Source organism: Rutidosis leptorrhynchoides, chromosome 4, assembly GCF_046630445.1.
Source record: "Rutidosis leptorrhynchoides isolate AG116_Rl617_1_P2 chromosome 4, CSIRO_AGI_Rlap_v1, whole genome shotgun sequence".
NCBI lineage: Eukaryota > Viridiplantae > Streptophyta > Magnoliopsida > Asterales > Asteraceae > Rutidosis > Rutidosis leptorrhynchoides.
Window position 1 is genome coordinate 308,705,585 of NC_092336.1, and position 144,179 is coordinate 308,849,763.

A 144,179-nucleotide genomic window follows, 5' to 3' on the forward strand; every position below is an offset into this window, starting at 1 on the left:
TGGAAATGAGGGTGAATATGGTGCTTTGGATAGGTTCACTGGTAAGTGCTTCAGGTTCTTCACCAAGAGGTGAATTCGGTTGATGGAGGGGATCACCTTCTTCTCGTCTTCATTGATTAAGTCGACTACGAACCCATCCCCAATTCATCCAGAATAGGTGATGACTGATTTGTTAATCCATTCCGGTTATATTGCTTTCGGAGCTCAAGTGTGTATCCATATCGGAATAGCTATCGGATTCCGAAGAACTTGAACTAGTGGTGAGTTCCATTTCGTACGATTGAGTAAAGGGTTTTTCGGTATGAAATGATTTTCGGATATTGATTGATATTCTAATTACATAGAATATCTATATATAGAACAAGAGATGTCGTAAATTACGGAAGAATTTACAGAATATGTCAGGCAAAGCTTACAGTAACAGATACGCTAAGATATGAATTAGCAGATACGCTAAGATATGAATTTTGTTTATACACTATTCATGCAATCAATGCAGTAAGACATGTCTAGGCTAAGAATGATAAGCAGGTAATTTCCTAAGGATGATAAGTAGGTAATTTTCAACACGAAATGATAAGCAAAACTTTTGACATGCAGACACGGTCGAAGTCCAGACTCACTAATGCATCTTAACAACTATCAGTTAGACACACTAATGCAAGACCTGGTTCGCTAAAACCACCGCACTGATACCAACTTTAATGTTGGAGACGCATCCCACTCAGTTCCTTCCCAGCTAATCGCCTGGTGACCATTGAGCATACCTCAGACACTGATTTTATAGCCCTGCCTCTCGGCAAAGCCAACCATAATTAGACCGCGAGGAGTAAGAGCCAATGCTTCATCACAGGTAACACTGTGAGAACCCCCTCTATGATTAAGCAGATTAAACCGCTTAAACCTACTCTGATACCACTTATAATAACCCGTCCTAATCCATAAGGACGAATACAATAACATATGGTTACATTGCGAGGTTCCGACCTCTGTATGATACATTTTACAAACATTGCATTAGTTTTTAAAAGACAAACTTTCATTACATTAAAAGTTAACAGGCATGCATACCATTTCATAATATGTCCCAATCTATAAATGACTTAATAATAATCTTGAACTCAATGACTTGAGTGCAACGTCTTTTGAAATATGCCATGAATACTTCAAGAAATATCTCTAAATGAGCAAATGCACAGCGAAAGATTTCTTTAACACCTGAGAATAGACATGCTTTCAAGTATCAACCAAAAGGTTGGTAAGTTCATTAGTTTATCATAAACATTCATTTTTCTTCTCTTTAATAGACCACAAGATTTCAGATATTTAATTGTACACGTAACCCGAGTACAAAATAGTACGCATAACCTGCGAATTAAAAATCATTCATATGGTGAACACCTGGTAACCGACATTAACAAATGAATCTAGAATATCCCCAAATATACAGGTACACTCATCTGTATATAAAATTGAAGTACTAAAGCATCCATAACCTGGATGGGGTTTGTTAGGCCCGATAGATCTATCTTTAGGATTCGCGTCAATTTGGGGGTCTGTTCCCAAATTCTTAGGCTACCAAGCTAAATAGGGTGATATCCGGTATAATAATCCAACCATAGAATGTAGTTTCGAGTACTTGTGACTATTTCGTAAAACAGTTATAAAAGCAGCGCATGAATTCTCAGTCTCAAAAATATATATAGCAAAAGCATTTAAAAAGGGAGCAAATGAAACTCACGATACGATATTTTCTAGTAAAAATATGCATACGATGGAAATGAACAATGCAAGGTTGGCCTTGGATTCACGAACCTATATTAATTATATATATTTATATGTTGGTTATCACAATCCTAATGCTCGAGATCGATATGCAAAAGTCAACAAAAGTCAAGGTTAAATGAATGTATGAACATAGTTTAAAATTATTGAGATTCAACTTAACAAACTTTGCTTATCGTGTCGGAATAATATAAAGATAAAGTTTAAATTTGGTCGGAAATTTCCGGATCGTCACATTTTGCGTGTTTTATTCTCAGGTATTAATCGCTTCCGCTGTAAATTATTGATGTTACTTAGAAGTCAAGCCAAGCACTGGGACCAGAGTTAACATTCCATTAAAGGGATTTTTATGGGTGTTACATTCGAATAGTCAAGTTTTTACGTCTTGTTAGGCGTACGTTTAATCTTGGGTATACCAAGGGTATATCTTAATATTTATAAAGCTAGGGCCTAAATCCAACTATCACTCCTATTCCTAGAAGGATAGTAGCGGTAGTATGACCTATGATCGTTCTTTAAAAAGCGGCGAATTTGAAATCAGGTGACTTAGAAATCTTTGGTTGATTAGATGAGGTTTAACAGAGATTTGTGGGTTTTAAAACTAAAAATTCATAAAAGTAAATAGGGCGGAGGCTCTCGAGGTATGCTTCAACCAGGGCATGGCTGCTATTACAGTGATATGTGTTAGGGATAAATAGTAAAATATTTGAAGGCTAAGAGTAGATAACTTATCTTAAAGGATGAGTCAATCTAACAAGCCTACCAAAATCTGGTCTGAAGGTTGTCCAAAACTTAGGGTCTATTATGTCATTGGGGTTGAAAGATTGAAATGTTGTAATTGTTGGATGTCCTCTTTAATTGACAACTCAAAAAGAATAGCAGCCATGTTCTAATCCTATTCATCCATCATGAACAAGGACGTTCATATCCAGACATGGAATGCTGAATGAGCAATTCAAAAACTGAGACTAAAGGTCACCAGAACACGTTGACACAATTTATAAGAGCTATATTGCAGTTACATCATACAGTTCAGATAACTATTTAATCTATTTTACGTCATTAGGTCGACAGACTATAAGTAAGAGAATGTGGAACAACTATGTAGTTCATACTAGCATACTCAGAAGGCAGACTATTCCTAAGGCAACAATCAGACAAGAATATGAAGTAGGTTTGGTCAATTAGGCATTACAACAGTATGTAGTTAGGATGTTTAACTGGGCGGTGATTATCTCGAGAATCCTCTGAAAGGAAATAAATGCACAACTACAGATTGAATTTACCTCTAATTATATGATCCTTATCTCAGATAAACACAGGAGGTGCCAGGGGAATAATGGCCATGCTGAGTTCAAAGAATCTATCACACATAGAACAACTAAAACCTTAGTCTAATGAGTTAGCTACTCTCATTTGGAAAGACTATATTTAAGCCACATCATAAGTTGGATAAACAATAATTACTAAATCTATAATTATGCATTCCGTATTTCTACCTAAAGGTTAACCGACATAACAGAACTAAATTTTACATAACTACTCCAACACATACACCAATCATAGGAAACACTCAGATATTTATGCTAGCATGATAATAATATTAAAAGAAATGAAAGGAAAAATAATTAAATAAATACATGCTTGAAATAAATAAAGAAAATAAATGTTTGAATGAACCTGAGTTAACGTTGGTACAAATATCTGACCGTAGTCACAATTCCTAAATTACCTCCATAGCTATTTAATTACTAATCAAAGTGATTAGTAATTATTTACAAATAATAAACTAAATTATGTGTGAAAAAGTTGAAAGAGAATATGTGTTGAGAAAAAAGGACGATGTTGTAAATAGTTGTGGAATCCTCTATATATAGCTTCCAAGGCTTCTCGATTCTGCACTTGAAAACCCTCAAAATATTGCATAATGGTCCATGATATTTCACTTTTGATCCCCGAATTTGTGAAGTTGGAAATATGAACAGATTGGAAAAGGAGGATAATAGTTGTATATTGGCGAAATCCGGACAGATCCTGGATTTTAGGGCCGAATCCGGGTGTGGCATTTGCCGGATTTTAGGATACGGCCGGATCCAAGTAGGATAATGGGCCGGATTATGGAACACTACTGGATCTAGGTACCATGCTAGGTACCAGATCTGGATCTTCAACTAGACAAACTGGAGGGATCATCCCTGTCAGATTTGGGTACCATGGTGGGTATTGGATTCGAGTCTTCAATTCACAAAAATGGGCCGATCATCTATTGCTGGATCTGGGTACCATAGTGAGTACCAAATCCGGGTCTTCAACTATTCGAACCAGAAAGATCACTCATGGCAGGACCTGAGTACACTTATGCTCAATCTAGCTAGATATTTCTTATCAGATTTGCCTAGGGATGTAGTGACCCGAACTTTTCCATGTTTATATATATTAATTGAGATTGATATTTACATGACTAAATGTTTCCAACATGTTAAGCAATCAAACTTGTTAAGACTTGATTAATTGAAATAGGTTTCATATAGACAATTGACCACCCAAGTTGACCGGTGATTCACGAACGTTAAAAATTGTAAAAACTATACGATAACATATATATGGTTATATATATAGTTAACATGATTTTATTATAAGTAAGTATCTCATTAGGTATTTTAACAATGAGTTATATACATAAAAATGAGACTATTAAATTAAGAAACTCGAAAACGATATATATAACGATTATCGTTATAACAACGTCTTACTAGGTACATATGAATCATATTAAGATATTTATACACTTGGTTAATTATGTTAAATGATAATTAAATATATCATTAAGTGTATTAACAATGAACTACATATGTAAAAATAAGACTACTAACTTAATAATTTCGAAACGAGAGATATATGTAACGATTATCGTTGTAACGACATTTAACTGTATATATATCATAATAAGATATATTATATATCATAATATCATGATAATGTAACAATTTAACATCTCATTTGATATAATAAACAATGGGTTAACAACATTTAAGAAGATCGTTAACCTAAAGGTTTCAAAACAACATTTACATGTAACGACTAACGATGACTTAACGACTCAGTTAAAATGTATATACATGTAGTGTTTTAATATGTATTCATACACTTTTGAAAGACTTCAAGACACTTATCAAAATACTTCTACTCAACAAAAATGCTTACAATTACATCCTCGTTCAGTTTCATCAACAATTCTACTCGTATGCACCCGTATTCGTACTCGTACAATACACAGCTTGTAGATGTATGTACTATTGGTATATACACTCCAATTATCAGCTCTTAGCAGCTCATTTGAGTCACCTAACACATGTGGGAACCATCATTTGGCTGCTAGCATGAAATATCTCATAAAATTACAAAAATATGAGTAATCATTCATGACTTATTTACATGAAAACAAAATTACATATCCTTTATATCTAATCCATATACCAACGACCAAAAACACCTACAAACACTTTCATTCTTCAATTTTCTTCATCTAATTGATCTTTCTCAAGTTCCATCTTCAAGTTCTAAGTGTTCTTCATAAATTCCATAAGTATAGTTTCATAAAAATCAAGAATACTTCCAAGTTTGCAAGCCTACTTCAAAGCTTTCTAATCCATTCCAAGTAATCATCTAAGATCAAGGAACCTTTGTTATTTACAGTAGGTTATCTTTATAATTCAAGGTAATATTCATATTCAAACTTTGATTCAATTTCTACAACTATAACAATCTTATTTCGAGTGAAAATCTTACTTGAACTGTTTTCGTGTCATGATTCTGCTTCAAGAACTTTCAAGCCATCCAAGGATCCTTTGAAGCTAGATCCATTTTTCTCATTTTCAATAGTTTTATCCAGAAAACTTGAGGTAGTAATGATGTTCATAACATCATTCGATTCATACATATAAAGCTATCTTATTCGAAGGTTTAAACTTGTAATCACTAGAACATAGTTTAGTTAATTCTAAACATGTTCGCAAACAAAAGTTAATTCTTCTAACTTGACTTTTAAAATCAACTAAACACATGTTCTATATCTATATGATATGCTAACTTAATGATTTAAAACACGATGAACACCATAAAATCGGATATACGCCGTCGTAGTGAAACCGGGGGCTGTTTTGGTTTGGATAATTAAAAACTATGATAAACTTTGATTTAAAAGTTGTTCTTCTGGGAAAATGATTTTTCATATGAACATGAAACTATATTCAAAAATCAAGGTTAAACTCAAAGTGTAAGTATGTTTTCTAAAATGGTCATCTAGGCGTCGTTCTTTCGACTGAAATGACTACCTTTACAAAAATGACTTGTAACTTATATTTTCGACTATAAAATTATACTTTTTCTGTTTAGATTCATAAAATAGAGTTCAATATGAAACCATAGCAATTTGATTCACTCAAAACGGATTTAAAATGAAGAAGTCATGGGTAAAACAAGATTGGATATTTTTGATGTTTTTAGCTACGGGAAATGTTTAACAAATCTATACAAATCATATCCTAGCTAACTTATATTGTATTCTACATGTATTTTAATATATTATGTATTTTGGGATACCATAGACACGTATGCAAATGTTTTGACATATCATATCGACCCATGTATATATATTATTTGGAACAACCATAGACACTCTATATGCAGTAATGTTGGAGTTAGCTATACAGGGTTGAGGTTGATTCCAAAAATATATATACTTTGAGTTGTGATCTAGCCTGAGACGTGTATACACTGGGTCGTGGATTGATTCAAGATAATATATATATCGATTTATTTCTGTACATCTAACTGTGGACAACTAGTTGTAGGTTACTAACGAGGACAGCTGACTTAATACACTCAAATCTTTAAAACATAATAAAAATAGTTGTAATTATATTTTGATCATACTTTGATATATATGTACATATTTGTATAGGTTCGTGAATCGATCTGTAGCCAAATCTTATTTCCGAGGAAGGAAATATCTGTGAAAGTGAGTTATAGTCCCACTTTTAAAATCTAATATTTTTGGGATGAGAATACATGCAGGTTTTATAAATGATTTACAAAATAGACACAAGTACGTGAAACTACATTCTATGGTTGAATTATCGAAATCGAATATGCCCCTTTTTATTAAGTCTGGTAATCTAATAATTAGGGAACATACACCCTAATTGACGCGAATCCTAAAGATAGATCTATTGGGCCTAACAAACCACATCCAAAGTACCGGATGCTTTAGTACTTCTAAATTTATATCATATCCGAAGGGTATCCCGGAATGATGGGGATATTCTTATATATGCATCTTGTTAATGTCGGTTACCAGGTGTTCACCATATGAATGATTTTTATCTCTATGTATGGGATGTGTATTGAAATATGAAATCTTGTGGTCTATTGTTACGATTTGATATATATAGGTTAAACATATAACTCACCCACATTTTTGTTGACGTTTAAAGCATGTTTATTCTCAGGTGAATACTAAGAGCTTCCACTGTTGCATACTAAAATAAGGACAAGATTTGGAGTCCATGTTTGTGTGATATTGTGTAAAAACTGCATTCAAGAAACAAATGTCGATGTAATATATTTCTATTGTAAACCATTATGTAATAGTCGTGTGTAAACAGTATATTTTAGATTATCATTATTTGATAATCTACGTAATGTTTTTAAAACCTTTATTGATAAAATAAAGGTTATGGTTGTTTAAAAAATGAATGCAGTCTTTGAAAAACATCTCATATAGAGGTCAAAACCTCGCAACGAAATCAATTAATATGGAACGTTTATAATCAATATGAACGGGACATTTCAGTTGGTATCCGAACGTTGGTCTTAGAGAACCAGAAAATTTACATTAGTGTGTCTTATCGAGTTTGTTAGGATGCATTAGTGAGTCTGGACTTCGACAGTATTTTCTTTAAAAATGATTGCTTAACATTTTTGTTGGAAACTATATATTATTAACATGTAAATATTATGTGATATATTAATCTATTAACATGTTTGATATTGTGTGATAGATGTCTACCTCTAGCACAAATCCCATTGACTCACCTAATAATAACGAAGAGTCGAATATATATTGGCAAGATTCACAAGTTCCCGAAGATCCGAAAGAAGAGGAAACGGAACCGGAAGAAGAGGAAACAGAAGAAGAAGAGGTTCCGGAGGGGGGAATAGTAGGAACCACAGAAAACCGGTCAAATAAAAGAAAATCCTCAACCAATGGACCAAAGTTAATAATGGTCAATGGTGTTTCCGCTAAGGAAGCAAAATATTGGGAAAATTATCAATTTTCCGATGAATCGGATCCTGATGAAGATTCCGATGATGTTATAGAAATTACCCCGACCCAATTTAATGAGGCAAAAGAAAATAATAAGGGAAAAGGCATCAAAATAGAGAAATCTGATTTCGACCCCGATGAACTTTATATGTACCGTCAACACCCGAATTTTCAATATCGTGACAATAACCCGGGAACCTCTAAACCACCAGGTTTTTCTAAACCAATGTGGAAAACAACGACTCGTATTAGAGGAACATCATATATCCCTAGAAGATTAGGAAAAAGAACCAAGTCCGAAGAAGAAGAAACCAGTGATTCAGATTAGAGGGGTGTGAGCATGTTGTGTAATAAATGTATTGTAGTGTGCTTGTACTTTTATGTTCTATGTAACTTGTATTGTTTGTTTTTACGAATCTAATCCTTGTCTATTTTACAGTATAAAAACAAAATGGACGTTAAGGGTAGACAACCAAATATTTTAGAAGACCTACCAGAGGATATGATTGAGGAAATCTTGTCTAGAGTCGGTCAGAATTCATCAGCACATTTAGTTATGGCGAAATTAACTTGTCAAACATTTGAAAGACTTTCCAGAAATACCTTAGTTAATAAAAGGCTTTCCTTTGATAGGTGGGGTATATCACATTGGGGAGACTTTATGTTACACCGTGTTTTCTTTAAAGCGTTAAATGCGGGGAACCCAAATGCAATTTTACGCTACGGGTTAAGAACCTATTTTGACTCAACATATCCCAACATAGGATTTCGTGAATTAGAAAGAGCTTTTAACATGCAACATAAAGAAGCATGTTATTCTTACGGGTTAGTGATGTTCACTTCTTACCAAAGTGAGAAAAAGAACATCGGATTGCAGCTTTTAAATAAAACTTTCCCACAAGTGAGGGATTCAGTAGTTGGGGTGAGAAACAAGGTTTTTAGATTATTACGGGGCTGTTGGACATTACAAAACCATCGTCCTTTTGACGACATTACAACATGCTGCCTAGCTAATGGTCATAATGGTTACTTTCCACAAGACCAAGGATGGGAAGTCGTCTTAGTAAAACCAAAATGCATGACTTGTTTATGGACTTATGAATTACGTGTCTTTATTTCCTTTGCTGAACAACTTGCGTATTAACTAGATTTATCTTCAAAACTGTCCTGTATCATAGTGTACTATATTTCATGTTATATGTAATATAGCGAAGTTGTAAGTTTGAAGAATATTTGTATGTGATATATTATTATAATCAGTTTTTCATGTGGAATTGTAGTAGTTGAATTGTATATTAGCTACTAAGTATGAACTTAGCGAGTAGGTAGCACCCGAATTTAAACTTATAAAATGCTAATATGAAGAAAAAGCTTTTATAAATGAGTTCATATTATGCTACGAGATACTATTGACTACTCTTAATATTCTGTATGATTAAATTGTTTCATTTGACTATTTTGAAGGAAATGGCAACGACTACTCTACACACCTTGAATATGAGCGAAGAGAAATTTCGTGCCTTTCTTGCTTCAAACATAGCCGCAGTACAGGCCGCGCTACATACCAACAATAACTCTGAATCTAGCAATACATCTAACGGCGCAAGAAATCGTGTAGGATGCTCCTACAAGGAATTCACTGCTGATAAGGCTAAAAAGGAACATATATTTCATAGCAATATCCCTCCTAAATAATAGGTTTTCATATGTAATTGTATTATATTTTCATTGTAATTGTTTAAATAAATAAGTGCGAAGACAAAAGGCGAAAACGAAGATTTGAAGACACAAAAGTCCAAAAAGCTCAAATGTACAAGATACAATTCAAAAGGTTCAATTTATTGATGAAAAACGTCTAAAAATGACAAGAGTACAAGTTACAAAACACAAAGTACAAGATATTAAATTGTACGCAAGGACGTTCGAAAATCCGGAACCGGGACATGAGTCAACTATCAATGCCAGACGTAACGGATCAAAAATTACAAGTCAGCTATGCACAAGAATATAATATAATATATAAATAATTATATTAATTATTTATATTTTATATTTATATATTTATTATGTCGACAAGCTAGGAGCCAAAAGTTTGTGAGCTGGATTTTCAAACTCCACGACTCGCGGAGTTTGAAGGCCAAAAACTCCACGACTCGCGGAGCTGCCAAATTCCAAAATGCCTATAAAAGGTCACGAATTCTGCGAGTAAAAAAAAATATAAATAATAATAATAATACTCCTATGTAATAATAATAAATATATATATATATATATATATATATATATATATATATATATATATATATATATATATATATATATATATATATATATATATATATATATATAGTATAGTATAGTATAGTTTTATATTAGATTAGTTTTGGGTTATGCAAAGGTTATTTTACGGGTTTTAAAGTCGGAGCTCTGTCCGTGTAACACTACGCGATAAATAATCAATGTAAGCTATGTTCTCCTTTTTAAATTAATGTCTCGTACTTAAGTTATTATTATGTTTATTTAAGACGAAGTAATCATGATGTTGGGCTAAAAATATTAAAATTGGGTAATTGGGCTTTGTACCATAATTGGGGTTTGGACAAAAGAACGACACTTGTGGAAATTAGACTATGGGCTATTAATGGGCTTTATATTTGTTTAACTAAATGATAGTTTTTAATTTTAATATAAAGATTTACAATTGGACGTCCCTATAAATAACCATATACACTCGATCGGACACGATGAGCAGGGTATTTATATGTACAAATAATCGTTCATTTAACCGGACACGGAAATGGATTAATAGTCTATGGAATTATTAAAACAGGGGTGAAATTATGTACAAGGACACTTGGCATAATTGATAACAAAGTATTAAAACATTGGGTTACACGCAGTCGATATCCTAGTGTAATTATTAAACAAAGTATTAAAACCTTGTTACAGTTTAAGTCCCCAATTAGTTGGAATAATTGACTTCGGGTATAAGAATAATTTGACGAGGACACTCGCACTTTAAATTTATGACCGATGGACTGTTATGGACAAAAATCAGACGGACATATTAAATAATCCAGGACAAAGGACAATTAACCCATGGGCATAAAACTAAAATCAACACGTCAACCATCATGGTTACGGAAGTTTAAATAAGCATAATATATATTATTTCATATTTCCTCGTACTTTTATTTATTGTCATTTTAATTATTGTTATTTATTTTATATTGTTATTTAAATATCGTCATTTACTATACGCTTCGCTTAAAATATAAATCGACAAACCGGTCATTAAACGGTAAACCCCTTTTATATATTATTATATATAATTATATATATTTTGTACAAATATAGTTGTTTAAAAATATAGTGTGCAATAAGCCAGCTCCCTGTGGAACGAACCGGACTTACTAAAAACTATACTACTCTACGATTAGGTACACTGCCTATAGTGTTGTAGCAAGGTTTAGGTATATCCCATTTGTAAATAAATAATTAAAACTTGTGTAATTTGTAACGTATTTCGTAGTAAAATATAGACTATCACGTACCCCCACGCTACGACATCAAGTTTTTGGCGCCGCTGCCGGGGACTCAGCGAAACGCTATATTTTTAATTTATTTTTGTATAAATATATTTATATATCATTTTAGAAAAACAATATAAAATTAAAAAAAAAACGTTTTTCAAACTCCACGACTCGCGGAGTTTGCAGGCTTAAAACTCCACGACTCGTGGAGCCGCCCTGACCAGCCAGACCAGAAACCCTATTTCGCATTAATTACGGAATATTATTAATTATTATTATTTATAAACCCTATTTAATTTATTATTATTAATATTTAGTTTTTAAATTAATTTGTATTTTGTATTTTAATTAGTTTTATTATAAATAAAAATTAATACTTTTATAAAATAATAAAGATAAAAATAATATTTTAATAAAAATTGTACTTTTTACAACTTTAAGTTTATTTTTATTTTTTTGTTTATTTTTATTTGTTTTTAGCATAATATTTGTATTTTTATTGTTCGGAGCTAGTTTTAAATTTAGTATTTTGCCGTAGCTTATTTTTATTTCTAGATTTTTAGGCTTTGCCGTAAAATCCCTTAAGTGCTTTTTCTTTAGATTAAGATTTAGGCGCTTTGGAATTTTGCGACGCCGTTTTTCGCTTTAGTTTTAAATAGATTTTAGTGCCTTTAAGTAATTTCCGTTTTCTGAATAAAATTGAATTTACCTTTAGACCTTTAGGCGCAACTTTTTAGATATAATTTTTAGACTTTTAAGTTTCGACGTTTTTCGACGCGCATTCGTTTTCTTTCTTATTTCTCGACGCTTTAGTTTTTAGGACTTAGAAATTTTCTCTATTTCTTATCTAATATCTCAAACGGAAAGAAAAATTATTTAAGTGGTTAAATTAATGGACGTTGACAATTTTCTGCTTCGTAGTAATAGTTGGATTTGTTAGTGGCTGAGTTGTGAGCTTCCGATTTAAAGGGTTCTGGCTCCCTGCTGCATCTTTTGGCTATTCGAAACGTGGGCAAAAGCAGAAAAGTCTATTAATTGGACAACTTATATAAGTTTTTCTATTTTTATAACTAATAGGATAATTAGTAAATGCACCACATTGTAGCTAAAATTTGGCCATCGCAATAAAATGGAAAATTTTGAAAACAAGGCTATGGAAACTCTTTTTGATATCCAAAATCAATTAAATCAATACTCTCAAACGAGTGTTGATGACAATTCGATCAGTCAATCTTGGATCACGAACGACGAAACAATAACTGGTTGTGAAATCTGTGGAGATTATCACTCAACATGGGAATGTTACTATTACATTCCTATGGAAAATTACACACCCACGGAACCTGAATGGAATGATTATGAAGAATACAATTCAAATTGGGATTATTCCCAAGAATATTTCCAAACTCAACAACCAGTAGACGAGGAAAATTACGTGTCTGAAAATTTATTAGACAATATGAAAATCAAACTCGAAGAACTCAATGCTCAAAATGAACAAATGAGAGAGTTTGTAAACCGGAAAGCTGAAACTCTATCAGACTACACACCTGTGGATCTGAGGAGTCGTGTGCAAGAAAATCTCATATCATCGAATTTTGATGAATTCGAGAGCTCCGAAATCACCAACTATCCCGATGAAACTTTTTATTCAGTCTTACCAATTTCACAACATATCGACACATTAGCCTCTACCGACGAAATCATCGATCCATCAATGGATAAAGAAGAAGTAAGGGTGACAAATTGGTACTCATGGGAATACGATAACGTTGAAAATTTTACCCCCGAGGCCAAACCGAACTTCAACATTCCACAACCTTCCAACCCAATATTCTCAATAGACGAGTCATCCACCAAAAATGAACTACGAGCTGTAATAGATAATGACACCTCGAATTTCACCCAATTGGGTAATAGAGGTGAAAACTTTGATCCTGAGAATAAAAGGAAGGAAATATTAGAAATTGTCCACCCTATAGAAATAAGTATGTCGGTGTATATCGATCCATTTGACCAAGAACCAGAAAAGAGACATATCCATTTACTAAAAGCTACACTTAAAAAAGAATTAAATAGTGACGATCGGGTGGGTCTAAACTTTAAACCCATTGATATATTATACCCCACCCGAAATGTAAATAACTGGCTCACTATTCTAATTCGTGGAACTTATTCTATTGACTTCACTTGTCGTCAGCTAAGTGTGGGGAAGTCTAACCCCACTTAACATTAAATTGAGGGTTCGGGTTAGTGCATAACTCGTTAATAAAAATGCATGATTAGGGTAAAAGACGCTTTTTCAAATATTAGTAAACAGTTCAGAAAAGCAGCCGTTTTTGAAAAAAAGCATGTGTGATAAAACAAGAAGGAATGAACGATGAGGCGCGACATCTATCATTCGACGAGCTTTGTAATTACAAACTTGGTATTTTGAATCACTTCTCTACACTAATCACCCTCATGAATTTATAATTAGAGTCTGATTTCATGCAAATGAGGGCATTGCATGATCTCAAGTGTGGGGAAGGGTTATAAATTCTCTCGGGTTTATACTTGGTTTATTTGCCAAATTTTGTGAAAATTTGAAAAATTTTCAACTAAATGAATTTAAAATCATGTTTATATATATTTATGAATGGTGAAAACAAGGTGTTAATACCGAAATTATCGTTACCTCGGAAAGGACATAAATTGAGAAACACCCTAAAACGCTTGAATTCATTTAAAATGGAATAAAGGAGAATAAAAAGGCAAAGAAAGAAACTAAGTGTGGGGAGAATGTACTTAGTTATTCAATTAAAAACTATCTAGCACATGTTTCTGTAAAGTTTATTGCAGATGCTTTTGTTTTGGACTAAATTAACTATTTTACCCGATGAAAGAAAAGAAAAGATGGATCTACACGATGAATCAATTCCATCATTAAAAGGAAGTAAAGTGTTCCGAAAAAGACACGCGCTTCTTGATTTAGGTCAAGAAGTTGTCATCCAGACCAGCTGTAGGTTGACGAAAAATCTAGAAAAGTCATCACTAAAATTAGCAGGAAATTCACGGACCTCATCATCAAACAGGGTCGCCAAGTGGTCAGACTTATCCTAACCATGAGAGGATCTGTCTTGTAAAATGGGGAGGGCACCGTGCAAATTAGCTTGATAAGACTAATGAATCAGATCCCCAGAAAGGATAATCTCCTTAAAGATCAAAAATCAGCTTTTAAGACTGATATTACTCAATCCTTGAGATTGACCTTAAAGATTGAGAATTACAAACTCATGGAATTCAATGATATCTAAACTCGAGCTTGAACGAGAAAATATTTTGATCAAAAATACAAACCGATTTGTTTTCTGAAATGCGTTCATTACCATTGAACGTAAAATCCTAGGAATTCACCTGGAATTCATTAGGTCACCTGAACCAAATCGGGTGTCAACCGTAAGAACGGTGGTTGCATAGCATGGTCGGAGACAGGACCTTGTGCCAGACTGAAAAATCATAGGATGATCTTTACTATTGCTCCTACAAAGGATAGTAATAGCATCCGACACGTTTATAGACCATAATCAAAAGCAAGTCACGGGACATTGCCTTAACAGTTTCTTGTTCATCGCTTTCCTTTACAACCGGACGGTAGTTTACCGAAAGGTAATATACGGAGCAAGTATACTGGACGTGTTGCTTTCCCAATACAAGGTTAGCAAGTGGGTAACACAAAACTACAAGTGTTGAGCTAAAATTTTTAAATCTGAAACCCACACAACCCACAAAAAAAAATATTTTGCAAACACCGGTGAAGGGTTATTCCGGAAAACTTATCTAGGGTAAAAGCTAGATTGAATTTTCAAAAGATCAAATATTTTCATAAAGATCCAATTTCCTTAAGGATCTACATTTTCATAGTCATGTGGGACTGTAAACCGCCTTTCAAATGTGCACTTTACTTTGGAAACCGAAAGTAAATCGGCTATTTGATTGCAAGTGTCGTTGACCTAAACCCGAGGCAACTGTGGATGGAACACCCACCTTTAACCATGGTTCTATCGTTACTATCATTGTTTATACCGCCGTATCAAAATTACTGATGTATAAAGTGTGAGAATAAAAAAGTGATTCGAGTGAAGTGTGATTTTATTTCAAGTTATGTATTGCTTGAGGACAAGCAACGCTCAAGTGTGGGGATATTTGATAAGGCTAAAAAGGAACATATATTTCATAGCAATATCCCTCCTAAATAATAGGTTTTCATATGTAATTGTATTATATTTTCATTGTAATTGTTTAAATAAATAAGTGCGAAGACAAAAGGCGAAAACGAAGATTTAAAGACACAAACGTCCAAAAAGCTCAAATGTACAAGATACAATTCAAAAGGTTCAATTTATTGATGAAATACGTCTAAAAATGACAAGAGTACAAGTTACAAAACGCAAAGTACAAGATATTAAATTGTACGCAAGGACGTTCGAAAATCCGGAATTGGGACATGAGTCAACTATCAACGCTCGACGCAACAGACCAAAAATTACAAGTCAGCTATGCACAAGAATATAATATAATATATAAATAATTATATTAATTATTTATATTTTATATTTATATATTTATTATGTCGACAAGCTAGGAGCCAAAAGTTTGTGAGCTGGATTTTCAAACTCCACGACTCGCGGAGTTTGAAGGCCAAAAACTCCACGACTCGCGGAGATGCCAAATTCCAAAATGCCTATAAAAGGTCACGAATTCTGCGAGTAAAAAAAATATAAATAATAATAATAATACTCCTATGTAATAATATATATATATATATATATATATATATATATATATATATATATATATATATATATATATATATATATATATATATATATATATATATATATATATATATATATATATATATATATATATATATATATATATATATATATATATATATATATATAATATAGTTTTATATTAGATTAGTTTTGGGTTATGCAAAGGTTATTTTACGGGTTTTAAAGTCGGAGCTCTGTCCGTGTAACACTACGCGATAAATAATCAATGTAAGCTATGTTCTCCTTTTTAAATTAATGTCTCATACTTAAGTTATTATTATGTTTATTTAAGACGAAGTAATCATGATGTTGGGCTAAAAATATTAAAATTGGATAATTGGGCTTTGTGCCATAATTGGGGTTTGGCAAAAGAACGACACTTGTGGAAATTAGACTATGGGCTATTAATGGGCTTTATATTTGTTTAACTAAATGATAGTTTGTTAATTTTAATATAAAGATTTACAATTGGACGTCCCTATAAATAACCATATACACTCGATCGGACACGATGGGCGGGGTATTTATATGTACGAATAATCGTTCATTTAACCGGACACGGGAATGGATTAATAGTCTATGGAATTATTAAAACAGGGGTGAAATTATGTACAAGGACACTTGGCATAATTGATAACAAAGTATTAAAACCTTGGGTTACACGCAGTCGATATCCTAGTGTAATTATTAAACAAAGTATTAAAACCTTGTTACAGTTTAAGTCCCCAATTAGTTGGAATATTTGACTTCGGGTGTAAGAATAATTTGACGAGGACACTCGCACTTTAAATTTATGACCGATGGACTGTTATGGACAAAAATTAGACGGACATATTAAATAATCCAGGAAAAAGGACAATTAACCCATGGGCATAAAACTAAAATCAACACGTCAACCATCATGGTTACGGAAGTTTAAATAAGCATAATATATTTTATTTCATATTTCCTCGTACTTTTATTTATTGTCATTTTAATTATTGTTATTTATTTTATATTGTTATTTAAATATCGTCATTTACTATACGCTTCGCTTAAAATATAAATCGACAAACCGGTCATTAAACGGTAAACCCCCTTTTATATATTATTATATATAATTATATATATTTTGTACAAATATAGTTGTTTAAAAATATAGTGTGCAATAAGCCCGCTCCCTGTGGAATGAACCGGACTTAGTAAAAACTATACTACTCTATGATTAGGTACACTGCCTATAGTGTTGTAGCAAGGTTTAGGTATATCCCATTTGTAAATAAATAATTAAAACTTGTGTAATTTGTAACGTATTTCATAGTAAAATATAGTACTATCACGTACCCCCACGCTACGACATCAACTGCCTGTAAACCTTCAGAATTTGATGGGACCGAAGGACCAATCGAATTGAAACGGTGGACCGAGAAAGTTGAATCGGTGTTTGCCATAAGTAAGTGTGCTGAAGGAGACAAAGTGAAGTACGTTACGCATACCTTCACATGTATTGCGTTAACATGGTGGAATACCTATCTAGAGTAAGTGGGACAAGATGCTGCTTACGCGCTACCGTGATCAGCATTCAAGCACTTGATGAACGAGAGTACCGTCCCAGAACCAAGGTCAATAAGCTCAAGTCAGAACTTAGAGGGTTACGAATACAGGGATTCGATATTACTTTGTACGAAAGACGATTCACAGAATTGTGCCTATTGTGTCCGAGAGCGTTCGAAGATGAGGAAGAGAAGATCGACGCGTTTGTGAAAGGGTTACCGGAGAGAATCCAAGAAGATATAAGTTCACACGAGCCTGCCTTCATACAAAAGGCATGTAGAATGGCTCACAAACTAGTGAACCAGATTGAGGGAAGAATTAAAGAACAGGCGGCCGAAGAGGCCAACGTGAAGCTAGTCAAAAGAAAGTGGGAGGAAAACGGTGATAAGAGTCACCAAAACAACAACAACTATCCCAACAATCGCAACATCAATCGCAACTACAACAAACGGCACAACAACAACAACAACAACTACAACCATCATCCCAACAACAATAACAACCGCAACAACAACAACAATCAGAAGCAGCTATGCCAAAGGTGTGAAAAGTATCACTCGGGGTTCTGCACCAAATTTTGCAACAAGGGTAAAAGAAATGGTAATAGCGTGGCAAAGTGTGAGGTCTACGGACCAGGGGTTAACAGAACGAAAGGAACAAATGGTGTCGGAATGAGTAATGGCGTAGCAAGTAGTGTCAGAGCAAGTTATGCCAATGTAGTTTGTTATAAATGTAGAAAACCGGGCCACATTATTAGAAATTAACCGAACCAGGAGAACACGAATGGACAAGGCCACGGAAGAGTTTTCAATATTAATGCGACAGAGGCACAGGAAGACTCGGAGCTTGTTACGGGTACGTTTCTTATTGAAAATAAATTTGCTTACGTTTTATTTGATTCGGGTGCGGATAGAAGCTATATGAGTAGAGATTTTTGTGCTAAATTAAGTTGTCCTTTAACGCCGTTGGATAGTAAATTTTTACTCGAATTAGCAAACGGTAAATTAATTTCAGCAGATTATATATGCCGGAATCGAGAAATTAAACTGGGTAGCGAAATATTTAAGATTGATTTGTTACCAGTAGAGTTAGGGAGTTTTGACGTAATAGTTGGCGTGGACTGGCTGAAGGAGATGAAAGCAGAGATCGTATGTTACAAAAATGTAATTCGCATTGTACGAGAAGAAGGAGAACCCTTAATGGTGTACGGAGAAAAGGGCAACACGAAGCTACATCTTATTAGTAATTTGAAGGCACAAAAACTAATAAGAAAAGGTTGCTATGCTGTTCTAGAACACATCGAGAAAGTACAAACTGAAGAAAAGAGCATCAATGATGTTCCCGTCGCAAAAGAATTTCCCGATGTATTTCCAAAAGAATTACCGAGACTACCTCCACATCGATCTGTTGAATTTCAAATAGATCTTGTACCAGGAGCTGCACCAATAGCTCGTGCTCCTTACAGACTCGCACCCAGCGAGATGAAAGAACTGCAAAGCCAACTGCAAGAACTATTAGAACGTGGTTTAATTCGACCAAGCACATCACCATGGGGAGCTCCTGTTTTGTTTGTCAAGAAGAAGGATGGTACATTTAGGTTGTGTATTGACTACAGAGAGTTGAATAAACTTACCATCAAAAACCGTTATCCACTGCCGAGAATTGATGACTTATTTGATCAACTACAAGGCTCGTCGGTTTATTTGAAAATTGATTTACGTTCTGGATATCATCAAATGCGAGTAAAGGAGGATGATATTCCAAAAACTGCTTTTAGGACGCGGTATGGTCATTACGAGTTTATGGTTATGCCGTTTGGATTGACTTACGCACCAGCTGTGTTCATGGACCTTATGAACCGAGTGTGTGGGCCATATCTTGACAAGTTTGTCATTGTTTTCATCTTGATCACAAGAGCACGAAGAACATTTGAGAAAAGTGCTAGAAGTATTGAGGAAAGAAAAACTGTACGCTAAGTTTTCAAAGTGTGCATTTTGGTTAGAAGAAGTTTAATTCCTCGGTCACATAGTGAACAAAGAAGGTATCCAGGTGGACTCGGCAAAGATCGAAACCGTTGAAAAGTGGGAAACCCCAAAAACTCCGAAGCATATATGTCAATTTTTAGGATTGGCTGGTTACTACAGAAGATTCATCCAAGATTTCTCCAAAATAGCAAAACCCTTGACTGCATTAACGCATAAAGGGAAGAAATTTGAATGGAAGGATGAACAAGAGAAGGCGTTTTAGTTATTGAAGAAAAAGCTAACTACGGCACCTATATTGTCATTGCCTGAAGGGAATGATGATTTTGTGATTTATTGTGACGCATCAAAGCAAGGTCTCGGTTGTGTATTAATGCAACGAACAAAGGTGATTGCTTATGCGTCTAGACAATTGAAGATTCACGAGCAAAATTATACAACTCACGATTTGGAATTGGGTGCTGTTGTTTTTGCATTAAAGACTTTGAGGAATTATTTATATGGGGTCAAAAGTATTATATATACCGACCACAAAAGTCTCCAACATATATTTAATCAGAAGCAACTGAATATGAGACAACGCATGTGGATTGAACTGTTGAATGATTATGATTTTGAGATTCGATACCACCCAGGGAAGGTGAATGTGGTAGCCGACGCTTTGAGTAGAAAGGACAGAGAACCTATACGGGTAAAAGCTATGAATATTATTATTCGTACTAACCTTACTACTCAAATAAAGGAGGCGCAACAGGGGGTTGTAAAAGAAGGAAAGTTGAAGAATGAGATACCCAAAGGATCAGAGAAACATATTAATATTCGGTAAGACGGAACCCGATATAGGGCTGATAGAATTTGGGTACCAAGGTTTGGAGATGTGAGAGAAATGGTACTTAAAGAAGCACATAAAACCAGATATTCAATACATCCCGTAGCGGGAAAGATGTATAAAGATCTCAAGAAACACTATTGGTGGTCGGGTATGAAAGCCGATATTGCTAAATATGTAGGAGAATGTTTGACGTGTTCTAAGGTCAAAGCTGAACATCAGAAACCATCAGGTCTACTACAACAACTTGAAATCCCTGAATGGAAATGGGAAAACATTACCATAGATTTCATTACTAAATTTCCAAGGACTGCAAGTGGTTATGATACTATTTGGGTAATAGTTGATCGTCTCACCAAGTCAGCGCACTTCCTGCCAATGAGAGAAGATGAGAAAATGGAGAAGTTGGCGCGATTGTATTTGAAGGAGGTTGTCTCCAGACATGGAATACCCGTCTCTATTATCTCTGATAGGGATGGTAGATTTGTTTCAAGGTTCTGGCAGACGTTGCAACAAGCATTGGGGACTCGTCTAGACATGAGTACTGCCTATCATCCACAAACTGATGGGCAGAACGAAAGGACGATACAAACACTTGAAGACATGCTACGAGCATGTGTTATTGATTTCGAAAACATTTGGGATCGACACCTATCGTTAGCAGAATTTTCCTACAACAACAGTTATCATTCTAGTATTGAGATGGCACCGTTTGAGGCACTTTATGGTAGAAAGTGCAGGTCTCTGATTTGTTGGAATGAAGTGGGGGATAGACAGATTACGAGTCCAGAAATAATACAAGAAACTACCGAGAAAATCATCCAAATTCAACAACGATTGAAAACCGCCCAGAGTCGACAAAAGAGCTAAGCGGACAGTAAAAGAAAAGATAGAGTTTGAAATTAGAGAAATGGTCATGCTTAAGGTTTCACCTAGGAAAGGCGTTGTTCGATTTGGTAAACAGGGGAAACTAAATCCAAGTTACATTGGACCATTCAAGATTATAGATCGTGTCGGACCAGTAGCTTACCAGCTGGAGCTACCTCAACAACTCGCGACTGTACATAACACTTTTCACATTTCGAATTTGAAGAAATGTTTTGCTAAAGAAGATCTCACTATACCGTTGGACGAAATCCAAATCAATGAAAAACTTCAATTCATTGAAGAACCCGTCGAAATAATGGATCGTGAGGTTAAGAGACTTAAGCAAAACAAGATACCGATTGTTAACGTTCTATGGAAAGCTCGTAGAGGACCCAAGTTCACCTGGGAGTGTGAAGATCAGGTGAAGAAGAAATACCCGCATCTATTTCCAGAAGATTCGTCAACACCTTCAACAGCTTAAAATTTCGGGACGAAATTTATTTAACGGGTAGGTACTGTTGATGAAATTTAACAAGTTTCAAAACAACATGTTCATGTAGTTTACACAATCATAAAACCAATTTTAAGTTAGTTAATACAAGCGGAAGCATTAATAGAACAAGTATAATTGTAAAGCCATTTTGTTAAATTCCATATTAATATCAAGTCATGAAATCATGCTTACATATAAAACAAGTAAAAGAAGAAGATTATACCTCCTCAATTATGAGTTGTGAGCTGAATTTGGACAGCAGAAATGATGATGAAGATGATGCAAAATGAGCTTCTAACTTGAAACCTCAAGCAAGTAATACCCCAAGCAATAATCCCCACACCCTTGCCTTTAGTTAGGATTTGAATGATACTTGAATAGAGCTTGTAAAACAAAATTAAAAACCCTTTCTTGAGTGAAAAAGGCCACGTTTTTTTCAGCTGCAGTAGCAGAATTTTTCTGCTTGTTTTTCTTGTTTTGAATCTCTAGTTATGCACTTGAGAGAGTGAGTCAAAGTCTTGGTACAAGAGTAGACATTTTCCTAAGGACTTGTGTATATAGAGAGCAACAAAGGCAAGCATGAGATGCTCTCTTGGAGTCCCAAAATCTGCCACTAACTTACTTATTTTATAACAAGAATTATATATATAAACTTGTATTTACATATATAAACTTGTATAAAACTTAAGTATAGTTTAGTAACATATATATATATATATATATCTTATAAACCTTTTATAAAATATAACACAAGTTAATTATTTAAACCTTTAAATAATTAATTCCTTAATGTATAAATTATCCAAGTAATTTATCTCAAGTGATAACATTTTAGAAATTCGATTTTCTAAAATCCAAGTGTCGCGTATTTGTTTAATGAACCAATCGTTAAGATCAAATATGTTTAAGGTGTTGGTAAGCTTGTTATTGGGTATGACCAGACTTGGATCATAACATATTAGCCACATTAATTTAATATGTCTCTCGAGCATACGAAAAACCTTCAATCTCCAACTTGCATGAGAAACATAAGAAATTAATGCAAGTAACGGATACCACCTAATGACCGTCCATCACCCCCAATATGTTATGACTTTGTGCCATTCAATAACATCATCCCTTTTGAGTTCCCATCTCAAATATGAATAGGTGAATCTTTCATTATTTCCTTTTGTCCTAGATGTCATGTTATATCCAAGAGATACAGAGTGATCACTCTCTTCTAGATTTAACTTTATCAGGCCTTTGACATCTGACTCTCAACGAATAAGAGGGACAAATTCCATCTTGCCTACATACGTCCTAAATATATGCCTTGCATTATACCTGAGCTCTTCCTTATGAACTACCATATTTCAGAATAGCGAAGGAAAGAATCAAGACACAATACATGGAAAATATCCGAACCCAATATGCATGTGATGACCCGGAAAATTCTGACCAAATTTAAACTTAATCTTGTATGATTAACGTTTTCGACACGATAAACAAAGTCTATGAAGTTAAATCTCAAAATTTTAAACTGTTCAATTAACCTTCGATTGTTCTCAACGAAATGGGAACAATTATATATAGATACATATACTATAACTTGAAAATGTAACAAAGTGTTGAGGATATGATACTGTGCATTAAACTTATTGGTTTGATTATCTGATTGATATATTTAACTACAGAGTTAAAAGATTATGCCAAACGATTCAAGTAAAAGATATTTACTGAGTCTCTTAAGAATTATGATATTATTACGTGTCTCTGTTGAGAGGTCCACGTTGATTTGAGAAATTATTCATTTTTAACGGTATTCGGAATAAATGGTGAATTATTTGTTTAAATAACGTAATTTAGACACATACAATAATAAGGAATATTAACTGTTAAGAATTAATTATATGAATAATTTGCGATACATATTTTAAAACGTGTTTATAAATATTGAGAATAGATATTAACTTGGTTATGAAACGTTTGATAAATACTATTATATTAATAAATAACGAGACAATGATTTATAGAATTAAATGACCAAAATACTCGAAAGTTTAAGATATACTTTGGGTGGCATAATTTAGGGATAATTTAAGGCTATATTTTGACAAAGGTACGTGTCCCAGAATGAAAATTACAAGTTTTCTCAGCGTACGAAGGGACACTCAAAAAACCGGAACCGGGACATAAGTCGCGTAACAACGTACGACTTATTGGAACAAAAATTACAAGTTAACTATGCATGTGAATTTAATATGAAATGTCCCGTTCTTATTGATTAAAAACGTTCCATATTAATTGATTTCGTTGCGAGGTTTTGACCTCTATGAGACGTTTTTCAAAGACTGCATTCATTTTTAAAACAAACCATAACCTTTATTTTATAAATAAAGGTTTAAAAAGCTTTACGTAGATTATCAAATAATGATAATCTAAAATATCCTGTTTACACACGACCATTACATAATGGTTTACATTACAAATATGTTACATCGAAATCAGTTTCTTGAATGCAGTTTTTACACAATATCATACAAACATGGACTCCAAATCTTGTCCTTATTTTAGTATGCAACAGCGGAAGCTCTTAGTATTCACCTGAGAATAAACATGCTTTAAACGTCAACAAAAATGTTGGTGAATTATAGGTTTAACCTATATATATCAAATCGTAACAATAGACCACAAGATTTCATATTTCAATACACATCTCATACATAGAGATAAAAATCATTCATATGGTGAACACCTGGTAACCGACATTAACAAGATGCATATATAAGAATATCCCCATCATTCCGGGACACCCTTCGGATATGATATAAATTTCGAAGTACTAAAGCATCCGGTACTTTGGATGGGGTTTGTTAGGCCCAATAGATCTATCTTTAGGATTCACGTCAATTAGGGTGTCTGTTCCCTAATTCTTAGATTACCAGACTTAATAAAAAGGGGCATATTCGATTTCGATAATTCAACCATAGAATGTAGTTTCATGTACTTGTGTCTATTTTGTAAATCATTTATAAAACCTGCATGTATTCTCATCCCAAAAATATTAGATTTTAAAAGTGGGACTATAACTCACTTTCACAGATTTTTACTTCGTCGGGAAGTAAGACTTGGCCACTGGTTGATTCACGAACCTATAACAATATATACATATATATCAAAGTATGTTCAAAATATATTTACAACACTTTTAATATATTTTGATGTTTTAAGTTTATTAAGTCAGCTGTCCTCGTTAGTAACCTACAACTAGTTGTCCACAGTTAGATGTACAGAAATAGATCGATAAATATTATCTTAAATCAATCCACGACCCAGTGTATACGTATCTCAGTATTGATCACAACTCAAACTATATATATTTTGGAATCAACCTCAACCCTGTATAGCTAACTCCAAGATTCACATATAGAGTGTCTATGGTTGTTCCGAAATATATATAGATGTGTCGACATGATAGGTCGAAACATTGTATACGTGTCTATGGTATCTCAAGATTACATAATATAAAATACAAGTTGATTAAGTTATGGTTGGAATAGATTTGTTACCAATTTTCACGTAGCTAAAATGAGAAAAATTATCCAATCTTGTTTTACCCATAACTTCTTCATTTTAAATCCGTTTTGAGTGAATCAAATTGCCATGGTTTCATATTGAACTCTATTTTATGAATCTAAACAGAAAAAGTATAGGTTTATTTTCGGAAAAATAAGTTACAAGTCTTTTTTGTAAAGGTAGTCATTTCAGTCGAAAGAACGACGTCTAGATGACCATTTTAGAAAACATACTTCCACTTTGAGTTTAACCATAATTTTTGGATATAGTTTCATGTTCATAATAAAAATCATTTTCCCAGAATAACAACTTTTAAATCAAAGTTTATCATAGTTTTTAATTAACTAACCCAAAACAGCCCGCGGTGTTACTACGACGGCGTAAATCCGATTTTACGGTGTTTTTCGTGTTTCCAGGTTTTAAATCATTAAGTTAGCATATCATATAGATATAGAACATGTGTTTAGTTGATTTTAAAAGTCAAGTTAGAAGGATTAACTTTTGTTTGCGAACAAGTTTAGAATTAACTAAGCTATGTTCTAGTGATTACAAGTTTAAACCTTCGAATAAGATAGCTTTATATGTATGAATCGAATGATGTTATGAACATCATTACTACCTCAAGTTCCTTGGATAAACTTATTGGAAATGAGAAAAATAGATCTAGCTTTAAAGGATGCTTGGATGGCTTGAAAGTTCTTGAAGCAGAATCATGACACGAAAACAATTTCAAGTAAGATTTCCACTCGAAATAAGATTGTTATAGTTATAGAAATTGAATTAAAGTTTGAATATGATTATTACCTTGTATTAGAAAGATAACCTACTGTAAGTAACAAAGGTTTATTGATCTTGGATGATTACTTGGAATGGATTTAGAAAACTTGGAAGTAAACTTGCAATCTTGGAAGTATTCTTGATTTTATGAAACTAGAACTTTTGGAATTTATGAAGAACACTTAGAACTTGAAGATAGAACTTGAGAGAGATCAATTAGATGAAGAAAATTGAAGAATGAAAGTGTTTGTAGGTGTTTTTGGTCGTTGGTGTATGGATTAGATATAAAGGATATGTAATTTTGTTTTCGTGTAAATAACTCATGAATGATTACTCATATTTTTGTAATTTTATGAGATATTTCATGCTAGTTGCCAAATGATGGTTCCCACATGTGTTAGGTGACTCACATGGGCTGCTAAGAGCTGATCATTGGAGTGTATATACCAATAGTACATACATCTAAAAGCTGTGTATTGTACGAGTACGAATACGGGTGCATACGAGTAGAATTGTTGATGAAACTGAACGAGGATGTAATTGTAAGCATTTTTGTTAAGTAGAAGTATTTTGATAAGTGTCTTGAAGTCTTTCAAAAATGTATGAATACATATTAAAACACTACATGTATATACATTTTAACTGAGTCGTTAAGTCATCGTTAGTCGTTACATGTAAATGTTGTTTTGAAACCTTTAGGTTAACGATCTTGTTGAATGTTGTTAACCCATTGTTTATTATAACAAATGAGATGTTAAATTGTTATATTATCATGATATTATGATATATAATATATCTTAGTATGATATATATACAGTTAAATGTCGTTACAACGATAATCGTTACATATATGTCTCGTTTCGAAATCATTAAGTTAGTAGTCTTATTTTTACATATGTATTTCATTGTTAATACACTTAATAATATATTTACTTATCATTTAATATAATTAACCAAGTGTATCAATATCTTAATATGATTCATATGTACCTAGTAAGACGTTGTTATAACGATAATCGTTATATATATCGTTTTCGAGTTTCTTAAATTAATAGTCTCATTTTTATGTATATAACTCATTGTTAAAATATCTAATGAGATACATACTTATAATAAAATCATTTTAACTATATATATAACCATATATATGTCATCGTATAGTTTTTACAAGTTTTAACGTTCGTGAATCACCGGTCAACATGGGTGGTCAATTGTCTATATGAAACCTGTTTCAATTAATCAATTCTTAACAAGTTTGATTGCTTAACATGTTGGAAACACTTAATCATGTAAATAACAATTTCATTTAATATATATAAACATGGAAAAGTTCGGGTCACTACAGTACCTACCCGTTAAATAAATTTCGTCCTGAAATTTTAAGCAGTTGGAGGTGTTGACGTATCTTCTGGTAATAAATGCGGGTATTTCTTCTTCATCTGATCTTCACGCTCCCAGGTGAACTTGGGTCCTCTACGAGCATTCCATCGAACCTTAACAATTGGTATCTTGTTTTGTTTAAGTCTCTTAACCTCACGATCCATTATTTCGACGGGTTCTTCAATGAATTGAAGTTTTTCATTGATTTGGATTTCGTCCAACGGAATAGTGAGATCTTCTTTAGCAAAACATTTCTTCAAATTTGAGACGTGGAAAGTGTTATGTACAGCTGCGAGTTGTTGAGGTTGCTCCAGTTGGTAAGCTACTGGTCCGACACGATCTATAATCTTGAATGGTCCAATGTACCTTGGATTTAGTTTCCCCCGTTTACCAAATCGAACAACGCCTTTCCAAGGTGAAACCTTAAGCATGACCATTTCTCCAATTTCAAACTCTATATCTTTTCTTTTACTGTCCGCGTAGCTCTTTTGTCGACTCTGGGCGGTTTTCAATCTTTGTTGAATTTGGATGATTTTCTCAGTAGTTTCTTGTATTATCTCTGGACCCGTAATCTGTCTATCCCCCACTTCACTCCAACAAATTGGAGACCTGCACTTTCTACCATAAAGTGCTTCAAACGGCGCCATCTTAATGCTTGAATGGTAGCTGTTGTTGTAGGAAAATTCTGCTAACGGTAGATGTCGATCCCAACTGTTTCCGAAATCAATAACACAAGCTCGTAGCATGTCTTCAAGCATTTGTATCGTCCTTTCGCTTTGCCCATCAGTTTGTGGATGATAGGCAGTACTCATGTCTAGACGAGTTCCCAATGCTTGCTGTAATGTCTGCCAGAATCTTGAAATAAATCTGCCATCCCTATCAGAGATAATAGAGATTGGTATTCCATGTCTGGAGACGACTTCCTTCAAATACAGTTGTGCTAACTTCTCAATCTTGTCATCTTCTCTTATTGGAAGGAAGTGTGCTGACTTGGTGAGACGATCAACTATTACCCAAATAGTATCATAACCACTTGCAGTCCTTGGCAATTTAGTAATGAAATCCATGGTAATGTTTTCCCATTTCCATTTCGGGATTTCAGGTTGTTGTAGTAGACCTGATGGTTTCTGATGTTCAGCTTTGACCTTAGAACACGTCAAACATTCTCCTACATATTTAGCAATATCGCCTTTCATACCTGGCCACCAAAAATGTTTCTTAAGATCCTTGTACATCTTCCCCGTTCCAGGATGTATTGAGTATCTGGTTTTATGAGCTTCTCTAAGTACTATTTCTCTCATATCTCCAAATTTTGGTACCCAAATTCTTTCAACCCTATACCGGGTTCCATCTTCCCGAATATTCAGATGCTTCTCCGATCCTTTGGGTATTTCATCCTTTAAATTTCCCTCTTTTAAAACTCCTTGTTGCGCCTCCTTTATTTGAGTAGTAAGGTTAGTGTGAATCATTATATTCATAGATTTTATTCGAATGGGTTCTCTGTCCTTTCTGCTCAAGGCGTCGGCTACCACATTTGCCTTCCCCGGGTAGTAACGAATCTCAAAGTCATAATCATTCAACAATTCAATCCACCTACACTGCCTCATATTCAGTTGTTTCTGATTAAATATGTGTTGAAGACTTTTGTGGTCGGTATATATAATACTTTTGACCCCATATAATTAGTGCCTCCAAGTCTTTAATGCAAAAACAACCGCGCCTAATTCCAAATCATGCGTCGTATAATTTTGCTCGTGAATCTTCAATTGTCTAGACGCATAAGCAATCACCTTCATCCGTTGCATTAATACACAACCGAGACCTTGCTTTGATGCGTCACAATAAATCACAAAATCATCATTCCCTTCAGGCAATGACAATATAGGTGGCGTAGTTAGCTTTTTCTTCAATAATTGAAACCCCTTCTCTTGTTCATCCTTCCATTCAAATTTCTTCCCTTTATGCGTTAATGCCGTCAAGGGTTTTGCTATTTTGGAGAAATCTTGGATGAATCTTCTGTAGTAACCAGCCAATCCTAAAAATTGACGTATATGCTTCGGAGTTTTTGGGGTTTCCCACTTTTCAACGGTTTCGATCTTTGCCGGGTCCACCTGGATACCTTCTTTGTTCACTATGTGACCGAGGAATTGAACTTCTTCCAACCAAAATGCACACTTTGAAAACTTAGCGTACAGTTTTTCTTTCCTCAATACTTATAGCACTTTTCTCAAATGTTCTTCGTGCTCTTGATTATTCTTTGAGTAAATAAGTATGTCATCGATGAAAACAATGACAAACTTGTCAAGATATGGCCCACATGAAGGATTTTCGTATGCCCGAGAGACATATTTAATTAATGTGGCTGATGTGTTGTGATCCAAGTCGGGTCATACCCAATAACAAGCTTACCGACACTTTATATATATTTATTTAACGGTCAGATCATTAAGTAAATACGCGACACTTGAACTTTAGAAAATCGGTTTTTTGAAATATTATCACTTGAGATAAATTATTTGGATAATTTATATTTACAAAGGATTTAATTATTTATAGGTTTAAATAATTAAGATGTGTTATGTTTTATAAAACAAAATAAAATGCAAGTAACATAATACAAGCATGGTATTTTATTACAAGTTTTATAAAAAACTATTTTATATAAAACATGGGGGTGGTGGACGGTTTTGTAGAGACCAAGACACCACCCATGCTTGTTCCTTTTATGTTATTTTAGTAGCACATTTCCTTAGAAGCATGGTACACACATATACCAAGTAATTGACTAGCTCTTTCAAAGATACAAGTTTGAAAAACTCTTCTTCTTTCCAAGGGTGCTGCTGGCCGAAATTTTGGGAAGAAAAGAGAGGGATTAGCTAGTGTATCTTAGTCATTCAAGTGTATAAATCCTAACCAAATACAAGGTAGTGTTGGTGTGTAAAAGAGCTTGGGGTATTACACACTTGAGGCTTCAAGTTAGAGGCTTTATTCCATCATCTTTATCATCCATATTGCTGTCCAAATTCAGCTCTTATCTCATCATAGAGGAGGTATAATCTTCTTCTTTTACTAGTTTTATATGTAAGCATGATTTCATAACTTGATATTACATGGAATTCAATTAAAATGGTTTAACATTCCTACTTGTTTTCTTGTAATTATGCTTCCGCTTGTTAAAACTTAAAATGAATTGGTTTCATGGTTTTATTAACATTGAGATACTTGTTATTACATTGAATTCCATCAATGGTATCTAGAGCCGAAGTCAATGAAATATGCTTCTAATATATGGTTTTTAAAACCCACCAACTTTTCATTCTATGTACATGCATGAAAGTAGAATGTAAAAATATTCGGGTTTGGGTGGGTTCATGATTTTGGCCGAATTTTAAGGGTTCCAAAAGTGGGTTTGGAACTTGCAAATTGGTCAATTTTGTTGTATGTTGTAAGTTCACAATCTAGCCATGACCATGTGTTTGAATGAATGCTTATTTGGTTGATTTATTATTTAATTGATATGGTTGTAATATTCATTCATTTGGTTTGTAAAATTAATTATTCATTTGGCATGTAATATTAATTTTGGTTATGTAATTTATTTCATATTTGGTATGTAAAATAGATTAGGTTATATTTTCAATTTTAGAAAAATGTATTAGGATATATTTTTTGTGAAAATGAAGATGAAAGGATGGTGTCAAAGGAAGAACACAAGAAGAATCTACTTGGATGCAAGATTAAGTGGGAGTGGTAAAATCTCCTACTTTGTGTTATGACCCATTACCCGGTGGCATTTTGTTTTCGGCTAAACAAAATGTCTACCAAAAGGCTTGATTGTGAACATTTGTTTTGCATGCGTGGTTGTTTTAATTTCTTGTATGATTGTGGATTGTGTATGTTACTACAACAAGTTATCACACAAGTTAACAACAAGCAAAACTACTATTTAATTGGTTAAATTATTAACAACATGAAATGTACCAAACTACAATTTAATCGGTTAAATTGAAATGGTAAGGACGCTAATAAATGGTTATTAAGGACAAGAAACGGATTGCACATATAAAACGGTTTATATCAAAGTAATGGAATATCTTTATTACATAACATGTAAATGGATTTTCATAAATACCATACACTAAATGCATGTTGGTGTATGGCATATATGTTTTCTCAAACTAGAAATTATAAAACTTAAAATCCCTTTAACAACAAGACAGACAAGTTAAATGCCATCCTTTTGTGCAAACACTTAAAAATATTAGGGAACTCTTAATAGGATAAAGGTCACCTAACCGTTATGAGCAAACTAATATGATTGAGGTGAATTTCGCACACTTGTGGGATAAAGGTCACCTAACCACTAGTATGTTGAATTTACATGTTAGCACAAGTAGGACGACTTGATTTGGGAATCATGAACTTAGGGTCACCGAAGCATGATGAACAAATAGGCGTTGATGGGATAATATGCCATGCAAAAGGATTGCATGATCCCATAACTTAGAAGTTGCAAAAGGATTGTAAGTGTCATATAATGACTACCTAGCTAAATCAAATAACAGGATAAAGGTCACCTAACCGAAATTTGGTTTACCGTTGGATTCTAAAATTTAATAAATATCAATTAGATTTAAAGGGTATTGATTGTTAAATTAAAATTAATACTTAAACAACTTTGTTAAATTTTGTAGATGGCCGCCAATAACAACAACAACATTCCAAACGCACCTATCAACTTTAACAACCTATCGTTGAGGTCAATCCTCGAAAAGGAAAAACTCAACCATACAAACTTCATGGATTGGTTCCGCAATCTAAGAATAGTCCTCAAACTTGAGGACAGGGCGTATGTGTTGGAAGACCCCATTCCCGATCAACCAGACGAGGATGATACGGAAGCCATGGCTTATTGGGAGAAATATTGCACCGATTCATTGCAAGTTTCTTGCCTCATGCTTGGGACTATGATACCCGAACTCCAAAAGGATTTCGAGCATCATAGTGCATATGACATGATCACACAATTGAAGGAGATGTTCCTTCAACAAGATCGTGTCGAGCGCTTTGAAACGGTCCGAGCGCTTCATGCATGTCGGATGGACGACACCCAATCCGTTTCATCTTATGTCCTTAAGATGAAAAGCCTCATTGATCGAGCAAACCGTCTAAATCGCAACATGTCTAATGAATTAGCCACGGACCTTATCCTTAACTCATTGTCAAAGAGGTTTGACACATTCGTGTTAAACTATAACATGAATGGTTGGGATAAAAGCATTGGCGAATTACATGCCATGCTTAAGACGGCAGAAGCAAGCATGGGAAAAAGGGCTTCACCCGTGTTTACGATCAATGAAGGCGGGTCCAAAAACCATAACACTTCTAAGCCAAAGGCGGCTAAGAGGAAAGGACCCGCCTACCAAGGCAAGGGCAAGGGAAAGGGGAAGATGGTTACCTCAACCAACAACAAGAAGTAAAAGGTTACCGGTAAAGCTAACCCCAAGGAAGATCCGTGCTTCGGTTGCGGTGAAATGGGTCACTGGAAACGAAACTGCCCGATCTACCTTAAGGAGTTGAAGGAAAAGAGGGATGCAGGGCAAACCTCAGGTAATGTATATATGGTATACATTGAGCTTAGTATTACTTCTTCTAATACATGGGTATTAGACACATGATGTGGAACTCATATTTGCAATTCTTTGCAGGGGTTCAAAAGAAGTGATCGAGAAGCGGGAACGACAAGTCTCTTCATGGGAAATGGAGCAAGGGTGCAAGTGAAAGCTCAAGGAGACTTTGTTTTAAAGCTACGAAGTGGTTTGGAGCTTATTTTGAAAAATGTTTTGTATGCACCCGATTTATCTCGAAACATTATTTCTGTATCCCGTTTGAAACAATGTGGTTTTAATCTTAATTTCATTAATGATGATATCCATGTTTCTTTAGATAATGTGTTCTATTTTAAGGCTTCGCCTTCGAATGGTATTTATGAATTGGTTCATAATGACACTTCAAGCAGTAGCTCAATGTTCCATACGAACACCAAGAAACTCAAAAGGGATTTGAGTGATTCCTACTTATGGCATTGTTGCCTTGGTCACATAAACAAGAACCGAATGCATACACTTCAAAAGAATGGACTTTTGAAATCAAATGAACTAGACTCGTTTGATGTATGTGAGTCTTGCTTACAAGGCAAAATGACTAAAGCACCTTTCAAAGGGACCTATGAAAGGGCTAAGGACTTATTGGGATTAATACACTCGGATGTATGTGGACCCTTTAAGCCCATAACTAGGAATGGTGAAAGATACTTCGTTACTTTCATTGATGACTTCAGTAGTTTCGGATATGTCTACTTATTAAGACATAAGGACGAAACTTTTGAGGCATTCAAGGAATATCAAAACGAAGTACAAAATCAACTCAATAAGACAATCAAGGTACTTCATACCGATAGAGGAGGTGAATACCTAAGTGATGCTTTCCAAGATCATCTTAGAAGTTGTGGGATTATCTCGCAACTTACGCCACCCGGGACACCACAACTTAACGGAGTTTTCGAAAGGAGGAACCGAACCCTAATGGATATGGTTCGATCTATGATGGCTAGAAGCTCGTTACCTCTATCATTTTGGGGTTATTGTCTATGCTCTGCGGCTCGTATTTTAAATATGGCCCCAACCAAGAAAGTGGAACGAACACCTCATGAGATGTGGTTTGGAAAACCTCCATCTCTATCATACTTAAAGGTATGGGGATGTGAAGCTTATCCTAAGCGTTACGTCCCTAATAAGTTGAATGCTAGATCCATAAAGTGTATCTTCATAGGATATCCCAAGGATGATATGGGATACTATTTCTATGATCCAACCGAGCAAAATGTATTTGTTGCTCGAAAGGCTGAATTCCTTGAAACTAAGTTCCTAATGGAAGGAAATAGTGAAAAGAAGATAGATCTTGAAGAGGTTCAAGATCAAGTAGATGATACACAATTGGCTGACACTAGCACTCAACATGAAAATGTTGAGAGTGATCAGATGGATGATCAAAATACACAAGACGTTCGCAAATCTAGTAGGATTAGTAATCCTCCTGAGAGATATGGGTTTCTCATGGATGGTTGCTATGTGGTTGATTTGGATGAACCAACAAACTACCAAGATGCTTTGTCGAGGACTGATAAGGATAAATGGCAGGAAGCCATGAACGCTGAGATGCAATCCATGTATGACAACCAAGTTTGGGAACTGGTTATACAACCTACTGGCTCAAGGCTAGTTGATTGTAAATGGCTTTTCAAAATGAAAACCGACATACATGGAAACTTGGATACATATAAAGCTAGACTTGTAGCAAAAGGTTTCACTCAAACTCAAGGGGTTGACTATGATGAAACTTTTTCGCCAGTGGCAATGCTAAAGTCTATTAGGATGCTACTTGCCATTGCTGCTCATTATGATTATGAAATATGGCAAATGGATGTCAAGACCGCTTTCCTAAATGGATATCTTGTGGAAGATGTCTACATGGTTCAGCCTGAAGGTTTTGTTGATCCGAAATATCCTAAAAAGGTATGCAAGTTAAAGAAGTCAATCTACGGATTGAAACAAGCATCTAGAATGTGGAATCATCGTTTTAATGAGGAGGCCGAGAAATTTGGCTTCATTAAAAATGGTGATGAAGCTTGTGTATATAAGAAAGCTAGTGGGAGCACTATCATGTTCCTTGTACTATATGTGGATGATATATTGTTATTTGGAAATGATATTCCGGCAATGCAAGGAGTTAAAACTTGGCTAAGTAAATGCTTCTCCATTAAGGATCTTGGAGAAGCACAATACGTTTTGGGGATTGGGATCTACAGGAATAGATCCAAGAAACTGATAGGTTTGAATCAAAGTGCATACATTGAAAAGGTCTTGAAAAGGTTCAAGATGGAGAACTCTAAGAGTGGTTTTGTACCTATTCAAAGAGGAACACCTCTCAGTTCATCTCAGTGCCCTACCACGAGAGATGAACAAGAGAGAATGAAGAGAGTCCCTTATGCATCTGCTATTGGGTCAATCATGTATGCAATGATATGCACTAGACCGGATGTGTCATGCGCCCTAAGCTTGACAAGTAGATACCATAATAACCCAGGAAACAGTCATTGGATTGCGGTTAAAAGTATATTGAAATACCTTAGGAGGACTAAGGATATGTTTCTAATATATGGATCTGGTGAGGAGGAACTTGCTGTAAAGGGTTACGTAGATGTGAGTTTCCAAAATGATCGAGATGATTCTCGATCACAGTCCGGTTATGTCTTCATGTTAAATGGAGGTGCGGTCTCTTGGAAGAGTTCAAAACAGGATGTTGTTGCATTATCCACTACAGAGTCGGAGTACATCACCGCCTCATTGGCAGCTCAGGAAGCTGCATGGATGAAGAAATTCATCGACGACTTAGGAGTAGTCCCTTCCATTCAGGACCCTCTTGAGATCTTTTGTGACAACGAGGGTGCGATTGCTCAAATCAAAGAACCTCGTGCTCACCAAAAGACCCGTCACATTGAGCGGAGATTCAACTACATAAGGGATGAAGTTGAAAAGGGAAAGATATGTATTCGCAAAGTTCACACAGATCTTAATATAGCGGATCCTCCCACGAAGCTCTTACATGGACCAAAACATGCAGGACATGTTTGTGCATTAGGGCTTCGATATTCTAGTGATTGGTCATGATCTGTTTAAGTATTGTAACGGAACGAAATTGTTCAAACTCATTAATATAATTATGGTATTAATTTATTTTGAGTCATGTTCCTATTTTGCATATTTTATCCATGAATAAGTAATTATTCTAAAATTCCGTAGTCGATCACATTAGTGGGAACAAGTGTGAGGTTTAGACTATTATGAACTTGGATTGGTATACATTCACAGTATGAATGGTGGGGCAAGGTTGCTACCAGGGTTCATAGATATTTGTGGGATACAAATATTGGAAGACCCGCTCTCAAGATTCACTAAATGGAGCCTTTGTGGTTGATCACATGTAATCTTGAGTAAAGGCGAATATCATTGTATCCTCTGACCTGAGATACATATTGGGTTCAGGTATTTGCCAAGTATTGTGCCTTGATTCTTTCCTTCGCTATTCTGAAATAAGGTAGTTCATAAGGAAGAGCTCAGGTACAATGCAAGGTACATATTTAGGACGTATGTAGTCAAGATGGAATTTGTCCCTCTTATTCGTTAAGAGTCAGATGTCTAAGGCCTGATAAAGTTAAATCTAGAAGAGAGTGATCATTCTATGTCTCTTGGATTTAACATGACATCTAGGACGAAAGGAAATAATGAAAGATTCACCTATTCATATTCGAGATGGGAACTCAAAAAGGATGATGTTATTGAATGGCACAAAGTCATAACATATTGGGGGTGATGGATGGTCATTAGGTGGTATCCATCACTTGCATTAATTTCTTATGTTTCTCGTGCAAGTGGGAGATTGAAGGATTTTCGTACGCCCGAGAGACATATTTAATTAATGTGGGTGATGTGTTGTGATCCAAGTCGGGTCATACCCAATAACAAGCTTACCGACACTTTATATATATTTATTTAATGGTCAGATCATTAAGTAAATACGCGACACTTGAACTTTAGAAAATCGGTTTTTTGAAATATTATCACTTGAGATAAATTATTTGGATAATTTATATTTACAAAGGATTTAATTATTTATAGGTTTAAATAATTAAGATGTGTTATGTTTTATAAATTGGTTTATAAAACAAAATAAAATGCAAGTAACATAATACAAGCATGGTATTTTATTACAAGTTTTATAAAAAACTATTTTATATAAAACATGGGGGGGTGGACGGTTTTGTAGAGACCAAGACACCACCCATGCTTGTTCCTTTTATGTTATTTTAGTAGCACATTTCCTTAGAAGCATGGTACACACATATACCAAGTAATTGACTAGCTCTTTCAAAGATACAAGTTTGAAAAACTCTTCTTCTTTCCAAGGGAGCTGCTGGCTGAAATTTTGGGAAGAAAAGAGAGGGATTAGCTAGTGTATCTTAGTCATTCAAGTGTCTAAATCCTAACCAAATACAAGGTAGTGTTGGTGTGTAAAAGAGCTTGGGGTATTACACACTTGAGGCTTCAAGTTAGAGGCTTTATTCCATCATCTTTATCATCCATATTGCTGTCCAAATTCAGCTCTTATCTCATCATAGAGGAGGTATAATCTTCTTCTTTTACTAGTTTTATATGTAAGCATGATTTCATAACTTGATATTACATGGAATTCAATTAAAATGGTTTAACATTCCTACTTGTTTTCTTGTAATTATGCTTCCGCTTGTTAAAACTTAAAATGAATTGGTTTCATGGTTTTATTAACATTGAGATAATTGTTATTACATTGAATTCCATCACCACACACTCGGTTTAAAAGGTCCATGAACACAGCTGGCGCGTTAGTCAATCCAAACGGCATAACCATAAACTCGTAATGACCATAACGCGTCCTAAAAGCAGTCTTTGGAATATCATTTTCTTTCACCCGCATTTGATGATACCCGGTGTGACGACCCGGAGATTTCCGACCAAATTTAAACTTAATCTTTAAATGATTTCGACACGATAAGCAAGTCTGTAATATTAATTTAAACTGTGTTCATGCATTCAATTACCCTTCTACAGATCCCGACGATTCATGAACAATGGTTTGTAAATAAATATGTATATATATATATATATATATATATATATATATATATATATATATATATATATATATATATATATATATATATATATATATATATATATATATATAAATGTAAGTATATATAATAATATGAAATTATAAAATAAACAATAAAATTAAATATGTAGAATAGGATACAAAATAATTAAATGTAAATTAAAAATGAATTTATATATATAAATATATATATGAATTCTATGAATAATTATTTTTATATGTATATTGTAATATATATAAAAATTATAAATAATGAATATTCAATAAAGGTTATCATATTATATATGGTTATTAAATATTAAATATTACATAATTAATAAATGGTAATATTAAAGGCAATCACAAATTAAGATATAAATGTTATATTATTATTATTATTATTATCATTACTAAAAATAATCATGTTTATTTAAAATTATTATTATCATTATTCTTATTATATTATTATTAGTACTAATTTTATTATTATTATAATTATTATTAATGATATTATTATTTCTTTTAATATTAGTATGTTTATTATTAGAAATTATTAGTATTTTATTTAAACATATATCTATATCTATACTTATAAATTGATAATCAAAACAAATTGTTGGACATCAAAGTCCTTAATTGGTACGAACCAGATTCTACAATCTGATACCAGACAAAATTTTCTCAGATGCAAATTCAAATCAGTTGAATGTACCTATCTACTTTAATTTTTTTTTTATTCCTTTAATTGAAAATTCATGTACTACTTGTCTGCAAAATTGTTATACGTCGACTCAATAATCACTATAAAACAATATTGTTTGTTACATCAATCATTCAAGAGGTTTGTTACACGATTCTTGTAAAATCATTCAATCCTTCTCCTTCTACTATGACAACCCGATGGTATAATCATCATTTCACACCTTTGTAAACTACACCACCTTCGCCACTAATTTTGATCAAACCTTCATCACCACCTTTACTTAAATTTCTTTTCTCCTTGCTGTTCTTGTTGCTACTTGAACATTCCGTTGGTACGGCTATTTTCCAACTACTGCTGCAAATTGAAGCTGCTATTCCTTTTGTTTGAATCATTAGAAAACCATTTAACCACCCTTCCTCATCAAACCACCACATAACCTGCCTGTTCTATCCAATGTACTGCAGTTGCTATACGTTTTTGTTGTCTGTTACAGCCACACCTTTTTTCTTCATCAACATACACCACCTTATCTCCAAGCCACCTTGTAAACCATGAAACCTGCGATCTTATTTATGTTTCACGACTTCTGTATAACCATTTAAAGTGAAACTGAATCAAATATGATTACAACTTATAGATGTCAAGTATTATATTAAAGTCTCTTTATGAAAAGCATATTAGATTGAAAGCATTTTTGTGCAAGTGGGATTAGTGGATACCATCGAGCAATTTTCTTAAATGATGATAAGATAAAACAAAAGAGTTAGTGGTAAAGATAATCAAGAAAAGACCCTCCATTATTTTCGGTAGTTGCCATAGCACGTTCAATTTCTTTTTTTTTATAATCATCCGAACCCCACCACCACAACTATATTGAATTGATTAAAGAAGAACATGGCATGTGATGTTGGACCACCTTTTTTCAAAAGTCTCGGCCACATGCAATATCTTGTCATATAACTTATAAAAAAAAAAAAAACATGCTGGACGTTTTAGCCCCAAGAATTCTACTGGTTGACAAGAATAATAGTTGGACCGTAATTATTTTTTTTTCTGAAGATTGCTGCTCGAGGAATTATCTACTGGACGATTCCTTATAATTTTTTTTCCTGCTTCCAACGATTTAGCTAGTGGGCCGAGGTTTAATTTGAATGGTGGGCCGAAGTTGAAATTAAAGAATTGGGCCGAAGGGTGTTATGAGTTGTTGGGCAGAAATGGTCGTTGGGCTGTTGGCAGACTCAGAGTCCAAATTTCAGTTTAAATGAATTTAAGCTGTAGAATAAGTTAGGAAAATAGGTAACAGCAGAATGGTTTGAGGTGTTTGTGGGTGAGCGGGAGGTCGTGGGTTCGAGCCCGGACATGGGCAGCTATTTTTTTGGAGCTTTTCTAGTGAGGTAGTTATTATTATTATTATTATTACTCTTATTGTTGTTATTATTATTATTATTATTATTATTATTATTATTATTATTATTATTATTATTATTATTATTATTATTATTATTGTTGTTGTTATTTATTATTATTACTAAATAATAATATTATCATTATAAAGACATTACAACTATTAGTTATTATTATTATCATTATTAATTTCATAATAACAAAATTATTATAACAAATAAATATTTTCTATATAAAGTTATATTTATTACAACTATCATAATATCTCCTATAATTATAAGTATTATGATTATTTATATAAATATTTACATATAACAAATTATTTATTTTTAATATAAAATTAAACATATGTCTATATATATATAAATCTATATAAATATTAACTATTTTAAATATATACAAGATATATAATTTAAGACCATAGTATATAAATCTATTTGACAACAATGATACGTGTTAATAGATATACAATTGATATAGGTTCGTGAATCCGAAGCCAACCCTGCATTGTTCAATGACGTCATATGTATTTTTACTACAAAATACAGTATCGTGAGTTTCATTTGCTCCCTTTTACTCATTACATTTTTGGGCTGAGAATACATGCAAATGCTTTATTAACTATTTTACAATATTTATATGTGTGAGTTTCATTTGCTCCCTCTTTAAATGCTTTTGCAATATATATATTTTTGGGACTGAGAATACATGCGCTGCTTTTATAAATGCTTTACGAGATAGACACAAGTAATCGAAACTACATTCTATGGTTGGATTATCTAATCGAATATGCCCTTTTTATTAAGTCTGGTAATCTAAGAATTAGGGAACAGCCACCCTAATTGACGCGAACTCTAAAGATAGATCTATCGGGCCCAACAAGCCCCATCCAAAGTACCGGATGCTTTAGTACTTCGAAATTTATATCATGTCCGAAGGAGGATCCCGGAATGATGGGGATATTCTTATATACATATTGTGAATGTCGGTTACCAGGTGTTCAATCCATATGAATGATATTTTTGTCTCTATGTATGGGACGTATGTTTATGAGAAATGGAAATATGAAACCTTGTGGTCTATTAAAACTACGAAATGATTATTTATGTTAAAATAATGAACTCACCAACCTTTTGGTTGACACTTTAAAGCATGTTTATTCTCAGGTATGAAAGAAATCTTCCGCTGTGCATTTTCTCACTTTAAAGATATTACTTGGAGTCATTCATGACATATTTCAAAAGACGTTGCATTCGAGTTGTCGAGTTCATCAAGATTATTATTAAGATAATTATAATTAGATATACTATGAAATGGTATGCATATCGTCAATTTTCGATGTAAGGAAGTTTGTTTTTTCAAAACGAATGCAATGTTTGTAAAATGTATCATATAGAGGTCAAGTACCTCGCGATGTAACCAACTATTGTGAATCGTTTGTAATCGATGTGGACATTGTCCGGATGGATTAGGACGGGTCCTTTCAGTTGGTATTAGAGCTGTGGTCTTAGCGAACCATGTCTGCATTAGTGTGTCTAACTGATGAGTCGTTAGGATGCATTAGTGAGTCTGGACTTTGACCGTGTCTGCATGTTAAAAGTTTTGCTTATCATTTTGTTTCAAAAATTACCTGCTTATCATTCTTAGAGAATCACTTGCTTATCATTCTTAGTCTAGACACGTTTTACTGCATTGACTGCATGAATAGTGTATAGACAAAATTCATATCCTAGCGTATCTGCTACTTCATATCTTAGCGTATTTGTTACTGTAACTTTGCCTGACAACTTTCGTAGATTCTTCAGTAATTTATGGGATTTTAGTATTATATATGCATATGTAAATTATGTATTGCAGGGTACTAATCTACATCCTATAATCCATTTCTTATCGAAAAAAAATCTTTCATCTGATCGTACGAGATGAATCCTGCAACCAGTTCGAGTCCCTCAGATTCCGATAGCTATTCCGATAGTTATTCCGACAGGTATTCCGAAATAGATGTTCACCTAAGCTCTGAAGACAGTGTCATTGGCATGAATCAACCAATCAGCCATTGTTAATTCATCTGATGGGTTCGTAGTTGACTTAATTAATGGAAACACACAGAAGGCAATCCCTTCCACCAACTGAATTCACCTCTTGACAATGAACCTAAAGCGTTTACCGGCGAACCTGTTCGAGACACCATTTTCAGTCCCATTTCCAGGGTAACTCGAAAAGATCATATTCTATCCACAATTCTGAACCTTATTCATTCACTCGTTCCGACCGACAATCATCCTGGAGTAATAAGTCAATGAACTTCGCGCTCGAATAATCAATTCGGGGAATATGGTGCAAAATGTACCAGCTTCAGCAACATCACCGGCACCAACAATACAATCAATAACAGCACCAGTACCATCAACAATCCATGCCTCAACATCTCATTCTGTACCTCGAGCATAATCATCAATCTACGAATCGTTCTACATCATTTATCTTCGTTCGACATGGCGAATATGGAATCTCTAAAGTTTTAGAGATTATTTATTCTAGTTCCAACCAAAAAGCAAATGAGTTTAATATCATATTAACTCATTAAATCCATGAATGCATCTGAAGAAAATATATATGTATATATGTTTTCATAAAGATTGTAATTAAAAATTCTCTTGTACAAACTGTTAATGGTGAAAATATTTTAACGGGTAGGTAATACCCGAGGACTATTTAGAATTCACATTAATAAGTTACATTGTACGTTCTTCGAATCTGTTTCAATAGTCATTTACTATCCTACTTACATCCACAGATATACGAATCCATTTACCACAGAACAATCGATCTCATCCACAATCGATTACATATTCTGATTTTAATAGATCAGAATTCAAGTCAAGAAATAACCGATACCAGTATTTGTAAATTCCTACATCTTTCAAAGTTATACTTTGACTTCAAAACTGTGCTAGAACATCACTTCTATTCACAAAACTCAGAAAAATATTCATGTCGATCTCCGTTCAAACCTTTCATGATTCTTGGCAACACCTCAATCGAGAGGATGAATCAACCGCACTTCATCTACGGAAGAAAAGATTGATGCATATAGATATGCACCTAAAAAAAAAAACGCTCGGAACCTGAGTAAACATTTAACACATATCTGTGCTAGTTCCTTTGGCATTGTTATTACCGAAAATAACTTTACAATCCCTCTCCAAATTAGCCAATTTTGTCACAGCTCCATCAAGTCAACTTCGACTTTTCGTTCGAAACAACTATATTATAATCTTGATATAACTGCGTGCTCTTTTATTGATACTGGGGAACCTTTTATATATCACCATATTACCATCAGCGTTTAATCATCTAAAAACATAATTTTCCTGAAACCACCTCGGATTAATAACCGATGATTCAGATATCATAGCATTAAATGCAGAAGAAATAGAATAATGGTAGATGGTCTAAACGGCCAAAAGTTTGATGATAAAGAAAGGAGTGTTAGGAACGCTCGAAATTGGGTATTGAAAAACAGATTGAGCTACCCATGAAGGAGACCAAGGACAAATACAAGGACCAAACCCTATATTCAAAGGATTCAGGTAATTCTGGATCCGTTGAAATCTTTAGAGAATATCTTGCTCCGGAGTCATGTTAAAATCTTGCGGAAAATCTTTCTCCATCAACCATCGAACTTAGAAATTCCAAAAATATCATCATCAATATCTTCGATATTTCTGAGGATATTTTCATAAATATTCTCGTCCGAAATTATATACCTCTTCGTGCTTCCTGTGTGTCATTATATTGGAAACATTCAATAGAAAAATTTAGTACCGAAAAGCAGATTATGCGAAACTATGAAGAAAGCCGTGGAAAAATCACAAAGAATAAGTTTGACGTCAAAGAATCCAAATGATTCAATGTCTGCTAAAGTCTTTAGTGAATATCATGTTCCTTACTCTAAATCCTTACGTACAATAGTTTCTATCATCCTCTGATCTTAGATATTCCGAGATATTATCGTATCTTTCATTATAAATATCCTTGATATTTCTGAATATATTTTCATAACTAATCTTATCTGAAATCATTAATCTCTTCGTGCTATCAGTGTTACATCATATAGAAACTGTTAGTTTCTATATTCTGTAAACTTTCGAATTTAAAATATGAATGTTTTTGAAGTAGTGTTGGGAACTGATGCATGAGTTAGTATAATATAATGACACTTGATCAACGTGATTATATTATAGTAAGTCATGCTGAGTTCTAATGGGACATGATGGTTCACAGTAGATCATACCACCATCATGTGTCAGGTTATATAACTCTTTCATTCTAATTAACTTCTGAACATATCAAGAAAGTATATTCTTGATAGCTCTACTCTCAATGATTCTGGTAATTTGACTAATCAAATCGTGCTATTACGTTCTTTCTTGATTATAACATTAAATTCATTCGAAACTCCATACTAACAAATTCTAGACCATTACTCGTTTTACTAGAGATCGAGAGGAGATTAAAAAGACGAAGAGCTCCGAAACATAAAGGAAGATATAAAACTCGACAACAATACTGAAATTACAATAATTAAATATTAAAACATCACGACAATTAAAAATTAAAAGATTACAATCAAACTACTCGTCGTCGTCAATTGTCATCTGCAAAGTAGCGTTCACCAGTCATTTCACCATCCGTGAGGTACTCTGGGGACATTGGTATTTCTCTTGATGCCTCAACTGCTGCTTCAGTTGATTCGTCGAGGTAACGATAACCCAACGCCTCTTCATCTTCAAGAACCGCATACAAAGAAATGCGTTTACCACGATCTTCAATGGTATCTTTTATAAACTACCATTGATCATCGGTACACAGAAAACTTGCCCTACAATCTGCATCATAATCGTCTTTATAAAAGAACACAGACGTGAATTCACACGGGACTTTTTCCTTCAGAAAGGATAGCAAGTCTTGTAAACCAACATCACGAATATCAATATCTTCAAACGAAATACTGTCGCACCACTTATATTCCTTCATTTGATTACAGAAATCACCTCCGTAATGAACATCGAATGAAACAATCATTGGGGAAAGTGTTAACATTTTGCAGTTTGGGAGTGTTTGATTTTGATTTTGAGAAAGGTGGAAATGTAAAAGAAATATATGTTTGAGTGTATAAAATGAAGTATATGGTTGGTGTTTTTATAGGGTAAAAGTGACCGTTGGGATAGCCGTTGGAATTTTTATATTTTACTAACGGCTAAAAATTTGGGCAAGTTTTTGGGCGAAGGTGGACGATGCCGTTGGGACCTCTCTCATGATAGTTTCATTCGTGCTCTTCGAATAATCGAATTACTTTATCTGTATTATTCTGTAATGATGAAAACTCTATTTATCAACTCATATTCGTCAAGAAAACATTCTTATTGTTAGCCATGACCACCTCACTCAAATTTCGGGACGAAATTTCTTTAACGGGTAGGTACTGTGACGACCCGGAGATTTCCGACCAAATTTAAACTTAATCTTTAAATGATTTCGACACGATAAGCAAGTCTGTAATGTTAATTTAAACTGTGTTCATGCATTCAATTACCCTTCTACAGATCCCGACGATTCACGAACAATGGTTTGTAAATAAATATGTATATATATATATATATAAATGTAAGTATATATAATAATTTGAAATTATAAAATAAACAATAAAATTAAATATGTAGAATAGGATACAAAATAATTAAATGTAAATTAAAAATGAATTTATATATATAAATATATATATGAATTCTATGAATAATTATTTTTATATGTATATTGTAATATATATAAAAATTATAAATAATGAATATTCAATAAAGGTTATCATATTATATATGATTATTAAATATTAAATATTACATAATTAATAAATGGTAATATTAAAGGCAATCACAAATTAAGATATAAATGTTATATTATTATTATTATTATTATTATTATCATTACTAAAAATAATCATTTTTATTTAAAATTATTATTATCATTATTCTTATTATATTATTATTAGTACTAATTTTATTATTATTATAATTATTATTAATGATATTATTATTTCTTTTAATATTAGTATGTTTATTATTAGAAATTATTAGTATTTTATTTAAACATATATCTATATCTATACTTATAAATTGATAATCAAAACAAATTGTTGGACATCAAAGTCCTTAATTGGTACGAACCAGATTCTACAATCTGATACCAGACAAAATTTTTTCATATGCAAATTCAAATCAGTTGAATGTACCTATCTACTTTAATTTTTTTTTATTCCTTTAATTGAAAATTCATGTACTACTTGTCTGCAAAATTGTTATACGTCGACTCAATAATCACTATAAAACAATATTGTTTGTTACATCAATCATTCAAGAGGTTTGTTACACGATTCTTGTAAAATCATTCAATCCTTCTCCTTCTACTATGACAACCCGATGGTATAATCATCATTTCACACCTTTGTAAACTACACCACCTTCGCCACTAATTTTGATCAAACCTTCATCACCACCTTTACTTAAATTTCTTTTCTCCTTGCTGTTCTTGCTGCTACTTGAACATTCCGTTGGTACGGCTATTTTCCAACTACTGCTGCAAATTGCAGCTGCTATTCCTTTTGTTTGAATCATTAGAAAACCATTTAACCACCCTTCCTCATCAAACCACCACATAACCTGCCTGTTCTATCCAATGTACTGCAGTTGCTATACGTTTCTGTTGTCTGTTACAACCACACCTTTTTTCTTCATCAACATACACCACCTTATCTCCAAGCCACCTTGTAAACCATGAAACCTGTGATCTTATTTATGTTTCACGACTTCTGTCCAACCATTTAAAGTGAAACTGAATCAAATATGATTACAACTTATAGATGTCAAGTATTATATTAAAGTCTCTTTATGAAAAGCATATTAGATTGAAAGCATTTTTGTGCAAGTGGGATTAGTGGATACCATCGATCGATTTTCTTAAATGATGATAAGATAAAACAAAAGAGTTAGTGGTAAAGATAATCAAGAAAAGACCCTCCATTATTTTCGGTAGTTGCCATAGCACGTTCAATTTCTTTTCTTTTTTTTATAATCATCCGAACCCCACCACCACAACTATATTGAATTGATTAAAGAAGAACATGGCATGTGATGTTGGACCACCTTTTTTCAAAAGTCTCGGCCACAAGCAATATCTTGTCATATAACTTATAAAAAAAAAAAACATGCTGGACGTTTTAGCCGCAAGAATTCTAGTGGTTGACAAGAATAATAGTTGGACCGTAATTATTTTTTTTCTGAAGATTGCTGCTCGAGGAATTATCTACTGGACAATTCCTTATAATTTTTTTTTCCTGCTTCCAACGATTTAGCTAGTGGGCCGAGGTTTAATTTGAATGGTGGGCCGAAGTTGAAATTAAAGAATTGGGCCGAAGGGTGTTATGAGTTGTTGGGCCGAAATGGTCGTTGGGCTGTTGGCAGACTCAGAGTCCAAATTTCAGTTTAAATGAATTTAAGCTGTAGAATAAGTTAGGAAAATAGGTAACAGCAGAATGGTTTGAGGTGTTTGTGGGTGAGCGGGAGGTCGTGGGTTCGAGCCCGGACATGGGCAGCTATTTTTTTGGAGCTTTTCTAGTGAGGTAGTTATTATTATTATTACTCTTATTGTTATTATTATTATTATTATTATTGTTGTTGTTATTTATTATTATTACTAAATAATAATATTATCATTATAAAGACATTACAACTATTAGTTATTATTATTATCATTATTAATTTCATAATAACAAAATTATTATAACAAATAAATATTTTCTATATAAAGTTATATTTATTACAACTATCATAATATCTCCTATAATTATAAGTATTAGGATTATTTATATAAATATTTACATATAACAAATTATTTATTTTTAATATAAAATTAAACATATGTCTATGTATATATAAATCTATATAAATATTAACTATTTTAAATATATACAAGATATATAATTTAAGACCATAATATATAAATCTATTTGACAACAATGATACGTGTTAATAGATATACAATTGATATAGGTTCGTGAATCCGAGGACAACCCTGCATTGTTCAATGACGTCATATGTATTTTTACTACAAAATACAGTATCGTGAGTTTCATTTGCTCCCTTTTACTCATTACATTTTTGGGCTGAGAATACATGCAAATGCTTTATTAACTATTATACAATATTTATATGTGTGAGTTTCATTTGCTCCCTCTTTAAATGCTTTTGCAATATATATATTTTTGGGACTGAGAATACATGCGCTGCTTTTATAAATGCTTTACGAGATAGACACAAGTAATCGAAACTACATTCTATGGTTGGATTATCTAATCGAATATGCCCTTTTTATTAAGTCTGGTAATCTAAGAATTAGGGAACAGACACCCTAATTGACGCGAACTCTAAAGATAGATCTATCGGGCCCAACAAGCCCCATCCAAAGTACCGGATGCTTTAGTACTTCGAAATTTATATCATGTCCGAAGGAGGATCTCGGAATGATGGGGATATTCTTATATACATATTGTGAATGTCGGTTACCAGGTGTTCAATCCATATGAATGATATTTTTGTCTCTATGTATGGGACGTATGTTTATGAGAAATGGAAATATGAAACCTTGTGGTCTATTAAAACTATGAAATGATTATTTATGTTAAACTAATGAACTCACCAACCTTTTGGTTGACACTTTAAAGCATGTTTATTCTCAGGTATGAAAGAAATCTTCCGCTGTGTATTTGCTCACTTTAAAGATATTACTTGGAGTCATTCATGACATATTTCAAAAGACTTTGCATTCGAGTCGTCGAGTTCATCAAGATTATTATTAAGATAATTATAATTAGATATACTATGAAATGGTATGCATATCGTCAATTTTCGATGTAAGGAAGTTTGTTTTTTCAAAACGAATGCAATGTTTGTAAAATGTATCATATAGAGGTCAAGTACCTTGCGATGTAACCAACTATTGTGAATCGTTTGTAATCGATGTGGACATTGTTCGGATGGATTAGGACGGTTCCTTTCACCCGGAACGTAAGTCAATCTTTGAATAAACAGACGAGCTTTGTAGTTGATCAAATAAGTCGTCGATTCTCGGTAGTGGGTAGCGGTTCTTGATGGTAAGTTTGTTCAACTCTCGGTAGTCGATACACAACCTGAATGTACCATCTTTCTTCTTGACAAACAAAACCGGAGCTTCCCACGGTGACGTGCTTGGTTGAATGAAACCACGTTCTAAAAGTTCTTGTAATTGACTTTGTAGTTCTTTCATCTCGCTGGGTGTGAGTCTATAAGGAGCACGAGCTATTGGTGCAGCTCCTGGTACAAGATCTATTTGAAATTCAACGGATCGATGTGGGGGTAATCCCGGTAATTCTTTCGGAAATACATCGGGAAATTCTTTTGCGACGGGAACATCATTGATGCTCTTTTCTTCAGTTTGTACTTTCTCGACGTATGCTAGAACAGCATAGCAACCTTTTCTTATTAGTTTTTGTGCCTTCAAATTACTAATAAGATGTAGCTTCGTGTTGCCCTTTTCTCCGTACACCATTAAGGGTTTTCCTTTTTCTCGTATAATGCGAATTGTATTTTTGTAACAAACGATCTCTGATTTCACTTCCTTCAACCAGTCCATACCGATTATCACATCAAAACTCCCTAACTCTACTGGTATCAAGTCAATCTTAAATGTTTCGCTAACCAGTTTAATTTCTCGATTCCGACATATATTATCTGCTGAAATTAATTTACCATTTGCTAATTCGAGTAAAAATTTACTATCCAAAGGCTTCAATGGGCAATTTAATTTAGCACAAAAATCTCTACTCATATAGCTTCTATCCGCACCCGAATTAAATAAAACGTAAGCAGATTTATTGTCAATAAGAAACGTACCCGTAACAAGCGCCGGGTCTTCCTGTGCCTCTGCCGCATTAATATTGAAAACTCTTCCGCGGACTTGTCCATTAGTATTCTCCTGGTTCGGGAAATTTATAATAATGTGGCCTGGTTTTCCACATTTATAACAAACTACATTGGCATAACTTGCTCCGACACTACTTGCTCCGCCATTACTCATTCCGACACCATTTGTTCCTTTCGTTCTGTTAACCCCTGGTCCGTAGACCTCACACTTCACCGCGCTATGACCATTTCTTTTACACTTGTTGCAAAATTTGGTGCAGAACCCCGAGTGATACTTTTCACACCTTTGGCATAGCTGCTTCTGATTGTTGTTGTTGTTGCGGTAATTATTGTTGTTGGGATGATTGTTATAGTTTCTGTTGTTGTTGTTGTTGTTGTTGTTGTTGTTGGGCCGTTTGTTGTAGTTGCGATTGATGTTGCGATTGTTGGGATAGTTATTGCGATTATTGTTGTAATTGCTGTTGTTGTTGTATTGGTGATTCTTATCACCGTTTTCCTCCCACTTTCTTTTGACTTGCTTCACATTGGCCTCTTCAGCAGTCTGTTCTTTAATTCTTTCTTCAATCTGGTTCACTAGTTTGTGAGCCATTCTACATGCCTGTTGTATGGAGGTGGGCTCGTGTGAACTTATATCTTCTTGGATTCTTTCGGTAATCCTTTCACAAATGCGTCGATCTTCTCTTCCTCATCTTCGAACGCTCCCGGACACAATAGGCACAATTCTGTGAATCGTCTTTCGTACGTGGTAATATCAAATCCTTGGGTTCGTAACCCTCTAAGTTCTGTCTTGAGCTTATTGACCTCAGTTCTGGGACAGTACTTCTCGTTCATCAAGTGCTTGAATGCTGACCACGGTAGTGCGTAAGCATCATCTTGTCCCACTTGCTCTAGATAGGTATTCCACCATGTTAACGCAAGAACCTGTGAAGGTATGCGTAGCGTACTTCACTTTATCCTCTTCAGTACACTTACTTATGGCAAACACCGATTCGACCTTCTCGGTCCACCGTTTCAATCCGATCGATCCTTCGGTTCCATCAAATTCCAAAGGTTTGCAGTCAATGAATTCTTTGTAGGTGCATCCTACACGATTTCCTGTACTGCTAGATCCAAGGTTATTGTTGGTATGTAGCGCAGCCTGTACTGCGGCTATGTTTGAAGCAAGAAAGGCACGAAATTCCTCTTCACTCATATTCAAGGTGTGTAGAGTAGTCGGTGCCATTTCCTTCAAAATAGTCAAATGAAACGAGTTAATCATATAGAATATCAAGAGTAGTCAATAGTATTTCATAGCGTAATATGAACTTATTTATAAAAGCTCTTTCTTCATATTAGCATTTTATACTCTTTAATTTGGGTAGTACCTACCCGTTAAGTTCATACTTAGTAGCTAACATACCATTTCAACTACTACAATTCTATATGAAAAACTAATCACAAAAAAAAAAATATATATATCATATTCAAACCTTTATACAATAACTTGCAAACTTACAATACCGCTATTTTACATATAGCATGAAATATAGCACATAAAACTTTGATACAAAGTAGTTGCGAAGATAATTCTAGTTAATAAATAAGGCGTTCAGCAAAGGCAACAAAGACACGTAATTCATACATCCAGAAACAAGTCATGCATTCTGGTTTTACTAATACCACTTCCCATCCTTGGTCTTGCGGAACGTAACCGTTGTGACCGATAGTATGACAACGTGTTGTAACGTCGTCAAAAGAGCGAAGGTTACGTAATGACCAACAGTCTCATAATAACCTAAAAACCTCATTTCTTACCCCAATTACCGACTCCGTCACTTGTGGAAACGTTTTGTTTAATAGTTGTAGCCCGATGTTCTTTTTCTCACTTTGGTGAGAAGCGAACATTACTAACCCATAAGCATAACATGCTTCTTTATGTTGCATGTTAGCCGCTTTTTCTAAATCATGAAGTCCTATATTCGGATACATTGAGTCAAAATAATTTCTTAACCCGTTGCGTAAAATAGCATTTGGGTTCCCCGCAATATATGCGTCAAAGTAAACACATCGTAACTTATGGGTTTCCCAATGTGATATCCCCCATCTTTCAAATGAAAGCCTTTTATAAACCAAGGCATTCTTGGAACGTTCTTCGAATGTCTTACAAACTGATTTTTCCATAAGTAGTTGTGCCGAGGAATTCTGACCGACTCTAGACAAGATTTCATCAATCATGTCTCCGGGTAAGTCTTCTAAAATATTGGGTTATCTATCCATTTTGTGTTTTTATACTGTAAAATAGACAAGAGTTAGATTCATAAAAGATACTTATTAATACAAGCAATTTTTACATATATCGTAAAGCATAAGCACACTATATTACATATATTAGACCGCACAAATACAACTATCTTATTCCGAATCACTCGTTTCTTCTTTTTTGAACTTGGTTCTTTTTGCTAAGTTTTTAGGGATATATGATGTTCCCCTAATACGAGCTGTCATTTTCCACAACGGTTTAGAAAAACCTGGTGGTTTAGAGGTTCCCAGGTCATTGTTACAACTTAAGGGCTTCGGGGGTTGACGATACATATAAAGTTCATCGGGGTTGGAATTAGATTTCTCTATTTTTATACCCTTTCCCTTATTATTTTCTTTTGCCTTTTTAAATTCAGTTGGGGTAATTTCTATAACATCATCGGAATTCTCGTTGGAATCCGATTCATCGGAGAATTGGTAATCCTCCCAATATTTTGCTTCCTTGGCGGAAACACCATTGACCATAATTAACCTTGGTCGGTTGGTTGAGGATTTTCTTTTATTTAACCATTTTATTATTTCCCCCACCGGTTCTATTTCCTCCTCCGGTTCCTCCTCTTCCGGTTCTGATTCTTCTTCCGGTTCTGATTCTTCTTTCGGTTCTTCTTCGGGAACTTGTGAATCAGTCCAATATATATTCGACTCTTCGTTATTATTAGGTGAGTCAATGGGATTTGTGCTAGAGGTAGACATCTATCACATAATATCAACCACGTTAAGAGATTAATATATCACATAATATTTACATGTTAATAATATATAGTTTCCAACAAAAATGTTAAGCAATCATTTTTAAAGAAAACACGGTCGAAGTCCAGACTCACTAATGCATCCTAACAAACTCGATAAGACACACTAATGCAAATTTTTCTGGTTCTCTAAGACCAACGCTCGGATACCAACTGAAATGTCCCGTTCTTATTGATTAAAAACGTTCCATATTAATTGATTTCGTTGCGAGGTTTTGACCTCTATATGAGACGTTTTTCAAAGACTGCATTCATTTTTAAAAGAAACCATAACCTTTATTTCATAAATAAAGGTTTAAAAAGCTTTACGTAGATTATCAAATAATGATAATCTAAAATATCCTGTTTACACACGACCATTACATAATGGTTTACAATACATATATGTTACATCAAAATCAGTTTCTTGAATGTAGTTTTTACACAATATCATACAAACATGGACTCCAAATCTTGTCCTTATTTTAGTATGCAACAGCGAAAGCTCTTAGTATTCACCTGAGAATAAACATGCTTTAAACATCAACAAAAATGTTGGTGAATTATAGGTTTAACCTATATATATCAAATCGTAACAATAGACCACAAGATTTCATATTTCAATACACATCCCATACATAGAGATAAAAATCATTCATATGGTGAACATCTGGTAACCGACATTAACAAGATGCATATATAAGAATATCCCCATCATTCCGGGACACCCTTCGGATATGATATAAATTTCGAAGTACTAAAGCATCCGGTACTTTGGATGGGGTTTGTTAGGCCCAATAGATCTATCTTTAGGATTCGCGTCAATTAGGGTGTCTGTTCCCTAATTCTTAGATTACCAGACTTAATAAAAAGGGGCATATTCGATTTCGATAATTCAACCATAGAATGTAGTTTCACGTACTTGTGTCTATTTTGTAAATCATTTATAAAACCTGCATGTATTCTCATCCCAAAAATTTTAGATTTTAAAAGTGGGACTATAACTCACTTTCACAGATTTTTACTTCGTCGGGAAGTAAGACTTGACCACTGGTTGATTCACGAACCTATAACAATATATACATATATATCAAAGTATGTTCAAAATATATTTACAACACTTTTAATATATTTTGATGTTTTAAGTTTATTAAGTCAGCTGTCCTCGTTAGTAACCTACAACTAGTTGTCCACAGTTAGATGTACAGAAATAAATCGATAAATATTATCTTGAATCAATCCACGACCCAGTGTATATGTATCTCAGTATTGATCACAACTCAAACTATATATATTTTGGAATCAACCTCAACCCTGTATAGCTAACTCCAACATTCACATATAGAGTGTCTATGGTTGTTCCGAAATATATATAGATGTGTCGACATGATAGGTCGAAACATTGTATACGTGTCTATGGTATCTCAAGATTATATAATATACAATACAAGTTGATTAAGTTATGGTTGGAATAGATTTGTTACCAATTTTCACGTAGCTAAAATGAGAAAAATTATCCAATCTTGTTTTACCCATAACTTCTTCATTTTAAATCTGTTTTGAGTGAATAAAATTGCTATGGTTTCATATTGAACTCTATTTTATGAATCTAAATAGAAAAAGTATAGGTTTATAGTTGGAAAAATAAGTTACAAGTCTTTTTTGTAAAGGTAGTCATTTAAGTCGAAAGAACGACGTCTAGATGACCATTTTAGAAAACATACTTTCACTTTGAGTTTAACCATAATTTTTGGATATAGTTTCATGTTCATAATAAAAATCATTTTCCCAGAATAACAACTTTTAAATCAAAGTTTATCATAGTTTTTAATTAACTAACCCAAAATAGCCCGCGGTGTTACTACGACGGCGTAAATTCGGTTTTACGGTGTTTTTCGTGATTCCAGGTTTTAAATCATTAAGTTAGCATATCATATAGATATAGAACATGTGTTTAGTTGATTTTAAAAGTCAAGTTAGAAGGATTAACTTTTATTTGCGAACAAGTTTAGAATTAACTAAGCTATGTTCTAGTGATTACAAGTTTAAACCTTCGAATAAGATAGCTTTATATGTATGAATCGAATGATGTTATGAGCATCATTACTACCTCAAGTTCCTTGGATAAACCTACTGGAAATGATAAAAATAGATCTAGCTTCAAAGGATCCTTGGATGGCTTGAAAATTCTTGAAGCAGAATCATGACACGAAAACAATTTCAAGTAAGATTTCCACTCGAAATAAGATTGTTATAGTTATAGAAATTGAATTAAAGTTTGAATATGATTTTTACCTTGTATTAGAAAGATAACCTACTGTAAGTAACAAAGGTTTCTTGATCTTGATGATTACTTGGAATGGATTTAGAAAACTTGGAAGTAAACTTGCAATCTTGGAAGTATTCTTGATTTTATGAAACTAGAACTTTTGGAATTTATGAAGAACACTTAGAACTTGAAGATAGAACTTGAGAGAGATCAATTAGATGAAGAAAATTGAAGAATGAAAGTGTTTGTAGGTGTTTTTGGTCATTGGTGTATGGATTAGATATAAAGGATATGTAATTTTGTTTTCATGTAAATAAGTCATGAATGATTACTCATATTTTTGTAATTTTATGAGATATTTCATGCTAGTTGCCAAATGATGGTTCCCACATGTGTTAGGTGACTCACATGGGCTGCTAAGAGCTAATCATTAGAGTGTATATACCAATAGTACATACATCTAAAAGCTGTATATTGTACGAGTACGAATACGGGTGCATACGAGTAGAATTGTTGATGAAACTGAACGAGGATGTAATTGTAAGCATTTTTGTTAAGTAGAAGTATTTTGATAAGTGTCTTGAAGTCTTTCAAAAGTGTATGAATACATATTAAAACACTACATGTATATACATTTTAACTGAGTCGTTAAGTCATCGTTAGTTGTTACATGTAAATGTTGTTTTGAAACCTTTAGGTTAACGATCTTGTTGAATGTTGTTAACCCATTGTTTATTATAACAAATGAGATGTTAAATTGTTATATTATCATGATATTATGATATATAATATATCTTAGTATGATATATATACAGTTAAATGTCGTTACAACGATAATCGTTACATATATGTCTCGTTTCGAAATCATTAAGTTAGTAGTCTTATTTTTACATATGTATTTCATTGTTAATACACTTAATAATATATTTATTTATCATTTAATATAATTAACCAAGTGTATCAATATCTTAATATGATTCATATGTACCTAGTAAGACGTTGTTATAACGATAATCGTTATATATATCGTTTTCGAGTTTCTTAAATTAATAGTCTCATTTTTATGTATATAACTCATTGTTAAAATACCTAATGAGATACATACTTATAATAAAATCATTTTAACTATATATATAACCATATATATGTCATCTTATAGTTTTTACAAGTTTTAACGTTCGTGAATCACCGGTCAACATGGGTGGTCAATTGTCTATATGAAACCTATTTCAATTAATCAAGTCTTAACAAGTTTGATTGCTTAACATGTTGGAAACACTTAATCATGTAAATAACAATTTCATTTAATATATATATAAACATGGAAAAGTTCGGGTCACTACATAATATAATATATAATTAATTATATAAATTAAATATATTATATATATTATTAATTATTATGTCGACAAACAAAAATACAAAAAAATGTGAGCTGGATTTTTGGGGCCATGCGATTGCATGGAAAATAGGCATAAAACCCATGCGATCGCATGGGGTCAGATTTCAGGAAAGGTCTATAAATTGAATTCGTTTTTGCTCAGTTTACACACACTTATTACTCCGTATTTATTTTATTTAAATTATTATTATTATTATTATTATTATTATTATTATTATTAATAATAATAATAATAATAATAATAATATTATTATTATTATTATTATTATTATTATTATTATTAAATTATTATTAATCTTAATATTTTTAGTAATATTATACATAAAATATTACGACGAGGTTATGAGCATGTCATTTTTAAAAATGAGTTTTACGAGCGGGATAGAACTAAGGAAATTATGGGTTATTTCCAAGGAGGTTATGGGTAATGTTCGGGGATATATTTATGAATCAAACCTAGTGTTTATCATCTCCGTTACGTCTACGTACTTTCCTACAATATTGAATCTCAATATTTATACGTAAGTACTTATATTTTATCTATTATATATTAATAGTGTATCCATGTCTAGTACTCGAGTATATATATTTATACATGATTGTATGCTAAATTTTGTCATTAAACAGTTTATAATGAATCTTTATATAAGGCAAGTCTCATTTTATTAAACTATTGTCAAAATTGACTTTTTGAAACGACTTTGAATAACTTTTGTATGTCTATCTCGAGCATTAGGATTGAGATACACTATGACCTGACCTAGCTTCATAGACATTTATTGACCAACATATGTTCTCTAGGTTGAGATCTACGATTCTTTGATATACCGAGTTTCGGTCACATTACGATGAACAACTGTATGTGCTGCTAAGGTGAGTTTCATTTGCTCCCTTTTTAATTGCTTTTGCAATCTATATTTTTGGGCTGAGAATACATGCACTTTATTTTAAACACAATGGATAAAAGTACATACTAAATTCTACAATGAGTTTGAACCGAAAATCCCTTAGCTTTGGTAACTAGTAACTGCCGGTTATAAGAACTGGTGGGCGCGAGTAGTAGTATATGGATCCATAGGGCTTGATATCCCCGTCCGAGCTAGAGCACTAGCCTTTTAACGGACGTATGCTATTTGAGAAGCGTACACGTTGGTTTGCGTGTATTATTAAGATGATTATACAAAGGGCACAAATTATATATACGTTAAGTTTAGTTACCAGGGTGCTCAATTTCGTAGAATATTTTGATAAACGTTTCTGGATGAAACAACTGAAATATTGTGATCCATCTTTATATACAGATTATGCGAAACATACAAACTATGAACTCACCAACCTTTGTGTTGACACTTGTTAGCATATTTATTCTCAGGTTCCCTAGAAGTCTTCCGCTGTTTGCTTATATGATAGACAAGCTATGTGCATGGAGTCTTATATGGCATATTTTTCAAGAAAACGTTGCATTCACCAATTCATCATCATGTACCTTATTTTGACTGCATTGTCAACGGAAGTACTATTGTAAACTATTATATACGGTGATTGTCTATATGTAAAAATCATCAGATGTCGAAAACCTTTGATTTAAATATTCATTTATGGTGTGCCTTTTCAAAAGAATGCAATGTTTACAAAACGTATCATATAGAGGTCAAATACCTCGCAATGAAATCAATGAATGACGTGTTCGTCCATATGGATTTGGAGCGATCGTCACAGTTGGTATCAGAGCATTGGTCTTAGTGAACCAGGTCTTGCATGTGTGTCTAACTGATAGTTGTTAAGATGCATTAGTAAGTCTGGACTTCGACCGTGTCTGCATGTTAAAAGTTTTGCTTATCATTTCTTGTCGAAAATTACATGCTTATCATTCTTAAGTCTAGACACGTTTTCCTGCATTTATTGTATAAATAGTGTATAGACAAAAATTCATATCTTAGCGTATCTGTTACTGTAAAATTTTCCTGATATCTTCCGAAAATTTCTCCGTGATTTATGGAATTTGGTATTATATATACATATGTAAATTATGTATTGAAGAATACCAAACTAAATTCTATAATCTAATTCATATCAAAAATCATCTCCCTAATTATACAAGATGGATCCCGTATCTAGTTCAAACTCTGACAGCTATTCCGATATGGATATTCACCTGAATTCCGAAGACAGTGTAACCGGAATGGATCAACCAATTAGCCATCATTTATTCTGGATGAATTGGGGATGGGTTCGTAGCCTACTTAATTATTGGAGACAAGAAGAAGGCGATCCCTTTCACTCACCACATTGCCCTCTTGGCGAAGAACCTGAAGCACTTACCGGCGAACCTGTTCGAGACACCATTTTCTCTCTCATTTCTAGAGTATCTCGTCACGATAATATACTGTCTCAAATTCTGGATCTTATTCATCTGCTCGTCCGAACCGCCAATCATCCCGGTGTAGTAGAAGAAGTCAACGAGCTTCGTGCTCGGGTAGTGGCTTTGGAGAATATGGTGCAAAGGTTACAAACATCAGCAGCATCACCAGCATCAACAGTACCACCGACAACAACACCAACAGTACCATTACCACCACCAACAACATCCGTATCGCAAACCTCAACTTCACAATTTGTTCCACGAGCATCAACGTCATACGTACCGTAGTTACCAAGAAATACCAGCAACAATAACCGATGAAGTATTAACTCATTTCCCCTGAAGAAATTTTATGTATATTTAATATATATGAATTTTGAAATCAAAATAAATATTTTCGTACTAAGCTATTACGTGTGAATCTTAACTGGTAGGTACTACTCGGTTAGTTCATATTACTAATATGCAATGATGTACATCCTTCGTTAACGGCTTAATCACCGATAACTACAATCTCTGTTTCAATTCAATGAATTTCATTTCATAATAAACCAAGTGTATTATTCAATAACATGGTTGATTTTACACTTTCATCTTCGATGCACTCGAAACTTTCTAGAAAACATCATTTGCACCTTGCGAAGTTTGCAAGAATTCAACAAATATTAACACCCTTCACCAAGGAATATCAATAAGAATAAATAATGAAGTATTGATTTCATTAGTGAAATACTCCGCGAAGATTATGTAATCTCTAATGTTTTAGAGATTATTCATTTCTAATTCAAGTTAAAAATCAAATGAGCTTAATATGATATTACCTCATTAAATCTGTATTACATCTGAAGAAATATACATACATATATTTTCATAAAGACTGCAATGAAAATTCTTTTGTACAAAATATTAATTGTGAAATCTTTAACGGGTAGGTAATACTCGGGAATATATAAGTTCACAATTAATATGTTACACTGTACATTCTCCAACTTTGATTCAAAAATTATTAACTATGCTCACAGCGATATACAATCGTTTCCATACAAATTCAATTACATATTCTGATATTGACAGAGTAGAATCCAAGTCAAGATTTAACAAGTGACATCATTCTTAGATCTCTACATCTTTAAAATCTATACTTTCACTTCAAAACGGTGAAAGATCCTTTAGCATTGTTATTACCGAAAATAATCTTGCAATTTCTTTTCAAAGTATCCAGTTTTATAACACTTCCAACCAGTCAACTTCAACTTTTCAGATTTAGCCTTATTGTAACCTTGATATATACATTTTATTACTGGGGAACCTTTCATGTTCTGCCACATTAGCAGTAAATTTACCAAACAACTTTATTAATCCTTGACCTTTTGAAAAATTCTTATACTCATTGAAACCCTATCATTTACTCATCCATATCTTGTAATAATAATTTCCATACCAACCACCGGGAATTAGCAATCAGTATTTTGAGTCTCGCAGCATTTTCTACGACAACAGTTATATATATATAACATCTATCTTCTAGACTTACATACTTCGAATGTGAAGTTTCTGAAAAACACCCCAAACTACAAAAACTAGTTCTACGAATTTCGGAAAAATGCTGATGAAGCAGCAAAAACTATAAACGACTTTAACAGTCGAAAGTTTGATGATAAAGAGTAGCGTGTTGGAAAAGCACAGAAAAAGAGAAGGTTTAAAACTGGAAAACGGGTTGAGCAAAGTATGAAGGAACCTGTAGACAAATCACAAGGACGAAATCTACCTTCAAAGAATCCAAATGATTCAGTGTCTGCTGAAACTATTAGTAAGAATCTTACTTCTTATTCTAAACCTTCACAGACAGATTTTCCGCATCATCCTCTGATATTAGAAATTCTAAGATATCATCGTATCTTCCATTATAAATATCCTCTATATTTCTGAAGATATTTTCATAACTATTCTTATCTGAAATCATTTATCTCTTCACGCTATCTGTGTTACATCATAAAAGAAACTATTTTAGTTTCTAATTTCTGAAAATTTTGAAAAATGGATGTTTTTGAAGTAGTGTTGGGAATTGAAGCATGAGTTAGTATAATATAATGACACTTGATCAACGTGATTATATTACAATAAGTCATGCTGAGTTTCTAATGGAACGTGATAAAGGTTCACAGATCATACCCTCATCATGAACCATGTTACATAACTCTTTCATTCTATATAATCTCCAAAAATATCAAGAAAATATTTTTCTTGATGATTCGGTCTTTTCTAGATATTATGGTAATTTGACAAATCAAATCTTGTTATTACCTTTCCTTTCTACTTTGTATATTATGATCATTCGAAACTCCATACCTACGAATTCTGGACCATTATTCGCTTGACTTGAAGTCGGGAAGAGAAAACGAAAACATGAAACTCCGAAATATAAAGGAGAATATAGACCCGATAACAACCCCGAAATTTACAAACCGTGTATATCAATACGTATTGCAACGTAAAGATACGGGAAAATTAATAACACTATAACCCCAAGATAAAAGTAAAAGTAAATAAAATCCTCCGGTGGTAAATGAAAGAGAAGAATGACAGATATGAAGGTTAGGAGTATATCAAGAATCAGAACTGGATGAAGCATTTCACAATCTTTTGGAAGTATGAAATGAGGAAGAATATGTGGGAGTGGTGAAAATAATGAAACGGAAGTGGGCAATTTATAGCAAAATATCAGACATAACAATCGAGGTAGATTACGCAATTAATCAAAGGAAATCTTAATTTCCTTAATTCCCGAAGAATCAAATCTTATTTAGATTATGAAGATTTTCTATTCCTTAAATTCCGGAAATCAATCGTTACTACGTCAAGAGATAAGACGCATCTTTATTCTCCATTTCACTTTATTACGACGGCTTCTCTCATACGCTTCAAGTAATTGGATTGTTTTATCCATATTATTCAACGGTGTTAAAACTCTATTTATCGACTCATATTCGTCATAAAAACATTTTTATTGTTAGCCATGACAACCTCACTCAAATTTCTGGACGAAATTTCTTTAACGGGTAGGTACTGTGATGACCCGGAAAATTCTGACCAAATTTAAACTTAATCTTATATGATTAACGTTTTCGACACGATAAACAAAGTCTATGAAGTTAAATCTCAAAATTTTAAACTGTTCAATTAACCTTCGATTGTTCTCAACGAAACGCGAACAATTATATATAGATACATATACTATAACTTGAAAACGTAACAAAGTGTTGAGCATATGATACTGTGCATTAAACTTATTGGTTTGATTATCTGATTGATATATTTAACTACAGAGTTAAAAGATTATGCCAAACGATTCAAGTAAAAGATATTTACTGAGTCTCTTAAGAATTATGATATTATTACGTGTCTCTGTTGAGAGGTCCACGTTGATTTGAGAAATTATTCATTTTTAACGGTATTCGGAATAAATGGTGAATTATTTGTTTAAATAACATAATTTAGACACATACAATAATAAGGAATATTAACTGTTAAGAATTAATTATATGAATAATTTGCGATACATATTTTAAAACATGTTTATAAATATTGAGAATAGATATTAAATTGGTTATGAAACGTTTGATAAATACTATTATATTAATAAATAATGAGACAATGATTTATAGAAGTAAATGACCAAAATACTCGAAAGTTTAAGATATACTTTGGGTGGTATAATTTAGGGATAATTTAAGGCTATATTTTGACAAAGGTACGTGTCCCAGAATGAAAATTACAAGTTTTCTCAGCGTACGAAGGGACACTCGAAAAACCGGAACCGGGACATAAGTCGCGTAACAACGTACGACTTATCGGAATAAAAATTACAAGTTAACTATGCATGTGAATTTAATATAATATATAATTAATTATATAAATTAAATATATTATATATATTATTAATTATTATGTCAACAAACAAAAATACAAAAAAATGTGAGCTGGATTTTTGGGGCCATGCGATCGCATGGAAAATAGGCATAAAACCCATGCGATCGCATGGGGTCAGATTTCAGGAAAGGTCTATAAATTGAATTCATTTTTGCTCAGTTTACACACACTTATTACTCCGTATTTATTTTATTTTTATTTTTATTATTATTATTATTATTATTATTATTATTATTATTATTATTATATTATTAAATTATTATTAATCTTAATATTTTTAGTAATATTATACATAAAATATTACGACGAGGTTATGAGCATGTCACTTTTAAAAATGAGTTTTACGAGCGGGATAGAACTAAGGAAATTACGGGTTATTTCCAAGGAGGTTATGGGTAATGTTCGGGGATATATTTATGAATCAAACCTAGTGTTTATCATCTCCGTTACGTCTACGTACTTTCCTACAATATTGAATCTCAATATTTATACGTAAGTACTTATATTTTATCTATTATATATTAATAGTGTATCCATGTCTAGTACTCGAGTATATATATTTATACATGCTTGTATGCTAAATTTTATCATTAAACAGTTTATAATGAATCTTTATATAAGGCAAGTCTCATTTTATTAAACTATTGTCAAAATTGACTTTTTGAAACGACTTTGGATAACTTTTGTATGTCGATCTCGAGCATTAGGATTGTGATACACTATGACCTGACCTAGCTTGATAGACATTTATTGACCAACATATGTTCTCTAGGTTGAGATCTACGATTCTTTGATATACCGAGTTTCGGTCACATTACGATGAACAACTGTATGTGCTGCAAAGGTGAGTTTCATTTGCTCCCTTTTTAATTGCTTTTGCAATCTATATTTTTGGGCTGAGAATACATGCACTTTATTTTAAACACAATGGATACAAGTACATACTAAATTCTACACTCAGTGTGAACCGAAAATCCCTTAGCTTTGGTAACTAGTAACTGCCGGTTATAAGAACTGGTGGGCGCGAGTAGTAGTATATGGATCCATAGGGCTTGATATCCCCGTCCGAGCTAGAGCACTAGCCTTTTAACAGACGTATGCTATTTGAGAAGCGTACACATTGGTTTGCGTGTATTATTAAGATGATTATATAAAGGGTACAAATTATATATACGTTAAGTTTAGTTACGAGGGTGCTCAATTTCGTAGAATATTTTGATAAACGTTTCTAGATGAAACAACTGAAATCTTGTGATCCATCTTTATATACAGATTATGCGAAACATACAAACTATGAACTCACCAACCTTTGTGTTGACACTTGTTAGCATGTTTATTCTCAGGTTCCCTAGAAGTCTTCCGCTGTTTGCTTATATGATAGACAAGCTATGTACATGGAGTCTTATATGGCATATTTTTCAAGAAAATGTTGCATTCACCAATTCATCATCATGTACCTTATTTTGACTGCATTGTCAACGGAAGTACTATTGTAAACTATTATATACGGTGATTGTCTATATGTAGAAATCATCAGATGTCGAAAACTTTGATTTAAATATTCATTTATGGTGTGCCTTTTCAAAAGAATGCAATGTTTACAAAACGTATCATATAGAGGTCAAATACCTCGTAATGAAATCAATGAATGACGTATTCGTCCATATGGATTTAGAGTGATCGTCGCAGTTGGTATCAGAGCGTTGGTCCTAGCGAACCAGGTCTTGCATGAATGTGTCTAACTGATAGTTGTTAAGATGCATTAGTAAGTCTGGACTTCGACTGTGTCTGCATGTTAAAAGTTTTGCTTATCATTTCTTGTCGAAAATTACATGCTTATCATTCTTAAGTCTAGACACGTTTTTCTGCATTTATTGCATAAATAGTGTATAGACAAAAATTCATATCTTAGCGTATCTGTTACTGTAAACTTTTCCTGATATCTTCCGAAAATTTCTCCGTGAGTTATGGAATTTGGTATTATATATACATATGTAAATTATGTATTGAAGAATACCAAACTAAATTCTATAATCTAATTCATATCAAAAATCATCGCCCTAATTATACAAGATGGATCCCGTATCTAGTTCAAACTCTGACAGCTATTCCGATATGGATATTCACCTGAATTCCGAAGACAGTGTAACCGGAATGGATCAACCAATTAGCCATCATCTATTCTGGATGAATTGGGGATGGGTTCGTAGCCTACTTAATTATTGGAGACAAGAAGAAGGCGATCCCTTTCACTCACCACATTGCCCTCTTGGCGAAGAACCTGAAGCACTTACCGGCGAACCTGTTCAAGACACCATTTTCTCTCTCATTTCTAGAGTATCTCGTCACGATAATATACTATCTCAAATTCTGGATCTTATTCATCCGCTCGTCTGAACCGCCAATCATCCCGGTGTAGTAGAAGAAGTCAACGAGCTTCGTGCTCGGGTAGTGGCTTTGGAGAATATGGTGCAAAGGTTACAAACATCAGCAGCATCACCAGCATCAATAGTACCACCGACAACAACACCAACAGTACCATTACCACCACCAACAACATCCGTATCGCAAACCTCAACTTCACAATTTGTTCCACGAGCATCAACGTCATACGCACCGTAGTTACCAAGAAATACCAGCAACAATAACTGATGAAGTATTAACTCATTTCCCCTGAAGAAATTTTATGTATATTTAATATATATGAATTTTAAAATCAAAATAAATATTTCCGTACTAAGCTATTACGTGTGAATCTTAACTGGTAGGTACTACTCGGTTAGTTCATATTACTAATATGCAATTATGTACATCCTTCGTTAACGGCTTAATCATCGATAACTACAATCTCTGTTTCAATTCAATGAATTTCATTTCATAATAAACCAAGTGTATTATTCAATAACATGGTTGATTTTACACTTTCATCTTCGATGCACTCGAAACTTTCTAGAAAACATCATTTGCACCTTGCGAAGTTTGCAAGAATTCAACAAATATCAACACCCTTCACCAAGGAATATCAATAAGAATAATTAATGAAGTATTGATTTCATTAGTGAAATACTCCGCGAAGATTATGTAATCTCTAATGTTTTAGAGATTATTCATTTCTAATTCAAGTTAAAAATCAAATGAGCTTAATATGATATTAACTCATTAAATCTGTATTACATCTGAAGAAATATACATACATATATTTTCATAAAGACTGCAATGAAAATTCTTTTGTACAAAATATTAATTGTGAAATCTTTAACGGGTAGGTAATACTCGGGAATATATAAGTTCACAATTAATATGTTACACTGTACATTCTTTAACTTTGATTCAAAAATTATTAACTATGCTCACAGCGATATACAATCGTTTCCATACAAATTCAATTACATATTCTGATATTGACAGAGTAGAATCCAAGTCAAGATTTAACAAGTGACATCATTCTTAGATCTCTACATCTTTAAAAGCTATACTTTGACTTCAAAACGATGAAAGATCCTTTAGCATTGTTATTACCGAAAATAATCTTGCAATTTCTTTTTAAAGTATCCAGTTTTATAACACTTCCAACCAGTCAACTTCAACTTTTCAGATTTAGCCTTATTGTAACCTTGATATATACGTTTTATTACTGGGGAACCTTTCATGTTCTACCACATTAGCAGTAAATTTACCAAACAACTTTATTAATCCTTGACCTTTCGAAAAATTCTTATACTCATTGAAACCCTATCATGTACTCATCTACATCTTGTAATAATAATTTCCATACCAACCACCGGGAATTAGCAATCAGTATTTTGAATCTCGCAGCATTTTCTACGACAACAGTTATATATATATATAACATCTATCTTCTAGACTTACATACTTCGAATGTGAAGTTTCTGAAAAAGACCCCAAACTACGAAACTAGTTCTACGAATTTTGGAAAAATGCTGATGAAGCAGCAAAAACTATAAATGACTTTAACAGTCGAAAGTTTGATGATAAAGAGTAGCGTGTTGGAAAAGCACAGAAAAAGAGAAGGTTTGAAACTGGAAAACGGGTTGAGCAAAGTATGAAGGAAGCTGTAGACAAATCACAAGGACGAAATCTACCTTCAAAGAATCCAAATGATCCAGTGTCTGCTGAAACCATTAGTAAGAATCTTACTTCTTATTCTAAACCTTCACAGACAGATTTTCCGCATCATCCTCTGATATTAGAAATTCTAAGATATCATCGTATCTTCCATTATAAATATCCTCCATATTTCTGAAGATATTTTCATAACTATTCTTATCTGAAATCATTTATCTCTTCACGCTATCTGTGTTACATCATAAAAGAAACTATTTTAGTTTCTAATTTCTGAAAATTTCGAAAAATGGATGTTTTTGAAGTAGTGTTGGGAATTGAAGCATGAGTTAGTATAATATAATGACACTTGATTAATGTGATTATATTACAATAAGTCATGCTGAGTTTCTAATGGAACGTGATAAAGGTTCACAGATCATACCCTCATCATGAACCATGTTACATAACTCTTTCATTCTATATAATCTCTAAAAATATCAAGAAAATATTTTTCTTGATGATTCGGTCTTTTCTAGATATTATGGTAATTTGACAAATCAAATCTTGTTATTACCTTTCCTTTCTACTTTGTATATTATGATCATTCGAAACTCCATACCTACGAATTCTGGACCATTATTCGCGAAACATACAAACTATGAACTCACCAACCTTTGTGTTGACACTTGTTAGCATGTTTATTCTCAGGTTCCCTAGAAGTCTTCCGCTGTTTGCTTATATGATAGACAAGCTATGTGCATGGAGTCTTATATGGCATATTTTTCAAGAAAACGTTGCATTCACCAATTCATCATCGTGTACCTTATTTTGACTGCATTGTCAACGGAAGTACTATTGTATACTATTATATAAGGTGATTGTCTATATGTAGAAATCATCAGATGTCGAAAACCTTTGATTTAAATATTCATTTATGGTGTGCCTTTTCAAAAGAATGCAATGTTTACAAAACGTATCGTATAGAGGTCAAATACCTCGCAATGAAATCAATGAATGACGTGTTCGTCCATATGGATTTGGAGCGATCGTCACAATGCATCTCAGGTCAGAGGATACAATGACATTCGCCTTTACTGAAGATTACATGTGATCAACCACAAAGGCTCCATTGAGTAAATCTTGAGGGCGGGTCTTCCAATATTTGTATCCCATAAATATCTATGAACCTTGGTTGCAACCTTGCCCCACATTCATCCCGTGAATGTATACCAATCCAAGTTCATAATAGTCTAAACCTCACACTTGTTCCCACAAATGTGATCGACTACGGAATTTAGAATAATTACTTATTCATGGATAAAATATGTAAAATAGGAACATAACTCAAAATAAATTAATACCATAATTATATTAATGAGTTTGAACAATTTCGTTCCGTTACAATACTTAAAACAGATCATGACCAATCACAAGAATATCGAAGCCCTAAAGCACAAACATGTCCTGCATGTTTTGATCCATGTAAGAGCTTCGTGAGTGGATCCGCTATGTTTAGATCTGTGTGAACTTTGCGAATACATATCTTTCCCTTTTCAACTTCATCCCTTATGTAGTTGAATCTCCGCTCAATGTGACGGGTCTTTTGGTGAGCACCAGGTTCCTTGATTTGAGCAATCGCACCCTCGTTAACATAAAAGATCTCGAGAGGGTCCTGAATGGAAGGGACTACTCCTAAGTCGTCGATGAATTTCTTCATCCATGCAGCTTTCTGAGCTGCCAATGAGGCGGAAATGTACTCCGACTCTGTAGTGGATAATGCAACAACATCCTGTTTTGAACTCTTCCAAGAGACCACACCTCCATTTAACGTGAAGACATAACCGGATTGTGATCGAGAATCATCTCGATCGGTTTGGAAACTCGTGTCCACGTAACCTTTTATATCGAGTTCCTCCTCACCAGATCCATATATCAGAAACATATCCTTAGTCCTCCTAAGGTATTTCAATATACTTTTAACCGCAATCCAATGATTGTTTCCTGGGTTATTCTGGTATCTACTTGTCAAGCTTAGGGCACATGACACATCCGGTCTAGTGCATATCATTGCATACATGATTGACACAATAGCAGATGCATACGGGACTCTCTTCATTCTCTCTTGTTCATCTTTCGTGGTAGGACACTGAGATGAACTGAGAGGCGTTCCTCTTTGAATGGGTACCAAACCACTCTTAGAGTTCTCCATCTTGAACCTTTTCAAGACCTTTTCAATGTATGTACTTTGATTCAAACCTATCAATTTCTTGGATCTATCCCTGTAGATCCTAATCCCCAAGATGTATTGTGCTTCTTCAAGATCCTTAATGGAGAAGCAGCCTTTTAGCTAGTTTTAACTCCTTGCATTGTCGGGATATCATTCCCAAATAATAATATATCATCCACATATAATACAAGGAACACGATAGTGCTCCCACTAGCTTTCTTGTATACACAAGCTTCATCACCATTTTTAATGAAGCCAAATTTCTTGGCTTCCTCATTAAAATGATGATTCCACATTCTAGATGCTTGTTTCAATTCGTAGATTGATTTCTTTAACTTACATACTTTGTTAGGATGTTTCGGATCGACAAAACCTTCAGGCTGAACCATATAGACATCTTCCTCAAGATATCCATTTAGGAAAGCGGTTTTGACATCTATTTGTCAAATTTCATAATCATAATGAGCAGCAATGGCAAATAATATCCTAATAGACTTTAGCATTGCCACAGGCGAAAAGGTTTCATCATAGTCAACCCCTTGAGTTTGAGTGAAACCTTTTGCTACAAGTCTGGCTTTATATGTATTTAAGTTTCCATGCATGTCAGTTTTCATCTTGAAAATCCATTTACAATCAACTAACTTGGAGCTAGCAGGTTGTACAACTAGTTCCCAAACTTGGTTGTCATACTTGGATTGCATCTCAGAGTTCATGGCTTCCTGCCATTTATCTTTATCAATCCTTGATAAAGCATCTTGGTAGTTTGTTGGTTCATCCAAATCAACCACATAGCAATCATCCATGAGAAACCCATATCTCTCAAGAGGATTACTAATCCTACCAGATTTGCAAACTTCTTGTATACTTTGATCATCCATTTGATCATTCTCAACATTTTCATATTGAGTGCTAGTGTTAACCAATTGTGTATCATCTACTTGATCTTGAACTTCTTCAAGATCTATCTTCCTTTCACTATTACCTTCCATTAGGAACTTAGTTTCAAGGAATTCCTCCTTCCGAGCAACAAATACATTCTGCTCGGAAGGATCATAGAAATAATATCCCATATCATCCTTGGGATATCCTATGAAGATACACTTCATGGATCGAGCATTCAACTTATTAGGGACGTAACGCTTAGGATAAGCTTCACATCCACATACCTTTAAGTATGATAGAGATGGAGGTTTTCCAAACCACATCTCATGAGGAGTTCGTTCCACGTTCTTGGTTGGGGCCATATTTAAAATACGAGCCACGGAGCATAGACAATAACCACAAAATGATAGAGGTAACGAGCTTCTAGCCATCATAGATCGAACCATATCCATTAGGGTTCCGTTCCTCCTTTCGGAAAATCCATTAAGTTGGGGTGTTCCAGGAGGAGTAAGTTGCGAGATAATCCCACAACTTTTAAGATGATCTTGGAAAGCATCGCTTAGGTATTCACCTCCTCTATCGGTACGAAGTACCTTGATTGTCTTATTGAGTTGATTTTGTACTTCATTTTAATATTCCTTGAATGCTTCAAAAGTTTCGTCCTTGTGTCTTAATAAGTAGACATATCCGAAACGACTTTAGTCATCAATGAAAGTAACGAAGTATCTTTCACCATTCCTAGTTATGGGCTTAAAGGGTCCACATACATCCGAATGTATTAATCCCAATAAGTCCTTAGCCCTTTCATAGGTCCCTTTGAAAGGTGCTTTAGTCATTTTGCCTTGTAAACAAGATTCACATACATCAAATGAGTCTAGTTCATTTGATTTCAAAAGGCCATTCTTTTGAAGTGTATGCATTCGATTCTTGTTTATGTGACCAAGGCGACAATGCCATAAGTAGGAATCACTCAAATCCCTTTTGAGTTTCTTGGTGTTTGCATGGTATATTGAGCTATTGTATGATGTGTCATCATGAACCAATTCATAAATACCATTCTAAGGCGAAGCCTTAAAATAGAACACATTATCTAAAGAAACATGGATATCATCATTAATGAAATTAAGATTAAAACCATATTGTTTCAAACGGGATACAGAAATAATGTTTTGAGATAAATCGGGTGCATACAAAACATTTTTCGAAACAAGCTCCAAACTACTTGGTAGCTTTAAAACAAAGTCTCCTTGAGCTTTCACTTGCACCCTTGCTCCATTTCCCATGAAAAGACTTGTTGTTCCCGCATCTTGATCACTTCTTTTGAACCCCTGCAAAGTATTGCAAATATGAGTTCCACATCCTGTGTCTAATACCCATGTATTAGAAGAAGTAATACTAACCTCAATATATACCATATATACATTACCTGAGGTTTGCCCTGCATCCCCCTTTTCCTTCAACTCCTTAAGGTAGGCCGGGTAGTTTCGTTTCCAGTGACTCATTTCACCGCAACCGAAGCACGGATCTTCCTTGGGGTTAGCCTTTTCGGTAACCTTTTGCTTCTTGTTGTTGTTGGTTGGGGTAACCATCTTCCCCTTTCCTTTTCCCTTGCCTTGGTAGGCGGGTCCTTTCCTCTTAGCCGCCTTTGGCTTAGAAGTGTTATTGTTTTTGGACCCGCCTTCATTGATCGTAAACACGGGTGAAGCCCTTTTACCCATGCTTGCTTCTGCCGTCTTAAGCATGGCATGTAATTCGCCAATGCTTTTATCCCAACCATTCATGTTGTAATTCATTACAAATGTGTCAAACCTTTTTGACAATGAGTTGAGAATAAGGTCCGTGGGTAATTCATTAGACACGTTGCAATTTAGATGGTTTGCACGATCAATTAGGCTTTTCATCTTAAGGACATAAGATGAAACGGATTGGGAGTCGTCCATCCGACATGCATGAAGCGCTCGGACCTTTTCAAAGCGCTCGACACGAGCTTGGTGAAGGAACATCTCCTTCAACTGTGTGATCATGTCATATACACTATGATGCTCGAAGTCCTTTTGGAGTTCGGGTATCATAGTCCCAAGCATGAGGCAAGAAACTTGCAACGAATCGGTGCAATATTTCTCCCAATAGGCCATGCCTTCCGTATCATCCTCGTCCGGTTGATCGGGAATGGGGTCTTCCAACACATACGCCCTATCCTCTAGTTTGAGGACAATTCTTAGATTGCGAAACCAATCCATGAAGTTCGTATGGTTGAGTTTTCTTTTTCGAGGATTGACCTCAACGATAGGTTGTTAAAGTTTATTGGTGCGTTTGGAATGTTGTTGTTATTGGCGGCCATCTACAAAATTTAACAAAGTTATTTAAGTATCAATTTTAATTTAACAATCAATACCCTTTAAAACCAATTGATATTTATTAAATATTAGAATCTAACGGTAAACCAAATTTCAGTTAGGTGACCTTTATCCCGTCATTTGATTTAGCTAGGTAGTCATTGTATGACAATTGCAATCCTTTTGCAACTTTTAAGTTATGGGATCATGCAATCCTTTTGCATGGCATATTTATCCCATCAACGCCTATTTGTTCCTCATGCTTCGGTGACCCTAAGTTCATGATTCCCAAATCAATTCATCCTACTTGTGTAAACGTGTAAATTTAACATACAAGTGGTTAGGTGACCTTTATCCCACAAGTGTGCGAAATTCACCTTAATCATATTAGTTTGTTCATAACGGTTAGGTGACCTTTATCCCATTATGAGTTCCCTAATATTTTCAAGTGTCACACAAAAGGATGGCGTTTAAACTTGTTAACCTAGTGTGTAAAGGGTTTTAAGTTTCCTTTATACCATACACCAACATGCATTTAGTGTATGGTTCATTTGAAATCCATTTTCATGTCATGTAATAAATCCAATTTCATTACTTTGATATAAACCATTTTATATGTGCAATCCGTTTCTTGTTCTTAATAACCATTTATTAGCGTCTTTTGCCATTTCAATTTAACCAATTAAATTGTAGTTTGGTAAATTTCATGTTGTTAATAATTTAACTAATTAAATAGTAGTTTTGCTTGTTGTTAACTTGTGTGATAACTTGTTGTAGTAACATACACAATCCACAATCATACAAGAAATAAAACAACCACACATGCAAAATAAATGTGTTCACAATCAAGCCAATTTGGTAGACATTTGTTTAGCCGAAAACAAATGTCACCGGTTAAGGGTTATAACACAAAGTAGGAGATTTCAAATCTCCTACTTAATCTTGCATCTTCCTTGTCTTCATCTTGCATCTTCATTTTTACAAAAAAATATAACCTAATACATTTTTATAGAAAATGAAAATACAACCTAATCTATTTTACATATCAAATATAAAATAAATTACATAACCAAATGAATGAATATTACAACCAAATGAATGAATTAATTATTACATACCAAATGAATAAATACAAATCATTCAAACACACATGCATTCAATCAAAAGGTCAAGGCAATGATTGTGAACTAATACATACAACAAATATGACCAATTTGCAAGTTCCAAACTGTAGAGACCCGTCCTAATCCATCCGGACGAAGTCCATATCGATTACAAACGATTCACAACAGTTGATTACATCGCGAGGTAATTGACCTCTATATGATAAATTTTACAAACATTGCATTCATTTTTAAAAGACAAACTTTCGTTACATCGACAGTTGACAGGCATGTAAAGCATTTCATAATATATCCAAATATAATTGACTTAATAATAATCTTGATGAACTCAACGACTCGAATGCAACATCTTTTGAAATATGTCATGAATGACTCCAAGTAATATCTCTAATATGAGCAAATGCACAGCGGAAGATTTCTTTCGTACCTGAGAATAAACATGCTTTAAAGTGTCAACCAAAAGGTTGGTGAGTTCATTAGTTTATCATAAAGAATCATTTCATAATTTTAATAGACCACAAGATTTCATACTTCCATTTCTCATAATCATAAGTCCCATGCATAGAGACAAAAATATCATTCATATGGATTGAACACCTGGTAACCGACATTCACAATATGCATATAAGAATATCCCCATCATTCCGGGATCCTCCTTCGGACATGATATAAATTTCGAAGTACTAAAGCATCCGATACTTTGGATGGGGCTTGTTGGGCCCGATAGATCTATCTTTAGAGTTCGCGTCAATTAGGGTGTCTGTTCCCTAATTCTTAGATTACCAGACTAAATAAAAAGGGGCATATTCGGTTTAATAATCCAACCATAGAATGTAGTTTCGATCACTTGTGTCTATTTCGTAAAGCATTTATAAAAACAGCGCATGTATTCTCAGTCCCAAAAATATATATATTGCAAAAGCATTTAAAAAGGGAGCAAATGAAACTCACGCATATAAATATTGTAAAACAGTTAATAAAGCATTTGCATGTATTCTCAGCCCAAAAACGTAAAGAGTAAAAAGGGCAAATGAAACTCACACATATAAATATTGTAAAACATTTAATAAAGCATTTGCATGTATTCTCAGCCCAAAAACGTAAAGAGTAAAAAGGGCAAATGAAACTCACGCATATAAATATTGTAAAACAGTTAATAAAGCATTTGCATGTATTCTCAGCCCAAAAACATAAAGAGTAAAAGGGAGCAAATGAAACTCACGCATATAAATATTGTAAAACAGTTAATAAAGCATTTGCATGTATTCTCAGCCCAAAAACGTAAAGAGTAAAAGGGAGCAAATGAAACTCACACATATAAATATTGTAAAACATTTAATAAAGCATTTGCATGTATTCTCAGCCCAAAAACGTAAAGAGTAAAAAGGGCAAATGAAACTCACGATACTGTATTTTGTAGTAAAAATACATATGACGACATTGAACAACTGAACAATGCAGGGTTGGCCTCGGATTCACGAACCTATATCACTTGTATATTCATTAATATACATAATTGTAATCGCACACACATATATATAAATTTATTAGTTATATCTTTTTCTTTATATACATTTGTGGTTATTTGGAATTTATTCTAAACTTCACTAGAGACGTATTCTTTATTTATGTAAATCATATCTTAACTTATAGGTTATATGGGATATTATTATAATAAATGTAATAAGTATCTTTTACGAAACTAATATTTATTTGTAAAAAAAAAATGGTAGTTTTGTTAATAATAAGTTATTAATAATAATAATAATTTTATTAGTAATGATAATACTAATAATAATAATAATAATAATAATAATAATAATAATAATAATAATAATAATAATAATAATAATAATAATAATAATAATAATAATAATAATAATAATAATAATAATAATAATAATAATAATAATAATAATAATAATAATAATAATAATAATATTGATATTGTCAAAAAATAATACTTTTTCCAAATTATAAGATTAATAATACTAATAGTTACAAAAGTGATATTAATACTAATATTAATGAGAATGATAATAACTTGTGTTATTTTCATGATAATAATAATGATTCTAATAATAATAATAATAATAAATATACAACAGTTAGTGATATTAATAATAATATTCATGCTTGTATTTATAATCAAAATAAATGAAATTTTTATCATAATACTTATATTAGTAGTAATAATAACATTAGTAATTATAATACTTGTAGTTATAACATTATTTAATAATGATAATCATAATCCTAAGAATGATAATAATACTAAAATGGTAAAATCAATAATAATAATTATATAAATAATACTTATACTAATACTAATGACAATAATAATAATAACAATAATAATATAAATAATGATTTTTAAATAAAGAACTACCTTAGAAACCCTCTTTAAAAAGAAATGCACCAAGCCACACCAAGCGGGGCTCGAACCCAAGACCTCACGCTCACCCGAAAACACCCATTACCATTCGACCAGTTCTGTTTTTCTGATTTAGTTACAGATTCGATTTAATTTAACTCTTTGTTTTTTTGTTTCCACTTTCTTCTCCTCCTTTCTCTCTAAACAATCGACCAATTTACCAATAATACTTATGTTTGGTTTTAGGACTAGTAATAGATACAAAACAACAATTTAGTGTTTAAATGTTTTAAAAAATAAATAAAAAAAATAAAAAGAAACAGCATATAAGCTGTTGTCGCTGCCATTGATAAAAAAAAATTGCTTTTCAATTTTTATAATGCTATAGATGAAGTTTATAACACGAATTAGTTTGCTAATCATATATAAAAGTTATTGGAATCATCAATCGATCTTAAAACATCAAAACAGGCTCCAATTTCTTGATGAACAATTTGGTTGACTTTTGAGAAAATAACTTTGACTGTAAAATTCGAATTCAATATATAAAATTAGAGTTTCAAACTTTGCAGATAGTTTAGATATATGAATTCAAACAAAACTGCATTTTTACATTTATAATTTTCGTTCGAAATCATGGTTTTGCAAATTTTTTTTTTACAGAGGTATCGATATATTTTTCTAAAAGAAACACTTACATTATAAAAAAAATTCATTGGAAGTGATAATGGATAGTGAGTGTGTAAAGTCGAATGAATTTTCTTAACCTTTGGAATCTGATCGAGTTTTAGGAGAACATGGGTCGACAGCATATAAGTAGATACTAAAATTAAATAAAAAAAATTTAAAGGAGATAAGGACTGATAACAAGTTGGTACCCGATTGCTGTTGTTGCGTAGAAGTTTTTAGACAGAAACAAATTCTTAGGAAAGTTGATTGAGATGGTAAACAAATTTGGGTCCTAATAGTACTCGTATGATATTTATTTATATTTCTTTTTTTTATTGCTAATTAATAATTTATAGTTATATTAGTAATAATTTATATACAAATGATAACATTAATCATATAAAAAAAAATATTTAGTCACAATAAGAATAAAAATTTTGTTGAATTTGAGGGTAATGTAATATTAGGTAATAATGTTATCAATAATAGGGATGCTAGTACTGTTAATAACAATAATAAAGTTCTTAATAATAATCATATCGGAATAATACTAATAATAATTATAATGTCAAAATAATAAAGAGAAATAATGACACTAATATTTGTATAAATCCTTAGTTTAATGAAAGTACTAATATTATCAATATGGCAATTATATTTTATCTTTTAGTAATTTAATGTATTGATATTACATATTATTAAGTATGTAGTATTTATTAACATCTAATATACATAATAACATATGTTGATTATTTAATACTTATTTATTTCCTATATATAGTAATATGCATATACATATAATATTAATTAGGTATAGAAACTAGATGTGTGTATATATATATATATATATATATATATATATATATATATATATATATATTCATTTTAATAGCAAATTCATTATTCTGTATATTATTTTGTATCACCTTTTACGTATTTAATTCTAATGCTAAAATTATATTTAATATTTATAAATTCATTTTAGGTACAACGTAATTATTTTATATCTTATTTTACATTTTTAATTTTTGATGTTTAGCTTATATTTTATAATTTTAAATTATTATGTATACTTACATATTCATTTACAAACAATAATTCGTGAATCGTCGAGCATAGACAAAGGGTAATTGATTACATGAATATAGTTTTAAAATTTTCGAGACTCAACATTACAGATTTTTGCTTATCGTGTCGGGAACATATAAAGATTAAAGTTTAAATTTGGTCGGAAATTCCCGGGTCATCACAGTACCTACCCGTTAAAGAAATTTCGTCCCGAAATTTGAATGAGGTCGTCATGGCTAACAATAAATATGTTTTCCTGACGAATATGAGCTGATAATTAGAGTTTTATCATTATTGAATAATACAGATTAAATAATTCGATTATTCGAAGAACACGAATGAAGCTATCACAAAAGAGTGAAATGAGTAAATGCAAGTTTGTCTTAACCAGTGACGTAGTCATTGTTGATTTTCCAGAATTTAAGGGATTTAAAGAAAATCTTGGGAAATCTATAAGATTTGATTCTTCAGCGAATAAGGAATTTAAGATCTCTTTAATTAAATGCGATGATCTGCCTCGATTGCTCGGCCCGGTATTTCCACTATAAATGAACTTCTTCCGTTCCATTATTCTCACCATTCACATACTCTCTTCCTTAGTTCATACATCCAAAAGATTATGGAAATGCTTAATCCAGTTCTAATCCTTGTCCTTATCCTTACTATCGTAACAATCATTCTCCTTTTCCAACTTCCACCAGAGGAATCTGTTTTCTTCTATTTCGCCCTCGGGATTATAATGTTTTTAATTCTCCCGTGTCTTTATGTTGCGATAAACATTGATATACACGGTTTGTAATTTATGTGTTGTTATCGGCTTTATATTCTCCCTTATATTTCAAAGCTCTATACTTTTATTTTCTCTTCCCGACTTCAAGTCAAGCGATTAATGGTCCAGAATTTGTAGATATAGAGTCTCGAATGATTATAATGTTCTAAGTAGGGTGGAACGTGATAGCATGATTTGATTTTCAAATTTATCAAAAATACAGACGATAGAACTATCATGAATATATTCTTCTTGATATGTTCGGAGGTTATGTAGAATAAAAGAGTTATGTAACATGACACATGATGATGGTATAATCTACTGTGAACCATCATTAGGTTTCATTAGAAACTCAGCATGACTTACTGTAATATAATTACGTTGATCAAGTGTCATTATATTATACTAACTCATGCATCAGTTCCCAACACTACTTCAAAAACATTCATATTTTAAGCTCGAAAGTTTACAGAATATAGAAACTAACAGTTTCTATATGATGTAACATTGATAGCACGAATAGATTATTGATTTTAGATAAGAATAATTATGAAAATATCTTCAGAAATATGGAGGATATTTATAATAAAAGATGCGATGATATCTTGGAATTTCTAATATCGATGGATGGTGAAGAAGATTTATCCGTAAGGGTTTAGATTCGGAAGCAAGGTATTCGCTAAAGATTTCATCAGAAACGGAATCATTTGGATTCTTTGAAGTCAAACTTATTCTTTGTGATTTGTTCACGGCTTCCTTCATAGTTTCGCATAATCCGCTTTTCGGTACTAAATTTTCCATTGAATATTTCCAACATAATGATACACAAGACGCACGAAGAGGTATATAATTTCAGACGAGAATATTTATGAAATTATCCTCAGAAATATCGAAGATATTGATGATGATATTTTGGAATTTCTAAGTTTCGATGGTTGATGGAGAAAGATTTTCCGCAAGATTTTAACATGACTTCGGAGCAAGATATTCTTTAAAGATTTCAACGGATCTAGATTTATCTGGGTTCTATGAATTTAGGGTATGTTACTTGTATTTCTCCATGGTTTCCTTTATGGTTAGCTCAATCCGTTTTCTAGTTCCAACTTTTCTGAGCTTTTCCAACATACTAATCTTTATCATCAAACTTTCGATGATTATGGTCGTTTACGGTTATCTACAGTTTCTGCTGCTTCATTCAGATTTTTCAATATTCAGAGTATTGATTTGTGACTGAGTGTTTTTCAGAATTTCAGAATGAGAGATCATAATTCTAAGAGATAAATGTCATACATATAATTGTTGATGTAGATATGCTGTGAGTGTTCAAAGTACTGATTGGCGATTCCTCTACATTTACTGCTACCCTATCTGAATCATTTGTTATCGATCCGAGATGATGTCAAGAAAATTGTGTTTTTAGATGATTAAACGCTGACGGTAATACGGTGGAATATAAAAGGTTCCCGGTAACAATAAATGAACATACATATTAGTCAAGGTTATAATAAGGTTATTTCGAACGAAAAGTCGAAGTTGATTTGCTGAAGCTGTGACAAAATTTGCTACTTTGAAAAGGGATCGCAAAGTTATTTTTGCTAATAAATGCCAAAGGATCTGACGCGGCTACGTGTTAAACTTTTACTCAGTTGCTGAGAGTTTCTCAGGTGCCAGGTGCATAACTATATGCACAAATCTTTCCTTCCGTAGATGAAGTGCAGTTGATTCATCCTCTCGGTTGAGGTGTTTTCAAGAATCATGAAAGGTTTGAACGCAGAATGTAATCGTGAAGATACAAATGAGGTTTAAGATGAATTCAAGTGGCAAACTTGCAGAATTGTTTAGTTTCATATGTTATAGTCAATATTTTAATTCATTTTAATTGTCCAATGTTGGTAGTCCACAGTTGATAGTCCACAGTTAGCAATTCAATAATTCATATATAGTTTAATATATAATATTCGAATTAATTAATACGTATCGTGACCCGTATTTGTCTCAGACTCGATCACAACTCAAAGTATATATATTATTGTAGAATCAACCTCAACCCTGTATAGAGAACTCGATCATTACTGCATATAGAGTGTCTATGGTGATTCCAAATAATATATATAGATGTGTCGATATGATATGTCAAAACCTTGTATACGTGTCCCGATATTTAAAGTGCGTAAAATAAATAACAGGAAATAAATGACGATAAATAAGGTGCGTAAAGTAAATAACAGAAATTAAATGACGGTAAATAAAATTGCGAGAATGTAAATTGCGATAATTAAATTGCGAAAAATAAAAATGTAATCAGTTAGCTAGGAACAATTAGCTAGGAACAGTTAGCGTGGATTCTTAACAAAATTTCTCATAGTTAATCTGTTGGTTTCTAACAAATTTTATTTTGTCAAATATTTTCTTCATTATGCCACTTGATTTTTGATAAATCAAAATCTAAATATGAAATTGGATGAATATGGTTATTCTGCGGTGAATGGATACGTATATCTGTAGAGGTAAACAGGATATTAAATGACTGTTGAATCAGATTTGAAAGAATGTACAGTGTAACTTATTAATGTAAAATCTAAGTATTCCTCGGGTATTACCTACCCGTTAAAATATTTTCACCATTAACAATTTGTACAAAAGAATTGTTAATTACATTCTTTATGAAAACATATATGCATATATATTTTCTTCAGATGTAATCATGGATTTAATAAGTTAATTTGATATTAAACTCATTTGCTTTTCGGTTGGAACTAGAATAAATAATCTCTAAAACTTTAGAGGTTACATATTCGCCATGTCGAACGAAGATAAATAAGGTAGAACGATACGTAGAACGAAGATCATACTCAAAGTACAGATGATGATATTGAAGCATGGATTGTTGATGGTACTGGTGCTGTTATTGATGGTACTGTTGGTGCCGGTGATGTTGCTGAAGCTGGTACATTTTGCACCATATTCTTCGAATTGATTACTCGAGCGCGAAGTTCGTTGACTTATTACTCCAGGATGATTGTCGGTCGGAACGAGCGGATGAATAAGGTTCAGAATTGTGGATAGAGTATAATATTGTCGAGTTACCCTGGAAATGAGACTGAAAGTGGTGTCTCGAACATGTTCGCCGGTAAACGCTTCAGGTTCATTGTCAAGAGGTGAATTCGGTTGGTGGAAGGATCGCCTTCTTCGCGTCTCCATTGATTAAGTCGACTACGAATGCATCAGATGAATTGGGGATGGCTGATTGATTGATTCATTCTGGTGACATCGCTTTCAGAGCTTAGGTGAATATCCATGTCGGAATAGCTGTCGGAATAACTGTCAGAATAGTTATCAAAATCTGAGGGACTCGAACTGGTTGAGGGATTCATCTTGTACAATCAGATGAAGGATTTTCGATAAGAAATAGATTATAGGATGTAGATTAGTACCCTGCAATACATAATTTACATATGCATATATAATACTAAAATCCCATAAGTTACGGAGGAATTTACGGAATATGTCAGACAAAGTTAAAGTAACAGATACGCTAAGATATGAAGTAGCAGATACGCTAAGATATGAATTTTATCTTTACACTATTCATGCAGTCAATGCAGTAAAACGTGTCTAGACTAAGAATGATAAGCAGATAATTTTCGACACGAAATGATAAGCAAAACTTTTGACATGCAGACCAGGTTCAAGTCCAGACTCCTTAAAGTAACCAAAAAAACTACTAAGTCGAAGTCCAGACTCACTAATGCATCCTAACAACTCCTAGTTAGACACACTAATGCAAGACCTGGTTCGCTACGACCACCGCTCTGATACCAACTGTAGAGACCCGTCCTAATCCATCCGGACGAAGTCCATATTGATTACAAACGATTCACAACAGTTGATTACATCGCGAGGTAATTGACCTCTATATGATAAATTTTACAAACATTGCATTCATTTTTAAAAGACAAACTTTCGTTACATCGACAGTTGACAGGCATGTAAAGCATTTCATAATATATCCAAATATAATTGACTTAATAATAATCTTGATGAACTCAACGACTCGAATGCAACATCTTTTGAAATATGTCATGAATGACTCCAATTAATATCTCTAATATGAGCAAATGCACAGCGGAAGATTTCTTTCGTACCTGAGAATAAACATGCTTTAAAGTGTCAACCAAAAGGTTGGTGAGTTCATTAGTTTATCATAAAGAATCATTTCATAATTTTAATAGACCACAAGATTTCATACTTCCATTTCTCATAATCATAAGTCCCATGCATAGAGAGAAAAATATCATTCATATGGATTGAACACCTGGTAACCGACATTCACAATATGCATATAAGAATATCCCCATCATTCCGGGATCCTCCTTCGGACATGATATAAATTTCGAAGTACTAAAGCATCCGGTACTTTGGATGGGGCTTGTTGGGCCCGATAGATCTATCTTTAGAGTTCGCGTCAATTAGGGTGTCTGTTCCCTAATTCTTAGATTACCAGACTAAATAAAAAGGGGCATATTCGGTTTAATATTCCAACCATAGAATGTAGTTTCGATCCCTTGTGTCTATTTCGTAAAGCATTTATAAAAACAGCGCATGTATTCTCAGTCCCAAAAATATATATATTGCAAAAGCATTTAAAAAGGGAGCAAATGAAACTCACGCATATAAATATTGTAAAACAGTTAATAAAGTATTTGCATGTATTCTCAGCCCAAAAACGTAAAGAGTAAAAAGGGCAAATGAAACTCACACATATAAATATTGTAAAACATTTAATAAAGCATTTGCATGTATTCTCAGCCCAAAAACGTAAAGAGTAAAAAGGGCAAATGAAACTCACGCATATAAATATTGTAAAACAGTTAATAAAGCATTTGCATGTATTCTCAGCCCAAAAATGTAAAGAGTAAAAGGGAGCAAATGAAACTCACGCATATAAATATTGTAAAACAATTAATAAAGCATTTGCATGTATTCTCAGCCCAAAAACGTAAAGAGTAAAAGGGAGCAAATGAAACTCACACATATAAATATTGTAAAACATTTAATAAAGCATTTGCATGTATTCTCAGCCCAAAAACGTAAAGAGTAAAAAGGGCAAATGAAACTCACGATACTATATTTTGTAGTAAAAATACATATGACGACATTGAACAACTGAACAATGCAGGGTTGGCCTCGGATTCACGAACCTATATCATTTGTATATTCATTAATATACATAATTGTAATCGCACACACATATATATAAATTTATTAGTTATATCTTTTTCTTTATATACATTTGTGGTTATTTGGAATTTATTCTAAACTTCACTAGAGACGTATTCTTTATTTATGTAAATCATATCTTAACTTATAGGTTATATGGGATATTATTATAATAAATGTAATAAGTATCTTTTACGAAACTAATATTTATTTGTAAAAAAAAATGGTAGTTTTGTTAATAATAAGTTATTAATAATAATAATAATTTTATTAGTAATGATAATACTAATAATAATAATAATAATAATAATAATAATAATAATAATAATAATAATAATAATAATAATAATAATAATAATAATAATAATATTGATATTGTCAAAAAATAATACTTTTTCCAAATTATAAGATTAATAATACTAATAGTTACAAAAGTGATATTAATACTAATATTAATGAGAATGATGATAACTTGTGTTATTTTCATGATAATAATAATGATTCTAATCATAATAATAATAATAAATATACAACAGTTAGTGATATTAATAATAATATTCATGCTTGTATTTATAATCAAAATAAATGAAATTTTTATCATAATACTTATATTAGTAGTAATAATAACATTAGTAATTATAATACTTGTAGTTATAACATTATTTAATAATGATAATCATAATCCTAAGAATGATAATAATACTAAAATGGTAAAATCAATAATAATAATTATATAAATAATACTTATACTAATACTAATGACAATAATAATAATAACAATAATAATATAAATAATGATTTTTAAATAAAGAACTACCTTAGAAACCCTCTTTAAAAAGAAATGCACCAAGCCACACCAAGCGGGGCTCGAACCCAAGACCTCACGCTCACCCGAAAACACCCATTACCATTCGACCAGTTCTGTTTTTCTGATTTAGTTACAGATCCGATTTAATTTAACTATTTCTTTTTTTGTTTCCACTTTCTTCTCCTCCTTTCTCTCTAAACAATCGACCAATTTACCAATAATACTTATGTTTGGTTTTAGGACTAGTAATAGATACAAAACAACAATTTAGTGTTTAAATGTTTTAAAAAATAAATAAAAAAAATAAAAAGAAACAGCATATAAGCTGTTGTCGCTGCCATTGATAAAAAAAAAATTGCTTTTCAATTTTTATAATGCTATAGATGAAGTTTATAACACGAATTAGTTTGCTAATCATATATAAAAGTTATTGGAATCATCAATCGATCTTAAAACATCAAAACAGGCTCCAATTTCTTGATGAACAATTTGGTTGACTTTTGAGAAAATAACTTTGACTGTAAAATTCGAATTCAATATATAAAATTAGAGTTTCAAACTTTGCAGATAGTTTAGATATATGAATTCAAACAAAACTGCATTTTTACATTTATAATTTTTGTTCGAAATCATGGTTTTGCTAATTTTTTTTTTTTTTTTACAGAGGTATCGATATATTTTTCTAAAAGAAACACTTACATTATAAAAAAATTCATTGGAAGTGATAATGGATAGTGAGTGTGTAAAGTCGAATGAATTTTCTTAACCTTTGGAATCTGATCGAGTTTTAGGAGAACATGGGTCGACAGCATATAAGTAGATACTAAAATTAAATAAAAAAAATTTTAAAGGAGATAAGGACTGATAACAAGTTGGTACCCGATTGCTGTTGTTGCGTAGAAGTTTTTAGACAGAAACAAATTCTTAGGAAAGTTGATTGAGATGGTAAACAAATTTGGGTCCTATTAGTACTCGTATGATATTTATTTATATTTCTTTTTTTATTGCTAATTAATAATTTATAGTTATATTAGTAATAATTTATATACAAATGATAACATTAATCATATAAAAAAAAATATTTAGTCACAATAAGAATAAAAATTTTGTTGAATTTGAGGGTAATGTAATATTAGGTAATAATGTTATCAATAATAGGGATGCTAGTACTGTTAATAACAATAATAAAGTTCTTAATAATAATCATATCGAAATAATACTAATAATAATTATAATGTCAAAATAATAAAGAGAAATAATGACACTAATATTTGTATAAATCCTTAGTTTAATGAAAGTACTAATATTATCAATATGGCAATTATATTTTATCTTTTAGTAATTTAATGTATTGATATTACATATTATTAAGTATGTAGTATTTATTAACATCTAATATACATAATAACATATGTTGATTATTTAATACTTATTTATTTCCTATATATAGTAATATGCATATACATATAATATTAATTAGGTATAGAAACTAGATGTGTGTATATATATATATATATATATATATATATATATATATATATATATATATATATATATATATATATATATATATTCATTTTAATAGCAAATTCATTATTCTGTATATTATTTTGTATCACCTTTTACGTATTTAATTCTAATGCTAAAATTATATTTAATATTTATAAATTCATTTTAGGTACAACGTAATTATTTTATATCTTATTTTACATTTTTAATTTTTGATGTTTAGCTTATATTTTATAATTTTAAATTATTATGTATACTTACATATTCATTTACAAACAATAATTCGTGAATCGTCGAGCATAGACAAAGGGTAATTGATTACATGAATATAGTTTCAAACTTTTCGAGACTCAACATTACAGATTTTTGCTTATCGTGTCGGGAACATATAAAGATTAAAGTTTAAATTTGGTCGGAAATTCCCGGGTCATCACACAAACCCTCTTGGAAACTCTTTAGAATTCGGCCAAACTCACAAACCCACCCAAACCCGAACATTTTTACATTCCATATTCATGCATGTATATGGAATGCAAATATAGTGGGTTTAAAGACCATATAAGAAGCATAATCCATAGACTTAGGCTCTAGATACCATTGATGGAATTTAACAAGTTTCAAAACAATATGTTCATGTAGTTTACACAATCATAAAACTAATTTTAAGATAGTTAATACAAGCGGAAGCATTAATAGAACAAGTATATTTGTAAAGCCATTTTGTTAAATTCCATATTAATATCAAGTCATGAAATCATGCTTACATATAAAACAAGTAAAAGAAGAAGATTATACCTCCTCAATTATGAGTAGTGAGCTGAATTTGGACAGCAGAAATGATGATGAAGATGATGCAAAATTAGCTTCTAACTTGAAGCCTCAAGCAAGTAATACCCCAAGCAATAATTCCCACACCATTGCCTTTAGTTAGGATTTGAATGATACTTGAATAGAGCTTGCAAAACAAAATTAAAAACCCTTTCTTGAGTGAAAAAGGCCACGTTTTTTTCAGCTGCAGTAGCAGAATTTTTCTTTTTGTTTTTCTTGTTTTGAATCTCTAGTTATGCACTTGAGAGAGTGAGTCAAAGTCTTGGTACAAGAGTAGACATTTTCCTAAGGACTTGTGTATATAGGGAGCAACAAAGGCAAGCATGAGATGCTCTCTTGGAGTCCCAAAATCTGCCACTAACTTACTTATTTTATAACAAGAATTATATATATAAACTTGTATTTACATATATAAACTTGTATAAAACTTAAGTATAGTTTAGTAACATATATATATATCTTATAAACCTCTTATAAAATATAACACAAGTTAATTATTTAAACCTTTAAATAATTAATTCCTTAATGTATAAATTATACAAGTAATTTATCTCAAGTGATAACATTTTAGAAATCCGATTTTCTAAAATCCAAGTGTCGCGTATTTGTTTAATGAACCAATCGTTAAGATCGAATACGTTTAAGGTGTCGGTAAGCTTGTTATTGGGTATGACCCGACTTGGATCATAACATATTAGCCACATTAATTTAATATGTCTCGCGAGCATACGAAAAACCTTCAACTGTAGTGACCCGAACTTTTTCATGTTTATATATATTAATTGAGATTGATATTTACATGACTAAATATTTCCAACATGTTAAGAAATCAAACTTATTAAGACTTGATTAATTGAAATAGGTTTCATATAGACAATTGACCACCCAAGTTGACCGGTGATTCACGAACGTTAAAACTTGTAAAAACTATACGATGACATATATATGGTTATATATATAGTTAACATGATTTTATTATAAGTAAGTATCTCATTAGGTATTTTATCAATGAGTTATATACATAAAAATGAGACTATTAAATTAAGAAACTCGAAAACGATATATATAACGATTATCGTTATAACAACGTCTTACTAGGTACATATGAATCATATTAAGATATTGATACACTTGGTTAATTATGTTAAAGGATAAGTAAATATATCATTAAGTGTATTAACAATGAACTACATATGTAAAAATAAGACTACTAACTTAATAATTTCGAAACGAGACATATATGTAACGATTATCGTTGTAATGACATTTAACTGTATATATATCATACTAAGATATATTATATATCATAATATTATGATAATGTAACAATTTAACATCTCATTTGATATAATAAACAATGGGTTAACAACATTTAAAAAGATCGTTAACCTAAAGGTTTCAAAACAACATTTACATGTAACGACTAACGATGACTTAACGACTCAGTTAAAATGTATATACATGTAGTGTTTTAGTATGTATTCATACACTTTTTAAAGACTTCAAGACACTTATCAAAATACTTCTACTTAACAAAAATGCTTACAATTACATCCTCGTTCAGTTTCATCAACAATTCTACTCGTATGCACCCGTATTCATACTCGTACAATACACAGCTTTTAGATGTATGTACTATTGGTATATACACTTTAATTATCAGCTATTAGCAGCTCATGTGAGTCACCTAACACATGTGGGAACCATCATTTGGCAACTAGCATGAAATATCTCATAAAATTACAAAAATATGAGTAATCATTCATGACTTATTTACATGAAAACAAAATTACATATCCTTTATATCTAATCCATATACCAATGACCAAAAACACCTACAAACACTTTCATTCTTCAATTTTCTTCATCTAATTGATCTCTCTCAAGTTCCATCTTCAAGTTCTAAGTGTTCTTCATAAATTCCATAAGTATAGTTTCATAAAAATCAAGAATACTTCCAAGTTTGCAAGTCTACTTCCAAGCTTTCTAATCCATTCCAAGTAATCATATAAGATCAAGGAACCTTTGTTATTTACAGTAGGTTATCTTTCTAATTCAAGGTAATATTCATATTCAAACTTTGATTCAATTTCTACAAATATAACAATCTTATTTTGAGTGAAAATCTTACTTGAACTTTTTTCGTGTCATGATTCTGCTTCAAGAACTTTCAAGCCATCCAAGGATCCTTTGAAGCTAGATCCATTTTTCTCATTTCCAATAGTTTTATCCAGAAAACTTAAGGTAGTAATGATGTTCATAACATCATTCGATTCATACATATAAAGCTATCTTATTCGAAGGTTTAAACTTGTAATCACTAGAACATAGTTTAGTTAATGCTAAACTTGTTCGCAAACAAAAGTTAATCCTTCTAACTTGACTTTTAAAATCAACTAAACACATGTTCTATATCTATATGATATGCTAACTTAATGATTTAAAACACGATGAACACCATAAAATCGGATATACGCCGTCGTAGTGAAACCGGGGGCTGTTTTGGTTTGGATAATTAAAAACTATGATAAACTTTGATTTAAAAGTTGTTCTTCTGGAAAAATGATTTTTCATATGAACATGAAACTATATCCAAAAATCAAGGTTAAACTCAAAGTGGAAGTATGTTTTCTAAAATGGTCATCTAGACGTCGTTCTTTCGACTGAAATGACTACCTTTACAAAAACGGCTTGTAACTTATATTTCCGACTGTAACCTATACTTTTTATGTTTAGATTCATAAAATAGAGTTCAATATGAAACCATAGCAATTTGATTCACTCAAAACGGATTTAAAATGAAGAAGTTATGGGTAAAACAAGATTGGATATTTTTGATCTTTTTAGCTACGGGAAATGTTTAACAAATCTATACAAATCATATCCTAGCTAACTTATATTGTATTATACATGTATTCTAATATATTATGTAATCTTGGGATACCATAGACACGTATGCAAATGTTTTGACATATCATATCGACCCATGTATATATATTATTTGGAACAACCATAGACACTCTATATGCAGTAATATTGGAGTTAGCTATACAGGGTTGAGGTTGATTCCCTGAGACGTGTATACACTGGGTCGTGGATTGATTCAAGATAATATATATCGATTTATTTCTGTACATCTAACTTTGGACAACTAGTTGTAGGTTACTAACGAGGACAGCTGACTTAATACACTCAAATCTTTAAAACATAATAAAAATGGTTGTAATTATATTTTGATCATACTTTGATATATATGTACATATTTGTATAGGTTCGTGAATCGATCCGTGGCCAAGTCTTATTTCCGAGGAAGGAAATATCTGTAAAAGTGAGTTATAGTCCCACTTTTAAAATCTAATATTTTTGGGATGAGAATACATGCAGGTTTTATAAATGATTTACAAAATAGACACAAGTACGTGAAATTACATTCTATGGTTGACTTATCGAAATCGAATATGCCCCTTTTTATTAAGTCTGGTAATCTAAGAATTAGGGAACAGACACCCTAATTGACGCGAATCTTAAAGATAGATCTATTGGGCCTAACAAACCCCATCCAAAGTACCGGATGCTTTAGTACTTCGAAATTTATATCATATCCGAAGGGTGTCCCAGAATGATGGGGATATTCTTATATATGCCTCTTGTTAATATCAGTTACCAGGTGTTCACCATATGAATGATTTTTATCTCTATGTATGGGATGTGTATTGAAATATGAAATCTTGTGGTCTATTGTTACGATTTGATATATATACAGGTTAAACCTATAACTCACCAACATTTTTGTTAACGTTTAAAGCATGTTTATTCTCAGGTGAATACTAAGAGCTTCCGATGTTGCATACTAAAATAAGGACAAGATTTGGAGTCCATGTTTGTGTGATATTGTGTAAAAACTGCATTCAAGAAACATATGTCGATGTAATATATTTCTATTGTAAACCATTATGTAATGGTCGTGTGTAAACAGTATATTTTAGATTATCATTATTTGATAATCTACGTAATGTTTTTAAAACCTTTATTGATAAAATAAAGGTTATGGTTGTTTTAAAAAGTGAATGCAGTCTTTGAAAAACGTCTCATATAGAGGTCAAAACCTCGCAACGAAATCAATTAATATGGAACGTTTATAATCAATATGAACGGGACATTTCAAGGGATGCGTTGATCGTTTCCTATTTTGGCTCTAGTTCTTCGTTATAACTCTGTTTCCTTTGATTCTTTGGTTTTCTAGGATTTTCAAAATGAACAAATAAAAACTATTATTAGGACAAATTTATAATTTTCTTGGTTAAAATAGGAGAGATAACTAGGGTAAAATGTGACTTTCTTACGAGTTATCAATATGACACTGGTGGCTCTAGTTGTGAATTCTTATGATGATTTAATTACTGGTAAATTTTGAAACAGTCACTTGGATGCCGAGGATTATGATCAGATAGATGAGGATGAAATTAAAAGGATGGACATCTTGTGGGCTATGGGTAGTGTTTTGAGAAGAGCAAAAAATTACATGAAGAAAACACGAAAGAGGAATTTTGGTTTGGATAAGGACACCAACATGGGTTCGATATGCACAAGGTGAGATGTTAAAATTATGGTGAGGTGGGACACCTTTCCAAAACATGTACCAAACCAAACAGGACAGGGTATCAAAGTCCCTTTCAAAATAAACAAAGTGTGAACATGACTAGGATCATGGTGCTCGTGGAAGATGGAAGTCAGAAGAAAACAAAGGAATCATCTTCAAAAGCACTCACAACTACATATTTTGATAAAGGATACGACTGATCAATCACTACTAACGATCAGTATTTTTTTAATCATGATAATGTGGGAGGAATAACTGGTTGAATTAGGAAATTGATTATGAAAAAGCTAAATGAGCTGTAGCAGGATGTACTAGATCATTTAGTGGATCTACCTTTATTATTTGTAATGTGACTGCACATGCTAAAAGAGCAGAAGCTTTGGTGTACATTGGGTTTATCAAAAATTGTATATGAGAAAGTTATGAACAAATTCAGAAACGCACATGATGAGGTTAAGGTGGATGCTGCCGTAAATTAAGAAAGGGTTGAAGGAAAGGCTGGTGTTACTGGGTTAGCTGAGGTTGATGAGAACGAAGAAAAGATGGAGAATGAGAGTGACCGTTCAAGCTCGGATTCAAAATCTGAGGATAGTTATCCTAGGATGAATTGTGCTATCATGGATGATGATTCTAGTAGTTCTAAGGTACACAATGAACCTTCATCTCAGTGCAGTAAGTGTGTTAAACCTGAATAGAAAATTACCAACCTGAAGAAAACTTGCAATAAGATTAAAATCCCTTATGAGAATAAACTTGTTATAAAAGACAATGAAAGAGCCTATAATGAGAACATTAAGACCTTGGAGATCCAAGTGTATGACTGATCATATACATACATATGTATATGTATATTTTTAGTGCCAAAAGCCACTTAAGGACAAAGACGCGAAACTGATGAACTACGGTAAATGCTAATGAATGTGGTGAGATTACGCGGAATATTAAAGAGTGCGTAGGATTCTCGCAGTACTTGTGTGGAATGCCTAAGTGCGCGCACATCTTACTTCTGCGCAGATCTCAAGCCTATAAATAGGGAGCTTGACTTCTCATTTTAGGTTGTTGATTCTGGAAGGATTGCCCTAGCCATATTGATCTCTCTCGTGAGTTTGCCCGAGACTTGATCTTTGTTGGTTAAGGTAATTTACGAAGATCGGGACATGGTTGTTGATCGTTTAGAACTTAATGAAATATGACAATAAGGTCCCAAAACCATAATCGACATCCATTATACCCCCTCATTGCACTCAATCCTTGATTAGCCTTTATTGGATAATCTAGGATTGATCAATTGGCGCCATCCGTGGGACACGAATAGAATTCAAATGAGAAATTCACGTTCATTTTAATTGAGCTATTAAACTCATTTCCTAATTCTAGTTGTGTTAATTTTCTTTATTATGTTGCAGGAAAACGTAATCTCTTTAGCAAAAGTTGTGAGCTAAACAAAATGACGAAGCAACAAAAGCTTTTAGCTACCAAAAAGGTTGTAAATGAGACGAATGTGAAGTTGAAGGTGCACAAAGTGCGGAACACTTTTTGAACAAAAATTCACCAAAAAGATATAAAAGGTGCAAGACATGAAAACAGTAAGCACAATACACAAGAAGAAAGGGTTTCAAAAGTGAAAGGCGGCAGAAATGCTTGAAAAATGGCAATTCGCGCCCATTACTTTTCCATTTGAGCAAAACCGCGATATGTATGACGCACCGCTAGTCATATTGTGTAAGATCACAGATACTGGAATAACAATTATGAAAATACATGTTAACACTGGTAGTAGCATAGAATTGATATACGAGCAGTGTTTTTGACAATTGCATGAATGTATTAAAGAGGAATTAAAGCCAACCGCGATATCTTTGTCTGGTTTCGCGGGTGAATCTGCCTGGCCTATGGGGAAAATATCATTAAAAATCGAGTTGCGTGATGAAGTAGACGTGAAATTAAAAAGGCAAGCACAGTTAGATTTTTATGTTATACGCGCTGCTTCGCATTATAACATGTTGTTGGGTAGATCAGCGTTGCGTAAGCTTGACGTGGTGCCATCTACAATACATGGAATGGTAAAATTCACTACTTGCAAGGGTGTGGCAACAATAAATTCTACGGCTCTGCAGACAATTTGTAAAGCTATAAGTATGCATGATGCAGTTGTTGCGCACAATATTGTAGAAGATGACATGGTTGTCGTAAACTTTAGATATCCTGATCAAAAAGTAAAAATTGGCCCCGAGTTGAATGAGGAAATAAGAAAGAAAATTATGCAATTGCTTGTTGCGTACATGGACGTGTTTGCTTGGAATGAACAAGATATGACTTGAGTTCCGCGTGATGTTGCGGAACATAGATTAAATGCAAATCCTGCACTGAAAACAATTGTGCAAAAGCACAGAAGAATTGCTCTTGATCGCATGAAGTGGTTATGTGCGGAAGTCACCAAATTGGTGAATGCAAGCATTTTGTACGAGGTAAAATATCAAACATGGGTTGCAAATTCAGTATTGGTAAAAACGCCTGATGGTTCATGGAGGATGTGCATAGACTTTAAAGACATAAACAAAGCTTGTCCAAAGGACAACTATCTGCTTCCTGAAATAGATCTCAAAGTAGAGTCTTCGCACGCTTATCCTTACAAATGCTTTCTGGATGCTGTGAAAGGGTATCATCAAATACCAATGGCGCGAGAAGACGAGGATAAAACCGCATTCCATACTGGAAAAGGCATTTATTGTTATATTAAAATGCCTTTTAGAATCAAGAATGCGGGAGCAACTTATCAGCGATTAATTGATAAAGCGTTTGAAAGCCAAATAGGCCGTAATCTTGAGGCTTATGTTGATGATCTTGTCATAAAAAGCAAAACGCAAGAATTTTTTTTTCTTGATATGAAAGAAACTTAAATTTGCGAAAGATTAATATGAAATTGAATCCGTCTAAATGCAGTTTTGGAGAGGAAGGAAATTTTTTAGGGTACTATGTCACTGAGCAGGGCATACAAGCAAATCCTAAGAAAATTTCTGCAATTGAAAACATGACCGCGCCTAAAACTATTAAAGAGGTGCAAAGTTTGACTGGAAAGATCGCGGCTTTAACCAGATTCCTATCCAAAGCTGTAGAAAGACAATTGACTTTCTTCCGCACACTTAAAGGATGTTTGAAACAGAAAAACTTCGTATGGATAGAAGAAGCAGATAAGGCCTTTCATGAAATGAAGCAATTACTTGCTACGTTACCTACATTGATCGCACCTATAGATGGGGAAATATTATATCTTTATATTTCGATTGCGAATGAAGCATTTGGTTCTGTACTTGTTGCGAAAAGGAATAAAGTCCAGAAGCCAGTTTATTTTATTAGCAAGGCACTCGCAGGAAGTGAAATAAACTATGCGCCAATTGAAAATTTTAGTTACGCATTGGTGTTGACGTCGCGAAGGTTGTGTAGATATTTTCAGGGCCACCCAATACATGTTTTAACTGATTTGCCAGTTAAGCACGTTTTGAGCACACCTGTGATATCAGGAAGACTCGCCAAATGGGTGATTGAGCTTGGAGCATTTGAAATATCGTATTTGCTGCGCACATCTGTAAAAGGCCAAGTTTTGGCAGATTACCTTACGGAAATGACGGTTGAGCTTGAAGTCATACATGAAAGAAAGCAATTAAAGCCTCTTCAGCATGAAATTTGGGATTTATATACAGATGGTGTGTCGTATATTGAAGGTGCGGGTGCAGGATTGGTGTTAATAAGCCCGAGTGGTGAAGAACACACATATGCGCTGCGTTTTAATTTTGACGTGACAAATAACGAGGCTGAGTATGAAGCACTGCTTGCGGGATTAAATATGGCGCGTAAAATGAATATTTCACAGTTACGCGCATATGTTGATTCACAGTTAGTGGCAAATCAATTCAATGGTTCCTTTGAAGCTCATGAGTTGTCTATGCAAAAGTATTTGAAACTTTTGCGGGAAGCTGCAGAAAGATTTGAATTTTTCGAATTGTCGCAAGTATCAAGAAGTCAAAACAAAAAGGCGGATGCATTAAGTAACCTTGCTGCATTGACTTTCTCGCATTTCCAAAAGTAAGTTTGGGTAGAAGAACTTCCCCATAAGTCCATTGATGGTAGTTTGATTGTTGCGGCTATAGAAGAGGTTCAACCGAATTGGATGGATAATATATTCACTATTTGTGCAATAATATACTACCAGGAGATAAGAAGGAAGCTAGATTAGTACGCGAAAGATCACCTATGTACGTGTTTGAAAATGATGTGTTATATTGAAAATCATATTTGGGACCATTAATGCGGTGTGTAGGACCCGCAGAGGCTGCAACAATTATTGAAGAAGTGCATAGTGGATCTTGTGCTCTTCATTCAGGTTACAAAACTATTGCGGCTAAAATAATGCGAATGGGTTACTTTTGGCCTACCCTATATCGCGACGTTGCGCAAATAGTTAAAAGATGTAAAAGTTGCCAAAGACACGCGCCGCAGAATAGAAAACCAAGAAATGATATGATCCCAATCAATTCGCCATGGCCATTTTATAAGTGGCCCATTGATATTGTGAGACGATTCCCACCAGGTGCGGGGAATGTAAAGTTCCTGATTGTAGCAATCGACTATTTCACTAAATGGGTGGAAGCTAAAGCTTTACGTGCAATAACCGGAGTACAAGTGCGGAATTTTGTATGGGAATACATTGTGTGCAGATTTGGCATTCCACGAGAACTTGTAAGCGATAATGGGGCACAGATTGCCAAAGATCCATTTTTAAGCTGGTGTGTGGAATTGAATTTATTCAAAAATTTACATCGGTAGCGCATCCGTAAGTAAATGGGCTATGCGAAGTGACTAACCGCGATATTGTTAGCGGCATTAAAAAGCATTTGAATGAAAAACGGAATGGATGGGTTGATGAACTATCAAACGTGTTATGGGCTCATCGTACGACTTTCAAGAAAAGTACGGGCGAAACACCTTTTAGCCTTGTATATGGTTCAGAGGCAATGATCCCCGCGGAGGTTTTTGTTGAAACGCACAGAGTTGTTAATTTTGATGAAAGTGAGAATGTAGATGGCATTTTCAAAAATTTAAACTTCATTAAGGAACGCAGGCTTATGGCCGTGATAAGAGAGGCAAACAATAAGCAACAAATTGCCAAGTATTATAACAAGAAAGTGCGTGCGTTAGCCTTTGATGTTGGTGAGTGGGTTTTGTGAAATAATGAAGCAAGCTGTGCTGAAAAACTTGGAAAGTTGGGACCTAATTGGGAGGGACCATACCAAATAGTAGGAATCAATGTGGCAGGCTCTTATAAGCTCCAAGACATTAAAGGGCTTCACATACCTAACGCGTGGCATGCTACTTTGTTGAAAAGATACTACATATAATGAAAGGAAATGTGCGAAACTCTATGTGCAAATTAATGACTTGTGCTCATGTGTAGCAAAATTATGTTTGTAATGATATGCGAGATGCATAAATGTCAAGTATTCATTAATAACAACCATGGTCTATTTGTACGTAACTTGTGAACATAAAGCCTAACATAAATCGAAAGTTTGAAATAATACAAGTGATGGTAAAGACCACTTGACAGTTTATAAAATTAAATCAAAGTGTATGTGAAAAGAATGAGAACTGAAAAATTATGCCCAAAGTATTAGATCTAGCCATACTTGGATGCTTCGCAATAAACACAAATTTATGCCTAAGGATCGTTTCGCCAAACATAGAAGATTCATAATGTGAAAAAATGTACACGCATATAAGTTGTTTCGCATAAAGTAATTGTTTGTTATGTGCACAATAACAAAACAGTGAAATTGCAAAAGACAATGCTAGTAATTATGAATAATATTCTTAAGCGCTTGTGATTGCGAAATCCTATTCCTTACTTTTTAAGTCTAATTTAATGATGTCTTCGACGGGAGCATCTTTATTTTTACTTATGGCCTCCAGTTTCGGAATAGGAATAATGCGAATTCCTTCTTTAGCCAATGCGTCCATCTCTTCTGCCTCTTCAAGAGGGCAAATAAGCTTTTCAATATATTCCGGCATTGGCTTCGGCAATACAGTTACCTTGCTAATTTCTTGGAAAAACTTGACTCGCTCAAGTTGTTGAAGTGCAGTAACATAAGTTTCAAAACGTTGGGAAACATCGTCTAAATCCATGATTTTTTGCCCAAGTTCAGGAAAATGTTCGCGAAGCTTTGCGAAGTTAGATTCCGCAGTTGTTTTTGCGGATAAGGCTGTAGTTAGATCAGCTTGAGATTGAATGAGTTTGTTTTTCATAGTATCATGTGCTGCTTGAAGATTGTCCTTTTCAATTGCTTTTTCGGACAGTTGTTTCTTCAAATCCTCTGTGGATTCTTTTGATGCTTGTAACTCTACGGTAGCGGAGGATAACTGTGATTGAGTGATTGCTTGTTTGGCTTGTTCTTTTTTCAAAAAATCAAGAAATTTTTCTTGACGAGACATTGCATCAAATGCAGATGCAAATGTCATAAAGAAGTTTTGAGCAAAACAGTTGAATGCATCGCTGTGAGAGAGTTTGCTAAACTCAGCGCGTAGATCATGTGGGAGGGCTAACTTCATGTGCTGTCGTTGATCCAGTGCAGCTTCTGGGGATGCGCATAAATAGCCTTGAAGGCCATCCACTTTAATGGATTTTAAAGCGCTGGGTGGAGTATGCCAAATATCTTCGTACTTAGAAAGATCGAATGTTGGCGGAGAACTTGTTTGTATTGTTGGTGGTGGAGTAATGGTTGTTTACGCTGAAAAGATATAATACAAAGATGCGTTAGCATAAAGAACACTATAGGTGTCGCTTTGACCAAAAATAATAAATCGCAAAGTGTGAAAATTACCAGTCTCGGATTCAGTAGGAATACTCGAGCTGGAACGTGTAATCCTCTTTGCAGATCCAAGGAGAGGAGATGTAGCAGGGCGTTTGCTTGGAGTTCCATATATTGTGCTGGTGGTAGAAGATTTGTATGCAGGCTTAGATGATCTTGATTCAGGACTCTTGAGTCTCTTCGCAAGAAATTGCTTGGTGTCTTCTTTCTTCTCAATTTCTGAAAGCCTCATGATGTTGATAAATAAAAGTGCAAATTATTTGGGCAAACTGTAAGATGATAAAGCGAAGAATGTGTTGATGATTAATATGAATGCGAAAGAAGTGAGAGATAAAGTGTGTTAGATAAAATGATAAACAAAATCTATATATACTGATGGAATAAAATTCAACGGCTGCATGAACCAACGGCTATAAGCCCAATAATAATTAATCAACGAATAAAAAATTAGCCGTTGAAAAAGTATACTGCATCTGTGCATAAAGATTGCGCGAAAATTTTTCGCGAAAGCAGACAAACTATAATTTTTATTTTTTAGAGTTTATTGTATTACATTTTCTTCAAAAATGTAACACAATAAACTGGGGGGACTTGATCATATACATACATATGTATATGTATATTTTTAGTGCGAAAAGCCACTTAAGGACAAAGACGCGAAACTGATGAACCACGGTAAATGCTAATGAATGCAGTGAGATTACGAAGAATATTAAAGAGTGCGTAGGATTCTCGCAGCACTTGTGCGGAATTCCTAAGTACGCGCACATTTTACTTCCGCGCACATCTCAAGCCTATAAATAGGGAGCTTGGCCTCTCATTTTTAGGTTGTTGATTCTGGAAGGATTGCCCTAGCCATATTGATCTCTCTCGTGAGTTTGTCCGAGACTTGATCTTTGTTGGTTAAGGTAATTTATGAAGACCGGGACATGGTTGTTGATCGTTTAGCACTTAACGAAATATGACAATAAGGTCCCAAAACCATAATCGACATCCATTATACCCCCTCATTGCACTCAATCATTGATTAGCCTTTATTGGATAATCTAGGATTGATCAATGACCTAAAGTCTAGTCTGTTAGATAAGCAAATAGGATTTTATTTGAATACTATTGATAAGACCCTTGATGTATGAAAGTCGATGAATATCACATGAATATGGATGAAGATGTATGAAGATCAAGAGAGATAAAGTCAATCAGTCAAACTTGTATTCCATGGCTCTCTTAATCAACATTATATATCAGTAGCTATGGCTAGGATTCAAGCACTAACTAAGGAAGCCCGAGGGTTCTATATATATCCTCCTTTATAGATCTCTTCTATAAGGCTTGGAACACAATTAGCTTATTTCTAGGGATCTAACAATCCCCCTATCAGTTGATTGTGTTTTAAAAGTAGCTTCCTATCAGATACATACAAGATTACATGAAAACGAATTTTCTATCACTAACCAAGTCCCCATGAATGATGTATGTGCCATTGATGTAGATCTCGAATCTTGGTATTCTTTGATCTTTAACGGTCTTTGAACACTATCATCAACTTTGTCACCATCGATCACTATAAAGTAACCTCCCCTTGACTAAAGTTTTGATTTAATCTCACTAACTTCTATCTCTGTCGATTGCTAGATAACAATCTCCCCCTAGATATTCATTGTGAATCTCTAGATTTTTCTTGACTTGAGTTGAAGTTTCAAAAATCTATAAGCTATTCCCTCAAAGTAGATGGGCTCTAATCAAAGGCTCGATCAGTGGCTATTGGTTGGTAGCTTGATCTTGAAACTCGTCATAAGATGTAGGAACTTCTTTGACTCTCTTGCTCCACCCTCCCCAAACAAACAATTCTTTCTTTAAAGCGCGAATCTTATAACATACATATATAAAAGTCATCGTCGACATTAACCATATTACATATCTCCCCTAAAATGATCATTACAAGCAATAAAACATCATTTTTAATTGGTTGATGTAGTCGGCAATCCCCAAAAGTATGTAAATCACCGGATATGGGAAAGCCGAAAAATTTGGTAACAGTAACATCAAGTTTTAATGTTTTAGATACATTTGGTATTGTAATATAATGGTGTATCCTAGGAGATACTGTCATAAAACCATCAATTTTATACAGAAAAATCGATCAAAGAGCACAAGACATAAGGAAATTTGGCAGTTTTCGGAGTTGCCGCCCAGCGTTCAGCAGGCCGCCCAGCGTCAAGCGTAAGCCCTGCAGGCAGCTTCTATGCATAAGCCCTTTAACTCAGCACGTGAACGGCACGCAGCCACGTCAGCACACACCACCGACATTCCGGATACTTCACGTAACAGAACCATTCAGTGATTGACACGTGTATCCCGTGAATTTCGGACATTCTACGCCTATAAATAGACCCCCTGGGTCACTACATTTGACATGATTCTGATCTAAACTTCAGTCAGAGAGAAGTACACTTTCTCTCTAACACAGTTCTTTCTCACTCTAAAATAACATTAACCGCTTAGCAGCAGTGCGCTATACGGATCATTACAGACTGATCCACAGATTGATTGAGGCCACCCCACAGATCTTATATCTGTGTTACGGGTCTGCAGAGATTATTTCTCGACGGCAAACAACAATCAACAGTATACGCCACACGCTAAGCAGCTAATCTTCTGTACTAGTACCTTACAGCCGCTATACGGAAAATCGTACTAACAGATGGCGCCACCCGTCTCAAAGACCACCAAAACTACCAAGAGCACGAAGGCAACTGAAACAACCTCATCAAAAACAACACTTGAACCAATCGATGAAAATCTCATTGAAAACATACCAGTTGATCAGTTAACTCTTGAAGAGACTTCTGTTGAAGAAGATGATCATTTGAACACTGACACAGCAGATGATCAAGTTCATGAAACCATACCACGGTTGAGAAAACCATTGATGGGAGGTTCCAGCACAGGAATATGGAAGGCCAGACGAGGAACACATAATGTCTCTTTCAAGAAGACTTCTGATGTGAACGCTAGAAGGGATGGTGCTCAATATAATTGTTCAATATCGGCTTCCGTGATACTAGAAGGGATGGTGCTGACATCACGATTGTCTCTTTGAGAAGACGTGCTGCTGGATTCGGCCATGGTAGTACGAAAAATGAAAATTCAAACAGAAAAAAAGATGAACAATCACTGACCTTATACTTGACGGATTGCTAAATTTAATAAATTGCAAGATATCTTCACATCAAATAAACAGTTTTCGGAAAAGGAAAAAGGAAAAGGGTCGGTCTATTTATAGTCAAGCAAATGAATAATAAAAGGATGAGATTGAGACACGTGTATGGGACAGATCAATAGAACAAACAATTTAAACTTTAAAAATAAATTAAAAAGATTTTGGGGACAAATTCATGATTGATAAAATGACGTCAGAGCAGAAAATTAGACGGCTACAGCAGTTTTGTATCTTCGAGGAAAAAGGCATCTTTTATTTTTAGTTTAATGACTTTATTATTTACAAACATAAAGACATTAAACTGGGGGGACTTAATGGTGTATCCTAGGAGATACACACATAAAAACATCAATTTTATACAGAAAACTCGATCAAAGAGCACAAGACATAAGGAAATTTGGCAGTTTTCAGAGTTGTCGCCCAGCGTTCAGCAGGCCGCCCAGCGTCAAGCGTAAGCCCTGCAGGCAGCTTCTATGCATAAGCCCTTTAACTCAGCGCGTGAACGGCACGCAGCCACGTCAGCACACGCCACTGACATTCCGGATACTTCACGTAACAGAACCATTCAGTGATTGACACGTGTATCCCGTGAATTTCGGACATTCTACGCCTATAAATAGACCCCCTGGGTCACCACATTTGACATGATTCTGATCTAAACTTCAGTCATAGAGAAGTACACTTTCTCTCTCACACAGTTCTTTCTCACTCTAAAATAACATTAGCCGCTTAGCAGCAGTGCGCTAGACGAATCATTACAGACTGATCCACAGATTGATTGAGTCCACCCCACAGATCTTATATCTGTGTTCTGAGTCTGCAGAGATTATTTCTCGAGGGCAAACAACAATCAACAGTATACGCCACACGCTGAGCAGCTAATCTTCTGTACTAGTACCTTACAGCCGCTATACAGAAAATCGTACTAACATAGTACATTTGGTATTGTTTTGGATACATTTGGTATTGTAGCATATTGTGTCGCAAAGACGTCATCATCATTGAATTTGGAAAATTCGGTTATACAAGTCTCGGATAATCCTGTGATTGTAGCATACTCCAAGTGCGCCTAGATCATTAATTCTTATATCGTACTAAAAAGTAGGTAGGGTGGATGTTGTTGGATCAACCCACCCTCAATTAGATGCAGAATGGATCACCCTTTGTCGGCTCATAAGTGTGTCGGCAGAAGTATTGTCCATCGTTCGATTGGACTATCCATCCCTCAGAATCTAAGGAGGATGTAACATCAATCGACCGTGTCTCTAACAAGCTAATCTTACTTTTCCCAGAGAAGTCAGACTGACTCAGAGGTTCGAAACTCATACCAGCTGATGTGGCCAAAACGGACAGTTTATTTTATGGCGGTGTCGTTAGGTGTAACAACCCTGCTTTTTCCGTTACTTCCATTAACCTTCCTTAAGTTTATTTAACGGCGATTATTTGACTTTTATGTGTTTATGTGCTTATGTGTAATAAATGCATACTTGATCTTTGGAGGGTTACAATAATTAATATGGGTTGATATTAATTCAAATAAATATTTCGGATAACGAAATACGATAAAAAATGATACGATTTTGATAACTGCTTTTTGAGCAACGAAAAGATTGGGTTTATTTTAATAATTAATTTATTAATTGTTAACTTTTAAAAAAAATAATTAATTTATTGGGTTTTTAATAAATTAACGTTGGGTTGCGTTTAACGATTGGTTTAGCGTTCCGGGCCCTCGGTACGACTAAACGGCACTTGAAACGGACCACGATTACACGGAATTGCAAAACACGAGCCCGGGAGTACCCCATGGGGCCCATTCAGCCAATCACCCCCCCTCCCCACCCTTTTATGTTTAATTTTTGCAACTTGGAGGACTTAGGTGCAATTTAAGAGAACTAGGGCTAGTATAAAGTCTTAAGTGATAACCTAAACACTGTAAACCCTCACAATTACACATACCAGTCAATTTTTTTTGTTTCCTACCTCCCTTTGGCTGCCGTCGATCAACATCACCAATACCACCATCAATTTTCAATTTTTGCTCAAGCCTTGAACACGAAAAGTGTAATTCTCGATCTCCTCTACGTATTGGTGTGCTTTAATTGTTGATCTAAGGTATAAACACATGAACCCTAATATTAAAAATCTGATTTTTATTAAAGTTTCATAGTTATGTTGTCAATTGCTCAAGTCTATACGCGTACGTGTTAATTGTAATCGTTATATTGATTATTTGATGCGTTAGGGTTTAAAACCGAATTTGTTTATGCATGATCAGAAAAATTAAGTTTTTCAAATGTTAATTATTATATTATATTCAGATTCCTTGCGAAAAACTATCGAGTTTAGGCTTTGGATTCGCTTGATTTCGTTTCCGGATGATCAAGTTATGCTTAATTGAAATTAACGTTGTATTTTTGTGATTGATCAGAAATCTGGATTTGATAGACCACGAATTGGAATGTGAAACTTATACCACTGGAAATATAATTTAAAAACACACAATTTATACTAGGATATCATGTCGTTTGCTTGTGTAAAACCCGAGATATGCTTGAATTAGTGTAAAAGTAGTTTTATACAGCACTTGCATGAAAATAAACTTGTATGATAAAATGTGTTAACTTCTGTGATTAAATATTTGCATATTTGAAATGTACACAAAAAGTAATTCACCTTTCATGTAGATATCATAGGCTAATTGTATCTAGATCTTTGGATAATCGCGTGCGAATGTGACTAGCTAAACTAGAATCGAATCTGTAATTGCTCCCAGTTTTTATACTCTGTTGATTGTGTTTATTGAATGAGCATGTAATCTTCTGGAATATAAATTTTAACATGATATGTGACTTATTGTTAGTTTACGTCAATCTCCAAAACTTTATACATTGGGCACACTAGTGTCATACTTTGTGTGACTTCTGAATTGAGCTGAAAAACTGAACATTCAAATTGCATGAATAAATTGTACAAATTGGCTAAACAAAAATTGCTCGATTTTTTATATGTGTTAGTTTAACTTATCCTTGAACTATGGCCACTGTTCTTGTATCAATTGCATGTTCCTAACTACGGTTATAGCCAAAACGAAATCAGTGTGAGGTCCGAAACTGACTTGGCAAACCCCAAATGTACCCCTTCTGATTCCTGACTTTTAATTTATTGTATGAGACCCTAGCTGGACTTTTTGGAATCAATTTTAAGTATATTTATGATCTGGAGTTTTCCATGTTTACGTGAATTTTTTACTATGAGATAATGTGCTAAGTATGCTACGTGTTCATGAACTTTGTGCACAACGATAAACTGAAATTGTGAAAATGATCATTCATGACCTGAAATGTATTGTTTGACTTAGGTTTGACATGTTGACCAACATTTGACATGAACCTACTGATGTTGACTTTAGTTGACCACGTTGACCAAGTTTGACTTTCGGTTTGACTTCGGTTGACTTTGTTTGACTTGCATGAATTACTTGACTATATGTTGACTTTTACTTTGAAAAGCGTCCAGTCGAGCAATAAGAAAACTTATACTATGAAACCACACTTGTTTAAGATACATATATTGAGCAACCTAAATACGTATACTTAGGTTGCATTACTTAGCTGTAAACCGTACAAGTTTTGTCTGTCATCCAAGCTTATTCAAAGGTGAGTCTACGGTCTCGCTTTTTACATGTTTTTAGGGATGAGAATACACGCTGTTATACTTATATTTTCAAATGCTTTTGTATTGACACGAGTACTATATATGCATATTGAGTTTGTTCAAAAAGTCTCTAGCTTGAATACTTTTAATACCATCGGTGTAAGCATAATTTAGATGGACGGATCCGTTAGGATGAAAACCTCACCCTACAATATTAACTGTGGTGCATTTATTTTGAACATTAGATACACTCGAACAAGTGTATAACATTTTAGGAGGTAAAGGTGGGTATAGTGGTTTCTATACTCGGGTCATTGCTAGTATTCAGGTGCTCATATATTATGCAAATGTTTTGCAACTTGGTGTTGTACTTTTAAAATCTCATGGTTAAGGAAACTAACCTATTTTTTTGATAACTGTTTTTCAGATACTGTTACTTAACTTTAAACCTGTAGATTCACCAACATTATTTGTTGACATGTTTTTGCGTGTTTTTATTCTCAGGTCCTTAAGAGGTAGACTTCCGCTGTGTTTGCTACATGTCTGGCCGTGCAGTCAGCATTTGATTTAATGAACATTATTTAATTTCGCATTTAAAACTTTTATAACTGTTTAAATACTGTTGGCTTGTGGTTACGATCACAACAGTGTTTCTATTTTAGGATTATTGACTTATGTTTTTGAAATTCAACTTTTAATAAAATTAAATGCGATTGCTTTAAACGTCTCATATAGAGGACGTAACTGTTAATTGTGGGACCTGGATTAATGCGCCGTCAGATGGAAATTTGGCGGGGTGTTAAAGTTGGTATCCGAGCTAACGGTTCGTAGGGAAACTAGAACTTGCATTAGTATGTCTGATATGGTCATTAGGACACCTTGATGAGTCTAGACTATGACCAGGACTTAGTCATTAAATGAGTACTTTGTGACTAATATTATTTACCTGACTAATCTGTTCGTATGTGTTCTTGCATTGTGAGCTAGATGTTACAGGATTCAGGAAACAGTAGCAAAGACTCGAGTGTGGCTGAGGTAAATCCACCTGCTCCTACCCCAGCACCAGCACCTGCTCCGCATCAGATACCTAACCATCCCGTGAACCTTTATGCATTGGATTTGATTCATACTAACCGCAATAGGGATGTAGTTGATCGTTTTAATGCTTTGAGTGAGATTGCTAGGACATACCCGCACCCCGATGATCTTGATAGGTTGGACGCAAGGGTCACAGGTATAAATACTTATACGTATGAGACTGAAGCGAGGTTCGTTGAGATGACGAGATTGATAGCAACCTTGACTGCCAGGGTTGCTGCGTTGGAGGCGGAACGTAATAGGCCGAGGAATGATGGACCTGCCTCCCGTACCTGACAGAAAAGAAAGTGAAGGGTCATTGACCATGAGGTTCTTTTACTTTTCATCCACCATCCTTTCTTTAATTGGTTATATAAAACTTATCGGGTGTTATAAACTGGGCTACTAGCACATTATGTTTATTGTTTAGGTTACTACTTTTGGAATTTGGTTTATCACTTTCGGATTTTATTTATAATAATGGTGGATTATGCTATTAATAACTATTATCTTTTATTGCATGCGGTACTATTCTTAGTTAGTAACATTGTATGATTTATGATGCTTGTGTTTTGTGATACTGCCATGATTAATGTTAATGTTACTACTTAGTGTTACTACTGCTGCTACTACTACATAACGCTAGTACCACTACTATCACCACTAGTGTCACTACTACCACTACTAACACTACAATCACTACTATCACTATTCATCGCTACTAATACTACTTACACTACTTCCCACTACTAACGAATCTTTTCATACTATTATTATTTACTAGTCTTCAACATTCGTTGCTAGTATATTAATAATAACTCTGTTTTTCATTGATCTTACTTTGATGTATCGTTTGTGTAGAAGGAGACCATGTTTACTTCAGAAATGTTCGAGGCTCAAGTTGAAGAACTCGTTACTCAACGAGTGACAGAAGCTCTTGTAGCTGTAGGTTTTGATTGCCCGATTGAGAAATACTATCCCAGACGAGAGCGAATAAGGTGGGAAAATGAACTTCTGAACTTAAGGGTCATTGGAACTGACATTGCTAGTTACACTAACCGGTTTCGGGAGCTATAGTTGCTTTGCCCACATTTAGTCCCATCTGCGGATAGAGCAATCGAGAGGTACATGTCGGGATTGCCGATGGAGGTGTTTGGTTTTGTCCTTTCCCATCAACCAAAGACAATACTCGGAGTTATCAACATGGCGATTAACAGGATGAAACAAGTTAGCCGAATGGAAGGAAAAGAGATACCTGCCAAGGGAAACGAAATCAATGGGAAAAGGAAACGGTGTGAGGATTATGTCAAAAATCTTACACAGGAACGAGGTGAGAAACAAGGGATGTTCCGTAACTTCGAGAAAGGATCTTCATCCAAAATGAATTACAAAGGAAAACTACCATTGTGTGGAAATTGCCGAAAACACCATCGTGGGGGATGCAAAATGTTAAACTACATCAAGTGTCAAAAGAATGGTCACCTGACCCTAGATTTTAAGGTCAATATCAAGAAGAATAAGTGTTTTAAGTGTGGTGAAGCAGGCCATTACGCGAAGGACTGCCCGAGAAAGAGGAAGGATGGATCTACTCAGGGTACTGCAACCATCCATCACCCCAGTGGGACATGCAATGACCTTAACTCAGTTAAAGGTACGTTTTGCCCAGCTATCTTAATGTTTATGTTTTGTTTGATACTGGCGCTGATAGAAGTTTTATATCTAAGGATATTTGTCACAATGTTAAGAATCCTGTTTCTCCCTTACATAACGTGTATTCCATAGAACTAGGGAATGGTAACTTGATGAGAGCCGATAAGATTTATCACGGTTGTACTTTGACGTTAGAGGGTAAGCCTTTTAGCATTGATGTAATACCTATTAAACTGGGAAGTTTTGACCTTGTGGTTGGAATGGACTGGTTAGCCGATAACAAAGCCGAGGTGGTCTGTGACCTAAAGGCTATTCGTATTCCTATTGCTGACGGTGAACCTATTATGATTTATGGAGAGAAAAATGGCTCATAATTACATCTCATTAACTGCTTGAAAGTTCAAAAGTATGTGAGAAAGGGATGTATCGCGTTTATGGCACACGTAAGCCAGATTGTACCTGAAGAAAGGAGACCCGAAGACGTTCCTATAGTTAAGGAATTTCTTGAAGTTTTTCCGGAGGAATTACCTGGTCTTCCACCGCATCGAGAAGTTGAGTTTCAGATAGACTTAGTGCCAGGAGCGGCACCGGTGGCTCGCGCACCGTACAGACTTGCTCCCATAGAGCTTCAAGAGTTGTCTAGTCAATTGCAAGAGTTGTTAGACAAGGGATTTATTCGACCGAGTTCTTCACATTGGGGAGCTCCAGTCTTGTTTGTTAAAAAGAAAGATGGGTCAATGAGGTTGTGTATCGATTACAGAGAATTGAACAAGTTGACAATTAAGAATCGGTATCCACTACCGAGGATTGATGACTTATTTGATCAACTACAGGGATCGAGTTGTTATTCGAAGATTGATTTGAGATCCGGCTATCACCAATTGAGAGTCAAAGAAGCTGATGTTCCGAAGACAGCGTTTAGAACTAGTTATGGACATTATGAGTTTACAGTGATGCCGTTTGGTTTGACGAACGCACCAACAGTGTTCATGGACCTCATGAACTGTGTGTGTAAGCCATACCTAGATAAATTTATCATTGTGTTTATTGATGATATATTGGTGTACTCCAAAAACAAGGAAGAGCACGAACAACATCTACGTTCGATATTGACTATGCTTAGAAAAGAGCAGTTGTATGCAAAATTCTCTAAGTGTGACTTTTGGTTACCAGAGGTGTAGTGACCCGAACTTTTCCATGTTTACATATATTAAATGAAATTGATATTTACATGATTAAGTGTTTCCAACATGTTAAGCAATCAAACTTGTTAAGACTTGATTAAGTGAAATAGATTTCATATAGACAATTGACCACCCAAGTTGACCGGTGATTCACGAATGATAAAACTTGTAAAAACTATATAATGACATATATATGGATATATATATATATATATATATATATATATATATATATATATATATATATATATATATATATATATATATATATATATATATATATATATATAGTTAACATGATATTATGATAAGTAAACATATCATTAAGTATATTAACAATGAACTACATATGTAAAAACAAGACTACTAACTTAATGATTTCGAAACGAGACATATATGTAACGATTATCGTTGTAACAATATTTAACTGTATATATATCATATTAAGATATATTAATACATCATATTATCATGATAATATAATAATTTAACATCTCATTTGATATAATAAACAATGGGTTAACAACATTTAACAAGATCGTTAACCTAAAGGTTTCAAAACAACACTTACATGTAACGACTAACGATGACTTAACGACTCAGTTAAAATGTATATACATGTAGTGTTTTCATATGTATTCATACACTTTTTAAATACTATAAGACACTTATCAAAGTACTTCTATTTAAAAAAAATGCTTACAATTACATCCTCATTCATTTTCATCAACAATTCTACTCGTATGCATCAGTATTCGTACTCGTACAATACCTAGCTTCTAAATGTATTTACTATTGGTATATACACTCTAATGATCAGCTCTTAGCAGCCCATGTGAGTCAACTAACCATTTGGAAACCATCATTTAACATCTAGCATGAAATATCTCATAAGATTACAAACTAATGAAGACTATATGGACACCATAAGTTCACGTGAATTAGGAGCATCACAAACACACTTTCATTTCAATTTTCTTGAATCAAATTACTCTCTCTCAAGTGTTCTTCCTTTGTTCTAAGTGTTCTTCATCACCTTCAACAAAATCTAGCTCAATCTAGTTCATAAATCCATACATAAACCAAGTTATAAGACAACTACTCAAGAACACACTAACAACACTTCCAAGTTTGCTAGCTTACTTTCAATCTTGCAAATCCACTTTGAGTTATCATCCAACCTCAAGAAATCTTTCTTATTTACAGTAAGATATCTTTCTAATACAAGGTAATACTCATATTCAAACTTTTATTCAATTTCTATAACTTTAACAATCTTATTTCGAGTGAAAATCTTACTTGAACTTGTTTTCGTGTCATGATTCTACTTCAAGAACTTTCAAGCCATCCAAGGATCCTTTGAAGCTAGATCTCTTTTTCTTATTTCCAGTAGGTTTATCCACAAAACCTGAGGTAGTAATGATGTTCATAACATCATTCGATTCATATATATAAAGCTACCTTATTCGAAGGTTTAAACTTGTAATCACTAGAACATAGTTTAGTTAATTCTAAACTTGTTCGCAAACAAAAGTTAATCCTTCTAACTTGACTTTTAAAATCAACTAAACACATATTCTATATCTATATTATATGCTAATTTAATGATTTAAAACCTGAAAACACGAAAAATACCGTAAAACCGGATATACGCCGTCGTAGTAACACCGCTGGCTGTTTTGGGTTAGTTAATTAAAAACTATGATAAACTTTGATTTAAAAGTTGTTCTTCTGGGAAAATGATTTTTATTATGAACATGAAACTATATCCAAAAATTATGGTTAAACTCAAAGTGGAAGTATGTTTTCCAAAATAGTCATCTAGACGTCGTTCTTTCGACTGAAATGACTACCTTTACAAAAATAACTTGTAACCTATATTTCCGACTATAAACTTATACTTTTTCTATTTAGATTCATAAACTTAAGTTCAATATGAAACCATAGCAACTTGAATCACTCAAAACGGATTTAAAATGAAAAAGTTATGGGTAAAACAAGATTGGATAATTTTGCTTGTTGTAGCTACGTGAAAATTGGTAACAAATATATATTAATCATATCCTAGCTAACTCATATTGTATTATACATGTATTCTAATATATTATGTAATCTTGGGATACCATAGACATGAATACAATGTTTTGACATATCATATCGACCCATCTATATATATATTTCGGAACAACCATAGACACTCTATATGCAGTAATGTTGGAGTTAGCTATACAGGGTTGAGGTTGATTCCAAAATATTATATATACTTTGAGTTGCGATCTAGCCTGAGGCTTGTATACACGAGGTCGTGGATTGATTCGAGATAATATATATTGCTTTATTTCTGTACATCTAACTGTGGACAACTAGTTGTAGGTTACTAACGAGGACAGCTGACTTAATAAACTTAAAATATTAAAACGTATTAAAAATGTTGTAAATATGTTTTGAACATACTTTGATATATATGTATATATTTGTTATAGGTTCGTGAATCGACCAGTGGTCAAGTCTTACTTCCCGACGAAGTAAAAATCTGTGAAAGTGAGTTATAATCCCACTTTTAAAATCTAATATTTTTGGGATGAGAATACATGCAGCTTTATAAATGTTTTACAAAATAGACACAAGTACATGAAACTACTTTCTATGGTTGAATGATCCAAGCCGAATATGCCCCTTTTTGCTTGGTAGTCTAAGAATTAGGGAACATCACTAACTTTGAGAATTAGTGCACGCCTAATTGACGCGAATCTTAAAGATAGATCTATTGGGCCTAACAAACCCCATCTAAAGTACCGGATGCTTTAGTACTTCGAGTTTTATATCATGTCCGATGGATGTCCTGGAATGATGAGGATATTCTTATATGCATCTTTTTAATGTCGGTTACCATGTGTTCATCATATGAATGATTTTTTATCTCTATGTATGGGATGTATATTGAAATTTGAAATCTTGTGGTCTATTATTACGATTTGATAAATATATAGGTTAAACCTATAACTCACCAACATTTTTTGTTGACGTTTAAAGAAAGTTTATTCTCAGGTGATTATTAAGAGCTTCCGCTGTTGCATGCTATTATATGGACAAGATTTGGTGTCAGCATGCTTGTATAATATTGTTTAAAACTGCATTAGAGATTTATTTTGTTGTAACATATTAATATTTGTAAACCAATATGTATTGGTAGTGTGTAAGTGTGATATTTTTTAGATTATCATTTCTGGATAGTCTAAGTGGTGTCTTTTTAACCTTGTCGATAAAATAAAGGTTATGGTTTGTTTTAAAAACGAATGCAGTCTTTGAAAAATGTCTCATATAGAGGTCAAAACCTCGCAACGAAATCAATTAATATGGAACGTTTATAATCAATATGAACGAGACATTTCAGTTGGTATCCAAGCGTTGGTCTTAGAGAACCAGAAATTTGCATTAGTGTGTCTTATCGAGTTTGTTAGGATACATTAGTGAGTCTGGACTTCGACCGTGTTTTCTTTAAAAATGATTGCTTAACATTTTTGTTGGAAACTATATATTATTAACATATAATTATTATGTGATATATTAACCTCTTAATATGTTTGATATTGTATGATAGATGTCTACCACTAGTACAAATCCCATCGACTTACCTAATAATAATGAAGAGTCGAATATACTTTGGGAAGATTCACAAATTCCCGAAGAGGAACCGGAAGAGGAGGAACCGGAAGAGGAGGAACCGGAAGAGGAGGAATAGGAAGAGGAGGAACCGGAAGAAGAAGAGGTTCCAGAGGAAGAAATATTGATACCTACAGTAAATCGATTAAATAAAAGAAAATCCTCAACCAACGGACCAACGTTAAAAATGGTCAATGGTGTTTCCGCCGAGGAAGCAAATTATTGGAAAGATTACCAATTTTCCGATGAATCGGATCCCGATGAGGATTCCGATGATGTTATATAAATTACCTCGACCCAATTTAATAAAGCAAAAGAAAATAATAAGGGAAAAGGTATAAAAATAGAGAAGCCTGATTCCAACCCCGATGAACTTTATATGTATCGGCAATGTCCGTATTTCCTAAATTGTAACAATAACCCGGGAACCTATAAACCACCAGGTTTTTCTAAACCATTGTGAAAAACGACGGCTCGTATTAGAGGAACACCATATATCCCTATAAAATTAGGAAAACGAACCAAGTCCAAAGAAGAAGAAACCAGTGACTCAGATTAGAGGGTTGTAATCATGTTGTGTATTATGTGTATTGTAGTGTGCTTGTACTTTTATGTTCTATGTAAAAATTGCTTGTATTGTTTGTTACTTATCTTTTACGAATCTAATCTTTATCTATTTTACAGTATAAAAACAAAATGGACGTTAAGAGTAGACAACCGAAAATTTTAGAAGACCTACCAGGAGATATGATTGATGAAATCTTGTCTAGAGTCGGGCAGAATTCATCAGCACAATTAGTTACGGCAAAATTAGTTTGTCAAACGTTTGAAAGACATTCCAGGCATGCCTTAGTATATAAAAGGCTTTCCTTTGAAATATGGGGTATATCACATTGGGGAGACTTTAAGTTACGCCAAGTTTTCTTTAAGGCATTTAGTGCGGGAAATCCAGATGCAATTTTACGCTACGGGTTACGAACCTATTTTGACTCAACATATCCCAACATAGGACTCCGTTCTTTAGAAATAGCTTCTAACATGCAACATAAAGAAGTATGTTATGCATACGGGTTAATAATTTTCACTTCTCATCAAATTGAGAAAAAGAACATTGGGTTGCAACTTTTAAATAAAACATTCCCACAAGTGACGGACTCGATAGTTGAGATGAGAAACAAGGTTTTTAGATTATTACGGGGCTGTTGGGAATTACAAAACCCTCGTCCTTTTGAAAACATTACAACATGCTACCTAGCCAATGGTCATAACGGTTATTTTCCACAAAACCAAGGATGGGAAGTCGTCTTAGTAAAACCAGAATGCATGGCTTGTTTCTGGACTTATGAATTACGTGTCTTTATTTCTTTTGCTGAACAACTTGCGTATTAACTAGAATTGCCGTTATAGCTACCGAGTAGCAATATTATTATGTGCTATATTTCATCCTATATGTATAATGGTGATATTGTAAGTTTGTAAAATATTGTATAAAGTTTGAACGCGAATTATTATTGTAATAAGTTTTTTCATATAGAATCGTAGTAGTTGAATTGTATAGTAGCTACTAAGTATGAACTTAACGGGTAGGTACTACCCGAATTAAAACTATAAAATGCTAATATGAAGAAAAAGCTTTTATAAATAAGTTCATATTATGCTACGAAATACTATTGACTACTCTTAAATTCTATATGATTAACTCAATTCTTTTGGCTATTTTTGAAGGAAATGGCACCGGCAACTCATCAGAATTTGAACATGAGTGATGAAGACTTCCGTGTTTTCCTTGCAGTAAACATAGCCGCAGTATAGGCTGCGATGTAAAATAACAATAACTCTGGATCTAGTAGTGGAACTAATTCCACAAGAAATCGTGTAGGATGCTCCTACAAAGAATTCACTGCCTGCAAACCTCCGGAATTCGATGGAACCGAGGGTCCAATTGGATTAAAACGATGGACCGAGAAGGTCGAATCGATGTTCACCATAAGTAAGTGTACTGAAGAGGACAAGGTTAAGTACGCCACGCATACCTTCACAGGTACTGCGTTAACGTGGTGGAACACCTATCTTGAACAGGTAGGACAAAATGCTGCTTACGCACTACTGTGGTCAGCATTCAAGCACATGATGAACGAGCAGTACCGTCCTAGAAACGAGGTCAATAAGCTCAAGGCAGAGCTTAGAGAGTTAAGAACACAAGGGTTCGACATTACCACATATGAACAACAATTCACAGAGTTGTGCCTATTGTGTCCGGGAATGTTCGAAGATGAAGAAGAGAAGATCGACGCGTTTGTAAAAGGATTACCAGAAAGGATTCAAGAAAATGTGAGTTCACACGAGTCCACTTCCATACAAAAGGCAAGTCGAATGGCTCATAAACTCATAAATCAGATTGAGGGAAGAATTAAAGAGCAGGCAGCCGAAGAAGCCAACACGAAACAACTCAAGAGGAAGTGGGAGGAAAACAGTGACAAGAGTCACCAGTACAACAACAACAATTACAACCACAATCGCAACAACTATCCCAACAACCGTAACATAAACCGCAACAACAACAATCGCAATCCCAACAACAACAACTACAACAAACGTCCCAACAACAACAATTACAATAATCGTCCCAACAACAATAACAACCGCAACAACAACAATAATCAGAAACAACAATGCCAAAGGTGTGAAGAGAATCACCCGGGGTTCTGCACAACATTTTACAACAGTTGTAAAAGAAATGGTCATAGCGCAACAAAGTGTGAGGTCTACGGACCAATATATAACAGAACTAAAGGAACAAATAGTGTCGGAACGAGTAATGTCGGAACAAGTAGTGTCGGAGCAAGTACTGCCAACGTATTCTGTTATAAATGTGGAAAACTGGGCCACATTATTAAAAATTGCCCGAATCAGGGGAATACTAATGGGCAGGGCCGCGGAAGAATTTTCAATATTAATACGGCAGAAGCACAGGAAGACCCGGAGCTTGTTACGAGTACGTTTCTTATTGACAATAAATCCTCTTATGTTTTATTTGATTCGGGTGCATATAGAAGTTATATAAGTAGAGATTTTTGTGCTAAATTAAGTTATCCATTGACGCCTTTGGATAATAAATTTTTACTCAAATTAGCAAACGGCAAATTAATTTCGACAGATAATATATGTCGAAATCGAGAAATTAAACTGGTTGACAAAACATTTAAAATTGATTTAATACCAGTCGAGTTAGGGAGTTTTGATGTAATAATTGGCATGGACTGGTTGAAAAAGGTGAGAGCAGAAGTCGTTTGTTACAAAAACGCGATTCGCATTGTGCGTGAAAAAAGGAAAACCTTTAATGGTGTACGGAGAAAAGAATAACGCGAAATTAAATCTTATTAGTAGTATGAAGGTGCAAAAACTAATAAGAAAAGATTGTTACATCATTCTAGCACACATCGAGGAAGTTAAACCTGAAGAAAAGAACGTCAGTGATGTTCCCGTCGCAAAAGAATTTCCCAATGTATTTTCGAAAGAATTACCGGGATTACCCCCACATTGATCCATTAAATTTCAAATAGAACTTGTACCAGAAGCTGCACCAATAGCTCGTGCTCCATACAGACTCGCACCTAGCAAAATGAAAGAATTACAAAGTTATTTACAGGAACTTTTAGAGCGTGGTTTCATTCGACCAAGTACATCACCGTGGGGAGCTCCTGTTTTGTTTGTCAAGAAGAAGGATGGTACATTTAGGTTGTGTATCGACTACCGAGAGTTGAACAAACTTACCATCAAGAACCGCTACCCACTACCAAGAATCGACGATTTATTTGATCAACTACAAGGCTCGTCAGTTTATTCGAAGATTGATTTACGTTCTGGGTATCATCTAATGTGGGTGAAGGAGGATGATATTCCAAAGACTGCTTTTAGGACGCATTACGGTCATTACGAGTTGATGGTTATGCCGTTTGGATTGACTAATGCACCAGCTGTGTTCATGGACCTCATGAACCGAGTGTGTGGGCCATATCTTGACAAGTTTGTCATTGTTTTCATCGATGACATACTTATTTACTCGAAGAATGATCAAGAGCACGAAGAACATTTGAGAAAAGTGCTAGAGTTTTTAAGGAAAGAAAAACTGTACGCTAAGTTTTCAAAGTGTGAATTTTGGTTAGAAGAAGTTCAATTCCTAGGTCATATATTGAACAAAGAAGGTATTCAGGTGGATCCAGCAAAGATTGAAACCGTTGAAAAGTGGGAAACCCCGAAAACTTCGCCGCGCTATGACCCCTGGTCCGTAGACCTCACACTTCGCCGCGCTATGACCATTTCTTTTACACTTGTTGCAAAATTTGGTGCAGAACCCCGAGTGATACTTTTCACACCTTTGGCATAGCTGCTTCTGATTGTTGTTGTTGTTGTTGTTGTTGTTGTTGTTGTTGTTGTTGTTGTTGTTGTTGTTGTTGCGGTTGTTATTGTTGTTGGGATGATTGTTGTAGTTGATGTTGTTGTTGTTGTTGTTGGGCCGTTTGTTATAGTTGTGATTGATGTTGCGATTGTTGGGATAATTATTGCGATTATTATTGTAATTGCTGTTGTTGTATTGGTGATTCTTATCACCGTTTTCCTCCCACTTTCTTTTGACTTGCTTCACATTAGCCTCTTCAGCCATATGTTCTTTAATTCTTTCCTCAATCAGGTTCACTAGTTTGTGAGCCATTCTACATGCCTATTGTATGGAGGCGGGCTCGTGTGAACTTATATCTTCTTGGATTCTTTTCGGTAATCCTTTCACAAATGCGTCGATCTTCTCTTCCTCATCTTCGAACGCTCCCGGACACAATAGGCACAATTCTGTGAATCGTCTTTCGTACGTGGTAATATCAAATCCTTGGGTTCGTAACCCTCTAAGTTCTGTCTTGAGCTTATTGACCTCGGTTCTGGGACGGTACTTCTCGTTCATCAAGTGCTTGAATGCTGACCACGGTAGTGCGTACGCATCATCTTGTCCCACTTGCTCTAGATAGGTATTCCACCATGTTAACGCAGAACCAATGAAGGTATGCGTAGCGTACTTCACTTTGTCCTCTTCAGTACACTTACTTATGGCAAACACCGATTCGACCTTCTCGGTCCACCATTTCAATCCGATCGGTCCTTCGGTTCCATCAAATTCCAAAGGTTTGCAGGCAGTGAATTCTTTGTAGGTGCATCCTACACGATTTCCTGTACTGCTAGATCCAAGGTTATTGTTGGTATGTAGCGCAGCCTGTACTGCGGCTATGTTTGAAGCTAGAAAAGTACGTAATTCCTCTTCATTCATATTCACGGTGTGTCGAGTAGTCGGTGCCATTTCCTTCAAAATAGTCAAATGGAACAAGGTAATCATACAGAATATTAAGAGTAGTTAATAGTATTTCGTAGCATAATATGAACTCATTTATAAAAGCTTTTTCTTCATATTAGCGTTTTATAAGTTTAAATTCGGGTAGTACCTACCCGTTAAGTTCATACTTAGTAGCTAATATACAATTCAACTACTATAATTCTATATGAAAAACTGATTATAATAATATTTCGCGTTCAAACTTTTATACAATATTTTACAAACTTACAATACCGCTTATTTTACATAAAGCATGAAATATAGCACACAATAACTTTGATACAAGATAGTTGTGAAGATAATTCTAGCTAGTACACAAGTCGTTCAGCAAAGGCAATAAAGATACGTAATTCATACGTCCAGAAACAAGTCATGCATTCTGGTTTTACTAGGACTACTTCCCATCCTTGGTCTTGTGGAACATAACCGTTATGGCCGTTGATAAGACAGCATGTTGTAACGTCGTCAAAGGGACGAGGGTTACGTAATGACCAACAGTCTCGTAATAACCTAAAAACCTCATTTCTTACCCAAATTACCGACTCCGTCACTTGTGGGAACGTTTTGTTTAATAGTTGTAGCCCGATTTTCTTTTTCTCACTTTGGTGAGAAGCGAACATTACTAACCCGTAAGCATAGCATGCTTCTTTATGTTGCATGTTAGCCGCTTTTTCTAAATCACGAAGTCCTATATTCGGATATATTGAGTCAAAATAATTTCTTAACCCGTTGCGTAAAATAGCATTTGGGTTCCCCGCAAGATAATTTATTGGGTTGTCTATCCATTTAGTGTTTTTATACTGTAAAATAGACAAGAGTTAGATTCATAAAAAAAAAATACTTATTAATACAAGCAATTTTTACATATATAATAAAGCATAAGCACACTATATTACATATATTACACCACACGAATACAACTATCTTATTCCGACTCGCTCGTTTCTTCTTCTTCGGTTTTGGTTCGTTTTGACAAGTTTCAAGGGATATATGATGTTCCCCTAATACGAGCCATCGTTTGCCACATTGGTTTAGAAAAACCTGGTGGTTTAGAGGTTTCCCGGTTATTGTCAGAATTTAAGAAATACGGGTGTTGATGATACATATAAAGTTCATCGGGTTTGGAATCAAATTTCTCTATTTTTATGCCCTTTCCCTTATTGTTCTCTTTTGCCTTATTAAATTGTGTTGGGGTAATTTCTATAACATCATCGGATTCCTTGTCGGGATCCGATTCATCGGAGAATTGGTAATCCTCCCAATACTTTGCTTCCTTGGCGGAAACACCATTGACCATAATTAACTTTGGTCGGTTGGTTGAGGATTTTCTTCTACTTAACCGTTTTATTATTTCCCCCACTGGTTCTATTTCTTCTTCCGGTTTCGATTCTTCTTCCGGTTCCGATTCTTCTTCCGGTTCCGACTCTTCTTCCGGTTCCTTTTCGGGAACTTTTGAATCAGTCCACGAATTATTCCAATTTACATTTGACTCTTAATTATTATTAGGTGAGTCAATGGGACTTGTTCTAGAGGTAGACATCTATCACATAATATCAACCACGTTAAGAGATTAATATATCACATAATATTTACATGTTAATAATATATAGTTTCCAACAAAAATGTTAAGCAATCATTTTTAAAGAAAACACGGTCGAAGTCCAGACTCACTAATGCATCCTAACAAACTCGATAAGACACACTAATGCAAATTTTTCTGGTTCTCTAAGACCAACGCTCGGATACCAACTGAAATGTCCCGTTCTTATTGATTAAAAACGTTCCATATTAATTGATTTCGTTGCGAGGTTTTGACCTCTATATGAGACGTTTTTCAAAGACTGCATTCATTTTTAAAACAAACCATAACCTTTATTTCATAAATAAAGGTTTAAAAAGATTTACGTAGATTATCAAATAATGATAATCTAAAATATCATGTTTACACACGACCATTACATAATAGTTTACAATACAAATATGTTACATCGAAATCAGTTTCTTGAATGCAGTTTTTACACAATATCATACAAACATGTACTCCAAATCTTGTCCTTATTTTAGTATGCAACAGCGGAAGCTCTTATTATTCACCTGAGATTAAACATGCTTTAAACGTCAACAAAAATGTTGGTGAGTTATAGGTTTAACCTATATATATCAAATCGTAACAATAGACCACAAGATTTCATATTTCAATACACATCCCATACATAGAGATAAAAATCATTCATATGGTGAACACCTGGTAACCGACATTAACAAGATGCATATATAAGAATATCCCCATCATTCCGGGACACCCTTCGGATATGATATAAATTTCGAAGTACTAAAGCATTCGGTACTTTGGATGGGGTTTGTTAGACCCAATAGATCTATCTTTAGGATACGCGTCAATTAGGGTGTCTGTTCCCTAATTCTTAGATTACCAGACTTAATAAAAAGGGGCATATTCGATTTCGATAATTCAGCCATAGAATGTAGTTTCACGTACTTGTGTCTATTTTGTAAATCATTTATAAAACCTGCATGTATTCTCATCCCAAAATATTAGATTTTAAAAGTGGGACTATAACTCATTTTCACAGATTTTTACTTCGTCGGGAAGTAACACTTGGCCACTGGTTGATTCACGAACCTATAACAATATATACATATATATCAAAGTATGTTCAAAATATATTTACAACACTTTTAATATATTTTGATGTTTTAAGTTTATTAAGTCAGCTGTCCTCGTTAGTAACCTACAACTAGTTGTCCACAGTTAGATGTACAGAAATAAATCGATAAATATTATCTTGAATCAATCCACGACCCAGTGTATACGTATCTCAGTATTGATCACAACTCAAACTATATATATTTTGGAATCAACCTCAACCCTGTATAGATAACTCCAACATTCACATATAGAGTGTCTATGGTTGTTCCGAAATATATATAGATGTGTTGACATGATAGGTCGAAACATTGTATACTTGTCTATGGTATCTTAAGATTACATAATATACAATATAAGTTGATTAAGTTATGGTTGGAATAGATTTGTTACCAATTTTCACGTAGCTAAAATGAGAAAAATTATCCAATCTTGTTTTACCCATAACTTCTTCATTTTAAATCCATTTTGAGTGAATCAAATTGCTATGGTTTCATATTGAACTCTATTTTATGAATCTAAACAGAAAAAATATAGGTTTATAGTCAGAAAAATAAGTTACAAGTCTTTTTTGTAAAGGTAGTCATTTCAGTCGAAAGAACGACGTCTAGATGACCATTTTAGAAAACATACTTCCACTTTGAGTTTAACCATAATTTTTGGATATAGTTTAATGTTCATAATAAAAATCATTCTCCCAGAATAACAACTTTTAAATCAAAGTTTATCATAGTTTTTAATTAACTAACCCAAAACAGCCCGCGGTGTTACTACGACGGCGTAAATCCGGTTTTACGGTGTTTTTCGTGTTTCCAGGTTTTAAATCAATAATTTAGCATATCATATAGATATAGAACATGTGTTTAGTTGATTTTAAAAGTCAAGTTAGAAGGATTAACTTTTATTTGCGAACAAGTTTAGAATTAACTAAGCTATGTTCTAGTGATTACAAGTTTAAACCTTCGAATAAGATAGCTTTATATGTATGAATCGAATGATGTTATGAACATCATTACTACCTCAATTTCCTTGGATAAACCTACTGGAAATGAGAAAAATAGATCTAGCTTCAAAGGATCCTTGGATGGCTTGAAAGTTCTTGAAGCAGAATCATGACACGAAAACAATTTCAAGTAAGATTTCCACTCGAAATAAGATTGTTATAGTTATAGAAATTGAATTAAAGTTTGAATATGATTATTACCTTGTATTAGAAAGATAACCTACTGTAAGTAACAAAGGTTTCTTGATCTTGGATGATTACTTGGAATAGATATAGAAAACTTGGAAGTAAACTTGCAATCTTGGAAGTATTCTTGATTTTATGAAACTAGAACTTTTGGAATTTATGAAGAACACTTATAACTTGAAGATAGAACTTGAGAGAGATCAACTAGATGAAGAAAATTGAAGAATGAAAGTGTTTGTAGGTGTTTTTGGTCGTTGGTGTATGGATTAGATATAAAGGATATGTAATTTTGTTTTCTTGTAAATAAGTCATGAATGATTACTCATATTTTTGTAATTTTATGAGATATTTCATGCTAGTTGCCAAATGATGGTTCCTACATGTGTTAAGTGACTCAAATGGGCTGCTAAGAGCTGATCATTGGAGTGTATATACCAATAGTACATACATCTAAAAGCTGTGTATTGTACGAGTACGAATACGGGTGCATACGAGTAGAATTGTTGATGAAACTGAACGAGGATGTAATTGTAAGAATTTTTGTTAAGTAGAAGTATTTTGATAAGTGTCTTGAAGTCTTTCAAAAGTGTATGAATACATATTAAAACACTACATGTATATACATTTTAACTGAGTCGTTAAGTCATCGTTAGTCGTTACATGTAAATGTTGTTTTGAAACCTTTAGGTTAACGATCTTGTTGAATGTTGTTAACCCATTGTTTATTATAACAAATGAGATGTTAAATTGTTATATTATCATGATATTATGATATATAATATATCTTAGTATGATATATATACAGTTAAATGTCGTTACAACGATAATCGTTACATATATGTCTCGTTTCGAAATCATTAAGTTAGTAGTCTTATTTTTACATATGTATTTCATTATTAATACACTTAATAATATATTTACTTATCATTTAATATAATTAACCAAGTGTATCAATATCTTAATATGATTCATATGTACCTAGTAAGACGTTGTTATAACGATAATCATTATATATATCGTTTTCGAGTTTCTTAAATTAATAGTCTCATTTTTATGTATATAACTCATTGTTAAAATACCTAATGAGATACATACTTATAATAAAATCATTTTAACTATATATATAACCATATATATGTCATCGTATAGTTTTTACAAGTTTTAACGTTCGTGAATCACCGGTCAACACGGGTGGTCAATTGTCTATATGAAACCTATTTCAATTAATCAAGTCTTAACAGGTTTGATTGCTTAACATGTTGGAAACACTTAATCATGTAAATAACAATTTCATTTAATATATATATAAACATGGAAAAGTTCGGGTCACTACAGTACCTACCCGTTAAATAAATTTCGTCCCGAAATTTTAAGCAGTTGGAGGTGTTGACGTATCTTCTGGAAATAAATGCGGGTATTTCTTCTTCATCTGATCTTCATGCTCCCAGGTGAAATCGGGTCCTCTACGAGCATTCCATCGAACCTTAACAATCGGTATCTTGTTTTGTTTAAGTCTCTTAACCTCACGATCCATTATTTCGACGGGTTCTTCAATGAATTGAAGTTTTTCATTGATTTGGATTTCGTCCAACGGAATAGTGAGATCTTCTTTAGCAAAACATTTCTTCAAATTTGAGACGTGGAAAGTGTTATGTACAGCCGCGGGTTGTTGAGGTAGCTCCAGTTGGTAAGCTACTGGTCCGACACGATCTATAATCTTGAATGGTCCAATGTACCTTGGATTTAGTTTCCCCCGTTTACCAAATCGAACAACGCCTTTCCAAGGTGAAACCTTAAGCATGACCATTTCTCCAATTTCAAACTCTATATCTTTTCTTTTACTGTCCGCGTAGCTCTTTTGTCGACTCTGGGCGGTTTTCAATCTTTGTTGAATTTGGATGATTTTCTCGGTAGTTTCTTGTATTATCTCCGGACCCGTAATCTGTCTATCCCCCACTTCACTCCAACAAATCGGAGACCTGCACTTTCTACCATAAAGTGCTTCAAACGGTGCCATCTCAATGCTTGAATGGTAGCTGTTGTTGTAGGAAAATTCTGCTAACGGTAGATGTCGATCCCAACTGTTTCCGAAATCAATAACACAAGCTTGTAGCATGTCTTCAAGTGTTTGTATCATCCTTTCGCTCTGCCCATCAGTTTGTGGATGCTAGGAAGTACTCATGTCTAGACGAGTTCCCAATGCTTGCTGTAATGTCTGCCAGAATCTTGAAATAAATCTGCCATCCCTATCAGAGATAATAGAGATTGGTATTCCATGTCTGGAGACGACTTCCTTCAAATACAGTCGTGCTAACTTCTCCATCTTGTCATCTTCTCTTATTGGCAGGAAGTGTGCTGACTTGGTGAGACGATCAACTATTACCCAAATAGTATCATAACCACTTGCAGTCCTTGGCAATTTAGTAATGAAATTCATGGTAATGTTTTCCCATTTCTATTTTGGGATTTCAGGTTGTTGTAGTAGACCTGATGGTTTCTGATGTTCAGCTTTGACCTTAGAACACGTCAAACATTCTCCTACATATTTAGCAATATCGGCTTTCATACCTGGCCACCAAAAATGTTTCTTAAGATCCTTGTACATCTTCCCCGTTCCAGGATGTATTGAGTATCTGGTTTTATGAGCTTCTCTAAGTACCATTTCTCTCATATCTCTAAATTTTGGTACCCAAATTCTTTCAGCCCTATACCGGGTTCCGTCTTCCCGAATATTAAGATGCTTCTCCAATCCTTTGGGTATTTCATCCTTTAAATTTCCCTCTTTTAAAACTCTTTGTTGCGCCTCCTTTATTTGAGTAGTAAGGTTAGTGTGAATCATTATATTCATAGATTTTACTCGAATGGGTTCTCTGTCCTTTCTGCTCAAGGCGTCGGCTACCACATTTGCCTTCCCCGGGTGGTAACGAATCTCAAAGTCGTAATAATTCAACAATTCAATCCACCTACGCTGCCTCATATTCAGTTGTTTCTGATTAAATATGTGTTGAAGACTTTTGTGATCGGTATATATAATACTTTTGACCCCATATAAGTAGTGCCTCCAAGTCTTTAATGCAAAAACAACCGCGCCTAATTCCAAATCATGCGTCGTATAATTTTGCTCGTGAATCTTCAATTGTCTAGATGCATAAGCAATCACCTTCGTCCGTTGCATTAATACACAACCGAGACCTTGCTTTGATGCGTCACAATAAATCACAAAATCATCATTCCATTCAGGCAATGACAATATAGGTGCCGTAGTTAGCTTTTCTTCAATAATTGAAACGCCTTCTCTTGTTCATCCTTCCATTTAAATTTCTTCCCTTTATGCGTTAATGCAGTCAAGGGTTTTGCTATTTTGGAGAAATCTTGGATGAATCTTCTGTAGTAACCAGCCAATCCTAAAAATTGACGTAAATGCTTCGGAGTTTTTGGGGTTTCCCACTTTTCAACAGTTTTGATCTTTGCCGGGTCCACCTGGATACCTTCTTTGTTCACTATGTGACCGAGGAATTGAACTTCTTCCAACCAAAATGCACACTTTGAAAACTTAGCGTACAGTTTTTCTTTCCTCAATACTTCTAGCACTTTTCTCAAATGTTCTTCGTGCTCTTGATCATTCTTTGAGTAAATAAGTATGTCATCGATGAAAACAATTACAAACTTGTCAAGATATGGCCCACACACTCGGTTCATAAGGTCCATGAACACAGCTGGTGTGTTAGTCAATCCAAACGGCATAACCATAAACTCGTAATGACCATAACGCGTCCTAAAAGCAGTTTTTGGAATATCATCCTCCTTTACTCGCATTTGATGATATCCAGAACGTAAATCGATCTTCAAATAAACCGACGAGCCTTGTAGTTGATCAAATAAGTCGTCAATTCTCGGCAGTGGATAACGGTTTTTGATGGTAAGTTTGTTCAACTCTCTGTAGTCAATACACAACCTAAATGTACCATCCTTCTTCTTGACAAACAAAACAGGAGCTCCCCATGGTGATGTGCTTGGTCGAATGAAACCACGTTCTAATAGTTCTTGCAGTTGGTTTTGCAGTTCTTTCATCTCGCTGGGTGCGAGTCTATAAGGAGCACGAGCTATTGGTGCAGCTCTTGGTACAAGATCTATTTGAAATTCAACAGATCGATGTGGAGGTAGTCCCGATAATTCTTTCAGAAATACATCGGGAAATTCTTTTGCGACGGGAACATCATTGATGCTCTTTTCTTCAGTTTGTACTTTCTCGACGTGTGCTAGAACAGCATAGCAACCTTTTCTTATTAGTTTTTGTGCCTTCAAATTACTAATAAGATGTAGCTTCATGTTGCCCTTTTCTCCGTACACCATTAAGGGTTCTCATTCTTCTCGTACAATGCGAATTGCATTTTTATAACATACGATCTCTGCTTTCACCTTCTTCAGCCAGTCCATGCAAACTATTACTTCAAAACTCCCTAACTCTACTGGTATCAAATCAATCTTAAATATTTCGCTACCCAGTTTAATTTCTCGATTCCGGCATATATTATCTGCTGAAATTAATTTACCGTTTGCTAATTCGAGTAAAAATTTACTATCCAACGGCGTCAATGGACAACTTAATTTAGCACAAAAATCTCTACTCATATAGCTTCTATCCGCATCCGAATCAAATAAAACGTAAGCATACTTATTGTCAATAAGAAACGTACCCGTAACAAGCTCCGGGTCTTCCTGTGCCTCTGCCGCATTAATATTGAAAACTCTTCCGCGGCCTTGTCCATTCGTGTTCTCCTGGTTCGGGCAATTTCTAATAATGTGGCCCGGTTTTCCACATTTATAACAAACTACATTGGCATAACTTGCTCCGACACTACTTGCTCCCCCATTACTCGTTCTGACACCATTTGTTCCTTTCATTCTGTTAACCCCTGGTCCGTAGACCTCACACTTCGCCGCGCTATGACCATTTCTTTTACACTTGTTGCAAAATTTGGTACAGAACCCCGAGTGATACTTTTCACACCTTTGGCATAGCTGCTTCTGATTGTTGTTGTTGTTGTTGTTGTTGCGGTTGTTATTGTTGTTGGGATGATTGTTGTAGTTGATGTTGTTGTTGTTGTTGTTGTTGTTGTTGTTGTTGTTGTTGTTGTTGTTGTTGTTGTTGTTGTTGTTGGGCCGTTTGTTATAGTTGCGATTGATGTTGCGATTGTTGGGATAATTATTGCGATTATTATTGTAATTGCTGTTGTTGTTGTATTGGTGATTCTTATCACCGTTTTCCTCCCACTTTCTTTTGACTTGCTTCACATTGGCCTCTTTAGCCGTCTGTTCTTTAATTCTTTCCTCAATCTGGTTCACTAGTTTGTGAGCCATTCTACATGCCTGTTGTATGGAGGCGGGCTCGTGTGAACTTATATCTTCTTGGATTCTTTCCGGTAATCCTTTCACAAATGCGTCGATCTTCTCTTCCTCATCTTCGAACGCTCCCGGACACAATAGGCACAATTCTGTGAATCGTCTTTCGTACGTGGTAATATCAAATCCTTGGGTTCGTAACTCTCTAAGTTCTGTCTTGAGCTTATTGACCTCGGTTCTGGGACGGTACTTCTCGTTCATCAAGTGCTTGAATGCTGACCACGGTAGTGCGTACGCATCATCTTGTCCCACTTGCTCTAGATAGGTATTCCACCATGTTAACGCAGAACCTGTGAAGGTATGCGTAGCGTACTTCACTTTATCCTCTTCAGTACACTTACTTATGGTAAACACCGATTCGACCTTCTCGGTCCACCGTTTCAATCCGATCGGTCCTTTGGTTCCATCAAATTCCAAAGGTTTACAGGCAGTGAATTCTTTGTAGGTGCATCCTACACGATTTCCTGTACTGCTAGATCCAAGGTTATTGTTGGTATGTAGCGCAGCCTATACTGCGGCTATCTTTGAAGCTAGAAAAGTACGGAATTCATCTTCATTCATATTCACGGTGTGTCGAGTAGTCGGTGCCATTTCCTTCAAAATAGTCAAATGGAACAAGTTAATCATACAGAATATTAAGAGTAGTTAATAGTATTTCGTAGCAAAATATGAACTCATTTATAAAAGCTTTTTCTTCATATTAGCGTTTTATAAGTTTAAATTCGGGTAGTACCTACCCATTAAGTTCATACTTAGTAGCTAATATACAATTCAACTACTACAATTCTATATGAAAAACTGATTATAATAATATTTCGTGTTCAAACTTTTATACAATATTTTACAAACTTACAATACCGCTTATTTTACATAAAGCATGAAATATAGCACACAATAACTTTGATACAAGATAGTTGTGAAGATAATTCTAGCTAGTACACAAGTCGTTCAGCAAAGGCAATAAAGACACGTAATTCATACGTCCAGAAACAAGTCATGCATTCTGGTTTTACTAGGACTACTTTCCATCCTTGGTCTTGTGGAACATAACCGTTATGGCCGTTGATAAGACAGCGTGTTGTAACGTCGTCAAAGGGACGAGGGTTACGTAATGACCAACAGTCTCGTAATAACCTAAAAACCTTATTTCTTACCCCAATTACCGACTCCGTCACTTGTGGGAACGTTTTGTTTAATAGTTGTATCCTGATGTTCTTTTTCTCACTTTGGTGAGAAGCGAACATTACTAACCCGTAAGCATAGCATGCTTCTTTATGTTGCATGTTAGCCGCTTTTTCTAAATCACGAAGTCCTATATTCAGATATATTGAGTCAAAATAATTTCTTAACCCTTTGCGTAAAATAGCATTTGGGTTCCCCGCAATATATGCGTCAAAGTAAACACATCGTAACTTATGGATTTCCCAATGTGATATCCTCCATCTTTTGAACGAAAGCCTTTTATAAACCAAGGAATTCTTCGAACGTTCTTCTAATGTCTTACAAACTGATCTCGCCTTAAATAGTTGTGCCGAGGAATTCTGACCGACTCTAGACAAGATTTCATCAATCATGTCTCCGGGTAGGTCTCTTAAAATATTAGGTTGTCTATCCATTTAGTGTTTTTATACTGTAAAATAGACAAGAGTTAGATTCATAAAAAAAAATACTTATTAATACAAGCAATTTTTACATATATCATAAAGCATAAGCACACTATATTACATATATTACACCACACGAATACAACTATTTTATTCCGACTCGCTCGTTTCTTCTTCTTCGGTTTTGGTTCGTTTTGACAAGTTTCTAGGGATATATGATGTTCCCCTAATACTAGCCATCGTTTTCCACATTGGTTTAGAATAACCTGGTGGTTTAGAGGTTCCTGGGTTATTGTCACAACTTAAGAAATACGGGTGTTGATGATACATATAAAGTTCATCGGGTTTGGAATCAAATTTATCTATTTTTATGCCCTTTCCCTTATTGTTCTCTTTTGCCTTATTAAATTGTGTTGGGGTAATTTCTATAACATCATCGGATTCCTTGTCGGGATCCGATTCATCGGAGAATTGGTAATCCTCCCAATACTTTGCTTCCTTGGCGGAAACACCATTGACCATAATTAACTTTGGTCGGTTGGTTGAGGATTTTCTTCTACTTAACCGTTTTATTATTTCCCCCACTGGTTCTATTTCTTCTTCCGGTTTCGATTCTTCTTCAGGTTCCGATTCTTCTTCCGGTTCCGACTCTTCTTCCGGTTCCTCTTTGGGAACTTGTGAATCAGTCCACGAATTATTCCAATTTACATTTGTCTCTTCATTATTATTAGGTGAGTCAATGGGACTTGTTCTAGAGGTAGACATCTATCACATAATATCAACCACGTTAAGAGATTAATATATCACATAATATTTACATGTTAATAATATATAGTTTCCAACAAAAATGTTAAGCAATCATTTTTAAAGAAAACACGGTCGAAGTCCAGACTCACTAATGCATCCTAACAAACTCGATAAGACACACTAATGCAAATTTTTCTGGTTCTCTAAGACCAACGCTCGGATACCAACTGAAATGTCCCGTTCTTATTGATTAAAAACGTTCCATATTAATTGATTTCGTTGCGTGGTTTTGACCTCTATATGAGACGTTTTTCAAAGACTGCATTCATTTTTAAAACAAACCATAACCTTTATTTCATAAATAAAGGTTTAAAAAGCTTTACGTAGATTATCAAATAATGATAATCTAAAATATCCTGTTTACACACGACCATTACATAATGGTTTACAATACAAATATGTTACATCGAAATCAGTTTCTTGAATGCAGTTTTTACACAATATCATACAAACATGGACTCCAAATCTTGTCCTTATTTTAGTATGCAACAGCGGAAGCTCTTAGTATTCACCTGAGAATAAACATGCTTTAAACGTCAACAAAAATGTTGGTGAGTTATAGGTTTAACCTATATATATATCAAATCGTAACAATAGACCACAAGATTTCATATTTCAATACACATCCCATACATAGAGATAAAAATCATTCATATGGTGAACACCTGGTAACCGACATTAACAAGATGCATATATAAGAATATCCCCATCATTCCGGGACACCCTTCGGATATGATATAAATTTCAAAGTACTAAAGCATCTGGTACTTTGGATGGGGTTTGTTAGGCCTAATAGATCTATCTTTAGGATTCGCGTCAATTAGGGTGTCTATTCCCTAATTCTTAGATTACCAGACTTAATAAAAAGGGACATATTCGATTTCGATAATTCAACCATAGAATGTAGTTTCACGTACTTGTGTCTATTTTGTAAATCATTTATAAAACCTGCATGTATTCTCATCCCAAAATATTAGATTTTAAAAATGGGACTATAACTCACTTTCACAGATTTTTACTTCGTCGGGAAGTAAGACTTGGCCACTGGTTGATTCACGAACCTATAACAATATATACATATATATCAAAGTATGTTCAAAATATATTTACAACACTTTTAATATATTTTGATGTTTTAAGTTTATTAAGTCAGCTGTCCTCGTTAGTAACCTACAACTAGTTGTCCACAGTTTGATGTACAGAAATAAATCGATAAATATTATCTTGAATCAATCCATGACCCAGTATATACGTATCTCAGTATTGATCACAACTCAAACTATATATATTTTGGAATCAACCTCAACCCTGTATAGCTAACTCCAACATTCACATATAGAGTGTCTATGGTTGTTCCGAAATATATATAGATGTGTCAACATGATAGATTTGTTACCAATTTTCACGTAGCTAAAATGAGAAAAATTATCCAATCTTGTTTTACCCATAACTTCTTCATTTTAAATCCGTTTTGAGTGAATCAAATTGCTATGGTTTCATATTGAACTATATTTTATGAATCTAAACAGAAAAAGTATAGGTTTATCGTCAGAAAAATAAGTTACAAGTCTTTTTGTAAAGGTAGTCATTTCAGTCGAAAGAACGACGTCTAGATGACCATTTTAGAAAACATACTTCCACTTTGAGTTTAACCATAATTTTTGGATATAGTTTCATGTTCATAATAAAAATCATTTTCCCAGAATAACAACTTTTAAATCAAAGTTTATCATAGTTTTTAATTAACTAACCCAAAACAGCCCGCGGTGTTACTACGACGGCGTAAATCCGGTTTTACGGTGTTTTTCGTGTTTCCAGGTTTTAAATCATTAAGTTAGCATATCATATAGATATAGAACATGTGTTTAGTTTATTTTAAAAGTCAAGTTAGAAGGATTAACTTTTATTTGCGAACAAGTTTAGAATTAACTAAGCTATGTTCTAGTGATTACAAGTTTAAACCTTCGAATAAGATAGCTTTATATGTATGAATCGAATGATGTTATGAACATCATTACTACCTCAAGTTCCTTGGATAAACATACTGGAAATGAGAAAAATAGATCTAGCTTCAAAGGATCCTTGGATGGCTTGAAAGTTCTTGAAGTAGAATCATGACACGAAAACAATTTCAAGTAAGATTTCCACTCGAAATAAGATTGTTATAGTTATAGAAATTGAATTAAAGTTTGAATATGATTATTACCTTGTATTAGAAAGATAACCTACTGTAAGTAACAAAGGTTTCTTGATCTTGGATGATTACTTGGAATGGATTTAGAAAACTTGGAAGTAAACTTGCAATCTTGGAAGTATTCTTGATTTTATGAAACTAGAACTTTTGGAATTTATGAAGAACACTTATAACTTGAAGATAGACCTTGAGAGAGATCAATTAGATGAAGAAAATTGAAGAATGAAAGTGTTTGTAGGTGTATGGATTAGATATAAAGGATATGTAATTTTGTTTTCTTGTAAATAAGTCATGAATGATTACTCATATTTTTGTAATTTTATGAGATATTTCATGCTAGTTGCCAAATGATGGTTCCCACATGTGTTAGGTGACTCAAATGGGCTGCTAAGAGCTGATCAATGGAGTGTATATACCAATAGTACATACATCTAAAAGCTGTGTATTGTACGAGTACGAATACGGGTGCATACGAGTAGAATTGTTGATGAAACTGAACGAGGATGTAATTGTAAGCATTTTTGTTAAGTAGAAGTATTTTGATAAGTGTATTGAAGTCTTTCAAAAGTGTATGAATACATATTAAAACACTACATGTATATACATTTTAACTGAGTCGTTAAGTCATCGTTAGTCGTTACATGTAAATGTTGTTTTGAAACCTTTAGGTTAACGATCTTGCTGAATGTTGTTAACCCATTGTTTATTATAACAGATGAGATGTTAAATTGTTATATTATCATGATATTATGATATATAATATATCTTAGTATTATATATATACAGTTAAATGTCATTACAACGATAATCGTTACATATATGTCTCGTTTCGAAATCATTAAGTTAGTAGTCTTATTTTTACATATGTATTTCATTGTTAATACACTTAATAATATATTTACTTATCATTTAATATAATTAACCAAGAGTATCAATATCTTAATATGATTCATATGTACCTAGTAAGACGTTGTTATAACGATAATCGTTATATATATCGTTTTCGAGTTTCTTAAATTAATAGTCTCATTTTTATGTATATAACTCATTGTTAAAATACCTAATGAGATACATACTTATAATAAAATCATTTTAACTATATATATAACCATATATATGTCATCGTATAGTTTTTACAAGTTTTAACGTTCGTGAATCACCGGTCAACATGGGTGGTCAATTGTCTATATGAAACCTATTTCAATTAATCAAGTCTTAACAAGTTTGATTGCTTAACATGTTGGAAACACTTAATCATGTAAATAACAATTTCATTTAATATATATATATATATATAAACATGGAAAAGTTCGGGTCACTACATACACACTACCAATACATATTGGTTTACAAATATTAGTATGTTACAACAAAATAAATCTCGAATGCAGTTTTAAACAATATTATACAAGCATGCTGACACCAAATCTTGTCCATATAATAGCATGCAACAGCGGAAGCTCTTAATAATCACCTGAGAATAAACATGCTTTAATCGTCAACAAAAAATGTTGATGAGTTATAGGTTTAACCTATATATTTATCAAATCATAATAATAGACCACAACATTTCAAATTTCAATATATATCCCATACATAGAGATAAAAAATCATTTATATGGTGAACACCTGGTAACCAACATTAACAAGATGCATATAAGAATATCCCCATCATTCCGGGACATCCATCGGACATGATATAAAACTCGAAGTACTAAAGCATTCCGTGCACTAATTCTCAAAATTAGTGATGTTCCCTAATTCTTAGGCTACGAAGCAAAAAGGGGCATATTCGGCTTCGATCATTCAACCATAAAAAGTAGTTTCATGTACTTGTGTTTATTTTGTAAAACATTTATAAAGCTGCATGTATTCTCATCCCAAAAATATTAGATTTTAAAAGCGGGACTATAACTCACTTTCACAGATTTTTACTTCGTCGGGAAGTAAGACTTGGCCACTGGTCGATTCACGAACCTATAAAAAATATATACATATATATCAAAGTACGTTCAAAACATATTTACAATATTTTTATACGTTTTAATGTTTTAAGTTTATTAAGTCAGCTGTCCTCGTTAGTAACCTACAACTAGTTGTCCACAGTTAGATGTACAGAAATAAAGCAATATATATATTATCTCGAATCAATCCACGACCTCGTGTATACAAGCCTCAGGCTAGATCACAACACAAAGTATATATAATATTTTGGAATCAACCTCAACCCTGTATAGCTAACCCCAACATTACTGCATATAGAGTGTCTATGGTTGTTCCGAAATATATATAGATGGGTCGATATGATATGTCAAAACATTGTATTCGTGTCTATGGTATCCCAAGATTATATAATATATTAGAATACATGTATAATATAATATGAGTTAGCTAGGATATGATTAATATAGATTTGTTACCAATTTTCACGTAGCTACAACAAGCAAAATTATCCAATCTTGTTTTACCCATAACTTCTTCGTTTTAAATCCGTTTTGAGTGATTCAAGTTGCTATAGTTTCATATTGAACTTAAGTTTATGAATATAAACATAAAAAGTATAAGTTTATAGTCGGAAATATAGCTTAAAATTCATTTTTGTAAAGGTAGTCATTTCAGTCGAAAGAACGACGTCTAGATGACCATTTTGGAAAACATATTTCCACTTTGAGTTTAACCATAATTTTTGGATATAGTTTCATGTTCATAAGAAAAATCATTTTACCAGAAGAACAACTTTTAAATCAAAGCTTATCATAGTTTTTAATTAACTATCCCAAAACAGCCCGCGGTGTTACTACGACGGCGTATATCCGGTTTTACGGTGTTTTTTGTGTTTTCAGGTTTTAAATCATTAAATTAGCATATCATATAGATATATAACATGTGTTTAGTTGATTTTAAAAGTCAAGTTAGAAGGATTAACTTTTGTTTGCGAACAAGTTTAGAATTAACTAAACTATGTTCTAGTGATTACAAGTTTAAACCTTCGAATAAGGTAGCTTTATATATATGAATCGAGTGATGTTATGAACATCATTACTACCTCAGGTTTTGTGGATAAACCTACTGGAAATGAGAAAAATAGATCTAGCTTCAAAGGATCCTTGGATAGCTTGAAAGTTCTTGAAGTAGAATAATGACACGAAAACAAGTTCAAGTAAGATTTCCACTCGAAATAAGATTGTTAAAGTTATAGAAATTGAATCAAAGTTTGAATATGAGTATTACCTTGTATTAGAAAGATATATTACTGTAAATAAGAAAGATTTCTTGAGGTTGGATGATCACTCAGAGTGGATTTGCAAGATTGGAAGTAAGCTAGCAAACTTGGAAGTGTTGTTAGTGTGTTCTTGAGTAGTTGTTTTATAACTTGGTTTATGTGTGGATTTATGAACTAGATTGAGCTAGATTTTGGTGAAGGTGATGAAGAACACTTAGAACAAAGGAACAACACTTGAGAGAGAGTAATTTTATTCAAGAAAATTTAAATGAAAGTGTGTTTCTGATGCTCCTAATTCATGTGAACTTATGGTGTCCATATAGTCTTCATTAGTTTGTAATCTTATGAGATATTTTATGCTAGATGTTAAATGATGGTTCCCACATGGTTAGGTGACTCACATGGGCTTCTAAGAGCTGATCATTGAAGTGTATATACCAATAGTAAATACATTTAGAAGCTAGGTATTGTGCGAGTACGAATACGGATGCATACGAGTAGAATTGTTGATGAAAATGAATGAGGATGTAATTGTAAGCATTTTTATTAAATAGAAGTACTTTGATAAGTGTCTTGAAGTCTTTCAAAAGTGTATGAATACATATTAAAACACTACATGTATATACATTTTAACTGAGTCGTTAAGTCATCGTTAGTCGTTACATGTAAGTGTTGTTTTGAAACCTTTAGGTTAACGATCTTGTTAAATTATGTTAACCCATTGTTTATTATATCAAATGAGATGTTAAATTATTATATTATCATGATAATATGATGTATTAATATATCTTAATATGATATATATACAGTAAAATATTGTTACAACGATAATCGTTACATATATGTCTCGTTTCGAAATCATTAAGTTAGTAGTCTTGTTTTTACATATGTAGTTCATTTTTAATATACTTAATGATATGTTTACTTATCATAATATCATGTTAACTATATATATATATATATATATATATATATATATATATATATATATATATATATATATATATAAATATCCATATATATGTCATAATATAGTTTTTACAAGTTTTATCGTTCGTGAATCACCGGTCAACTTGGGTGGTCAATTGTCTATATGAAATCTATTTCACTTAATCAAGTCTTAACAAGTTTGATTGCTTAACATGTTGGAAATAATTAATCATGTAAATATCAATTTCATTTAATATATGTAAACATGGAAAAGTTCGGGTCACTACAGTTCCTACCCGTTAAATAAATTTCGTCCCGAAATTTTAAGCAGTTGGAGGTGTTGACGTATCTTCTGGAAATAATTGCGGGTATTTCTTTTTCATCTGATCTTCTCGTTCCCAGGTGAAATCAGGTCCTCTACGAGCATTCCATCGAACCTTAACAATTGGAATCTTGTTTTGCTTAAGTCTTTTAACCTCACGATCCATTATTTCGACGGGTTCTTTGATGAATTGAAGTTTTTCGTTGATTTAGATTTCGTCTAACGGAATAGTGAGATCTTCTTTAGCAAAAAATTTCTTCAAATTTGAGATGTGGAAAGTGTTATGTACAGCCGCGAGTTGTTGAGGTAATTCAAGTCGGTAAGCAACTGGTCCGACACGATCAATAATCTTGAATGGTCCAATATACCTAGGATTTAATTTCACCCATTTACCAAATCGAACAACGCATTTCCAAGGTGCAACTTTAAGCATGACCATCTCTCCAATTTCAAATTCTATATCTTTTCTTTTAATGTCAGCGTAGCTCTTTTGTCGACTTTAGGCGGTTTTCAATCGTTGTTGAATTTGGATGATCTTCTTCGTAGTTTCTTGTATTATCTCTGGACCCGTACTCTGTCTATCCCCCACTTCACTCCAATAAATCGGAGACCTACACTTTTGTAACAACCCTCACTTTTTGACTTCTAAATTACTGAATTAACCCTAGGGTTATATGTCTGACTATATGCATTAAGGGTTGTTATATACAATTAAATATTGACCGAATAGTAATTTTTAGTCAACAATGTACGCTTAAATAAATAATTTATTATTAATTTATATAATTTGACATAATTTAACTAAGTATATAAACTTTGTATCACTTTTATTATTTAGTTAATGTATTATATATTTAACTATATAATAAATCCAGTTATATATAAATGTAATAATATTTACAAACTTACTAAAACTATAGTTTAATAATTAAAATCATAATTATTATTAAAAATACAAAATACCGAATTATTTATTATTTTTATGCAAAATTTGTATTTATTAATTAAATAAAACATAAATAAAAATAAAATAAAAATAAAATATTATTGACAAATATTCTTGGAAAAACATTAAATAAATTTGTTTATTTACATAAAAAAAATCCTTAAAATAAATAATAAATAAATAAATAAATAAATTACTTTTTAATTAAAAATTTTAATGGAAAAACTACTTTTATTATTTTATTTTGTGCATTATCCCATGACCTAACATTTAATACTTTTTAATTTTAAAATCCCATTAAGAATTAAATATTTCTTTTTCTTTTAATTATTTTATTCTTTTTACCTAATTTTTTCAAGTATAAATACCCCTCATTTCTCATTCAAACTCACACCAAAATTTCTCTCATTCTCTCTTTGAAGAATTACTACTAGTAAGTATTCTTTTCTTACTTTTTATTTTTTTACTTTTCACTTTTTACTTTTTTACTTTTTACTTCGGTTATTATTTTTACCGAAATATGTAAATAATGTTATAAATTATATGCAATTAAAAATAAAATAAATAACATGTATACACTATTACTATTACTAGCACCTATAACCTACTACTTATATTGTAACATAAAAACATTTTGGGATATGTATTAGAGATGTATAGATCTTCGAACTTTCTTGACGAATGGTTTCTATGAGATTCTAGGCAGAGGGTTTGGATTTCCGATTTAAAGGGTCCTATGGCTCAAGCCCCTAGATCTAAATTAGCCATTCGAAGGGAAAGGGGTGATTGGAAGCTTATCTAATATGACAAGTATCCTAAAATGGAAAACACTGATAAAAGTAGAAACTCTCTAGTCATAGAAACTTAGTAAAATAAGAAACTTTCTAAAAATGTAAACTTTATAAAAATAGTAACTTACTAGGAATAGAAACTTAGTAAAACAAACTATACTTAAACACATACTTAAACTTAAACATGGGCAAAACACTTAACTACTCTTAAATGTCAATAGGTTGACTTTCCTGCTCACTCGTTCAACTCTTTATTCCGAGGAATAATACTCTCTCTACTTACTAAGGTGAATTCATAGCCCCTCTTTAATTGATTGCAAACTTACTTACTTTTACTTGGGGTGAGACACATGCTGTTTTTACTTATTACACTTTAGACACAAGTACCAAACTGTTAACTATGCTATACCCGGCTATGTCCGACTAAGTCCCTACAGTGATATTTTTAATTGCTGCGGCATGCTTAATTATTGGGGGTAGGCCTATCGGGAGTAACGTCCCCGATACATTTGACCAAGTCATTGTATTACTTAATAATGAAATTAAACCGACAAGGACAGACACAACTTGTCATGGGACAAACTTGAACGTTTAGTCTAAATATCACGCATTGGCATAACTTTTTGATCCTGCGGGAGATCAACTTTACAAACTAAATCTTGTGGTCTAAAACAACGACAAACTTTTTGTTAAACCTATGAACTTCACTCAACCTTTTTGGTTGACACTTTAGCATGTTTTGTCTCAGGTACTGTTTGATTCAAGCTCTTTTACTTACTGCTTATGTGATGCTACTTGGACATAGGATCAAGAGATATCGCATTTATTACTTCTGCATGTGAACATTTACGATATTGTTATTCCTGTCATTGTAACGATATTTCATTTTCCGCTGCGTACTCATTAAAGTTAAATTCATCATTTAGTATTGTTCTCGTTTATTATAATATGTTGGTATGTTTTGATATTAGTGACGTTCCTTCCAGACCCTATTGGGAGGACGTTACAGATTGGTATCAGAGCATAACCAGGCTGTTATAGAGAACCAGGATTGCATTTTTATGTGTGCCTTACTTGTTAGCTAGGGAGCCTTAGCAATCTAGGAAACTATAACCTTTCCTGCCTTGGAATTAAAGCACTTAGGATTGCTCCATAATCTTAACGATTATGCTTTAATATACTTGACTTAAAGATTCTAATCAAAATCTCTTTCCTAATATTAGGATGTCTAATTCTCATCAAGCGAACAAAATGAATCTTTTCGAGCCAACCGAAAAAGATACTGAAAGATCTTCCACTGAAAGACCAGTCTAAAGCCCACCTTATGGCTTTGGTGGTCCTCCATCACCAAATTATAGCACAAATACTAATCTTGATTCACAAGGGTCTCCTCAATACTATCCAACCCCAAGAAATAAAGACAAGAGGAAACGTCTTGAAGAAACTGGCCCGTCAAAGAAAAGATCCTGATCTCCTTCCTACGATGAAGTTGATGTCAAGTACGAGATCATGAATCTAAGAAGAACTACCGAAGGCCTAATTCGCCATATTACAAGGATCGATGCTCAAATGAAGGAAAAAGACCTAGCGATCAAGAAGCTCATGAAGGAAAATGCTGAGCTAAAGAAAGAGATTATATACATACATTTGTTTTATCCCATGACCGATGTGGGACTTTGGTTTGCACCTTTACAAGAAATGCCCGATGGGGGAAGCAATATCTCTCCTACCTAAGAGAAGATGTTGACTTTAGATTGAAGATGGAGGAAAACCGCGTGAATAATAAACTTTCTATGAGGGACCACAAGTACCATGTAATCAACAATGATGTTTCCAATCTTTATGATAACATCGAGTATCTTTATGAGGAACAAAAGGAGAAGAACGACAAGTTTGAGAAGTTTATGAAGGAGGTTGAGGACGAGAAGAAGAAATATGAAGACTACTTCAATCTTAATATTTCCTAGTTATTTTCTATCTATGCAAAGGCTAGGCCTTAAACTATTTCTATCCCCGAATCGTGTAATAAGAAGGCTTGTTTAAAGCCTTGTTCTTAATAAAATAAAGTGTTTCATTTATATCATATTCATCTTTATTCCACTTAATTTTTTTTTCAAACTTATGACCTATCAAGTTTATCAAACTTCTATATGTTATTGAAGATAACGGTTCATCCACAAGCTCCTGCTACTACTTCAAACACTCACGTATCTTATGCCTTTATACATCGGTTTGCGAACCAGAAAATATTATTGGGTTATCACAGTATACGAATTGAAATTCTTTAATCAATATCTGGTTACAAATCTCAACACATCATACCACCATTCTTACATAAATGGATGACACATCATATCTTATCATATATTATCATGTCTATAAAATTTGTCTACCACTTATCCTAAATTTCCTCCGTAAATTACGGAAATCTTTTTGCTATAAATACGTATTCAAGGAGATGAATATATCATTCGTTATTCAATACCCATTTCATATCAAACCCTATTCCAAACATATAATATGAATTTCTCAAACTCTTCAAGCTCCCACGGCAGCGTAACCGGAACAAACGAACCAATCCGCCATCATCTATTCTGGATGAATTGGGGATGGGTTTGTAGCCAACTCAATCAATGGAGACAAGAAGAAGGTGATCCCTTCCACTAACCGAATTCACCTCTTGGCGAAGAACCTGAAGCGCTTACTGATGAACCAGTCCGAAACACCATTTTCTCTCTTCTTTCCAGGGTATCCCGTCACGAATATATAATATCGAAGATTCTAGATCTTATTCACCCCCTTGTTCCAACCACCAATCATCCCGGAATAATAGAAGAAGTCAACGAGCTTCGCGCTCGAGTAGTGGCTCTGGAAAATCTGGTACGAAACCTACGAACACCAGCAGCAGCACCATCAGCATAACCAGCATCACCACCAGTACCATCAACATCACCACTAACAGCATCAGCTTCATCAACAACAACATTCGCATCCCCCGCCTCAACAACACACTCAGTACCTCAAACATCAACATGATACGCCCCATAGATACCAAGGAATATTAGCAATAAAGAGTTAAGATGTATTGACTCATTCTTCGTGAAGAATTATATATGTATACCTTATATATATATGATTTGGAACAATAATAAATCTTGTCGTACTAAGCAATTACGTGAGAATCTCAACTAGTATGTACTACTTGGTTAATTCATATCACTAATATGCTGTGACCCTTCGCTAATGACTTAACAATTGTTAATCACTGCTTCAGCACAATAAACTCCATTTCATAATAAATCAAGTATAACGATGAATGTATTGATTCATAACTTCATTAGCGAAATATTTCACAACAATTATGAAATCTCTAAGATTTTGGAGATTATTTACTCTCGTTCCAAACCGTAAATCAAATGAGTTTAATATATATTAACTCATTAAATCCATGATTATATCTGAAGAATACATATATGAACGTATATCTTCATAAAGATTGTAAAAACTGTTAATTGTGAAAATATTTTAACGGGTAGGTAATACCCGAGAAATATTTACATCTCACATAAATACACTGTACATTCTTCAATTTCGATTCATAAATCATTAATTATACTCAATGCCTTCACTGTGATACACAATCATTTTCATACAAATTTAATTACACATTCTGAAATTAACATACCAGAATTCAAGTAAAGCTTTAGCAGGTGTTATCTTCCTAAAGATCACTACATTCATGAATTATATTCATTCGTATTCTATGATGAATTATCACATCAAACCACCGAAATTATCATCAACAACGCCTATTCATTAACCATTAGATCCGTTGACGATTACAATCAGCGTTTAATCATCTAAAAAAATAAAATTTCTTGAAACCATCTCGGATTGATAACCAATGATTCAGATATGGTAGCATTAAATGCAGAGGAAACAAAAGAATTTTCCTCGTCATTGGAACTTAGAAATTCTGAGATATCACTGTATCTTTCGTTATAAATATCCTCTATATTTCTGAAGATATCTTTATAACGATTATTGTCAGCAATTAATTATCTCTTTGCGATATCTTTATCACATCATAAAGGAAACTGTTTTAGTTTCTATATTCTGTAAAGTTCAAGTTTAAATTATGAATGATTTGAAGTAGTGTTGGGAATTGAAGCATGAGTTAGTATAATATAATGACGTCAGGCCAACGTGATTATATTACAGTAAGTCATGCTAAATTTTTAATGGAAGATGATGATTCATAGACTTTATAATCATCATTTACCATGTTACACGACTCTTATCTATTTAAACTCTAAACATATCAAGAAAATATTTTTCTTGATAATTCGGTCTTTTCCGGATATTCTGGTAATATGACAAATCAAATTGTGCTTTTACCTTTCCTTCTGCTTTGAATATCATGATCATTCGAAACTTCATACCTACGAATTCTGGACCGTTACTTGCTTTACAAAAGCATGAAGCTTCGACATATAAGGGAAAATATAAATCCCGATAACAACACTGAAATTACAAACCGTGTATATCAATGCGTATAGCAATATAAAGACACGGGAGAACTAAAAACACAATAAATTCTAGAGCATAGTAGAAGTAAACAGACTCCTCTGGTGGGAGTTGGAAAAGAAGGATGATTGTGGCGATAACCAATATAATGTCAAAGAGAAGAACTGGATTGAGCATATTAACAAAACTTTTGGAAGTATGAATTGAGAAAGAAAGTATATAAGTGGTGAAAATAATGAAACGGAAGAAGCTAATTTATAGCAAAAATTCCAGACACAGCAATCGAGGCAATTTACCGCCTTTAATTAAAGAAAATCCTAATTTCTGTAATTACCGGAAAATCAAATCTTATAAAGATTTCGAAGATTTCTTTAATTCCTTGAAATCCGGAAATCAATTGTAACTACGTCAAAAGTTAAGGCAAACATTTAATTTTCTCATTTACTCTTTTACGATAGCTTCGTTTATACTCTTTCTATAATCGAATTACTTTATCCATATTATTTAATGTCGATAAAACTCTAATTCATCATTCTTGTTATAAAGAACGACGATCTCTATCAAATTTCATGACTATAATTTTCATGAACTCCTCTCTGTTTTGTCTGCCTAATATTGCAGCATAAACGCTCAAGGTTTTAAATGAGCTCAATATTATT